This window comes from Molothrus ater, chromosome 1 (genome assembly GCF_012460135.2).
Source record: "Molothrus ater isolate BHLD 08-10-18 breed brown headed cowbird chromosome 1, BPBGC_Mater_1.1, whole genome shotgun sequence".
In the NCBI taxonomy this organism is placed as follows: Eukaryota; Metazoa; Chordata; class Aves; order Passeriformes; family Icteridae; genus Molothrus; species Molothrus ater.
The window spans coordinates 67,752,923-67,897,101 of NC_050478.2; the positions used below are offsets into that span (position 1 = coordinate 67,752,923).

Genomic DNA, 144,179 nt, shown 5'->3' on the forward strand with positions numbered 1-144,179 from the left:
TGGTCCTGCTGAACAAACTTAAACCTACTGATAACAGATTTGCTTTTATTTACTCTTTTTTTATGTAGGCCAGTGCAGCTTGGGCTTGGCCAGATGATTTAAGTGATGCCAGTGATATCCTGACCCCATTTGAAGTGTCTACTGAATGATGGGTCCAGTATATGTTGTATCTATGTCTGTTGATGCAGACTGAATTCCAGTAATGACCCATACCTGATGATAACATGGCTGGAAAAGGGTTCCAATGGCTGCTGCTGTCAGAAGCATAAGGGGCTCTCTCCTGACTTGTAGGACATGCTGTTCAGGGCCTTCATGTGCCAGTGCCAGACAGGCACATGAGCAAGCAGGAGTTTTCAGTTTGATCAGGCTGAAAAGGTAGTTGTTGAAAAACAGGAGGTAACAACAACTCCTCTTGTTACCTCCAGCTTGTAAAGAGCAGTTAATGGTGAATTTGGTTGCTCTGCAGTATTCTGCTTTTTTGAGTTTTGAGTGCAAATTTTAAAATTCTCATTTGAAGAGTCCTATGGGCCCTTGCTCTCTTTTCTGTCTTTTGATGGCTGCCACCTTGCTGTGCCCACTGTGGCTCCAGGGCTGGCAGCCTGCTTAACCACAGGGCCTTGCCACATGGCATGGGTTTTGTGCTGGTTGGTGGTGATACTGAGCCATTACAGTGGGGAAAAGCTAACAGAGGCAGCTGGAGATAATGAATCCTACATCACCCAGGATAAAGGACAGGAATCCCAGAGCTCAGAGGGATTTCATGGGGATCGGGTGCAATCTTGATATGTGAGTGAGTGGAGGGGATGAAAGCACATCTGGATGGGCTAAGAAATGCATAAACACTGGAATTCTAATACTTAATTCAATGCTTGTGCATTAGTTGGTTTGGTTTGATTTGTTGGTGGAAGTTTTTTTCCCCTCTTTTTAAGATTTGCTTGTTTTTCTGGGTAAGGAAAGATGAGTGGTACATATGGTTTGACGTATGTCCAGTATGATTCTGTTATTGTGTGTGGAACCTTTAAAAATAAAGTGTTCTCCAGGCTGTGGTCTATAAGCGAATGCTATGCATCAATGCAAGATAGCCCTTATAGTGAGTTACATTCTTGTTCATTTCCCCCATAGAAGTTATTTCTCTCCTTGCTAGTTTGATTCAATTTGAAACAAAAACTATTCTGGCTGTAGGCAATTTTGATCTAGGCATTCAGGAAATGGAACAGGATTAGATCTACAGAAAATACAACTGCAAAAGTCCTGCCAGAACAACATGTTGCTTCCCCCACCGTCCTGTCATAGTCAGGTCTGATCAGGATGTCTATTCTGTACCACCCTGATCTACCTGTTAGGAGGACTAATTCTGAACTGGATGATTATGGACACTGATTTTCTTTCCCCTTCACAAGTACTGTCTCCAAACTAAGGTCTGTATGTTATAACCAACACTCCAATCTAGAAAGCTGAAATTATTCCAAGCTGTAAAACACATATCAGAGTTCCTGATAATGAGATAATATGTTAGAAGACACAAATTTCGTCCATCCAGATTTATGGGATGAAAGCCTCAAATATGAGGGATTTATCTGAAGCAGCTGTGGGTCTTGCCTGCATTATAGTTTGGGAATAACAGGCTTGGTGGCCTCTAAGCTGAACTCGGCCTCATGGAGTGCCTTTCTGGGGACTGGTTTATTCTGTTTGTTGTGCCTTCCTGTCAATTGTGATGGGAAATCAGTGATGAACAGGAGGTCTCTAATCTCCATGGATACTTGTCTCTGCATGGTGTCAAAATCTGAGTTGGCTGTTAATTTTCTCATATTTTGCATATGACTAATTTACTTAGGAAGGGAGGGAAAGGAAGGAGATTATTTGAGATTGAAATAAAAAATGAGAGAAAGAAAATTTGGCAGTGGTTCTCAATTGTAGCTGCTGGGAGGCCTCCAGAAGCCTGTCCAATACCTGCATCTCCCAAGCTTGTTGTCAGCTCATGCTTTGTTCTGTGCTCAGAGCAGGGTCTCAAAGGAACACAGCTGCTGCAGCTGCTTGCAGACCAAAAGGTGACCTTTCAGGTAGCTGAGCCATGATGCATTATTTAGTGCATTCCTGGCTAAAATGGAAATGAAGTATTTTTTCTTAGCACAAAGATTTGTTTGTCCTTTCACTTGGATGCATCCTTTTTGCCTCACACAATAATGTGGCATGCACACCACTCCTTGGGGTTTCTTCTGGGCAAAGTTTTTGGTAAGACTTTGAAAAAACACTGACTGTTTACTAGAAGGACTCTACTAGCCAAATGTAATAGACTTCAGTTTAGAGGTACTGAGTTTGCAAAAAAGCAACTTCTATTTAAATAATGTGCAGGAGTGAAAGCTTCCTGGTGAACAGTGTTATATCTTTAGACTATCAGCTGATGCTGGTGAGTACCATAACCAGCTGTTACTTCAGCATGAAATATTTTGCTTCTTCCAATTAATCAAGAGTCTCTTGGAAGTTGCCATAGCAGGGAATTCATTACAGGGGTGTTTAATGAGTAGAATATTTGTCATTTGCAGAGAGAGAGGCTTCAGCAGTGATCCCAGTGATCTGTGATAGCCAGGTACTTAGGCACTCTGTGTATCTGTTGGGTGAAGGAGGGGAAGCAGATGGGACCAATTTTTCACAATGTCTGACATTAAATTTCCTACATGGTCTTCCAAACAGAGATTCAAAGAGGCTGGAACCTACCTCTCCTGCTGACTGTGAATGAAGACTGCAGTATATTCAGCTACAAGTCCATCTGCTCTTTAACTTTTTTTTTTGTTTTAAATCTATCTAAGAGTGTTTTTCCTTTGAAGTTTCCAGCACCATTTATGAAGGCCCAAAAGGAGTATTATTCATATGTTTCAGATGAAGAAAGCTGAACTGTCAAAGTAACATCTGACTTGAGAGTAGCCAGTATTCTCCAAGGCATCAGCATTTAAGAGGACCTGAGAAAAGATCCTGTGCCTACCAGGAAATTTCACTGATCTCATCAAGCCCCAAAACTCAGGAAGGAGGAAAAATCTGCACAAATTAAGAAGTGCCCAGCAGATCATGCTGTCTTGTTGAAAACCCCAGTGGTAACAATTTTTCATGAAATGATAGGTATCTGCTTCTATGGGATTATTTTTAGCAGTAAAAGAGTAGATGGTGTAAGGTAAGTGAAGAGGGATTCCATAGATAACTGCATTTCAATTGTCTGTTTGGCATCATCTTAATTGTTACAACAAACAGCACAAAATGACAAAAATTAACACCTTTCTACTCAGAAGATAAACTACTTTTAAAAAGAAAGGAATGAAACCTAGGTCTATCATTTTTAGAATCCCAGTTAACTAAAATGGACATGACTGGAGAAGCAGAGACACCTGAGCAGCTTTGAAGACATTTCTCTGGCATGTTCTCACTGACTCCGAGACCTATTTCCAACCACAGTGTCTGCTCATCCTAGTGCAGCACCCTTCAAACCAACCTTCCCCAAAGGATTCAGCAGACATGGTCTGAGCAAAGAGCTAAGCACAAGCTGGTAAGCACTCACTGCAGGGACTTGTAACTGCTGTGGGATTTAGTCAAACAGTAAAGTACAAGCTTCTACTATGACTCATCTGGTGTAAAACTAGTGCTAAGTATTGTACATAATTAAGACAGCATTATTACAGTGAGATGGCACTTCTTTTTTTGGTATGGTTAAAGTCATGAAAAGGTGTAATGTTTGCAGCCTTCAGAGCTGTGAAGATGAGGAGTTCTGAAAGGAGTTCATTCTAAAAGATATCATGGCTACAGTGAGTTTAGATCATAATTTGCGTTACTGCTGAAGCTTTACATGCATATTTCTGTTGCCTTTGTGAAAAGCTGTGGTATTTGTGAGAATAAACATGACCTTAGAATCACGTTCGTTAGATAACACTTGCAACACTGGCCTCTCTACACATTCCAAGGGTTTTCATAATTTTTAAACCCATAAATCAAGTATTTTATTTTGAGATACATTTTTAAAAGAGATCTTAATGGTTTTTCAAGTAACAGGCACAAGAAATTATATTTGCCATTGAATGCAACAGAAAATGTAATGTCAGTAAGCTAGAGGTTCAACATTTGAGGACTGACTGTCAGCAGGTCCAGAAATATTAGTAAGACATTGTCCCTACCAATGGGAAAAATTGAAAAATTTGCTTACTTGTCCCAACTTTTTCCTTCAGAAGTCCACAAATCAACTTTGCCTTTAGTGAATGCATGATCTTGGTAAAAATTTATTGTGGTATAATGCAAAGAAATTCAGCTTATTGGTCATTCTAAACCCATTTGTTCAAGTTACTTGATTCTTGTTATCCTTTACTAGAAACTCCTATGGTGTTATGATTTTCTTATTGTTCATTGATTATCTGTCTGACTTGCAAGGGAGGGGTGGGAAAGCAGACTGCAAGATGGTGACATGAACCATTTTAAGGGACAGGACTCTAAAAGAACTCATTTCCACCTATGTATTCCAATGGATGCCTTTGTAGTATGTTTATGCTCTTACTGGAAAATCTATTGGCTACTTAGTCAACCTAACTTTAACACCACTTTTCTTATAGTTTCCTCACATGCTTTTTATGCTGTGTTTCATGCACATCTCTAAGGAATTATTTGTGCAAGTTACAGGAACTACAGACCCTCAGGAGGAATCCCAGGCAAACAATGCACTTGGGTGAAGACATCTCAACAAGAGCCAGTGAGCCCTTTCTTTTTGTATCAGTTGAACAACCTATAACATTTTACAAGTCTGAAGATTCTGAATTCCAAGGGTCTTTCTGAAAAAATGATCATTTAATATAAAAGATACATCAATTCCTGTTTTGTTTGCACTGCTGCTTTCTGGATGAGTTTCCAATCTATTAGTGAAGCAGTAAATGCTCCCCCAGCAACCAACCATTGATGTTTTGAAAGCAAATCAAAAGCAGTACAAGACTGTTGAAGAAAAGGGGTGGAAAGGAAAAGAGTGAAAGATCATACCATTCCTATGGTAGCTGTAAAAGTCTGTGACGATTACAGCTGAGAGAGGGATGGTCCAGAGACCAGAGAGAGACCAAGGACAAGATATCTGCCTGCAGAGTTTTGTCCTTACATGCCTTCTTGCAGGCTCACAGCCTAAAGAGCATAACTAAAACTCTGTAGGGTTGATCTGTTAGGGGCACACCGCCAGAGGTAGAATTGTGTGAGAGGATGGATAAGCTACAAAAGGAGAGAGCACCTGTTGACCATAGATTTTACCTCGGACTTTACCAGCCCTGACAGGATTTATAGAGAGTCTGGACACGTAACAGAAAACTGTGCATGCCTGTTCTTTGTAACATAGGGTTTTCACTTCAGCTGAGGGGCCAGGGACCTTGCTGTGGGTGCATGCTGGAGTTGCAGTTGTGATGCACTCCCAGCTGCTCTGACTTTTATCTTTATTCCAACCATGAGCTCACTACAAGCCCAAAGGGAAAAGTATTTGTATTCCACTGTGCACATTGACAGTAATTTTGTGGATGCAGCACAACACTGTAGAAAGAGACAGGTATATGGAGCATTTAGAAGGCAATAATTTCTTCTAACTTTTTTATTTATTTATTATTTTTAGCCACACTCCAAACATTATAGTGGGAATAGCAAAGGAAAGAACTTGCAGACTTCACAAAAAATCAAAGCCTGCAGCTTGTCCTGGATGGATTTATTTGGCACACATCTGTGATTATGAAATGAATTTTGAATTGCTTTTGAACTTCATCTGGAAATGATTCATCCTTTCGATTTCCCTTTTCCCTCTAGAACATCCGCCATTAACAAACCAACTAGTTGCAATGTTTTACAATCCACATTTGAACCCATTTCTCAAAAGATTGCACATTTCCTTGAATAAACAATTACTCAGCTCATTTGCACAGAGATAAGGTCAGTCTTGAGACTGAAAAATGAATCAACACCCCTCTCTGGCAACCATCTTTGAAATAGTCAAAAAGCAATTGCAGTAGGAACACGTTAAACTGTAACTTCATGTTGCAGAAATGCTACATCAACAGGCAGCTTAAGTGTTTCTGTACAAACAGATATTGTACAGCCTTGGTTTGGTTGAGTGGAGCCCATTACAGAGTTTAGGCACATGCCTGAAGATGGAATTACACGACTGAAGTTAAGATGTGCTTAAGTGTTTTGTTGTGTTTGGCCTACTTGCTACATCTGTGTTTGTATTACGAAGAAAAGCTGTTCTACAAGACATTCAGGCATTTTAAAAATGTATTTTTGTTCTGAACTGGAACAGGAAGTTTTATCTTTTATTGAAATTTAGGAGATCTTTAATTCCAGAAATCTTGTAATTGAGTGTACTTAAAACATTGTGTGTCAGTAATGTTGAAATTATTTGAGACATTAAGATTGAAATATTGCATGTCCACATATGTTACTTAATTAATTAGAAGCAACTGTTAACTAAGCATGCAGGGATTGCCTGGGCTGTGTATTACCATCCCCTGGATACGGGAAGGAGCTGTGGTCTGGTCTAGCTTCTTGGCTGAGATGCAATGTTCTGTGAAAATGCTTCTCAGCTGAGCAGTAAAACAAGGACACTCATCTGTGCACAAAGTAGACCTGGACCTACTAAACTCCGCTCAGTCCAACTGGATTTAGGTAGGGACATCTCAAGTGTCTTGTACCAGGTCTTTGCTGCAAGTGCTTCAGAAATGCAGGGCACAGACCCTTTACTTCTGCTTGTAGGTGGTTTGGGTTTTCCTTGGCTTGTTGGTTCTGCCTTTGATGTATCCAAGGTGAGTTCATACTTTCCAGGAGCCATGGTAGTTTGGGCACAGCACCACCATTTTCATCTGATGCTGTACATGATAACCGAGCCTCTCTGGAGCTGAGGGCTGCAGCTCTGCAGCAGCCAGCCAGGGTGCAGAACTAAGCTGCAGCTACCTAAAGTCAAGCTGGGTCTTTGCAGGAACTTTAATGTTACCTCCAAGCCTGTTCTGCCATGGACATCCCACTAGCTGAGGACTGCAGCCTGGCTTTAAACTTAAAAGCTAAAATTTTCAAATTATAGCTAAGTGTGTTTTGGTAACTTCTTGCTAACTATATTGCCATAATCAGTTGTCATTTTCTTGAAAAAATTTCAGTATTGTGGAATCAGCCTTCACTATAAGAAGACTCTGGGAAAGATTCAAGCAGCTCTGTGAGTATATAACAAGTATGATAGACAAAGTCTTACCAGACTGAATATATTGCTTGGTCTGCCTGTGTCTAGATACAGTGGTTGTCCAAAAGGTAGTAGATAATCTGGAAACAGGCTATGAATGGGAATCATATTCTGTTCCTCTCTGTTTCCCCTGCTCTTCAAGTTACAATCTCTTATCTCAGCCTCATTGCCTGATAGATCAGGTAAGGTTGATCCCCAAGCCCAAGGCTTATTTGGATAAGTGGGCTTAAGAAGACTGAAACAATTGCTTTAGAGAGAAAACTTTCTGTGGTCAAGGCATATGGCACCTGTGGTGAATTTTATTCAGATGAATGTTTCATCTAAAATGGCCTTTCCTGCTTAAGTCTCTGGGTAGTTATGGCTTTGCTTGGATGTCCTGCCCTTTTCTTTTGGGGTTGAAATAAATATCTGAGGTTCACAGTCTTTGTGTCCCTATCAGCTTCTGGGTCAGCTGGCCAGCAGAGAGGTTGTCTAATCCCATTTTTGAGAGATGTTCTTTCATCTTATAAGGCCTCAACTACAGCAAAACAAAAATTTAGTTGGAGACTGTGAATGTTGACCCTTATGACAACCCCCTCTGCCCTTGCTTGGCTCCTCTCTTACTCTTCCTGTAAGAAACTAGGGCAGTTTCTAGAATCAAACAACAGAATTCTTTGGATTTAGATGTGAATAAGAATAGCAGTGGGAACCTGGATTCCATGTTCATAATAATAATAATTATTATTATATTATATTATATTATATTAATTTTGCTGAAGTTACTACATGGTATGGTTATATTTCTGTTTGAAGAAACAGAACAGCTTCACAAATGAGTATAAAAAGATGTATGTGTTTTCCCAAGCTTGTATGTGCTTTACTGTAATCTGACACTTACTGTAAGAAATACATATATAATTGGCAGTGGCAGACACATATTCTGATAGAAAAAAAAATGTATTGAATGATACACTATGTATCACTGATAGTGACTTGCAGCAATATTTCCATAAAAGTAAAGAATAATTTAGCACTTGAAAGTCAGGCCTCAAAACCAAAATAAAATGTTTTTCTGTTTCTGTACCTAGCGTTGGATATATCTGCCCTCACTGCAGACATCAGCAGTGTAGACACATATGGCAAAACCCATCACCCCAAGCTCCCTTTGCAGTCAATACAGGGAGCAGGCACTTCTAGGCCATGATTCATCTGACCTATTTACATGTCTGCTGTAGGAGGAGATGAATCACTGCCTAGACTAGATCTGTGCGGAGGATAAAGGGAGCCTAAGATGGCCAGCACAGATGTAGATGCTTGTAAAGATCTACAGTTTGAATTTAGGCTTTCAGTTTGGAACAATTTTCCAAAGAGTAAAATTTCCTAAGCCGTGTTTTTCTAACAGAATATGTGTATGAATATATACATCTATGGTATTTTTTTTCCTGCAACACAAACATTTTCAACAATATCTTTTGAACACTGGCCTTATATCCCCTTCCAAATGTTCTACCATCTGAAGAGCTGCCTTTTTATCTCTGCCTCTGCCCCTTTTTTGCACATACAGACATGTGTACACATACCATGTTTCAGAGTTGGGCCTTCTGAGTTTTCAGCATTAACTTAAAATATATTCCTCTGTGTGTGGTAACCAGGGCTGCTGTTACACACAGACAGATATTATAACTGGATTTGTTTTTTTAAAAAATCCAAAGCAAAATATGCAAACAAAAATACCAAATGAAGATTTCTGAGATTCCCTTCTGTTTAAAAATAACATTTTTATTATTTTGGGTTTTTTTCTTCTAGGATCTGCTCTACTCTGCCTGCAGCCTTAGTGAGGCAGAGCATCACAGGAAGAGGAATGTGAATTCCTGGGAGACAAGTACTGATGCAGAGGAAGGGGGAAGACAAGACTTGATCATCTAAGGAAGAGCACAGGTTCCTACGTAAAGCTGTGAGATGACAAGAGAGAGGCACAGTTGTGTTATTATGTATAGAAGGCCAGAGTTGAGAGTCTGGTTTCTTGAGGGTGATGTCCTGGCAAGTACTCTGGTGCACATGCTGTAGTATAATGTTCCAGTGTATCCGTACATCCATCTATGCTGCAAATGGCATGGGAGTGCTATTTTAAAAAAAGAAGAAGAAATGAAACCATCCTGTTGGAAAGCTTTACAATGCTCAGCTGCTCCCGAGGAGTGCTTGGTGTAGCTACAGCAGGCAAAACATCCCTCCCATCTAGTCACTGGCACACAGCACAGCAACCCCTTTATGTGAGCACCTGGTTGATCTGTTTGCCTGTGACAGATCTTGGCACACCCTCTCCTCTGGCTGTAAAGCTTTACTGACTTGTGTGTTTTTTTCCCCCCACAAACTCTTGTCTGGCATGGGAGGACTTGGAACAGAACAACTCTGGCTCTGGCAACAACAGGAAAGTACATTTTAGATAACCCTTTATGGTGCAAGCTTTGCAGCCATTTAAGGGCTTTTCTGTGGGGTTGGAGAGGAAGGGCTGTCCATCATCCAAAGTCTACTACTGTGGGAAGGGTGCCTGTGGCTGCAAAGGTCTTTGGCAAAGGCCACGAGCATCTGAAGGCTGCTCTGAGAAATGGATTTGGGCTCACAGTTCCCCACAGGGTGCTGTGCAGAAGTGAGCACTCTTCCAGCGGTCATCCCAGTGCATCATTCATTAAACATAAAGCCCTACAGGAAAATCAAGGCTTTGTGTTTTCCATACCCCCTCCTGCATCAGCCCTGACGTCAGTAGGTCGGAACCATGGAAGTGAAATTAAGGCCAGTGCAGTCTAATAGGCAAGGGATAGCAAATGCTAAGAAGTCAAGGTAATGAGAAAATACCTGCCATCTGGAGCTGTCATAAGCACGAATTTACATCTCTCCCCACAAAATAAATAAATCACAGCCTGCAAAGCATTACTCTCCCTGGATGCAAAGTCCCACTCCTGCCGCTGCCACCAAAAATTTTGGCCTCCCCACTTTGTGCGTGGTCAGTGGCTCCTGCTGAAAGCCCCAGGGTGACATGCCTGGGCAGGGAGAGACATCTGCAAGCGCTGCCTGCTCAGGCGCGGTGGCTGGAGTGCAGGGAGCCGCTCTGCTGCAGCCGCTTGCTCCAGCCCTGGCTCTGACGGAAAGTTTTCCTCCTGGCTCTGACAGCACCACAGCCACTTGGGGAAGCACATGACTTCCTCGGGAGACGGTGTTTCTTGTTTGTGTTGCAGGCCTCCAGCAGGCATGGCACCGAGGCAATATTTATATCAGTTTTTGTAACATCATCACAGCAGCTGTAATTTTGGGAACTGAAGTGCTGGCTGGAAGTGGGAGAGAGAGGCACAAAGCACAACACATCACAGAGAAATGTGGAGGCAAGGGGGGAAAAAAAAGAAAAAAAAAGGCAAGAAAAGAAAATTGGCAACCAGCCTCCTCCCCCAGAAAGCTCATTGTGTTCCCCAGTGCCAGGGGTGCAGGGGTGCTGCTTGCCCTCCAGATGGTTACCACGGGGCCCATCTGTGTAAAAGCAAGTCAATGGCAATTACAGCTCAGGATGTGTGTGATAGGATCAGATCTGTCCCCTCAGGGTGCTTGCACTCCTGGGGAAGCAGGACAGGGGAAGGGGAGTCCTCCAGCCAGGTGGCTTTCTGTGCTACGAGCCAAACGGTGTTCAGCAGTCTTCTACCCTTCAGCTGTGAGAAAGCACAGTGCAATACTTGTGTGCAGGTAACCAGGCTGCCCCCAAAACTGCTTCAGCCCCATGCTGTGCCTTGGCAGCCAGCCTAGCAAGCTCCTTATCCCACCTACTGGTGCAGTCATGCTGCTCCCAGGTGCCCAGCTCGGATCTCTGACCCACACTCTGCATGTGACCTGACCTCTGTGGAACTACCTTGCTGTGGCTGGGAAATCCCCAGGGAGGTAGGAGAGGAGTCCTGTCTTCCAGATGATTTACTTGCTGCTTCCCACGAGAGGTATTCTCTCCTTTTCTGCCCCCTGGCTTGATTTCAGTGGTGTTTAGCCATTGGAGGTTTGAGAATTCTCTGGTGCTGTGGGGCTGGAAGTCGTAGCTGCCTGAAAGACAGTAGAGTTGTCTTCACTGTGTCTCCTTGTTTCTTCATCTGCCCTGCAGATGCAGAGGCAAGTGAATGCCCTTGGTGGGTGCCATGTGTGCAAGAGGGGCTCTCCACTGCCCATGCATGTTCTCAGTAGGTGGTTTCTACCTCTACTGCCAAACAGGAGCAGCTGGCAGAACACAAGGCCTGAATTCTTCCCTGTGCATGGCTTTTTCTCCATGTAACTCTGCTGGCCTGTTGACTTATGTCTGACAGAAGGTGTCACAGAGTCTCCAGTTGTCTTAAAGCTTGATGAAACGGAAGAAAGTTGACATGAAGCTAAAAAGCTCCCACAAGGTGCAGCCCCAGACCTGTCAGGTGATGCACATTTCATCATGGACAAGAGCTGAAGGTCATTTGACCCAAATATAGCTGTGTGGTGCAAAACACCTTCATTGTCCTGGACAGCACAAGGTCTCTAGAAAAAGCTGGGCTGCCAATGAGCTCTCCAGTTCATGTGTCCTGCAGTCCTCTGAAAGGACTGCTGTGAGGACCTAGCAGGGGAACCATCACTGTGTCTGCTTGGGAAGACTCCTGAAAGCCAGCACCTGGAAGGTGCTGCATCACAGGCTCCCTGAGGCAGAGACACCACCAAAGACTGGTGACATGGTAAGCATGGCTTCTTGAACTGTGTGCTTCAGAAAATCCCCTCCAGTCTCCTATTTCATATGCTCTTGTGCCAGAAGTACTCCTATTTGATCTCAAAAAGAACAGAAACTTCCATGGCCATGTTGTTTCCTTAGCACAAACACCCTGAAATGCTCCTGGTGAGCAGAGTTGGGGTAAGAAAGGCAGGGAGTGGAGGGAGAAAGAAAAGACATGCCAGCTGTGGTGGCAGATCCTCCGAGGTGGCGCTGGGAGGGCTTGGCAACCCTTTCAGCATTGTCCTATTGCAACAGGAAGGAGGAGGATATACAGAGATTACTTAAAAGCCCCCAACATTTTCCCTGCTTCTATTGCACTGCAGAAATTCTGCAAGGGAGAAGGGAAAAAAAGACTATCTGAAAAGAAGGTACCCTTGATAACTGAAAAAACTTCCTTTTAGAGCTTACTTCTATTAAATATTTGCTACGTTTTAAATTGCTGTTTTCAGGGGCTTAGGGAAGAAGTTTTCTTCTCAGTCATTAATATTTTCTTAGAAGGGCTGCATGGCTTTTTCACTGCTACATGCTTACACTGAAATAGATGTGAAAGCAGTTTTCAGTAGCTCAAAAAGAAGTCTCTGATCAGCCTACATCTAAGATTTCCCTTAAGGACATTAATGGGAAAGAAATAAGTGGATAAGTGCTTTTTTCTTTTCCTTTTTTCCCCTTTATCCCCCTCTCTCTTCCCCCCTCCTCCTCTTTTTCTCAAAAGTAGATTGTCTGGGTGCAGGAGTTAGCCCTGTAGATACTGGGTGTCTGTGTGCATAGGGACAAAAATACAGTTCTCCCCTTATCCACAGGCTGTTGCAGGCTGTAATATTTGGCTTGATTGCAGTATGCCTTATAATGTCATTTTTACTAGGGAGAGGTAGTGTGTGATGCACTTTCTGAAAATATAATTTGCTATTTTGGATTCAATAATGCTTTTATGGAGGAATGAGAGAGTGAAAGATTTTCTAGTTCTTTTACCTGAAACTTCCTAATGTTTTTAGTGCCCTGCTTCTAGACAAATACTTCTGTGTTAGACTTCCCTCTCCTCCCGCCCCCTCCTTCTTCTCTTATTCATGTGTTTTGATGAACATAAAATGCCTTCCAATCCTTAGAGAGCTGTACTTATCATTAGACTGATGTTTTCTGCCTCTCAGGTTTTATTTATGTAAGTCTAAAAATGTGTAGCTCACTGGCACCCCACATTGCTTTTGGCTTCTCCCATCTTGCACGTGCCATGCTAGCTCATGTTTGCTTTTTCCTTGAGCTCTTTCTTTCATGCTATTACAACTTTTTTTAGCACAGGATGTCTGAAACAACGAGCACCAACGAGGAGAATAAACTTCCTTTGAATGGGAGAAGAGCCATCCCACCAAACTACTCCAATGATGAAGAAAATGAGGTTCCTGAGATGGAAGCTTTTGGATTGGTACCTAGAGGATTTAATCCCAGAGGTACAGTGTACAATTAAGCTGTAAATCTTTTTTTACATCTTCCATACTCTTAGCACAGGTCTGTGAACTAAACCCAAACTACTTTTTCCTTACATATTTCCAATTCAGACAGTTTTTCTTGCTGTTCATGGGAAAACTTACTGAAACCACCAGTGTGTATGGAAGTGTTAGCATGGGTTATGGGTATGGAAAGTGAGGAGTAAAGAAGCTGGGTGACCACTTATCAGCTTGAACTGTGGGACTGGTTAAAAAAAGGCAAGAATGGGTTTTTTCCAGTTTGATCACAATCACAGAATCACTTAAGAACCTACTGGCTGCAGGCATGGCTGTGGCAGCATTGGAGTGTAGGGCCAGAAGGAGTCTGTTCTCTTAACGGCCTGTTCCATTTATATGGCCTTAAGCTGCCTGTGAAGCTGCTGAAAAATGTTGTCTGGCAGGGAAAACTTTCACTATATATGTTCAGGTCACTCACAAAAAATAACATGAGACTAGAAGGTATACCCATATGATTTTTTATTCTCCTGTGAAGAATGTTTCAATCATTTGGCTGGGGAAACAAAACAATATCATGATATAGAATAGACAAATCAAAGTATGTTCCCAGTGTCGGCTCTTTGGAGTCAACCAGAAATAAAAAAATATGTAAGATCTGGTTTAAAAGAAAACAGGATTAGGTTCTGAATGTCTCATTAATGAAATTATGTTAAATTTTTTGCCTATTTGAATTGAACAGCAGAAGTTGTTGAATGTGGCAGCTCAGGGTAGCTGGATGTAATACTACTTAATACTCATAGGGGACTTTTCATCCAGAGTTGAAGGAGTGCTTAATAAATGTGGACAAGAATTAATTACTGAATTTCACACATTGGGAAACAGGCAAAGAGATTTTAAGTGACAAGTTGCAAAGCATTATTTCTGTAATCCTAATCATGTGCCTTAACCACACTCCCCTCCCCACCCCCATCTTAATACACACACATTTCTTTTCGAAGCATTTATTTTTAAAAAATGCCTGAGCAAACCAACTGGCTTGTTAAGACTGCAGAAATTTTGCTTGAACCTATTCTGACAACACTGTAGCTCTGGGGCAAATGTATGTGTTTAAATTGTCAAATGCAATGCAGTGCAGGTCCCAGCTAGACACTCTTTCAAACCCAACACTCTCACAGAAACTGGAGATGTATTACTGTGGGATACCATAGAAGGAATGCAGCCTGTAGCTAAAGCCCACCAGTACCAAGAGAAAGATTCCTATTTGCTTTTTGATGTGCTTCACATCAGGCTGTAAATGAAGAGTGGTGCATGTGGGTGGCAGCCTCCTGCTTTTCAGAAATGCAGTGAAAACTTAGGAATGTCGGGTCAAGTGAGTTGAGGGAGGACCCCAACATGTCCTTAGGGTGATGCTGTTGTTGAGAAGACTATCTCTTGTCCAAAGCAAGAGTTTGTGGCCATTGGGTAAACCTGGCTATGGGACTGGTATGGCTGAAAAATAAATCTGTGTGTTGCAGCAGAACTCTTTGTAAAGCTGGATCACCTCTGCTGTGCAATTCTCTCCAATGTTTGTAGCCAAAATATGAAAGGGGTGACCTGAAGGGTCCCTGAAGGGACTACAGCAGTGTTTCTGTTTTGGTGCACATCAGCTGTGATCTAAGCCTGTGGCACCAGCTGATACAAGCATGGTCTCTGGACATACTGTTTGGGGCAGGGTGCTTAAGTCACCTATCAGAGCATGTTAAAGGTTTCTTGCCCCATGGAGCTCGACCTGACATTCAGGAGCGGAGCTTGCCCCAGAGAACTCTCAGTGTTGTGCTTGGGGGATAAAATGGTTGTCCATGGGCAGAGCAGGAGCAGCACTGTGCTGTGAGGCCCTAGAGCTGGGAGCACATCCTGGCAGAGACATTTTCTGACACCTTCCTTTTCTCCTCCACGCCCCTACACTTCTGGGCTGTCCAGATTTTTCTGTGGTGGTTTCCAGATTTCGTTGCCATAACACACTGGAAAAAAGCATGCAAATGCTTTTATCTGTGCTGTAACAATGGAGGTGTTTTCTAGCCTTTGGACACCTGATATAAACATCTAAACACCTGTGTCTTCACCTGTGTCAGATTGTAGTCAACACAGAGCCATCCGGTGAGTGGAGGTGAGGGCACAGGCTGTCCGGAGAGTCAATGGATGTCAGTTCCATGGTGATCTGTATCCTTCTTTCAGCTCCGCTGGCTGCAGCAACCAGCCATCAGCTGGCCATAAGTTGTTACATACCAGGCTCACATCATTTAGATGCCTAAATTTAACAGAATTCTGCCCTTGATCTGTGCAGTGTAGGAGTCTACAGCTGAGCTAGTCACCCTCGTTTCCCTTGACAGCCAACAGAGAGAAACAGGCATTTTTAGGGTGTGATTCACTTGACCTATTTTAGCTACTACTCTCGGATGAGGTAAGACCCTGTGCTTGCCTAGCTCTCTGCTGACACCCACTTCGACTGCGCTGAATCACAGCCGGGGCGAGCGAGGCGCCGGCTGCGTCCCCAGCGCGGTCAGTGCGCTGCCTGCTGCTGGAGCTGCGGCAGGAGATGCTCATGATGAGGACGGAGCACTTCAGCGGGAAGCCTGTGGCTCCGTGAACATATCTGTGCCGTGTCCTCCCCCCGGCTCGTCCCGGCCAGCTCATCTCACCACAACGTGTCGTGAGCGGGCTCGGTGGGAGGACACAGCCCTGTCATCCCGCTCACCCTTGCAGAGCCCGGTGAGTCGCCAGGCATTTGTGCTTCCCCCGCTAGCGGAGTGATGGGCACTTCCTTTGGAAATTCACGCCATTTTTTGTAGTAATTCAAAGCCCTTCCTCTCTGGTTTTCTAAGGAAACCTGATGTTTAGAGGCTATTCTTTTTATTTGAAAAACTGCTCAACTTTGTGCTCATTTATTGCCCTGCAAGCTTAACATTACACAGGCTTTAAGAAGGCATCACACTGTTGCCTCTCATGCAGCAAACTGCACAACAGACCAGGCTACAGGCAAACCCTCCAGTGGACCTGACTTCAAGGGAGGTCTCGACTTGCCACCTGTCCCTCACAGCTTGGCATCGCCTGGAGCTTTCCTTTGGATCACACTCTGGTGCTGGTCTTAGCACATCCCATTACCCTGCTCATGTTTTGCTCTTCATAATTACCATTACTGTAATTAGCAGCGGCTCAGCCATAGGTTATCTTCATCTGGCAAGCTACATGTACATTTTAACACTGAGCCAAAAATGAAATGTGTTTTTTGCAGATGTGGATGGCTGTGTTCTGACAGGACCTGTGTAAAGTCCTGTGATAAAATGAAGCAAATGCTGGACTGAAAGCCCAGGGTGGCTTAGCTTTGCAGTTCCTTGAAGGGGCTAACATGCAGAGGAAGGGTGGGGTCACTATTGCCCCCATCTCCTGTTTTATTGCAAAACAGCAGATGAAAACAAAACAAACCCTCAGCTCTGTTTTTGTGCCTCCTTGGAATGAGGGAGAAGCTAAGCCAGTTGATATTCACAGAACCCCAAAATACACAGCTTTTAAATGTAGTGCTTTTGGCCCAAATGGGTTTGAAAGATATAAGGGGAGAGATTCTCCCCTGTCCCTGCTTTACCTCTGTACAGAAAAATTCCTGCCTCATGTAATTAAATTGTGAGTTTTGTCAGCATTTTTGAAAGAGCATTGGTAAGTTTTGCAAGGAAGGAGGTGAAGACATGCCCTACTTCACATAGGGGCAATGGGAATGATTTCTGGGCAAAAATGTTTTATACAGACATCTCTGTAACCTCAGCCAGTGCTAAAATCAGCACTGGATTTTTACAGAAGTTACTCCAGAAGCCTGATGAATTGAGCAGAGAATAACAATAACATTGTCATGGGACTCTAAACCTGACTCAGGATTGAACAGAGTATTCTAGCCTTTTTGCAGATGAGGGTTAGCAGGACGCAGATGGTTTTGGGTTCAGTTATGCAGAGCTTTTCCATGAAAGGTTCCTTATCATGCTGTGTCCTCAGGCATATTATTTTGCTTCTGTTTCCTATAGGACATGGATAGGGATCTGAGGGATGATGCAAGCAGGAGTGGGACCTACTCCCATTGCCATTACTCCCCTGTCTCTCATTAGCTGTTGCCCAGAGCCCAGGCTGGAGCTGGAGAAGGACCACACTCACCATGCTTCTGATCCAGGGAGGGTGCTGCCTGCAGAGCTCTGCTGCCTGTCCAGAACTGACAAATTAAACAATTGTGCTGAGCTTCTGTGAAAGGGGCCACATTCAGCCTTCTATGACTTAAATGTCCGACTCATTTACTGAGCACATCATTCTTGCCCACAGTGGGCTTCGTAGAAAGCCAAATTAGCCACCATCATAAATACACACAGCTCCACCAGCTGCTGTAAATGTGCAGCTCTTTTTGCCAGAGCATGAGTTTGGCTCTGCCACTCTAAGTATAAAATGAAGGAATTAGCTTGTTTCTAACTGTCAGCACCTGGAAAGACAAGCTGAGAGCTGCAAATCTAGCTTTACTCTGCTATCTCTCTCCTGGTGGTGAGTAGTAATGGTCCTGCTCCTCCTGGCAGAGGTTTCATGATTATGTCCCTAGCATGCAGGCGAAAGAACAATGTCCAGTTCATTTTCATGTGGTTTCTCATAGTGTGAGAAGACTCCAATTGCAGATTTGTGGTGTGGTACAGTCATGTAGCTTATGGTGAGTGTGAGTGCCTGTGGCTATCCCAGTGCCACCCCACACTGGTCATTTGCTGAACAAACTACTTATAGCTTGCTATAACCATTTATACAGCCTGAATCTGAAGGGAGCAAAGCTTTGCCTGTGTGTGTTATAGATACCTACTGCTGCTTGCCTGTAACTCTATGCTGTAATTATATGCTGTAATGTTATATTTAGTTTTCATAAGAAGACACTAATAGCAGTGGAGGTGTACTGAGAAGCTGAGACAAGACACATGCAGTACACCCAAACCTTATCTAATATAGGCAATCCAAGCTCTCAGCTGAATACAAGATCATTAACTGCCTCTCAGGCTCTTCAGCTCTCAGCATTGGTAGCATTTTGCAAACAAGGTATTTAAGTGTCACAAAGCCCCTGTGAATTTGCATTTTACAAATGAGGGGTTGCAAGAAGGGAGACACGAAGCCCCAGTAATCGAAGTCCCACTGATTGCTCTGCTAAACTTGTGACAGCAAGGCCCAGACTTGCAGAAAGCCAGTGCCAATGGAAAGATGGGTCCAGACTCTCCTTGGGGCCATTCAGCTTCCAACAGCTAGCAATCTGCTCTTCCTGTGGTTGCTCTCAACATGCACTATAAGCCTTTTGGCCTCTGTGAAAATGGCAGGTGGACAGAGAGGTGTCTGCCTATAAGCCTCTTCTCAGCCAGGAGCATGTAAACCCAGACAGATCCAGCATGTTCCTGTTGCATGGTGTTCCCTCCCTGGAGAAGGGGAGGACGGGGCCTCTAACAACATTGATACCAATACTGATGTTTCAGCACACTGACTCCTTCCCCCTCTGCTCATTTACGTGTCTCTGCAGATTACCTGCGTGTTGTGGATATTTATATGTTCAAGGAGCCTCAGGAGATCAACAAGCAGGAGCACCACACTGATAAGTACTACAACCCCAAGCTGATAGTGCGTCGGGGACAGGCTTTCCAAATCCAGATTGATTTCAACCGACCCTACCAGCCACAGTCAGACCAATTCTGGCTGGAGTTTTTGATGGGTAAGTGCCTGGCAAAGGCTGTGTCCTATCAGCAAAGCAATAGTCTCTCATAAACAGGAAAACAGCAGAAATGAATCGCTGGGTGTTTTCCTGTTATGATTGATAAACCATAAAAACAGGCTTAGCCATAGGCAAGGAAGTGTTCTTCTAAACAGGGTTTGAATCCTTTCTTGAGAAAATCAGCAAAATTTCATGTGAGAGAAGAAGGGGAAAAATCTGGGGGTTTCTGTTTCATAAGAAGCTGTACTTTTTTGAGCTTTCAAACTTATATCTGGTTAATGCTGTATGGCAACGCTGAAAGGTAGGTGGAACAGGAAACCTCTTTTGTTAGTGTTTAGGAGACGTAGGGAAGAGAGTCTGTTGTTTGAGGCAGGAGAGGTGAGTGCATGAACTGAGATAGCAAAATATTGATTGCATAAAGAGGGGAAGAAGAATCCCTGGGTGGAAGAATCTTGCAACTTTTCAGCCTGCATTTACAAGTAACTTAGTAACAAGAGACAGAGTTCAGTGACTGTGATTTTGGACCAGAAACAGAAAAATAGAATCACTAAGGTTATAAAAGACCTCTAAGACGATTGAGTCTACATGTTAGCCTAGCACTGCCATGTTTACCACCAAACTATGTACCTAAGCAGGGGTGGTTATTCCACCACTTCCCTGGGCAGCCTGTTCCAATGCATGGCTACCCTTTCAGTGAAGAGATTTTTCCCAATATGCAATCTAAACCTCCCCTGGTACAACTTGAGACTATTTCCTCTTGCTCTATTGCTTGTCACCTGTGAGAAGGGACCAGCCCCCTCCTTGCTACAGCCTCCTTTCAGGCAGTGTAGAGAGTGATAAGGTCTCCTCTGATCCTCCTTTTCTGCAGGCTAAACACCCCCAGCTCTCTCAGCCACTCCTCATTGGACTTGTGCTCCAGATCCTTCCCCAGCTCTGTTGCTCTTCTGCTGGACACGCTCCAGCACCTCAATGTCTTTGTTGCAGTGAGTGTTCCAGAACTGAGCACAGGATTTGAGGTGTGGCTTCACCAGTGCTGAGACACTTAGGCTGATATCAGAGACTTTCTTGATTTATTGCTGAAAGAGAAAGAGAGCTTTTTTCCTCTCACTAAGAAGTCTTCATCAGAGACCCAGGTCCTAAGCTATCTGTTGACTCACTGAAGGCATGGAACTAGAGAAAGGCATGACCTGACTAGAAAAGGAGAGAAGCTAAAGGGTTTCCTGCTGTGCTCCAAAAATAGACCCACCAAATTCTGGTCCCTACTACACAACTCTGGGAAATACCCAGCTTCATCTAGATTAATCTGGGGGTTTTTGTGCTAAGACATCAATGTTTCCCTTATAAAGCCTTTAAAGTAGGTTATAATTGATGTTTAATTTACTTTCTTGTGAGATGCAGATCTGAAATTTGTAATGCTGAGTCTTTTCCATCATTGAATTATGATGATATGGCCATTTATTAGATTTGTTGCCTTCTAAAGCTAGATGGGCGTTTATCTCTTAAACATATGTGCAGTGAAAATGTTACTGGTTGCACATTTTTTTTCCATGGCTCTCTTCTTTCTAATTTAAATTAGGGTTGGGAGGCATGTTATGACAGTCCAGTGAATGATTGGCTGAACAGCCACAAGTGCCTTTAAAAATTTAATATGCATAAATATCATTAGTTCTTTTGGGATTTAATTAAATTCAAGATTGTTCCCTTAATCTTTGTATGTTTAAAACAAACAGCTGTATCAAGAAGACGTGGAAAATGGAACATTTGGTTTTTATTGCACTCTGTGCAGCTTGCATTTGTTTTAATCAGATATTCTATATTGGAAGAAGAAAATTAACACTTCTTTTGACATTGCACAATCCACTTAAGAGAACACATTCACTTCTTTTTTTTTGCTCTTTCCTAACACATCCATCCATGGTTTGTAGCTTGAATCTCTAAGTATGGATAAAAATACTCTCATCTACAGCCATGGTAGGAATGGGGTTAATACGGCCTGAGCCAGGGGAGTCTCTGCAATAAACACAGCTCTGAATTATTCCTTTGGAGCTAGCCCTGTGTGTGTGGTGGAATTCCCCTCCCTCTTCTTCACTGTTGCTGTCCTTCCTGTGACATGGGATGGGTGTCTATGCGTGGTGGCTTACAACTGGCTGCAGATACAAGATAGGGTTCAATGCTATTGCCCTCCCCTGTTTTTTCTTTGCTTCTGTGAGCACAACTGCCCTCATGTTGCGAGGACTTAAACTCACAGAGATTCAACTGGGTGGTGTTCAAGCTCCTCTTCTGGGAACTAGTCAACACTCAGCACTCTGCAAATGTTTCTCTTTGTGAACATGTGGTGAAAATGCAGTATATTTGTTCTCAGAGGCTAGCAACAGGAAGCAAAACAAACACAGTCCACAGCAGAGAAGGAAAATTCAGAAATTATATGCCTGACTCTTGCCACTTCTCCTTTTAGTATCGAGTCCAATGTTTAATGCTGAGAAGAGAAAGGAAATTTCTCTTACTTAGGAAAGACAACTGGCTGCTGAATGTCTCAGTGCTGTGCTCTCAAACCTTTTGTCAGAGGGAGCTGTGGCCATTTTCATCCATTTTTTTTCAGTTTATCTTCCTGAAGAGCTGGCTCTCACCTCTCATACTGCCTGAACAGCAGAACCCAGACAAAAAGCTCTTGCCCAGGCTGCCTGTGAGCAAGGGAGAGAGGCAGGCACCTCCAAGCAGAGTTTAACCCTGCTGTCTTAAAGTGGGATGAACTCTCTTCTGGATTTTTTTTTCTTCCTCTCTTGACTCTCTCTCATAGACTAGACTCTGGCTTTAAGAGCACCAAAGGGAGGGAAGCTGAATCCTGCCCTTTGGTACTGTCAAGCAGAAGCTATCCCTAGGGAGTGGCTCAGAAAACAGCCGTGCAGCAGAGGCAGCTTGAGCTCACCGAAACTTTTTGTTCTGAAAGGATTATACTTCCTAGGAATGTGCTGAGCTTAGGAGATTAAAGTGATGGACACACAGAAATATTGGCAGGCTGTTGTAAGATGACCTTTGCAAGGAGCACTCTGTGTGCCTGAACAGTAGATTTCAAATGGTACAGCAGAACTGTTGAATAGAATAGCCTCGATTGGAGGGGCCTCTGGAGGTCTCATCTCTAGCAGGTCAAAGCAGGTCCAGCTTCTCCAGCATCTCTGGGTCTTTCCCTAAGAGCAGGTTTTGAGTATCTCCAGAGTGTGGATGTTTCCCCAAACAATGTGGACCAGGCTACCCTGAACTGCAGAATATTTTGAGTGGTTCAAGGTTCTATTCTCGTAAGGTACAAAGTTACTCTATAGGGATGGCTGGCCTTGACTCCCAGGGAATTCAATTGGAGCTGGGAAAACTTGAAGTCTCCTTTTGCAGGGCTGTGCCTGCAGTGGAGGCAGTTTGTACAACCGTGTCTACAAAGCTATTCAGAAGTCATTAATTCCCAGCTCTGAGAAAGTTCCCCAAGTTGACATTAATCCATCACAGAATTTTTATCCATTAAAGACTAATTTTGATCCTGAAAAATGTGACAATTGTAATGGATTCGTCCTGTGGGTGTGCACAGAACTATTCTATTTCCGTTATTCCCTAAAATTTTCTTTCCTTTCTCTTTTTTTTTTTCACTCCTATTTTTTCTTCTTTTGCATCATTAAAAAGATGATTAATGAAGCAAGTAAAGCAAGTAGAGACTGCTTAATCCTTCTAATTGATAATGAATCAAGGGTACCTGAAACAAATACTTCTTCTGTCATGTGAAACAAGATCTGGAACGCTCAGAGAACGATCTTTAATTACAATCCTTCTTTATCCATTTAAATGCCATTTTCACAGAATTCAGGGGTTAAATTGTATAAATAAATATATATATGTGTGTGTGTAAATATATATATATTTGTGTATATGTATGTATATATATGGGAATATATAAATAGTTCACCCCAATCTCTTGGAAGTCACTTTTACAGACATTCTTCTATGATAGCTCCTTATGACTGAAGTCATTCTTGCTTTAACAGACTGTTTTCTGTAGAGTCATCCCTGGTGAAATTGACTGAAATGCTAACATGTGAATTATTGTAATTCAGTTTTGCACATAATCCTTTATTAAATTAGGACCATAGTTGCCTGCCAAAGTATGGAACACAATGAATGTGCCAAAAAATCCACATGGAAAAATATCCACTTATAAAGATTAATTAGATGTAATTCCAGTTCTTGTGCTGAACGTCAGCCCTGCCACAGTACCTATGGTTTGAGAGCTGCTCTGTCACCACATATTTCCTTCATTTCTGTCTACTTTCTGGCTTTTACAAGAGGAAAGGTGAGCATCACCACTTGGGTGAAACTTGTTTTATTGGTCTGGGATTGTGTTGAAAAAGCCGCAAGAGAAGTGCAGATGCTGTGCTTACATCTAGCTCCCCACAGTGGGATTAATTCCAGTTTTTTGGAGCCTTAGTGAACCCAGAAGAGCCAAAGGACATCCTCACCCATCTTGATCCATCCTGACTCCTACCTTTGTGGTGATGGGGATATTTTGTGTTCCTCTTAATTTTCCATAATGCAAGGCTTAGCCTGGGACAGCCAGTTTGGTGTGGGTGCTGCAAAGTTTCCACTGGCACTGCTGCACTGGCAGGGATTTCTCTGAAAAGCAGATGAATGATGAGATGGGCTTATACAGCCTTCAATCTTGCTTTTAGTAGTAGTTTCCAGTACGTGGCTGTAAATCCTTGAGGGGTTGATGAGTTTATATGGTGCATCCTGACTCTAATGATGTATTTCCCCACATCCTCATAAATTGCTGTCTATTTGTGTTTTCCTTAAATGGCTTCATAAATCCATATATATTGGTCTAGCCCTAAATGTTATTATGAACGTTTTATTCATTGACGCACTTCTGGAAGGGCCGTAAATTCCAGTCCCCCAGGCTACTCTCACCTTTCCACACGTGTGCATGTGTGGATACCCACCCACCCGTCCATATGCTCTCCTCAGGCTTCTATAAATCATTGGCTTCTGCCCTGAGATCAGAGGAGAGACTTACTGCTCCTTTTTCCACAGTCTTCCCAAGCCAGTTCCAGGGGGATAGTTATAAACACATCAAAGAAGCTACGAACATAAAGGTGTTAGAGCTGATCCCATATGGCTTATTTAGGTGATACCAAATTCCCACTTATAGTCAGAGGGATATCTGAGTTCAACTAAATAACCAGAGGTCCAGTTCAGGATACACACACCAGAATCTTTGGAGCTCTTCATACTGTTCTACAGTGTCCACTGCCTCTCCCTGTTTTCACAGCAGAGTTGGGCCAGGAAAGATTCCAGGATTATTGAGGTTTTGATGATTTTGTCAAGCAGTAATTCTGCCTTACTGGGAAGTATTGCTACCTCTGCTGTCACCTATTCTCCTCAGCAGCTTTGGGGCAGGGTGGATTGTAGCCAACAGAGGTGCTGCAACATGAGATGTCCCCCAGCACTATGGATGGGATGTCGAGCTGAATTCTTATTCTGGGTAAAAGTCGCTCTTTGGAAAACTTTGGATCTTCATGTTTTAGGAGATTTTGGCACTATCAAGAGAACTAACTGGTCTAGAGGGCACACTGTGTTGGTAGGTAACTTAGCACTGTGAGTTTATTAGATCCTTGTTTCACAAAGCAGAACAAAAAATTGAGCAGAGATACAAAAACACCTGATGGTCTAAACTTGGAATCTCATTTTGTGACAGAAAAAATAATTTATTAGCAGCAGAACATATTTCCTAGAGATTGCCTCCCAGCAGACAAGACACCTGTTTGCCAGCTCTTAGTAAAAAACAAACCCCTCCACTTGCTGAACAAAGGCATTGGGGTATTCTTTTCCTCCCCTCTGGAATTCCCAGCTGGTTCCCAGAAGAGTAGAGAGGAGGCAGTCCCTTGAGGTGACTATGGGTGCAGTATTTCATGCAAATTAGTCTTTATTTGTCTGATTTTTGCACTGCTTCAGCAGCATCAAGTGGCACATAAAATCTGGCTGTATTTTTTAGTTGTTTTACTAGCTAAAGTGTGTGGCTCTGATGTGTGTTTTACAATTGTAAAGAACTACAAACATTCACTGCTGGGGCAGAGTGGCCAGATGTTAAGGATTCATAACTGGAGCCATGGGCAAACCTTCTTTCAAGATATTTGTGTTTACGACATTTCCAAGTTTGTATATAGCACTTCTGAAGGCAATGGAATTTGAGGGTGGTAGGAACTCAGATGAAATGTTAGAGATTTAGAGAGTGATGCTTTTAACAAAAAAATGTTTCCTCTTCTTGCTTCTTTTGATTGTTTGGAATTTTATTGGAGCACCTCTCCTGTTTCTTTCTAATTTGTTTTATTCTGCATTTCGTGTCATAAATCCCATAGGCTGACACCTATCTCCAAGGCTGCTTGCTATCAAAAGGCTTACTCTGCTGTACTGGTGACTTCCAGCTCAAACTTATTTATCAATATATCACAGTTATTATACTTCCATGGATGGTGCTGAAATAGATTTGTTACCCTTTATATGAAAGTGTGTATCTAGATAAAACAAATGAACTTATAGGAAAATTGTTAATTACTGTGTGTAATCAACAACTCCAAAGGGAGACAGATCACTTGACTCCTTGAAAAGCCAATCTTCCAAGGAGGGTTCCTAAAAAGACAAAGGCTACTGAGATACAGCTTTGTTCACCTCCTTCTCTTCTGAGGTATCCCACTTCCATCAGGAAGGAAATTCCCTGTGAAGCTCACTACATCTCTAATCTCTGTGCTACCAAACCTTCCTTCCTCCCTGCTGGAACTAAAGCTCAGTTGTGTGGGACCTATCCAAGAGCACCTGCTGGTTCCTCCAGTGTCTGTGCCAACAGCACAGCACTAATTCAGCCCTGGCATTTATGAGCTGTTTAATGAGCACACACACACACACACACACACACACACACACACACACACACACAGAGCAGTGTGCATGTCCACTGGGGATCAACGGGAAAACTAAACTACATGTAGTCAGGAGCTTCCAGGGACAGGATAGAGAAGGAGAAGGAGGAGAATAGAACCGAGCAAGCCCTGGTTCCTGTTAGTCACTTACAAAGTACAATGGCAGAATTGGATAACTGGAGGAGGGCTGCTCATGTTTTGACAGCTGAACTCACTGTACCTATCTCTCACCCTCTCTCTCTTGCTGTAAATCCCTCTCTGGTGTGGCAATTTTACCCAGAATTTAACACAGCCTGCCTCCGTGCCTGATGGGCCCAGAGCTGACATGCTAGGGAGGAAAGGCATATGTTGAAAATAACTGACTTTGAACGCATGTGTGTGGCCACAGTTCTGTGGTTTAGATGGCTTATTATTTTGCTGCTACATAAATAGATTTTGGCAAGCTTTATCAAATGCTGCACTTTGCTCTTTGTCCCTGTAAAGTGTCTATGTGTGACAGGGGACATCCCATGCATACCCACATCCACACATGCTGCGGTCATGGTGCCTTTTGCCATGTAGATCTTTACTGATGATTTTTAATTTATCTTATGAACTCCTTCAATAGCGACAGCAGCTACTTCGCTCCTCTTCTCCTGAGTGCCTGGAAACTTCAAGAAGTGTAGAGTCAAGCTGAGTTGCAACTGAAGTGAGAAGGAGCCTTAGGACCCCAGCTTAGTTAGCTACAGAAACAAGGGTAGAATAAGAAAGGATAAGAAAGAAGAACTTATCAAAGGATTGCAGACCTGTGCACTGTGCATCAGGGAAATAGATTTGTTTGTGCCATCAAACGTTCTGTACAAGGGAGGTTTCTGTAAAAATTAATGTCTTCTGGCAGCATTGTGGCTCAGCACCTAGCACTGAAATGCAGAGTGTTGGAGGCCTGAGAAAGGGGGTCACTGTGAGTTCTCTCTCCTCTCCTGCTTCAAAGGCAGGACAGTCAGTAGCTTCTATTCAGTACATGATATCTTTGAAGGAGCCTATTAAAAAAAATCACCCAGTGCAGGAACCTCCAGACTTTCTGAGTTCACAGGCTGGATTTTCCCATTTCCATGTGCTGTTAGAGTGAGCAGACAGGGACATCCCAACAGCATGATGTCAGGCAATGACTTTGTCTGCCACAGAGCAATTGGCTGTGAAATGTCCTCATGTGAGGGCCAGGACCTCCTACACCCAAAGAAAACGTGAACACTGTGGAGTGAGGCAGCCACAAAGAACTGGCTGTGGAGCATAGTTCAGGCTGCCAACTCGTGGTGCAAATCAGAGCTGGAGAGATCCTGAGCCAGCTAATGCTACTGGCATAATGTCAGCACCCTCTGTCAGCATAAAAAGGGTTTATCTTGTCTACATGTCCCAGTTCTGACATGCACTCAAACTGCCTCCTCCCTCTCTATTGGTTGGGTTAGCACCAGAGACCCATCAGAGAGTGCTCTGCCTGGCATTCACAGGCTTTTGGTAATAATTCTTTGGATAGTATTGAATCTTCTTCCTTGGAGACTCAGCCAGAGAATGAAATCACCACTGCATGTTACTCCTTCTGAGGAAGGGCCAACATTGCAGATATCCCAACTATGAGCCAAAGCTGGCTCTACTTTTCCACTGCAGCCAGAAATGTGTGCTCAAGATGTAGATAAAGGTGAAAAGGCCAAGCCATCCTGATAGAACTTCCCTACAGAGTTGATAAATGTAGTACTGAGCCTATGTAAAAATTATTTGGCCAGCAACCTTAGCATGCAATGCCAAAGTTACTCAGCTTTATAGCACTCTAGTATCAAGACAACAGATGTGTGTATATGAGACTAGTGTGGCTGATGCTGTCAGGTGTCTAGATGTGTGTTTACAATTCAGCTCCAAAAGCTCCTGACAGAAGTAACAATTCCCTTACTCTTTCATTTACATCCCCTATTCTTCCATTTGCATTTTGTTTTGTTTGGTTTTTGGTTTAGTTTGGTTTGGTTCTATTTCAGAATATTAGGGAACCTGTCCCCTCTTCAAAGAAAACATTGGAAATTGCTCACTCAAGTGCTCTTGAAGGCTCTGCTCATCTTCCCAAACTTCCTTGTGGGTTCAGGATTTATGTAACCATTAGCAAGCACCAAATCATGATTGTCTGTCAGGAGCAAACAATGTTCTCTTGTATTTACTATTTATTACACTTGCAAAGTACCCTGACTTCTAGGATATCCATCCCTGGCAAATCTGCTATGTCTGCAAGGATGTAGAGCATCCCTGGTGCCCCAGAGCACCTCCTCATGAGAGAGCAAGCTAATGCAGTGACCTCTTACTCTGTGGGACCAGCTATGTGGGGCTCTGGGTTGAAAGAACCTTGCATACTCCTTCAAAAGCAACTACAGCTGCTGTCCTGTCGAGCAAAAGGTATATTAGGGTGTCTTGTGGCTTTGCTTGTTTGGAAGGGAAAATGGGATTTTGAGTTTTCAGAACAAATGAGAATGGTTTTTTGCCAAACCTGCTTATGAGGTGCCAGTGGCAGTGGTCCCATAAGGATGTCTTGAAAAGTTTTTGTGGCCTCTTTGAGATCCTATCAGATTCCTATAGGCAGATTTTCTGGGAAGTGATTCTGCAGTCTCCCCATGTACACGTGGCATACACAGACGTGGTGGTGCAAAGTCACTGCCAGAGCACAGCTCCTCCTCTCCCCAATAGGCTCCTGCACCGACATGCAGCTTCCAGCAAAGACAAGGATGTCAGTTCCTAACCATGTTAAAATAGTAATCTCTTCCCCCTCCCACCTTTCTGAAGGAGGTATGGGAGGTATTTTTAAAAGTAGCACTTGTTAACAGTTTTCAAGGATATCAGTTCAACTGCTTGGTTTGCTCTGCTGCTTTGTTTGGATTGCTTTTTTTAGAAAAAGATTATGTCAAAACTAGAAGAAAAATATCAACTGTAGAAGCAAGCTGGGTCATGGACAGTTGCACTACAAAGGACAAAAATGTGTTCAGCTCCCAGATCTGTTACCTCTATAGGTTCTTCTCTCTACACTGGCTTTCTTTTGATGGTTTATATTTGAAGTGTCCAGTGCTCTATCTTCTAGTGTTTTCTATTGATTTTACTCTCTTATTCTATTCCTTTATTCTTCTGTAGGTATTTTCCTTCCATTGTGTTCCTCACTGATCTGAATGAGTTTCATGGGTTACAGCATCCCTGGCCTGCAGGGCAAAGTGGGTTATTTATGTCCATTGAATATCTACAGAATGAAAATTCATGTGCTCAGAATAACCTCTTGGATGAAGCACAGTAGCCCCAGATTTCTCCGAAACACAAATGTCGTGGCAGCTTGCAAGTTTCAGATTTAAAGCTGGAGTTGTCCTTTCCCAAAATGTAGCAGCGTTCAGATCTGCGATTATCTCTGCATCGGCAGTATAAAAATAAGCAGGCAGGAAAATGAGTTTAATTTTGAAGTTCTTAAATAGTAGGAATGAAAAATATAGAAGTCTGTCCCTCCGTCTGCCATCATTGCTTTCATTACCCTATTTTTGAATGAGGCCAACTTTCAGCCTAAAATATGAAATGAAGAGTAGATTTGAGAATGAGATAAGGAACTCATCCTTCTCACAAATGTCTCTTCTGTCTATGCTTCTGGTTGGCTTCCAGATTTAGTTTGGCTCTACCTCAGTCTCAAGGGGTGGAGCCTCACACAACTTTGAATCCTGGCACTGTACATGTTTACATGTAGCCTATCCGTCTAGCTGCTTTTAGAGTTGGCGGAGTAAAATAAGCTCCTCTGGGGTGTGATTTGTCTTACTATGAGGCAGACTCTCACGTGAGGTACTTTGGAGGCGTGTCATACTTTGGGACCCATTTCTGGCAGAGAAAGTTTGGTGATTCAGTCCCAGTGTGGTGGTTTATATTCTGGGCATCCAGATTCTAAACCACCTGAGGAGTGGATGCTCGGAGGGAACCAAGCACTGGGTATCTGCATATGGACTCATTTGTGTTTCCTCCATCTGTGTGGACTTCATGAAAGAGCTCTTGGCCTCTGCTTGGCAGTGCAGTAGTGCAGAGAAGAACAGGGTTCTGCTCTGCTGAAGAGCCCCAAAGCTGATGTCTATGCCCCAGAGGGCACTTGTGTGCTAGCAATAAGGGTGGTGGGTGCATCTGAACTGGGGAAGGGCTCTCACCTAAACTCCTAAACTTACCAACAGTCTAGCTGGTGTTGTTGACACCAAGGCAAGGAGCAAGCTGGAGTGCAGCTTGCTGCACTAGGATAAACAATGGTGGGCAAGAAAAGCCTGGACAGCCCCTTCTCATGCTGGCAGGGCTATCTATGCTCTAGCAGTGCTCAAGCCAGTGAGACTGGAGCCTGCTGGAGAGAGGTGGGTGGGGGTGAGGGGAACAGGCTGCCTGCAGGGAGCTGTTGCAGGTATTTGTGTGGCTGTGCTGTCAAGTTACCAGGCCCTGTGAGAGGCAATGAGAGAGTAGGTTATTTTTGCCCACTAAAACCTGCCACCTCCATTGAAAATAAAACAAAAGGACAGAGGACTGCTAGAAAATTAAAAAACTGTCTTCACTTCTCACTCCAGGTCGCTACCCACAGCAAAACAAGGGCACCTACATTCCAATCCCAGTAGGCAGTGCACTAAAACCTGGTCAGTGGGGAGCGAAGGTTATCCACAGGGAAAACAACTCCATTCGACTGTCCATCATGTCCTCTGCCACCTGCATCATCGGCAAGTTTCGCTTGTATGTTGCTGTCTTGACTCCCTATGGCATCCTTCGGACACGCAGGAATTCAGCGACCGACACCTACATCTTGTTCAATCCCTGGTGCCAGCGTAAGTACCTGCTCAAAGGCTTGCACTTTGTGCTGCTGGGCTCATCAGGTTTTAGGTGGGTTGGTCCAGGAATGGGGGCGTGGTACCAAGGAGGTTGGAGACATGTCAGTTTGGGTCTGGAAAATTTACAGGAACTCCGCCAAAAGTCAAGTCTTTCAGGCTGGGGAATAGCGCTGTGTGAGCAGGGTTCCATGCTGGAAACCAATGACTTCATTTTGTCTAAATTCTGCAGTTTTATGAGGCCAAGACTGTGTTTGCCAGCTCAGGCTCCGTTTCTCATAGCAAACACACCCTAAGGCTTTACTCTGACTTGAATAGGCAACACTGAGAGTCTCCAGTGTGCCTGTGTGTGCCTTAAACAAGTCAATATAAGCATATTTTTTTCCAGGATTTGGTGTGGAGCAGGATGTGGTGGCCTCACATACTCTGTTGTCTTACATTGCTAATTGCCACATTTGGGAATTGAACACCTGAAGTCAAAATATTGCAGGAATTCAATGGGAGCTGCTGTTCCTGCACAGGCTGGGTGGAGTCAGCTTGCTGTGGGTTCACTGATGGTGCCTTCCTGCTGCTACATGACATTTGCCCTTATAACTTCCCTTTTAGTGGTGACTAATTAGCAACGGTGCTCTCTCTGAGGAACAAAACATTTTGCAAATGAGCCTTTTTTTATAATACAGTGGGTTGAAGAACAATTTTTTTTTTTTTTATCTCTCAGGATCCTTGGAAGAAATCAGGCTTTATGCTGTCAGGGTTGTACTTTACCCAATGAACTCTGTGTCTGGCTTTCAGGAGAGGGCAAGGAGGATCAGTGGCTCAGCCTTCTGACAGGGTGTAGCACTGTCTTAGATTCCGACACATGCAAGGCTCCAAATCACATGTATTGCAGTATATTTAGGTCACCAGCTAGCTTCAATATTCTCCTGCTACCCTTCCTTCATCTTTCCATTTTTTTACCACAGTATTTGCATCAAATAATCCTGTACCAAAGAAGGGCCCTCCTACCAAGTGACAAGTAAGTTTAGCATTATTAGTAGAGCCCATTATTCAGCTGCACTGCTGTCAGTACATGGAATGATTTGTGCTGGGTTCATTACTTGCCCCTAGTCCAAGGGAATATAAGCAATGATTAGCTTATGCATTATTTAAGAAGATATAGATTAATGCTGAATAAAGAGGAGTTAGTTAAGTGGGAATAGGAGGGAAGGGCAGGGCTGAAGGCCCTGCCACACTGTGAGATACTTCTGAAAGCAGTGTGAGGTACCTCAGAGCAGTGTGCTAACAGTTTGTTCTGGAGGGTGGGCAACAGAAAGAGAGGAAACATTGCCAAAGCTAAGATCCACTGTGAGCAGACAAAACTTCTCAAGGTTTGTTTTGGCATCATCAGACTCACAGCTTCAGTCAGGGAAGGTAGAAAGCTCTACCTAAAGTTAGAGCATTATTTGGTTTTAGTCCTGGGTGTTCTAACAGCCAGCACAGTGATGCTGCGGTGGCTCAGCACATCTTTGGAAAGGTATAAACCCTAGGGAAAATCTTTTTAAATTGCCTCAGTTTGCCTTGTGATTAGCAGACAACCAGCTGGGACTGCATGCAGTCCTAATGTGGAGGCAAGAGGTGATGTGGGGGGGTTGCCTACCCTACTGTGGTGTGACTGGGACCACACAGGCTGATGTGAGTTGTTAGTCAGAGGAAAAAAGGGAAAATCAATCCCTACTTCACACCTCCTTGCCCAGTAACTCTATGTGCAGGCTGATCCACCAATATTCATGGTATACAGATGCTTTGCTCTCCTGTGCCCACCCTCCCTCACACCTGAGCTGAATGAGTCCAAAAGCCAGCAAGATTAAAAACCACAACATGGGAGTAAACCCACAGGGAGCAAGACATGTAGCAGTTGCCACCAGTGGCAGGCATTGGCAAGGCTGATGGAAAAAGTCTACCTTAGGAAAGCAAAAAAGATTTTCTGAGCAGCAAAGACATGTTGTGTGACCCTAGATCCAGGGCAGGCAACTTGGGGACCCCATTTCCCTCTGCAGCTTACATTTTCAGGTGTGTCTCAATGGCTTCAGGTCCTGTCCCTTGCTGACTACTGTGGTTTTCATTTCCTGCTTGTTTCATTTGGATTTGGATATATCCTCATTTCTTGTTCCTCTTTTACTCCTAGGTAGTTTGGGCTAATTGGCTCCTATATCTGTCTTTCCCTCCTCTCCTTTTGTTAGAAAATCAAGGACTGTTTCCACATGCTTTATCCCCTGGCTGGAAAAGATTTTTCTGTGGAATGACAAAAGGGTAGAAAAACTGAGGCAGTTAAAGTGCAGAGAAAACAATAGTTTGAAAATTTTCTAGGCTTGTTTGCTGGTTTAATAGCTAAGCAGAAAAGTCTGAGTGAAAAGCCTCATTAAAAAGAGAGAAGAGTGATGCCAGGAATGCATGGGGGTTGTTGTAGCAGGGAGCAGAGTGCTGGCTCTAGAGCCTGGTGCAGTTTTCCGACTCATCATCTCGGAGGAGCATCAATATGTCAGTATGAGCTTTTCTTTAAGACAGAGGCATTTGTGCCCTTTCTTATTACTCCTTTTGTCACTATAGTTCAGTTTTGACATATTTTCCCAGGCAGACTTGGTTTTTTTATCCTGCTGCTTCAGAAGAAGTTTGAATACTTTACCAGTCAAGCTACAGAGTACTTTGCTTCCAGAATCATCATATGCTTTTATGTATTTCAATCCCTTTAGCTATATTTAAGGCTGATAACAAAGAATGCTTTAAAGACACAGGGCCAGATTCTCCAAAATTATATACACCAGCCCCAGACATCTGGGAATTCACCTAACTTGTAGATTGAAATTTCAGTTACTCAGGTGAAGTTTTAATTACTTAATAAGCAAGGTAAAGTCTGTGAGGAGAGGCAGCATCCTTTCTACAGCCAGATGACATAGCTGGATAAAACAGATATGCTTTTAGGCATGCAGAGCTCTCTTCAGTTCTGGAACAGAAGATACAAATGGCAAGTAGTTAAGGATAACTTCTTGGAATTTAACTAAACTCTTGGCAATATCAGACTACATGAAAGCAGAGAAGAACTCCTTTGATCTGGATACTGTGAGTGCTTTACAAGGAGCTGTGAGCTCTTTCCAAGCAGGTGCTGAGTCCCTGCAACTTTCTGCTGGGGAACATTAAGTGCTTATCAGGAAAAGACCTTGTGCTGACTTCTGTGCCTCTCTCACAGGTGCAGGTGCATAGTGTAGCTGAGTAAGTTGCAGACCCTGTGGGCTGAGATGTGCATTTCACTTACCCAAGCCTCATGCAAGTGGATTACATTTAAACAGTTTAATATGTTGCAGCTTTATTGGGTCAGCTGCATATTTCTTCTGCTTAAATGTTCTAATACAGTTTGAGGAGACTCTGAACTCATCTCACATGTTACCAGTCATCTAAATCTGGTCCAATAACTTTTATTACTTTTAATAATTTTATTACTTTTATAGGTAAATCTTAAATTTGATTGCTTGTGCCATAGATTCCACATGGGCAAAATTCACGCAGAACTTCATCCTTCTGCTACATTAATGTAGGCAAGTACTAGAACTATTCAAGGCAACATACTGACCTTGATCCTGGGTAGAGTGTTTTTTGTAGATAACTGCATTTACCTCTTGCAGCTTGGGGTTTGTCACAGCACTGTCCTCTTCCCAACATGAGCCCTGTGGGTTCCAGTTGAGGCCCAGCCTCACATTCCTGGATTCCCTCAGGAGCACATTGAAGGGAGGCTGGGAGCTCAGGGCAAGCCTGGTGCTTCCACTTCCACCTGTCAGCTGGTGCTGCTGTGCTCAGCTGTCACTGTCTGCATGAAGAAATGGCTTTTCCAGCACCACAGGGTGGCTGTGCTGGGGTTAGGGTCCCTCCATGCTGGGTAAAACTCATTCCCTTTCCCAAATATAAAAGGTTACTCTGCACACCTCATGTCTTTAGCAAGGGATTCCTCACCTGCAGTGCTGTCTTCACGTGAAGTGTATTTTCACCTTCCCCAACTTCAAACAGAGTAGCATGGAAGCTAATTTGCTTCTTTGTAGCATTGCTGGTGTCTCAATAAATTCCCAGGATAAAAGAAGTGAGTAAAAAAACCTCTGAACTGCTAGAGAAAAAGAACAAACAAACCCAGCACATTTCTGTGGAATTCTTCTGTTTGTCAGATGTGAGCCTCTACTTGCACAAAATAATTAGGAGTTGCATTATGTAGAGCATGCTTAGCATCAAAGTAGTCACAAATGCCTCATATTTTTTTTCTAAACAGTCTCAAGGGTAGTGAAAGCTGTCAAAAATCAAAGCAGCTGGCTTCCCTATAAAACACAAAAGACCTTTTTACCTTATCAAAAACACAAATATTTAAAATAATCGACAGAGAAGTTAATCAATTTTCATCTGATTTAGCAAAGATCATGCAGTCTCAAAATAGCATAAGCATCTCAGTTGATACCAGCAAGATCAATGTTGATATTTTTAATCCCCAAAAGAAAACAACAGCTGTCAAGAAGGCATATGCACACACTTCACTGAATGTGTAACTGCACAGAAGAAGGTGTGAATTCTCCTTCTTTAAATGAACTCTATGTACTATTTGTATGAACAGACTTTAATAAAATCCAGTGCTCAGTGAGAGAATGCAGATAATCGTTCAATGAGCAAATCAGGCAAATCCAGCCTAATGAAACAGAGCCTACATGATCTATAACACCTGCCATATTTTTAGTGGGATGTTATACAGAACTTGTTGGACCACAAAAAAATCATGTAATATGCAGTTTCATAAGTGTATGAGAGTCCCTGCTTGCAGAAATGGCTGCAGCCTTTTCATTCACTCTCAAGTTTGAGCACTCTCTTTCACCTCATAGCCTCTGAATATAGCAAACCTATGATCATCCACTTTGGACACAGCTGCAGCTTTTCACTGCCTTAGGTCATGGGTAGTGAAAAGCTTACAAACTTCTTAATGGCCCTGCCTTTAGAAGGCAGTGAATATCACCCTGCCAAATAACAAGAGTGGGTCTCAGACCTGTCTGCCTTAGATAAAACTCCATGGAACCTGCTGTTCCTCTGCTTGCTCCAAGTTGTACTTAGTCATCGGGGCCTGGACAGCAACTGCCATAAAGCATAACAGCAAGCACTGATCTCCTCAAATGCAATACAGTCTCCTTGTATTTAACCTCTGCTTCTCTAGCATATTTTTTTTTTAATTTTTTTTAAGTTTCTTAATTTTTAATTTTTTTATTTTTTAAATAATTTTATTTTTTAAATTTTGTAATATTTTTAATTTTAAAAATTATTTGTAATTATTTTTATTTTTTAATTTTTAAATTTTTAGAATTATTTTACAATTTTTAAAAATTTTTAATTTTAATTTCTTTTATTTTATTTTTAAATTTTTAAATTTTTTAAATTTTTTAATTATTTTTTATTTTTTAAATGTATTTTTAGTTTTTGTTTTAATTTTATTTTTAATTTATTTTATTTTATTTATTTTTAACTAATTTTTACAATTTTTTTTAAATTTTTTTGTTGTTGTTGTTGTTTTGTGGGCTCAGGTTTTAGCTTATTTTTGGCCAAATTGCAGATTCATGGAGAAATGAAGAAGCTTTTGAGGATGAGGTTTACATGAAAGTGCAAATCTGATTTGCATTTCAACAAAACAGAACAAATCAATAGGCTTTTAAAAGTCAAATGATCCTCTAGTAATTTGTAATGGGGTGCTGAAGAAATCTACTATGACAGTAGTGAGTGTAGTTTTGTACTTACTCATATCAAACTGTTGGAAATTTCCTTAAATTTGCTATCTGGAACCACAGTACTGATTTCCTCCAATTAATTAATTTCCATGCTATTAAATGTTAACATGTATATTTTAGTCTCAAAATACAAGCATTGGCACAGGAAAGAAATTTTCAACTATTCTAGAATCTCAGCATCACAGCCTGCTTCATACTTACCTGTGAATGTCTGAACGGTTTCTTGTCATTCAGGGTTCCTTATGAACGTTAATAATGAGTTATTTACATATGTAAATCATATTTACAAGACAAGTGTGTATGCATATGCTCTTGATTTCTGATATAAGTTCAGTCTAGAATGTACCTTTTGTATATGTTTTGATAAAGTCCTCATGCAATTACTTCTAGTTCTCACTTAGACACTTGTGAATATGAATTTCTCCTCGTATTACCTGGTCAGTCAAGCTATGCGGGGAAGGAATACTCCAGTCAATAACTAATGCACAGAAAAGGCAATCAAACCTTTCTCTCAATATGTTATAAAAACTGTATTCCATTTTTTTAATGCACTACTACAGATTTTTCTTTAGATCTCTTGACCTGAGCTGTTTTCCATTAACATTAATAGGTTTGAAATTGTTCTTTGATCTGTTTGTATAGATGTAGAATTGCATCATGGTGCTCCAACTTTTAAATTAGTTGCACACACTAATCATAAAATTCTTGATGAGATGTGACATTTTAATCATACTTTACAGAGCCCTGAGAAAACTGGCAGGAGTTGTCAGCCAGCACTTTTCCATCTTGCATGTTTTTAATTTGTATATCATATTCCTAACTAGGATGGCCACCTCCTTACCCTTGTACTCTGTTGAAGCAAGTAATGTTTTGTTTGATGCAAGAGGGGTACTTTTCACCAAAGATTAATGTATTATATGCTAAGATGTTTTATCTGTCCTATGTGAAAATTAGGCACTTGTACTAATATTTTTTTTTGGTAAACAAATGCAGTGGATGCTGTGTACCTGGATGATGAGAAAGAAAGGGAAGAATATGTCCTGAATGATGTTGGTATTGTATTCCATGGAAACGTTGAAGATGTAAAATCAAGAAGCTGGAGTTACGGGCAGGTGAGCTGTTGAGATCTCCTCTGGATGCTCCCAGTAGGACAGCAAATGATTTTAATTGACACCAGACTGTGGCTGAGACTGTGGGCTCTGGAATGCATTATTGGTTTCTCCTTCAGAAAGATAAGGGGTATCATTTTAAAATTGCATGAAGTGGGTATATGCCTAATCCAGAAAAGCAATACTATAATAGCTGATATTTAAAGACCTTGTTTCAGGGGCATATTTCAGATACTAAGAAGCTGCCTGTTGGAAGTTATAATCATTAGCTGAGGTTTCCACAGGGCAGAGGTATTTCTGCTGCTGCATTATTGCTGCTTCAGGATCAAATCAATTTATGAAAGGTAGAGTTGTTTTTTTGGCTTTTTTTCATTTTTTGACAACAGGTTGTATTGCTTTTTGACTTTTCTTTTTAGCTTTAGCAACTTGGTGGAAATAATTCTGTTCTTCTTGGGGATCAGATAGTCACAAGGTTCCCATGACAAAGTAGTATTTAATTCCAAAGTTTTAAATTCTCTCTCCCTTTTCTGCCTGGGCTTGATATCATCAGTCTCCAGTGGTCTCTTGCAGTCTGGGGAAGACACCCTTCACTAGGCTGGAGTGGGGTATTGCTGTGCCTTCAATAACACAGAATCATAGAATAATTTGAGTTGGAAGGGATTTTTAAAGATCATCTGTTTCCACCACCCCACCATGGACACGAACACCTTCCATTAGACCAGGTGCTCAGATTCCTGTTCAGCCTGGCCTGGAACACTTCCAGGGATGGACCACCCACAGCTTCTCTAGGTAGCCTGTTCCAGAAATTTACCACCATCATTGAAAAAAACTTCTCCTTTATATGTAATCAAAACCAACCCTCTTTTAGTTTAAAACCACTACCCCTTGTTTCAGACTTTTTACTTGCCTATTTTACCTCAACTTTCTCGTAAGAGCTACCCAGCCTAAAAATCCCCATGGGATGGAAGAATTAATTTATTGTGTTAGAATGGGAAAAAGGCATTGCCAAGCACAACTGAAATTGTAGCAAAGCTATAACCCTAGCTGTCACTCAGAGGGGCTCCAATAGACAGATATTGGACATGGTGAATTTGTCTCATCTCATCTGTTGATTTTTACAACAGCACAATTAAGAAGGTATTTCCTTACTACTGTGGTGATGGAACCATTCAGTTTTTGTGGTATCTCCCTAGCACAGCCTTGCAGAAGGGTCCTTAAATTTGCTTTCTCTCCCTCAGCTAAATACCACCTCAAAGCTTGAGCAGGATGGATTGCCAGTGTGCTTGCCCTGGAGAGCTCTTTGAACTCACATCTCTCTTTTTTCCTAATTTAAGGGTACAATTTCATCTTCTTTTCCCTGTGGCAGCACTGCATTAGGGAGTTCCTGACTCTGCACCATTCCTTTGGTTGTGTCAGTGCCGTTGTTTGCAGGGTCTGACTGGTTTCCTGACTGAGACAAAAACAACCCATAAATAAGGAGCGGGGAAGAAATTCCATAAACTGCTGGTGCCTCTGATATAAGAGATGTGAAACCAGCTCCTGAGGCCAAAGCTGGGCTTGCATGTAAGCTGACCAAAAATGCCCCCTCCTGGCCCTTCTTTCCCCCTGCAAGCACTTGTGCAGCCATGCAGTGACTCAGACTGGAGAGCTGATCTAGCTGAATAAGCATCTCCTTGATTTTTTTTTTTTCCCCTGTGTAATTTCTTGGGTTTGCTCTGTTCCTAGATTTGGGATTCACTCCATGACAGATGTAAGGGGGAGGGAGAGAGGGGAATAAGCAGCTGGAGGTTGAAGATGCTGCTTAAACCAGATACTGGATTTATGTCCTAAGATGCTAAATTTATGGCCTATGGTGGCTTGGTCTGAGGTGTTTATATTCTGGGATTCTGGCATCTTCCTGACACAAATACCAGCCTTCCTCGAGAAACTGCATTATTTATTTGGTTTTGCTAGGAGGTAGTTCTGCCTGGGAGCTTAGGGCCATTCCACAGTCCTTAGTCATGTACTTTGGAAATGGAAATTCCTGTGTTGGTTGAAATCAGAGGACCTGATTTTCACCCCGTGCTGTGGTGCATCTTTTGCTATTGGTTGCCCGTGTGAAAGCTGAGTGTGGCAGATGCATCTCAACAGGCCCAAGCTAAGAGCTTTAATGGAATTAATTATTTTGTAGGGGTTTAACAGACATGCCAATCTTCAAAGGAACAGAAAAATATTCTTCTGGTTCCCTTGCTTTCAGTGAAAGGGAGGAGACTGTGCTCCTGATCTTACCCTGTCCATTTCCAACCATTAAAGACACATTTTTGGCAATCCTACATGTTAAAAACAGCATCATTTCTGTGAGTAAAAGCACTAGCAGAAAGGTCTATATTATGATATATCATACAATTATGCTTTTTATATTTATGATATATAGCCCTTTACCACATGTAAGTAAAAAGCACAAGGCCACACAGAGTCAAAGAGGTGAAAGGTACATGGTCATATACAAAAATGCAGATAGACTAGTGCATGGTAATGTTCTTAAGCTAAAAAGTTACTTAGGACAGTGACAGCTGGAAGCTTTAATCCAGGTTGTGAATTGAAAAGGAGCATAGAGTTCAAAACTGGTTGGAGATGGTTTTCAAATCTGTTGTCTGTAATGAGAAGCATCAGCACGAGAGAAAAAAAGGCAAGAAACGTGGACAGAGGAAGAGAAAAACCCAGAACAGTTGAAGCATGGCTGCAATGAATGAGGATGGAGGTGTTCCTGGTAACATGACTGTGATCCCTCCTAAGAAAGTGCAAAAGGCAGTCACTCAGAAAATTCCATGGAGGATCCAGGGGAAATTTGGCTTTGGAAGAAATCTAGGCACATAGGTATTCTCTAGCTGAAAAATGTCAGAAGTTGGATGCTATATCGATCATTTAATGTTGACTTTGGTTTTGTGAGAAGAAGAAATGAAAAAAGTGAACATAGAGTTCTGTTGCCATCATGGCTTCTCTCAAGTCTACACATTGATCTGCTTGAGCCTGGAAACCCAAAAAACTGTGCCCATGTAATTCTACAGCACATGCATTTGGTCAGGTCAGACCACAGGCAACATGAGATCACATCTCAGCCTGTAACTGACTGTGAGAAACACAGCCTCAAGTCAACCAGTGCAAAAAGTGATACAGCCTCTTTACTTTGGTTTAAATGGAAGGTCATCTATTGGAAACAGTTTAGCATGCAGGTGGATGCCCAGGACAGCTACATGTGCTGCTCTGTAACACAAGGCATGTCTTGTGTGCACTTCACCTGGGTGCTTTCTCGTGCCTTATTTTCCACCTGCATTTTTTCCCAGGTGGTTATACCACAGTTCCTTCCTCCTGAAAAAGGTTTATTTTCATTTCAGCTTCAATGGAACAGACAGGGACTGTGCCTGAATCAGGTTCACCCAACTGTTCTAGCTGCCCTGCCTACTATTTCTCTGGCTCCTCTGATATTTCAGAGATGTTCAGCCTTATAACTGCTATTTTTCTATTCCACTTCGCTCTAGGTAGGATTTTCTTGCCAAGAATGAGGGCAGAAAACTGATTTAGTTTGATTAATTATTTTTAAAATTCCTTAGTAGTCAAGAAGGGCAAAACTGGCCTTAGCATTAAGGCTACTCTGCATCCTACACTACTCCAAAAGTGTAAGCCAGGTAGCCCTTGCAGCTTGTCCTCTCTTCCCTGTTGATCCAGCTATTTCACTAGCATTCATGTCACTTTGTAAATGCTAAGGTGGAAGGCAACAACCCTGATAGCTATTTATTTCCTCTTTATTCTTTCTGTATACACTGGCAAGATTGACAGTGTCTCATAAACTGTAGATAAGAAAAGTTTAATTTGCAGGGTAAACATCTTACTGATCTAACCCAGGCCTGATTAATTGAAGTGCAGATAGCAGATTTTGATCCTGGTAAAAGATTGTTGGTCCAGACTAGAAGAAAAGTGAATTTGAGCCCGGAATGACAGCTGCAAGGGCCCAGAGTTTACATTTTCTGTTGCGAGGATTTTCCTTGGGAAAAAGGTTCTCCACAGCACAGTTATTGACCTGACATTATTTGCATCACATCCCAGTAGAGAGTACTGGGATGTGCAATTATTCAGCTTCCCAGTAATGACAAAATACTAGTAGTAGGTCTCTGAGAAACACTGATCCTTGTTTCCCTATTCCCAAACACCATTAATTCGGTTTTGCTCAGACTGTAAAGTGATCACTAGTGACTATCTGCTCCAGAGAAAATAATTCAGTGCAAGTGTGGGTGATGATAAGAGAGGTGTGCTCCCTTGGAGATGCTTGCTGAAAAGGATCCATATGGCAGTGGTATCCTCAAGGCAGAAGCAAAGGACTTCGATTGGCCAGGAAATGGCTGAAGATGGTGAAACATGATGGTGCTTCCCCTTTCTTGGTTTATGCCAGAGCTCAGTGTCTAGGATGTCACTTCTATCCCTCCCATCTTCCCTGCTGTATCAGCAGCAGTCTTTACTCTTTGGAGCTTCCTTTTCAGCTCTCTGACCTCACTCTTTTTTCTCCTCTCCCCAGACTGCCAAAGCAGCAGTTTGATCTGGGGTCTTTCTCACTTTCTTCAGGAGGTGAAATTCAGGATGGCCTTATCTGCCGAGGATCCCTAAACCAGGCTGTAGAGAGTTAGAAAATCAATCCAGCTCTAGTAGCAGCTTGAGAGCAAAAATCCTATTAGCATGAATCATATCTTTCAGGATGAAAGCATAGAACATAAAACCTAACACCATGAAGTTTCTGTCACAGCCTTGAATGTTAATATAAGTTTGTGTATCTAGAAGGTATTTGTTTTATTATTGTGCATTTCCTGTCTGCTGCCATTTTCCAGAAGAGAGAGGTATTTTCCTTTGTTATGCAGTTTCTTCTGAGGAAAATGAAATACATAGCAGGGCAAGTTCTGTGACAAATGGTTTCTGGTCTATTTAGACACCTCTGCCCTCAATTCATTTCTGTGCTTGTTCATGCTAGATTGAAAAAAATGTACCTTTTCAGTCTATTTTTGGAGAAGACTGCTTTAGGTCACTTGGTATTTTTGATGTCTAAATTTTTTAGACCAGGATTAATCTATATAATAAGCTTTTGGTTTGTCAATTTTAAACAGATTTAAAAAATAACTTTGAAATATAAGTGTCTTCAAATTACCACTGGCAAACCACTTGTTCAAGTTCTCAGCAATGCACTGGCTGTGTCAGAGAAGCCCTGGAATTAGCAGGTCTGGAATCTGTGAAGGACATAAAGTCCTTTGCAAGTAGACAAGCTTCTTGTAGTTATTATTATATACCCTCCTATTATATACTTGTTAGCACTTAAAATTTCATGTCCTGTCACAAAGTCTATGTTGTCATTTCAACCTTCTAGAAACTGGACTGAGATTGAATTGAAAATTACACTCTCTTCCCTCACAGACTCTCACATATTTATTTTTTTTCCCACACATGGGTGATTATTCCAGACGAAAAATTCTATTGTTAAACACAGAGCTTTGATGTGACCAGCTAATTTTGAAACTGAACAGCAATTACAACAACAGGGAAAAATAGCTTTGCCTGTTCTTTCCAGAATAAAAAGTGAGTCAATTTTTCCCCTGTGTCCCTTTTTATTTTCTTTTATCAAGTTTGAAGAAAACGTTCTGGATGCTTGCCTGTTCCTGATGGACAAGGCAGAACTGGAGCTCTCTGGTCGTGGAAACCCAATCAAAATCTGCCGCGTTGCCTCAGCAGTGGTAGGTAATGGATGCCTAATATGTGTCAGAAAGGACCCATAAATCAAAGCTGTGCTGATTTAACTGGCCCTCTTGCCCTGACATGCTCTCTACAACACACAACAGATCAGTTGTCCATTCTGACAATTGTCCATTCTGGGGTCTGACATTTTATTTCTCTCCACTAAGGTTCAAGCAACTGCTGTTGGCTTATTGCCTTTTCCTGAGAATTGTGCCTCACTGGTGGGAAAGCCACTTTTAGACATTGCACTCCAGGCATAAGTGTTTCTTATGTGACAATGTGCTCATTTTCCAGTAGCTAATATAATTGAGAAAGCCTTTTCTGCTATGGATAATACAGTGGCATGATGGGTGGAATTTTGGATGGGGACCAGAGGGACTTTATGTGGACTCCAGCACTAACCTCAATGGAGTCTTAGAACACTGCAATGGTGTTTGTTGTTGTGTCTGATCCAAGCCCCAAATGACCTAATCCAGCTGAGAACAGTCATATAGTGGGCTGCTTTGGCCCCAGAGGGAAACACTGTGGGAACTGTCCTCTTTAACATGAGGTCCACAAAACATACCCCAGTCAGAATGAAAGTACCTAAAATAACTGAGGAGACTATCCAGACCTCCATTCTTTCCAGTTGCCAGGCACCAGGAATCATGCTATGGGTGCAAGACCAGTCCCATCCCTAATATTCAAGATGCTAGACTCATCCAGGTTGTGGAACTCAGAGGCTGAGTCCTCTCTTTTGCCTTATTAGAGGTCTGAACTGGTGCTTTCTGCTTCCCAGAATAAGACTCTAGTCACTGAGCTGGAGTAATTAGATGTTCTCCTGAGCCAGCTACTAAAATAGACTGTCCACAAAACATGGCTGCTGGAGATAGATGATCCTTTAACCCATTTGTTATAGAATTTGCCCAGGCTTTAAGAAAAGGAGCTCTTTGTCTTAGAAGACATTGAAGTGGAATCTCCAGCCTCTCAATCCTGCATGCTAAATAGAATAGCTTCAGCAAGAAGTATTGAGAACATCTCTACTTCTCTTTGTCTTTTAACACTTTAGTTAGTTCTTTCACTCGAGAAATTAGAAATACAGCTTTGGACCTTTGGATAGAAGAAAGAATCAAATGTGCTTTCCTCATCCCTGAACTAGAAGATGCAAAAGTCCCTCATGTAAGGACTGTGAAAGTCCTCAGGACAGAATTGAACAAAGTTTATGAATCCAAATAGGGCTTGGATATTAGTTGGGTTTTGAGCCACTCAACATTTTAGAGAAATGGAGGAGTTCACCATTGGAAATCCAGGACTCAATAGACTTTAGGGCTGATCTGCAGAATTGGGCCATAACTGGGTAGAGGGTTTGGTCATTGAAATCTGGACCTGAGTAATAAGTGGGCAAGAGATGCTGAAATCCCACCTGTGCTACTTAACCTCATTCTTGATCAAGTTGAAATGTGGTAGAGTTGAGCTTGTCTGAAGATATGTTCCCCCCATGCTGGAATCCTTCTGAGGCTTTCTGGCACAGCAGAGCAGGTAGAGTCCCTCTCTTCTTCCACTCATTACAGTCAGAGCAGAGAGTGAAAATCATCATGTTGTCCTGTCCTTGAAGTGATTCTTTTCTTGGCGTGTTTCCTACACTGGTGAGATGGGCACAACCCGTTGGTTATGACTCTGAATACTTATCTCAGTTCAGTCCTAGAGTTCACAGGAAGTCGATTTTCTAATTATAAAAGAGTAGTTAACGCAGCCAAAAGCTTTTAAATGAGAATTGTGATTTATTTGGCTTGCGTGTAGCTGCTCCACATTAGCATAATTAAAAGGTACAGCGTGAATGAGCTTTTTTGCACAGCCTCAACTGGTTTGGTTCAAATTGCAGCTAGGAGATGTATTGCTCGTTAATGCCTATCAGTATAGCCATTAGTCAGCAAAATTCCTTGCTTTGTATAATCTTACCAGAGGAAAACTTACACAGCAAATTCCTTCTTGTTTTCATGTGGGCCAGACCAAAGAAATTAGTTTCTACTCTGAAAACAGTAGACTGGTTCTCCTCTCAATCTGTTGTAAATCAGGAGTGATTTTATTAAAATCTCTGGGCTGATATGGACAGAAAAACAGATGATGGAAAGCATACAGCTTAATATTTCTGAGACTTGCCTACCAGTATAAAACTGATTGTGTTTATTAAAAATACACAACCATAAGCATGTTTAATGTTAATAAAAGTTATTAACTGGCAACATGGATACTCAGTGTGGTGATTTAATTTCAGATTTATTTTTAAGTGTTTGACCTTCATTCAGAATTGTTCAGTGATGGAGAATCCATGGCCCTTAATAAGATTGTCCTATTTATACCCCTACCTTCATAATGAAACACTTCTCTCTTACTTTCTAGCCTAAACTTGGCTATATTCACTCTTTCTCATATTTTGGTTTGCTGAGTTAAAGAGCTTTTTGTTATTCAGGCTCTGACATCTCTAATGCTCATTTCCTTTGATTTTAGATTAACTCCAGGGATGATGACGGTGTGATTGCTGGATCCTGGAACAATTCGTACGATTATGGTGTTGCACCTTCAGCCTGGACGGGAAGTGTGGACATTCTCTTGGAGTACTACAGTTCTAAGCAACCTGTCCGATATGGCCAGTGCTGGGTTTTTGCTGGTGTCTTCAACACATGTAGGTATCAGTGAGAAAAGCTCCAAGCTGCTATGTGGCTCCTGCTTAACAGAGTTTTTAGGTAAAACTAACTAAAATACTTCCTTGCTCTGTGCTGTTCAGGAGTAAATACTAGAGGTACTTAAAAATACATGGCTGAAATAGATGGTCTTTAAATAAACCTCTGGTGTGTCCTTCAGGTCAGCTGCTCTTCCACACAAATCTGTTAACTATTTATTGGTTCAGTGAAATGTACTCAGTGACTCACGAGGGTAAGGTTGTATGAAAGTTGAGTCCTTCAGCACAGTCCACATTTCTGTCATGAATTCTTAGACAGAGTGCTTGTTGTCTAGACCTAAAAGATTGAATAAATACTCAGTATGGGACATGTGATAGTGTTTCTGCTCCAGAAAGGCCAAATCTTTACTTACCTACTGAGTATTGGTCCTAGGAAAATTGAGGTGCACTGTCCCTGCATCTGTTAACTGAGCACTGTTAACATTTTATGTAGAGTTCATGAACCAGAAGAATGGAGAAAATAAACAATGGCCTAGTTTATGAATTGTCTAGCACTACAAGGTTAAGTCTAAACACATTTGGTCAAACTAGAGTTCTAGTGTTGCAGTAAGCAGAATGTTGCACGTCATAAAAAAAACCACTGGGGAAAGCAGCCTTGGATTAGTCCCATATTTTGACTGTCTAGCACTTTCTAACAACATCATCTGCTAACCTACAGGCACACACTTTGTGGCCTCCTATGGAGTTGCTCCAACAGGTCCATGTCCTTCCTATGCTGGGGACCCCAGAGCTGGAGGTAGCTCTCAGGGCGGGGTCTCAGCAGAGCAGAGGGACAGAATCCCCTCCCTTTCCCTGCTCACCACACTGCTTTAGATGCAGCCCAAGATGCTGTTGGCTTTCTGGGCTGTAAGTGCACACTGCCTGGTTATGTTGAGCCTCACACAATGGGTTTGAAAAAGTTCATGCAAATGTTTCTTATGGATGCAATTCCTTGCAGTGGATTCCATGGGCCACTTTGTCTTCTCTGCCCATTGCCTTATCTGGATTTCCCTAGATCACAGGCAGACACACACACCAGTTCTCCCACCTTCCCCCCACACTTCCCCTGAATCACCACTATGCAGTAATTTGCCTGCAGGCCACTGTGAAACTGGGGCGATGCAGCAGAGCCTGGAGCCTGCTGTGTTAAAGGGAGAGGCGTATTTATCTGGGGCAAAACTTGCCTTGGTTTGCTGACTAAGTTAGTCAAGTCAGAGACCTGGCACTTTGCACTGCAAGTATAAAGTTTGTTGAGCATTATGAAACGCAAGTATTGTCCAGTATTGGGTGATCTGATGATGGCCACTGACACATCCAGCTGCTGACCATTGCACAGGGGACAGCGAAGGTCCAAACAATCACGTGCAACTCTCAGGGTTGTTTTGAGGTGGTTTTGAGTCTCTCTCATCTGTCACTGTTTTATCATTGTGACCAGTCCAGCTTTCCAAGGTCACTATATTGTACACTCCAGATACTCATCTGCTAAAAATGCTAAAACATTCCAAAAAATGGTCATTAATCTTGAAATTGTCAGACAAATTATTTCCAATGAGCCCTGATGGCTCATGTGCTGGAAGCCTGGGAAGGCACTTGAATTAAGTTTAATCAATAGGTACATATGGTATTGGATGCATCCAGGTAATTTTTCATCCAGGAACTTGAAATGAATGTGCAGTGTTACACTTTATTGGGAGTCACAGTAGTGACAGTAATGAATATACAAAACCCAGCAGTAGCAGCAGGGCTGTTCAACTCTGCAGCATTAGAACTATTTTTAAATAGGATTTTCAATAAAAATCTTTTCCCTTAAAAAAAACCACAAACAACCTCCCAAAAATCCCCCCAAACCAAAAACCACTGCCACCATGACCACCAAAAAAACCAACCAAAAAACTGAAAAAAACTCAACAAAAAAGATCTTTAAAAACCCCAAAACAACAACAAAAAAACAACCAAACAAACGAACAAAAAAACACCAAAAAAACCAAAACCAAAAAAAACCCACCAAAACAAAAAAAACCAAAACAAACTCTGTCAACCACCAAAAACCCCTCACACTCTGTTTTTTGCAGAACCATGTTGGCCCCTAAATTGAAAGCCAGGGCCTTTTCCTGGCTGATTACAAAGATGTAATCTGGAGTGGCTGAGATGATGTGTCACCCCAGAGACCCGTTCCCCTAGCCCGGGGATGTGCTCCATGCCTATTTATCTGCCAGACTACACAACAAACACAGAAGCCTATTGGTGCACTGTTTCAGATTATGGACATAGCTGTAGCATTTCCAGAGTTTTTCCACATCTCTTAAATTTACCACTTGTCAAATGCTAAGAAGGGTCATCAGTGCTATTTTGTGATGGTGTGAGAGTGTGGGCTAGGGGCTTTTTTTTTGATCCTTCTTTTAAGGTCTTAATGAAAGAAGGGACAATTGACTATAAAATGCTGTTACTTGGCAGGCAATATGAATTATGTAATGCATTTTATTCAGATTCTCAAACCTTGTCATTTCAGTTGCAAATAATGCAGCTTTTCCCCACTGTTAACAGTAATTTTCTACTTTATTCTTTGTGTCCTCCAGATCCTGTCTGACAGCAGACATCAAACAGAAAAACTCCAAATAAGAACTCCTTAAAAGGAGATACTTTCTATTAATTTTCTTTTTACCATAGTCTCATAATTCTCCCAAGTTACTGATGCTAAGAGACCTCATATATTGTGCATCTCTTGCAAGCTCAAACTTTTTTTCTTTTGTATCACATTTGGTCATACAGCTGACCCATTACACCCAGATTTGACCTGAAATTCCACCATGTGGTTACTATGCAAAGCTGCTTTGAAACTATTAGTAATCAGATGCTTCAGTTATAACCCTTGTACCAATATTTGTCTTTAACGCTCATAATTTTGAGACCAAATCAAATATTTAGCATGTGCAATATAAATCAGATAGAAGGAATTATTTGGGTTGATTTGACTGAGTTTTCCCATTTTGTTCTGATAATTACTATTTCAGTCCTCTCACCCTGTCATCCATGAACGCAGTCTCCATATTTGTCCTTCTCATCACTCTTCTGTTTTTGCCACAGTTCTGAGATGCTTGGGGATACCTGCAAGACTCATTACCAACTATTCTTCTGCCCATGATAACAATGCCAACTTACGGATGGACTTCTTTCTGGATGACGAAGGAAAAGTGGACACCAGACTTACAAAAGACTCTGTGTGGTGAGTCCTCCTGGAAAATGCCTTTAATGTGTCAATGATCAAAGTAGTAAAAAACATTATGGCAATGTTTGTATTGTGTTTATTTCTCTGTGCATGGAAGAACACTGCTGGCTTATGTGAAACAGAATGAATAGATTGTTGGTAGGCTGACTAATATGAAGACTTGCAGTGTAAACAGGCAACCCCTGGGGAATCCTGCTGTTAATGTTCCCATACAGTGCTCATTTAAGCACCCTGGAGAGCTGGAATGGGCTTATGCTTCTTAGGGATCAGTTTTTCTAAAAATGGAAGAAGGTAGGATGGGCACTTCCATTCTTCTGGAGCCAAGGTCCAAGGGGTACCCCAATATCTGTGGAAAAACACCCTTTTTGATCTGCTTGTGCCCAGTTTCCATATTTGTAGACTGTTTTACATTGTGTGCACACAGTCATTGTTGCAAAGAGGTGCTTTCCAAAATAAACCCTGTTCAGCTGAAAAAGAAACAAGTCAAGGTATCATAAAAGATATTGAAATGTTATCACCAGATTTATAAAAAGGAAACTCCCTAGGGCCAAGAGGAGTTTACACATTCTTTTCAAGAAGGCAGTCCTCTAACTGGCTCTTCAAACTCCTACTGTCTTCTGCCTGACAGGAGAAGTGTAGCATATATTGATTATATGCTCTGTGTGGGATATTGGCCCTCAAGCCTCTCCTCCAAAATGAATGTGACCTCTACATTCCTAAATTCAGGAGATACTTGTCCTATTCAATGTTAATATACCTGACTTGTGTCAATGAGGTCTTCAACTCATTAGCATAGCAGCTCATCAGCATGTTTCATTAATAACCTAATCTCTGGAAGTCTTTGTATTAAAACTGCAATAAACCCACTATGTGGTGGAGGAAGTGACTGAACCTGTTGCTGTGACATCTTTTATGTGATTTCCATATTCAAGAGGAAATCTAAGGAAAGCAGGTTCATTTACATGTGATGCTTGTGTCACAGCAAGACAGAGTAGTTGAGACTAGAAGGTACCCTTGGAAGTCACCCAACCCTCCTGCTCAGAGCACCGTCAGCTAGAGAAGGTTGCTCAGGTCTGTGTCCAGTTGGGCTTCAAGTATCTCCAAGGATGGGCACCCCACTACTTCTTTAGGAAACTTGTGCCAGTGCTCAACCATTTTCACAGTAAGAAAAGTGTTTCCTGATCTTCACACAGATTTTTCTGTGTTTCAGTATGTGCCCATTGCTTCTTGTCCTGTCCTTGGGCTACTGAGAAGAGTCTGGCTCTGTGTTCTTTCCCTCAATTCCCTAACCAGGAATTTATACACATGATAAGATCCTACCCAGCCTTCCCATCTTCACACTGAACAGTCCCAGCTGCCTTAGTTTCTCCTTCTCCTTGTGTACAATCTGCGTTGTATCAGCTATTCCTTCCAGTTTCTTTATCAGCAAACTTGCTGAGGGTACAGGTAGTCTCATAATCCAGGTAATAATGAAGCTGTTGAACAGTGTCAGACCCAGTATTGACCCCTGGAGTACACAACTAATGACTGAGCTCCAGCTGGGGTGATCACTACTGATCACAACCCTCTGATCCCAGCAATTCAGCCAGTTTTCAATGTATCTTGCTGTCCATTTGTCTAGTCTATACTTCAAAGGTTTGTCCGTGAGGATGTTCTAGGAGATGACACTAAAGTCAAAAGGACCAACCACCATGTAGGTCTCCCCTTTGTCCTTTCAGTCGCTTGTTTAATCAGAAAAGGCTCTGAGGTTTGGCAGGCACAGCTGGCTGCTTGTAAATCCATGCTGACTACTGCCAATCACCTAGTCCTTAATAAGTTTGGAAATGTTTTCCAGAAGAACTTGCTCTATAACCTTCCTAGAGATCAAAGGGAAGCTGACAAGTCTCTCTCTCCCTGGATACTCCTCTCTCTTGAAGAGTAGAGCAGTATTTAATTTCCTCCAGTCTGCAGGAACTTCCTCCAATTACCATGGTCTTTTGAAGATAGATATGATTGGTTTTACAGTGACATTGGCAAGCTCCCTCGGCATTTTTGATGAGATTACCTCATATTTTCCATCAGATCCATTGGATTTGTGTGTGTTCAGTTTGTTTAACTGTTCTCTATCTTGTTACTTGTCTAGTTTTCAATGTTCCAAACCTCCACACTGGTTTCATGGGCTGTGATTCCTGAGGGCAAATCTTAGCAGTAAAAAGCAAGGTAGAGAAAACATTGAATGCCTTCTCCTAATCCTTTGTCACCAGGTTGCCTGCTGTGTTCAACAGCAGAGCCACATTCTATGGGCTTCCTTTTGACACTGATTTGCTTGCATTTCCTGCTGCTCTACATGTCCCTCGACATACTTTGTTTGCCCTGTTCTGGATTTCCTATACCTGTGCCTGCATGCTCAGACAGTGGCTCTGTTTTCCTCCTGGTCACCTGTCCCCACTCTCCCCCTCTTTCTTAAACACCACTTTTTTATGTTTAATTGGAGTTTAATTGGGACTACCCTGTGGACTTGTGCCACTTTTGGTTGATTTCCTGCACACAAGGATGGACCATACTTAAGTCTGGAGGAGGTGACTCTTGAGTAACATCTACCTCTTGTGCATCCATCTTCTGCATCCATCCAGAACTGCCTCCCATGGTATTCTTCCAAGCAGGACCTTAAACATGTTAAAGACTACTCTCCTGTGATCCAGAGCTATGATCCTGCTATTTGCCTTGTTGACTCTGGTTAGTACCCTTGGGCAGTTTTGCTTGCTGTCTGTGAGACAGAAGGACTCAGCATGTCTCATGGGGCTGATCCTTTTATGGCTCAGAGATCTTTAAAGGAGAAGTCTTCTGAAGCCTCCTCTGCCTATAAGATATGTGAAACAAGAGCCAGTGACTGGGAGCCTCAGTGCACAATCCATACACACCCAGCAACGGATCATTGTTATGCTTTACCATTTTCACTCTCATCCCTTCTCTCCTTCTCCTAACCTGATCTATGAAATCCCACCAACTTTTGACACTTCCTTTTACTTCCCTCTCTTTCACCCAGCTGTTTCCCATGACTTCTTAATTTAATCTCTTTTCTCCTGCATTCTTTTGGGACAGGGTACAATCATCCAAAATCATCCTAGTCCCAATGAAATCCACATGCAAATTTACACTAACATTTCATCCTTCCATCCTACATTGCTTTTCCCTGGCTTGATAACTTTTTTAACTGCCTTGTTCATCCTTTTATCCTTCCAGTGCATTTATTAGTACATGGTGCACATAACCCTTCGGGCATGACTTAATATATACACCTCTTTTCATTTCTCCTCTGTGTCCTTTCTTTTCATTATTCTGTAACACTCCTTGGTAGCCCACATGCTGACTCCAAATGACTTGTGTCTTAACCCTGATTTTATTTTTAATGCCTCTTTTATTTCTTTTTTTAAGAGGACAAGCTCAAGGTATTTATAATGATTTTTTAAAATGCATTTCTCACTTTTATTTATAATCTCTTGCAAACTGGAAGCAAAGCTCTTTTTCTTTATTAATATATCATTTCTATTGTACTTTAGCCTTGTACTGCTGGAGCTGATCTGTCTTCAGGTCTTAAATACTCTCAGAATTCAGGGATACTCGGAGCCAGGATTTTTAGTCCAATCAATCTCTGAGTGTGGGGCTCCCTCTGAATGTTATCTGACATTTATTTATTTTTGTTAAAGATTGTCTTCTCCCTCAGGATAGGAAACAACACCACCACCAACAAAACACATATACAAAATTACACAGACTTTGCAGAAAGTTATTTTTATAAATCTGGCCGGATTTGGGGCCATCAGTACTGTCTGTTCTTCTTGTCTTTCTTAATGATGATATAAAGACACTTAAAGAATATTTCTCTTGGATGGGAATCAAGACTCACTCCTACTGTGAGGTCCAAGCAGATCAACATCAGCATCTCAGCAGAAATTTTCTTGATGTGACCCAACCCCATGAGAGTTCATCCATATCCAGGCCTGTGGAGAAAGCCCTTCTGAGACCTCTGATCTCCCATTTAGTCCCAGATGACTTTGCTCTAATTTCTCAATAATATTATCAGTGCCTGACCCTAGCAGTCCCTTTCAACCTCAATGCCTGAACTTGTTAGCTCATAAAAGGGCAGCAGCTGCTTCCAGCATCTGATTGTCCCATAAGCAATACGAACTACCATTCTTGAATTGTCTTCCAGGCATAAAACCCGCCTAGTCATCTTTTATTAATTTCCCCATTGCTTTGTTTAGTCTATCCGTAATTATCTCTGTAAATATTTAATGGTCACAACATTGATCTCTATTGCCGTTCTTGCTGTCTTTAATGTCTCAGGCTTGCTGTAGAATACAAGAATTATAGAATCAGTTCAACAAATTATGGCCATGGAATCAGCTCTTCAGCTATGCTCACTTCTATAGGGAGGTTTCTGCTACCTTTGGAAAGGCAAATGTTTCCCTCATCCTCCTTTTCTTAATGCTCACTGCTCTACAAGCAGTGTCTTTTTGTCCATTCAGATTCAATATCCTTATGTGTATTTGTTATTTGCATGGCAGCAGACCTAAAAAAACTGCCATCCTATTGTGTCCAGTATACATCAATAGAAACCAGAAACCAAGGTCCTATTCCTGAGACAAATACAGAAAAAAATATAGAAAAACTATGTTACCTAATTAAATAACTGAAGTGGATCTGCCATTTTCCACACTGTTACCCCACTCCCAGCCTTGTTTTTATCATCCTTTCCTTTTGCCTGTTCTTCAGGTTCTTCTTTCGCAGAATGCAAAGCCAGTGACACATCTGACTTTGATTCAAAGTGAACCAGTGAAGGTTTCAGGGCGGGGATTGTCTTTCTCTTATGTTGGCATAGCAGTTTGCAAATACCCACCTTCCACAAAGTGTGTCCCCAATCTCAGGTAGCCCTCAGCAAAGTTCTGTGAGCATGATTCAGTGCTGACTACTCAGCAGCATCAAAAATTCTCTGAGTGTGTGTCATTTTCTTTGAATAATTCCTTTTTCTGTAGTGCTGCTTCATTAACTCTCCTAACTGACAAGTTTTACCCTGATCCAAGCTTTCATTTCCACTTTGAAATGTCTTGTTAGACAAGCTTCAGATCCTTCTGACTCTGCTCCATACTGGTTTTCACCTATTATTAATGAAATGGTCAGAGTTTAACAATCCCCATTTTCGTTGCTAATATCATTGCGTGTACTAGAGGCTATATCAGCAGCTACACAGATGTAAGTTTATTCAGATCTGCTGTAGGATATGTATAATTTGCAAGCAAAATTGCCCCTTTCTCTATTCTTTCCTTCTTTTATTTTTTGCAGTAATGAAATTCAAACACTTTGCTGTCTTTACTGAAAGACCTTCTTTCCAGATTATCTTTTTTTCTTGCTTGTTCTCTCCCTTGAGCATTGGTAACATTGCTGGAAGTTACAACGTCTGTCCATCTTTTCTGCTTATCTTTGAAACACCCAGGGCAGACTGTGATGGTACTGTGCTGTTTTTTTAATTCTCCTGAGCATCCAGCCAGGTGAGAGCATTTTAACCCTGAGCACCTAGATGAACTACTCTCAGAATTTTATAATTCAGGTCACTGTCCTGGGCCCTGAAGATGCAAGTTGGCCCACAGTGATTGTAGGTAGGTTTTATGAGATGTGTTTTTTAGGAGTTCTGACATCATGCATTGGCATGACACATGGGAAAAAACTTACGAGGAATCTACATTGAAGATAGTTTTAGAAAGGCTGTGCAGGGTCTTTTTCTCAACCCAAATGGAAGCCAGCAAAGCATGCTTGTTTTGAGCCATGAAAACAAAACTACACACTGTACGTTGCAGAGTTGATTCCAAATCTTTTCATAAGAGATGCCAAAGCTTCAGTCTGAATAATTATAAAGCAGACCATCTTTCATTGGCTTGAAGATTCAAAGTTTGCTTGAAGTGCAGGTGTCTGCCTGGAAAGGGATTCTAGTTTGTGTAGCTTTTCATACACTCCAACAATCTCCAAACACTGGCATATCTTCTGAAACACACTGAGAACGTATTAGAAGAATCAAAAAACCCTCTTCAACTTTCAGTCAAGAAACTACAAGGAAAAATTGTGGCTTTCAGATTTTAACAGCTAGGTACCAAACTTATAGACCTAAAAATCTGTTCTCTTTAAAGAGTCAACATTTTTATCCCTGAATTGGCAAACAAGCAATTGAAGTGTTATTGAAGCAATGCCAGGATGTAAATACACAGGATTTGTTTTGGCCTGTGTGCTTGTTTCCAAGAATTTAATATACTGGTCCCATCTCTTTTCTAAGGAATTATCATTGCTGGAATGAAGCTTGGATGACCAGACCTGACCTTCCTGTTGGTTTTGGAGGATGGCAAGTTGTTGATGGGACACCTCAAGAAACTAGTGATGGTAATATTGCTTGAAGTCCTCCTTAGTTCACGTTCTAATGTTTGGGATCTCTGTTTCAAACAATGAGCTGACGATAGCTGAGCCAGTGGCACCATAAGACCAGTGACAACTTCTTGGACCAAATAACCACACTCACCTCAGGGCCCTCTTCTAATTTGTTTTGAACTCTAAAATAAGTCTGTACTTATTATAACTCTGCTCATGATGCCCTGGGACACAAAATCCTTCATGAGAAAGGTCCTGCTTGGTAGTGAAGAGATGTGATCCTGTTGCCAAAGATGGCTTTTTGCATTTTAGAGTACCTATATAGGAGCCTTACTTTATGCAGCCCTAACTGAACTACGTGAGCAGGTGGTAGGTAGGAGAGAAAAAAAAGTCACTGGTCTTTCTTTCCAGTCCTTAATTTCCCAGCCCTCAAAATACAATCTTCTCAAATTTGTAGCAAGGTCTTTCTCGGTCTGTGGTGTACCTGACTCCTACCAAAATGATCTGTTTTAACCAAACCCAGCTGTAACCGTATTTCAAGTGCTTGAGACTTACAGTGGATGTTACAGTGCCATTAAAGGTACTGAATAACCAGGTTACTCCAGACCCGAGTCTGTGTTATCTACAAGGCTGGTAACAAAATTAAGCTTTTTGCTTCTTGGTCAGGAGCTCCTGTAAACTATTAGAAGATTTTGTCAAACACTAAGAATTCTTTTTCCTTGAGAAAATATAACATTTTTACATGTTTTTAATTTATCTGGTCTCTCACTTTGTCTCTCCTCTCCCCATAGGTATGTACAGGTGTGGTCCAGCCTCAGTTCAAGCCATTAAACATGGTCACGTTTGCTTCCAATTTGATGCTCCTTTTGTCTATGCTGAGGTACAAAGTGAAATTTTGTTTTATGTGAAAATTTTTACTGGAGTGAGTGATATCAGAGAGATCACAGTAAGACAGAAGATAGCTCTCCAATTTGTGGATTGAGAAGTTACTTCATGTATACTTCATGCCACAGAACAATCTCATCATTATGTTTTGACATGCCAGCAGGAATGATATGGCTCTAATGAATGACAGAGATTTCTCTACTCTCTGCTCCTCAATATAATAATAAGAAAAAGCTGCTCTGACTTCACTGAATCTTCAGGCTGTGGTCATTTTTCCTTCCAAGATTCAGCTGTGCTGAATGGGTCTCTAGGTCTAGCTGCTCATTCTCTTTGCTCACCACATTCCTTTTGGCTGCGGTGGGTCATGGAGATCTAACAAGGGTGATTTGGCTGACAGATTTGAGAGGGAAATATCTCAATAAGGAGATAGAGACCTGGTCTGGAGCTTTAACCTCTTGCATCACCAGAGGAGGCATGCCCAGAATTGCAACACTGTGAGACAAATTTCTCTCTAATTGAATTGTAAATGGCTTAGGACAGAAAAGAATGAAGACATTTTAGCTATTAAGCATTCTCCTCTCTATTTCTAAAGCTTTTTGGTACAAGAAATGTGTAGTAGTGCTCCTCAATTTTGAATGACCTCTCTGTAGCCTTGTAAAGTTTACACTCTCTGTAATTCTGGAGCTGTGAATAGTAAAATGCATCTCAGCATACGACTAATTTTAAACTTGAAATGTAGATGTGACATTAGCAGGACTTCAAGTCAATATGTCATTATTTTGGGGGGGATAGGCTGACTCCTTCTCTCTACTTTCATATATCTCAATCTTCTTTCATTTAATTTCATAGGTGAATAGCGACATTTTCTACACAAGAATGGAGAAAAATGGAACCCAAGTGGTAGAAAACATTGACACAACCCGTATTGGGCAGTTGATTGTGACCAAGGAAGTTGGAGGTGATGGAATGATGGACATTACTGAGGAGTACAAGTTCCGAGAAGGTAACCTGAAATGAGCTGGGACTATATGGACATAGACTTATATATAAGACATAGACAGTCAAATCCTGGATGATGACTTGGAAACCTCTGTCACTGAGGGAGCTTCATGAAAAGCTGCAAAAGTCCCCTCTGGAATTCTTTATTTGTAACTCTATCACAGAAACACTGTAGATGCCTTGATCATAAGGCACAAGCAAAGCACAAACTTCACTATTCTGAAATGCTTTAGACTAAGTTAGTCGTAGTGAAAATAAAGGCTGGTCATGGAGCAACTCAAAGCATTCAAAACAATTCGAGGCTTTCTGTACAGATGTTTAGACATTTCTTATTCAGGCCAGATGTTGACACAGAGTAAACCAGTGTAGCTCTATTGATAAGAGTTCAGCTACATCAGTTTGTCTGATATGGCTTTCACACCAACTCCCTTGGTAGCTGTCAAGTTCTCCCATTGCTGTTGTTACCCCAGGAGGGTTCACTGTCCTCATCTATTTATTTCAGGTACTACAAACTATGGAAGACATACCCTTATGATCAGGGGGGCTGATGCTGGACTTCTGTTTCTTTTCTTAATCTGGTTTTCATTCATTCCTAGGCTCAGATGAGGAGAGGCTGGCTCTTGAGACTGCTGTGATGTATGGTGTTAAAAAGCAAAGTATCCAAGACACCACGTACCAGCCACAGACAGATGTTGACATGGACTTCCAAGCACAAAAGGCAGTCCTTGGCAATGACTTTAAAGTCACTATAACTTTCAGGAACAAGAGTCGGAACTCCTACACTGCAACTACCTACTTTTCGGGCAACATAGTGTTTTATACAGGAGTCCCAAAAAGTGAATTCAAGAAACACTCTTTCAGTGCAAAACTGGAACCCTCTTCATGTAAGTCTTGCATAGTTATTTTCTGTGTTATTAACTTTCACCAGTGCTTACACCCATGGGTAGAGCCAGTTCCAGTAGCCAGGGGTAGGATATCTATTGAGTGTCAGAAGGATCCTCTCCCTACCCTGGGCTGGATACCAGGGTCATTTAAAGCTGAGGCTGTTTCCTTCAGGCTGTTTCTCCCTGCAAAATGCTCTTTTACACCAAGCTGCGTCTCTGGGAATTGTTAATTTTAGTTATTTTGTACAAAAGAAATCAGAGGAGCACAGGTGTTAAGCTGCAAGGTATTGTTTTTCCTTTGAATTCCTTTATTTTCCTAGCAGCATTTTAGCAAGTGAAGGGGAAGTTCTGGTTCCATGGGATGTCATGTACAGAGACAAGAGGGTGTATTTTTTTGTCTTAACTGGTAGAAGCTGACAAGTTCTGAGTAGATTCAAGTGGTTATCTGGCTTCGGAGGACTCTGTGGCTCAGGATTTCATATTTACAGTGATCTAAAAAGTTTATATGTAGTGAGAAGGTGCCACGATAGAGCAGGGACACTTGTCAGATGTGCAGCAGCCCCAAAGGTGAGTTATCTTTACAGATGCACCATTTATTTTTCCTAGTGCCCTCTGGAATACAGTAGGGAGAACAAGGTCCTGGCAGGTCCTCTCCTTCATGAGAGAAGAAGGTCCTGGCAGACCAGCTCAGGAGGCTGTGGGCAGGTTTTTGTACTGCTCAGAGTAGGAAAGAGAGATGTTCTCGTTTTTAAACTTGGACATAATTTACTTCCTGTTAGCATTACAACATATGTTTAAAAGCAGCTGTACTTCCAAGTGCTACCTAGCAGGCTCTAGCAACAAGTGACTGCCAATCACTTGTTCTCCAGACAGGCCTGTGTCCTTGGTCAGCAAAAGTGATGACCACATGCTCTTACAGAGATGAAGTAGAGGATCCTTCACTTGAGTTCCCTGCTGAGAGGGTCAACAAGCCATGACTTTGCCTTCTAGACACTGCTACTGGGCAAATCAATCTTTCTGAGTGCAGGAGGAGTGGCAGGACTTTGGGAGCCCAAAGGATGGGCCTCCTGAACTGGGTCTGCTGCTGGATCACAGCAATCCTGGCTGACCTCTGAGTTTTCTGTCTTCTCTACCTCATCCCAGCTCAAGAGACACTGTGAGCCCTCTTTCTTCCAAGAGGATTAGTTTTGTCTCAGTGAGAAGTCTCCATGGAACCATAGTTCCTATCAGGCCACAAAAAAAATCCACTGCTTTCTTCCTCACTTTGAACATCATCTGAAACGGCACATTTTATTTGGAGCTCATTATTCTGCAAAAAGTAGAAGTCCACTGATAAGGATCTACTTGTGAAGGTTAATAAAACTTCTACCTCCAGCCTGTAACAAAGCCCTGAGAGCTACTTGCTGATTCTTTCTACCTCTGTGGATCATTTGCAGGGGGCCTGGAAATGGGCGTTGGATTGTTCCAATATACGCTATCGAAACACAGTGTGAGGGCTTATAGTGACTTACATCAGTTACTAAATATCTAATCTGAAATACTGCAAAACTTTTGGAGACTTGAATAGATGCAGCAAAAAAAAATCAGTTTCAATAGTCTTGGTCTAAATTCTGTGCCACTTTTTGATGAGGGAAAATTCGGTCATCTTGTAGGAGAAGTGTCTGCTACATTTTCTGGCTGTGATTTGTGCATGGTTTCAGCACTTATTTATGTCTGCTCTTGTATCAAAGGTCTGTATAGGGTATTACTACCTAAAATACAGCTTCTGCAGTGCTTTGAGGATCACCTGTCTCCTCTCTGCAAGAAATGAAATTAATAGATTTTTAAACATCACTGAGCATCACAATTCATTTTTTCTAATTTAAGTAAATGCTAAGAAAAAAAGCTTCTTGAAATAGTGCTGGAAACTCTGAATTGAGCGATGGTGAGTGAATGCAGACTGGGGAGAGGCACCTGAAAGACCAGAACATGGATTTTTATGTATGTGTATCAAGAGTATGTCCCCATCGCTGCTTCTGGCCAATGAGACATTTTTAAAGTTATTCCCACTTTTCAAGGTGGGGATTTGCTTATATCTGACCTACAGGCATCAACTTGTGGGGCACCCTGTTCTGTAACAGGACAAAAACTCCTCCATTTCTGAAGGTAATACATGACATTTGAGCATGAATTCTTTCACCATTTCCTTGGAAAGAAGGAAAATGTGAAATCAGGAATAATGTCTGAGCAGGTGGGCAGTGTGAAGGAAGGTAGTGTGATTATCTGCAAGTGTGTGAGAACAATCTGTCAGGGATGTAATGGGAGAGTACCTTCTGAGGCACCCAAGGAGGATTTGTTCAGGTCAAGAAGTGTGTGTGTGTGTATATATATATATACATATATATATAACAAAAAATTAAAATGCTAAACAGATTTATTAAAGGCATTCTTCCAGCCCAAAATACTGAAAGTGTGAGGCAAGCTCAGTTTTCAAACAGGAAACGAATGAATTATTTTCAGAATAATGATTAAAGGAATTGTGTGGGTTGAAAACATCTTTGAGGATTTGAATAGCTTAAACCTTCCAGTGCCTTCAAAGGTGCTCTCGGATCTACTGAGTTATATTTAGTTTTCTCTATTTTTTTTAAAAACTATAAGGCAGCTCAGTGCTGTGTCTCCCTTGGCTTTCCCAGATGCAATAAGTGGTACTGACAAATTATCCGCACAGCCAGTGCTAAGACAATGGAAGTATATTCTTCTTTTTTTCCTGCAGTGATTAAATTTAAACAGAAGAGTTTGCCTTTTCTTCCATTGTAAAGTAAATTTCTCCTGGTTTGTAACTAATTTATTTATGTATTTACTTCTCAGATGAGAAATGCCTTGTCTGATTTATAATTTACAGTTAAGGGTATTATGGGAAATTCTTTTACACAAGATAAGGAGTGAGAGGGAGGGAGCAGGAGCACATCAAGTAATTTTAAGGCTGGCCTAGTAAATCCAGGTCAGGTGGCCATCAAGGGAATAGCTTTGAAACCAAATCAAGGAACTGGTTTTGATGGGAGCGGATCAAAAGAGTGAAAAGGGGTGAATGTCATTTACCCAACTGAGTTCAATTATCCCAGTGTTTACAGTGTATGTCACAAATACAATACAAATAACGGATAACAGCAATCATCATAGGTAATAGCTGGGAGATCTTGATGTGTTTACTAGGGTTATAATGAATGTTTATAGAGAGAAGAGCTAGAGGTCTATATATTTTGCCTGGTCAGTTAGTTAGCAAGTCTGATTCTCTGCATCACATTCTCACACCATTGTTGGCCTGGGAATTGCAGTTCAATATAGTTAAAATTAATGATTCCCTGCTTCTTAACTGTCTAGCCTACAGGGACTTGTTCCCTTCGATAATTATTGTCAGAGAGCATGTGAAAGCTCTCTGGAGGGCATGCTGGTGACAGGAAGACCTTCATGCTAAATTTTGCAGGCAAGCCAAATGTAGAGCAAAGGCAGATAACCAGACATGTCCTGGAGAGCAGGTGATCTCCCAGGTAGCCTGCATGGGTTCACACCCCCCAGTTACTCTGCTGGTGGCATCCCTGTGCCAAGAAGAGAGGCAAAAGAAGAACAGGAGTAAACTGAAAGAACAAACATTTACAGGAATGACCCTCAAAAGCTGGTTTGGACCTTTGTGCCCAATAGATACGTATTTCCAGTTTTCTTGCTCATTTATTTTGTGGTAGCACCTAGAAATCTTCAACAGTGACCTGGCCCATGCTGAGGATACTGGGCAGGGGCTGTGCACAAACCCAGCCTTTGCCCCTGGAAGCTCACAGCCTAAATGGAAAGAGGGAAAAATTAGAGGGGAAATGGTGTAGTGAAGAAATTAAGTTAGTTTGAGGGAAAAAAATCAAAGCCATTCTTTAGCTCAAAAGCCACCTTTTTTTCTAGGCACTCATGTAATTGGCACTGGCCATGATGAGAGAAGCAGTTAGTGATCAGATGGCTTCAGATGCCTTTTTTCTTTGCTGTGTCTCCCCTCAGCCAGCTCTTTCGACGTTGTGATCAAATCGAGTGAGTACATGCGTGACCTGCTGGAGCAAGCCTCCTTTCATTTCTTTGTGACCGCACGGATCAATGAGACGGGGAAGATTCTGGCCGTGCAGAAGGCGGTAATGCTGGAAATTCCCACCCTGCAGATCAAGGTAGCTCAAGGTTGTGGTGGAAGGGATGTGTCCTCTACAAGGGTGTTGCATTGATTGTGGGACGGAGGAGTGTGTGTGTTTATGCACATAAGAGCATCTAACAGGGACCTTATAGAGCAGTGGCTGGCTGGAGGGTGTGAGGGTGTACAGGTACATTATTATATAGTGTATTGAGCGTTCCTACATTGAAGAGAGAGGCTGACGGCCGCACTGGTAGTGAAGAGCTGAAACAATCTCAGTGGAGGAAAGAGGGGAAAAGATCTGAGAAAGCTGAAGAAACTCAAAGGGTAAGAGAGATCACTCACTCAAGTCATTCAAGTTCTTTAACTACTTCAAAAGTCTATTATGTTTAAAGCAACACAGCACAGGGGCCTCTTGCTGAAGAATGAAGAACACTGCTATTGAAGTGATTTTGCTGGGAGAGCTTCCACAGGTATTGTGGAAAGTTTCTCCAAACTTGAATGGGCAGCACTGATTCGGGACAATGTCTTGGGACCTCAGTGCTTTGCCGCCACTCTAAATGTACTGCCAGTGGTGTTCTCCAAAAGTTGGAGCATTTCTGCAGACAGTGGTGTGGTACCTATGAAAATGGAGAAGAGCAATGCCTGTGATACTAGCTATGCTTGTATGGCAAAGACAAGGCATTTTAACCTAACTGGGATTAATTTAACAAGCCCCTTTAACTGGGATTTAAACTTCTCAATTCATAACTGAGCATCCAAATAAATTGCATTGTTTTCAAAAGCACCAAGTCTTCACCTGCTTTGAATGATGGAATTTGGATATGCTTTTTTCCTAATACTAGGGAAAAAAATCAGAAGACTTATTCAGGAAACTTTATATAAGTATGAATACAGCTCTGTAAAATGCAGGACCTTGAAAGAAATCCAACTTTTCCCCTCAGTATATTTATTTGAACTAGTGCTCAGGTTTCCATATAATAATTCATGTAGCAACTGCAAAAAGAGCTTTTTTAGAAACACGGATCAAGACTACATCAAAGTTGTCCAAAAAATCTACTCTGTTTTATGGTTAGAAATACCATGATGTTCTGATCAGATAATTGCATTTTCGATACTAAGCATTCCAGAGAGGAGGTAAACAAGACAAGCAAACTCTACTTCAAATACCTGTCTTCGATAACCAAAATTTAAAAGTAAAGAACTATTTCAATTCAATACTTAAACAGAACATCTTCTACATCATCTCAGATTTTCAACCTCAAAATAGTTTATCCTCTCTGCTGTTCTGAAGAAAGGATTTTTAGCATATAGGTAGACTGTTGTCCAAAACCCATGTTTCTGAGTAAAACGAAGTTTTTCTCTTTTCTGTTTCTTTGTGATGCATGAAAATACACTGGAATTTTAAAAGCTGGATTTTTTAAGGGGGCGTGTGTGTGTGTGTGCACATGTGTGTGAGCAGATATTGATAGAAGAAATTTTGATTTATTGCTTTTTAATGAAATTTGAGATACTTTGTCTGTTTAGTTTTCTTGTGAAGTTTGCTTGGTGGATGTGATTGGCTGACCAAATTTCTTGATGTGAGAGTGAGAGAGAAGAATGAAAAAATGTATATCCCTTTATGTCTTCAGATGAACCTTCGGTCTTTGTCTGTTGGTCTAAGGAGGAATTAAGGAAATTCTAACCTTGAGATCAGATTACAAAAATAAGACCAGCAAATACATATCATGGTCTCAGCTGCAAGTCTGGGACTTCAGGATGATTTTGATTAACACCCAGTGATCTTAAATGGTCAATTGAAAGTAAGAGGTTATAGGATCTCTAATTGAGCCAAGACTTCTGAAAACGCCACTGATGTCCTTTTGTGTATTCAGGTGGCCAAATGCCATTGAGAGCTTAGTTGTATCTCCTCCTTTACTCCAGTTATTTTATTGGTTTTTGGCACAGAGTAATCCCTTAGATGAGAATCTATGCAGCTTTTTGCAAATGTCATACTTCCTTAAAGCACCACTTTAAATTTATTGACAAGAAACTTGATTTTCTTAGTTACCTTTCTCAAGGCTCTTTAAATCAGTTGATGGACCATGAAGTGGGCTGGAAGATCTGCCAGCCATAAGTTGAAAACCCTTGCCTGAGCAAAATAAGTACACATTTTCTGTGAGAAATGCTGAATTTCCAGGAGGCTAAAGAACCCCAAATCCCCATGCATGTAGCCATTGTTTAAAACCACATTTGTTTGGAGGTTTACAATTTTCCAATGCAAAATATACTGTCCCTTTGCTTACATAGGGTTTGAAGGAAAACTGGCCTTCAGGCCTCCAAAGAGCACATGTACAAGGTTAAAAACCCTTCAGGGCATGAGAAGAAAATGCAAAAGCAAGGGGAAGATGGGCATCACAATTTTGAGGGTGTAACCAACATAGCCTGGTGTTTCTAATTTAGGGTAGTACGACCTGCCCTTCTCTTCTGGAGCTAATGTCTTGAGCAGATCCCTTCAGTGCTGGTGGGGAGCCTGAGAGGGGAGCAGAGTCTGGGAGAGAGACCCCATAAGCTGGACTCACCCTCAGTTGGGTCCTCAGCTCCAGAACTGTACATACAGATTTCTAGTTTTCTATGGAAATGAGGGCCAGCCTCTTGATCTGCCATGTGGTTTGAGGGAAAATTACAATGGGTGGAAAAATATGCCATCCAACAATTTTCTTCTCACTAAGCTTTCTTTGCCTCTTGCAATTTTGCTGTGTGCTCTGTTCTTCTGCCTTGATAGTACTGTGTATCTGTTATTATCAGTTTCTGGTGCATTGTCCTTTCCTTGTCTTGCAGACCAAAGGTGAACTGGTAGCTGGTAAAGAAATGTCTGTGATTGTGGAATTCACCAATCCTCTGAAACAAACCCTGCAGAACGTCACACTCCGCCTCGAGGGACCTGGCATGCTGAGAACAATAAAAAAGCAGTTCGGGTAGGGAAGAAAGCACACCCAGCTGGGAGCTTGTCCCCTGCTTGCTCACAGTAGGAAGCTCACAAGAGACACTTAACTAATGCTGTGCTGAGTAATTTAATTCAAACACTCTCTCTGTACTTTAAAATCCAATACACAGGGGAGCTATAGGTCTCAACAGTCAGTAGAAGTTGGGCTATCCAGAGAGATTGTGAGAGCATTTCATCTGTTCAGTACCAGGGCTGGAGGAATTGGTAGTGTTTGTGAGCAGTTGCTAGTGCAGCCCAAGTTTACTTTTTCACTGTATTACATTACTTTTAGCACTTGACAATAGCACCTACAAGCTGCTATTGCAGAGAGGAAGATTTATCCTGCACTTGAAGTGTTTACTGCCGCTCACTCAGCATGTGCAAATCGAGTCCTGTGCTGTTTCTCAGAAAGGGCTTTTCTCTGCCCATGTTAATCATGATTATACAAGATGTTCAGGTACCTCAGATGATCTTTTCAAGCTCATGTCAAGACACAAAATGTGTGTTGTTTGCAGAGCCTGCTGGCATAGCTGCAGCGTCTGTGTGAGCGCACAGCTCCCCCCAGTAGCTCCACTGCACAGGGCTGCCCTGGCACACAGGCATGTTCCCAGCACAGGCTACTCCCAGATCTGAGGAAAAGAAAGCCACCTTCATTATTCTCAGAGTCACACCTCACACTGATACCATGATACCCCTATGCTAAGCAAGTTGTAAATCCTCTTTCCATTTGAGTTTGGTGTTATGAGCTTAGAATTAGCCAAGGGTATATAACAGAGAAACTTGGAAAATCTTGAGGCTATGGGCATCTATCTGTCTGGGCTTAGTATCTATCATTGCCTGAGCTGATGGTCCCCAGGTGTGTGTAAAAGAAGTTTGAGAAATTGCCTGTGCTTCAGCAGCTGCATAAATTGTCAGCATCCTCTGCAGCCAGCAGGGAGGTCTGATCCTGACTACACCTGGGACAGGGATAAAAAGATCAAAACCAATCTCCAGAGTAGAGCTGATAGAAAAATAACCATGAAAGGGCAACATACTGTGTTTGCTTTGTGCACAAGGTATGTCACAGGTGCTGCTGAGCATGACTCAGCATGGTCCACAAGAGTTGCACAAGTTGTGGCAATAGCCCTCATTGCTGCCCAGCTGTGCCAGCCTCCCCTGTTGTTCTGCATCCTTTTCAATCCAAAAGCTGCTGGGGACTGCCCTCACCTTCAAGGATGCAGAAATTATCAGGTGCATCAAAGGCATAAGAGTTAGGGGAGAAAAATTACTCACAGAACACATATCATTTTCCTTAGAGTCACCATGTTTTCCCCTTTTCAGTAATGCCCTTGGCAACATTGTAAATGGAAATGGATCAGCTTAGTTATTTAAGATTTAACTTCTCTGAGGTGAATGTAGGATGCAGGTGATACACACGGAGGACAGAGCGAGGGGCAGTTGTAGTTTATTTAAATAATAATCACATTTGTCTCCATGCATTCAAAGTGATAAATGGCTCCGGTGTGATGATGGCTCAGCATATTATGCAGAATCATTCATCACTGAGTTCTCTCCCAGGAACATCAGATCAGGGTGGCTTACTCCTTTTGCAAAGAGAATTGAACACATTCTAGGCTTTCCCCACCCTTTCAACACTTCCCTATTTGCCAGGGACTGGTACATATGGGATGGAGCTGTTACAGTTCTATGTGGAGATAAGGTTTTTGGCCTCTGTGTACTTTTCAGGTAATTTTTCTGTATCACTTGAGTGGCTCCAAAAAACTGATCATGTGTGACCTAGCTGATACAACATTATTCTGGCAATGTAGTGGCTGCAGGGCTGCAGTCTTGACCATTCATAAAGTCTGTATATAGATAAAGATATTGATATTTAGCTATTAGCCTCAGACAGATGAGGAGCATGAGTTATGGAAAAGCCTTTGGCAGCAGCAATTCTTACTCAGGGCATAGTCTTTGCATGACAAATGAGAATTAACCAGACAGTGATGGATAGTGCTAAAACAATTATAGCCAAGCATACTTTCATACATACATACACTAGTAGGTAAGTAATTTTGGGTGTTTCTATATGTCAGAGCTAAGCTAGTATTAGCATCTGTCGTGAGAAGCAACTTGTTCTAGAAACAGGACAGTAGAGAGACAGGAAAAGGCAGGTTTGGTTTCCCAGCACAGCTGTTGTCTTCCTGCACATGCACACACACACACACACATATATATATATGCAGTGAGATGATAGCACTATAAAACAAAGATGGTAGTGCTACCCTCTCTCACTGGAGCACTGTGAAGCTGTGGCCCAAAAACCTTCATCCTTAGGGAATCTGGACCCCCAACTGCTCAAGAAGTCTGCACGGCAGACTTCTGTAATTACTTCTTCATTTTCCATTCAGATAATCCCTCACAGATAATTCCCATAAACTCTGAAATGTATTTTACTTTCTTCAGCAATTGAATTCATTGGTTTATCATAATTCCATTTTAGTGGGCACCTGGTAGATGCAAGCCAACGAGCTATAGGGAACAGAATCTCTCTCATTAAAAACAAAGATAAAAAGAGGGAAAACACTTGCTGGAAGTAGTCTGCACATGCTCACTACAAAAATATGATCTTTCTCTGCTTGCTTTATTTTTCCTAAAAGTGGGTACATGCCCCAAGGTACCTCTATCTGTGTATGCAAAAAGGAGCTGGAATACCTCATTTTACCAGGGGCAGACTTGCACTGAAACACTCAGGTGGGAGGATTCCAGGCTAGCTCATTTAGAGCTAATTAAGGTTTCTTGTCTCGTGGCAATTTGTGCTAAGCCTGGGCAGACATTTCTGTCCTGACCCTGGCATGTGATATGACACCTGAGAACCAAATCCTATCAGATGAGAATTTGAAACAGTGACTGAAGAATAGGCTTGCTTTGCTCTCACTTTGTTCTGTTGTTTTCAGGACACTGTAGCCATATGAGATAGGAGCAGTGAACTTAGAACCCTCTTATTTAATGCTGAGGAAAAAATAATTCATTTTCATAAATAGCTCCCCACTATACTGCTTTTTCCATTGCTTCCTTTGGAGCAGTTGTATCCCAGCATCCACCAAACACAATCAATCAATCAATAAATATCAGCCTTTAAAATCTGCACACAGAACCTTGTGAAACCACTGAGAAAACACGGAAACCCAATACCTGAGACTGTCCATGCGTCTTAATTTTAGCAAAAAAAAAATTAAAAATTAAGAACAGGGCAGAGTGCCGTTGTTTTACATATGAGTTATCGGGAGTCATACATAATGTAAAAGAGTAACCAACAACAGCAGGACTCCCAAGAATATTTTGACTTGCTTTTTGGACATGAAGAAGTCATCTGAAGGGGCCACTGAGGCCATCTGCTGATGGCAGGGTGGTTCAGGGTAGGAGTGACTGAGGGGTTGAACATCTCATAGGGTTTTCAGAGAAATGTCCTGAACACTTGGACTTATCTAACCACTTAAGGAATCACCACCAGGCTATAGGCTATAATAAACAGGAAAAATGGAATTATAAAGTAGAAAAAATATATGTTAGATATAAAGAAGGTCATTCTGAAGGTGATCATGAGAGGAAGTGACAGGAGGCAGATGAAAATGGATTCATTTTGGAAATTTAAAATTAGCCTGGAGGAAAGGCTAGAAAAGGCTTTAACAGGGTCAGTTCTGAGAGGAATAGAAGATGGAGAGAGTAATTTATATGACGTTTATGAGAATGAGTGAAACATAAAAGATTTGAGACATGTTATACTTATCTACCTTCAGTTTCTCTAGTTTTGTGTTAGGTTGAGAGCACTGGCTGACTGCAATATTGAAACTTTTCTTTTTTTTATTCAGGAGAATCCAAATGAACTCTACATTGACCTGGGAGGTAAAATTTACCCCAATGCGAGCAGGTTTACGGAAGCTGATTGCAAGCCTGAATTCTGATGCTTTGAGGCATGTGTATGGTGAGCTGAATGTCCAGATTCAGAAACCATGAACCAAGGTGCTGCCTTCTTCTCTCATTAGCTATATTTAAAAATATCACAATCAGGGGTGGCTGATGGAGAGATATAAATCTGCTTATTGTTATTTTGGTAATCCTTCTGCTGAAAAAAATTGATAAAGCAAACTAATTGGTATGACTGAGGAGAGTATAAAAGAGCACCTGGATGCTGAATGATTTAAAATTAGCTATATGTAATTAAAGGCAATTCCAGGTCATATTATTCCTGTAGCTCACTTGTATTTATGGTCTTTTGCATTAGTGCTGCAAGGGAATTTGAAAAGCTCCATTCGCCAGAGTAATCTGAACTTTAGTTTTAATTAAGGCCTGGTATTTCACTGAAAAGGAAAGAAAAAAATAAAGAACCCAGTGTTATAAATTCTTAGACTGAATTGCACAATGTTATCATAGATCATTCAGGCTGCAATAGAAACAGGTATTTCTAGCTAAAAGGGTCTGCTTTTTGCTACAAATTAATAATGTTCTGGTTAGTGGTGAGCTCATTTTGCTGGAAGCATCTCTCAGGATGTTTTATCTCTAGAATATTCTCAGCCTCTTGTTTTGTCCTGCAGCTTCCCTGTGCTTTTTCTCCTACTCTCTCATGTGTGCAGGCACTCACACAGACTCACTTCATACCCTCATCAGACCCTGTATGCAGTTGGTGTGCTGTTCCTTTACTTTGCTGGGTGAAAATCCAGAGTTTTTCTGCCTCTGCTCAGAGTTTATCACACAAAACCTGCACTTGCTGGTCATATCTCTTGTGTAAGACATGTTTTGTCTTCACTCTTCTCTGCCTTTTTTTCTCTCCTGAACCCACCCTGTAGACCCTTCTCCCACATGAGTGTGTCAGAAGTGTTTGCTGTCCCAGAGCAGTCCATGCTGGCAAATGGGGTGAAGGAAAGAGGAGTGGAGCAGGGAGCCTGAGAATCTTCTCCTGCCAGTGCCACAACCTAGCCAGTGTCCTGCACTGGAGCTGGGGGTGACTTTAAACTAAAAATATGGGTATGAGTTTAGATTAAATAGTGCCTGAAAGTTCCCAAGAATCATGGCTAAAGCAGAATGAAGACCTGTTACATGAGTAACCCCAGGAATACAGAGGGACAGAATCTCATCTGGGAAAGGAATAAAGATGTATCCTGAGAGTCAGAAACTCACACAAGCCCCAGCAACTCCTCCCCTCTGGCCACAGTGTGTATGTAGGAGCAGATCAGGTATTAACAGCACATGGGAGCCGGCTGAGTTTCTAAAGTTAAAAGGATCATCTTTCTCATTAAACCCTGGGGCTTTACTGAATGGCCATGTCATTTGGTGGTCTCAGTGAAAAACAAGGGAGATGCCTTCCTTCCCTTCTGCTCCTCTTGTTGCTGCACATTGCCCATGGTACTTCTGCAAGACCTGTAACTAGCTGTGAAAGTCTTGGGGGAAGAGAAATGCAGCTACTCTTTTTACTAAAGTGTGGGGAACAAAGCAAAAATTCATACCACCTGATATAGTCTGGGAGTACCCCAGAATCCAGGAAAACCAGATTTTTGGGGGCTTTTACTTCAGGAATGGACACACCTTCACTTTATACAGCCTATGTGACCACATCAGAAACTTTGCCATGTCAAAGTCCTGTGGGGTAGAAGAGACTGAATAATGTATTGTCAGTGCAAGGTGACAATCTCTGCTAGATAATTAAGCAGTCTTACCAAGCTCTACATCTTCTAATAAAATTATCCATTTTGTGCTCTTGCATATAAACCTGCTTTCTATTCCAGGCATTTTATAAATACAGTGTAATAAGAATTCAAAATAAAGTGTGTCTGATTGCACTTGTGTGTTTTGTTCTGCATTTTGATCAATCACTTCTACATAGCAGCACTGTAGACACCAGTTGCTGCATCTTCATTGTAAAAATTTAAAAATGCACTTCTGAGCCATGTGTCTTTTTTGGTGTGAAGGAGAAAAACTCATATTTATTTAAATGAAAAAATAATATTACAGGCTAATTTTAACTGTTTTCCTTTGATTTTCCTTCTGTTTCAACAACTGGCTACCTAATAATTGGAGAAGGTGATGATTTCCCGAGAACATCAATAGTGCCAGGAAAAAGGTTCCCTGGAACCTGTTTTAACTTGTCAGAGACCATTAAGGCACAAGTTTGCCCCTAATGAAACCTTAAAATGTCCCATTTTTAAGGAGTGCTTCTCTCAGCGAAATATTTCAAGTCATTTTACTAACACACGCTTAGCTGAATGACCTTTGCCAGGAGACAGGAAGTGTTTTACTTATAGTTTATAGAGAGGTCTATTGAAGTGAAGTGATGGCTGGGAACAGAGACCAGGGATGTAAGCAACCCTTGGCACCACCTACCCTCTCACTGTGCACCGAGATGCTCACAAAAAATCTAAGGAAAAAATGAGGATGGCTTCTAGGATTTCAGCCACTTGCCAGCCCGTGCATGGGCTGTCACATCAAACAGGTAAAACCTGACTGGGGGAGAAGGGAGTGCTGTGATTGCACTTTGTGTACCTATAGGGTGTGATCAATAAATAATGAGGACAGATTGGCGACCTCAGATCAGGAGGAGCTCTGAACCTGAAAAGAGTTATAGAGTTCAAGTTTTTCAGCTGAAGGTCTTTTTTGAGAGGGCTGAACTTGGGTCCTCAACACAACCATCACAGCTCAGAGATGCACTGGGGAGGAAACAGTCCAAAAGCAAAGAGACAGAGCTTTCCACAGCTCTCACAGTCCAGCAGCTGAGAGATGCTAAATGCAAACAAGTCACTCCTGAAGCAAACCTCATTTGTTACCAACTTGTTACATCCAAGCTATGGGGCAGGTTGCTCCAATAGCCATCAACTTGTCACATTCTAAATCTTGCTATGATCAAAAGGAAACACGTCTTACATGCAGACCTGGGAAGAATATATTGTTAGTCTTGTTAAAGATGATCTAATCAGAGAATTATTAGTAGCTGGAATAACTAGGATGGTATTATATTCTTGTATTTTTAATATAATGATACTAACATTTATTAGTCCAAATTATATTAGGTACACATAAACTTTATAGAATTCTCCACTTTCTCTGCTTTTATATGGACCTCTACACTGCCCCTGTGATGTCTCCAATCTGGATGGGGGCATGTGTAACAGCAAGTCACCAGTGTCCCAAGTCCTCCACCAAGCAGAGTCTGATATTAGTGGGGATATTATCTTCCTCTTCACTGGGATAAGCACAACAGAAAATTTCTTCCTGTCACCCTAAGATACATCAGAGGTCGTTTTTACAGACTTCTTGTACACACTACATCTTGTTCTTTTTTTTTATTGATTCGGCTCCACAGCAGATCCTAATTTGCTACGTGATGCATTTTACTTGTGTTGGGTACTCAATGTTTGGTCTCCTTTGTTACATCTAGAATTTTTCTTACCTACCTCCTAATGTTGCACCCTTTGACAACCACTTATTAACTACTGGTGAGCTGTTTGTAGCCTGAGGCCTCTCATATCATCCTACACCTGCACCGTCAAGGCCCCTGTTACCATCCATCCTACTGAACCGTTATGCTGCATTTTATTTTGAGGTCATAAATAGTTCATTCTACAAGGAATAACTACCTGTACTTACTGTTCTACTAGTTACAAAAAGGACATACAACAACAAGAATTTCGCCATGCAATTGGATAAAGCACAGCAAAAACTAAAAGAAAGCCAGTAGTAGATACCAGGGCATTAGATAATTGCTTTTACAGGTAAAAATCTTGACAAGCCCCAGTGCCTGTGCTGCTAGGTTATCACCAAGCTATGACCTTTCTCAAGCAATGGCACATCTGATTTGCGCACCAAAAGGAGAGAACGTGACTGAGCATTGACTTTTCTAGTGACTGGTCCTACCAGTGATAATTGGTTTGAACTGAAACTAATCAATAAACAATGCCAAATCAGTGAAACACCTGGTCCCCCTGCCCCTTTCTGCTGCTGGGCACTTTCCTTCCTGCTATGCCATTTTCTCAGCATATTGCTTTCATATTCACCCTTGTTTTTCCCAAGGAGAAGGCTGTGGCTGCTGGTACTAACTGCTGAATTTGAGTGATGGGACAACAGAGGAAGACAACAGAAGACAACCAGATGAGAGAAGGTGGGAAAACCAGGATGGCTATCCCTGTTATGAAAGAGGAAAGTCTAAAGTACACTGTAAGTGTCACTGGAAGGAGAGGAATTGTCTTGTATATTGGAGCCGGCATGATAGCTGGATGAGAAAGGGAGAGATGAGTGTGCTCTATGAGGGATCCAAGCTGGGCTCAGCCTTTTCCATAAGTCACCTGCAGTCCAACTCAAACAGGGTTGTGCCTGTCTGGTCTCTGCAGGATTAGCCTGGGAATAAAAGGGACCCCTTGCAAACACTCATGCAGCTCCTGCTCAGGTTTTGGCTCCCACAGAGTGGGCACAAGACCCTAACATATGCTGGAAGCACCACTCAAAGCCACAGGCAGGACATGATTGAAGGGGAGGGGAGGAGATCATTATGCAGCTGCCATCACCTGCAGCTTGCCATCCCTGCAGCCATAATCCTGCTGTATTGATTGTGTGACCGTTTCCTCAGAATCCACTAACTTATAGAAATGGTGTAGATCGAGCTTCCAAGCTGGAAGTTATAAATACATCAGCTTACCCAAAAATCTTTTGAAGTGGATCCAACAGCAGGCAGACTGATGAGACATTTTTGCCTCCAGGTGTGAAACAGGGGACACCCACAAAGTTATGGGGGAGGAAGAATGAATGAGCACTCTCACTGTCTACTTGGTAACTTCTATGTTCATTGCTGTGTGAGTTGTGAGTTATGAATAAGAGAACTGCGAGTTGGAAACATCATGAATTAAGTGACGAATGAGTGAATTGGCATGTTAGACTGATTTGTGCAAAGTTTGAAGTGTCTGTTTTCTTTCCTAGTGTGTTCACAGAATAGAGTTTAATTTAGGTATTAATTTTAATGTATTTTCCTGTAATTTCAAGGAATCAAAATGCATCATGACAACCCTAATGGAAGGAGTGGGAAACATCTGGTCTAGTGAAAACTGTAGTAGCAATGAATGGTGTTGCAGATTCAAGTATTTTACTTATGCAACAGGACTATCCTGGTTGGGCACAAATGCAACATAGAATCTCTGTTTAGTAGCTTTGGTGGCTCTTTTTTTTTGGTCTTTGAGAGCTTCCCTAGATTTTGGCATCTACCAAGGCAATTCCCAAGTGTGCTATCAACAGATATAATCAAACATCTCGTATTTACTTTGAACCTCATTCTCCCACTGACCTCCTTTGACATCATGTATCTCTGGTACTGGGAGAATCAGAGAGACCTTCTTCCCTCTCCAACATGGAACCTATAGTTTCATAGACTTCTGAACTGCATTTCACCCACATCACATCTTCTTCACTTTAGGAGTCCTACCTCAGTCATTTTGTGCATGTAAACTCCTCCAAGCTTGTAACCAGTCTTGTTTCTCTCCTCTGAACTTCTCCCAGCATTATGTGACTTTAAGTACCGTTTAAACACAGCAGTTTTGAGCATCTGCATTTTGAAAGGACACTGCTAATGAGTGACTGGCCTACCTTTGCAGGGAGAATGTGGATCTCTTGGCACCCAGATTCATTAAGTTAAACCTGGACTCAGTTGTGGTTTAAAAAGATTCAAAACAAGCCCTTGTTGCAAGATCTGTACCATAAAGGTTGAACACATTTTGTGCATGCATTGTTTCATGAAATACCTCTATTCTGTCAGAGAAGTGTGACTGCCCTTGAAAAGACCACAGGTCACCTTTCTACAGCAGTGTATGAACAGTAAGTAGGGCATTAACATTTGAAAACCAACTGATCTCTTTCATCACTATGTAGATTCATAGGATTATGAGATGTGCTTAAATGTTATCTGCATGCTGCCCTTCTTCAAAGTAAATATGTCTCAGAATCTCTGTAGTTGTATGGTGCTCTAAAGGTTGTTTTATCTGATTACAAAATTCCTCTGCTTGGAAATAACCTGCAGAATAATAGTGAAATGCTGCTGTGAACTTCAGACATCTGCATAGAAAAACCTCAGAGACTAAGGGGTAAATCCAGTGAGCTGTAACTCAGTTTTAACATTCTTCAGCTATATTTGCATGGATGGTAAGTTTTATAGGAACAGGTATTTAGAGTGAAGCTGCTGGCACTGAGTTCCCAATAGCTACGCTGTATTTTGGAGGGTTTATATTAGACTTGCCATCTCTGGTCTGAATGGCTGTCAGCCCCTGGAGAGACTTTTGTTGCACTCTTCAATTCAATCACTCTTCACTCTTCAGTCAACTCAGATAAAAAAAAGCTGATCCAATGTGTGCTCTCAGATCACTGTGACACGAACTAAAACACTGAAAACATTTTTTTCAAAAACATGTTACTGGTCAGAAGATGTGAGGGATGGTCAAGAGCTCAACATCTGTGACAGCTGCATGGCAAAGATCTGCCTGGGCAATGCAATCTGAGAGCATGGAAGCATTCACTATTTCTCTGTGTAGTTGTACTGGTACAAAAGTTCTCACATCACTGCTGCTTGCTCCAACAGGAGGTACAAAAAGTGCACCTTCAGAAGTAATGGTAGGAATATTTGGTAGACCAGCTTTAATTAAAAAAGTCTCTAGTCTCCCACAGGTCTGGTTTTGTATCAGCAGGAATGGATGGTGCTCTCTCCAGAGTGGCACACTAATGCTGTGTGATCCCTAGAAGTATCTTTATGCTGATCTGGCTGTATCTGTGCTTGTACCAAGATGCATGCTTTGGGAACTGGTCTCCTTTTAACCAAATGCTGTGCACTTCACTAGTGATGCACACTGCCTCCAAATCCCCTTTGCAGCTGGAAAAGTTTGCCCTGCTGTTTGCTTAAAAGTTTGTTGGGTTTGTTGTCCTTTATAGAACAAACAAGTTGAGCTAATTTAGGGACTGTTATAAAGATGATGTTCCAAAGCCTCTGCTGCCTAAACAGTTTAGCTTGTAGGAAGACGTTTTCCTTTACTAAGATAAGCTTTGCACAGGGCCATTATAAACCCCACTGCAACATACTGATAAATTATTTTCTGCCTTTCAACTGGTTTAAGTTAGGTAGCCACAGCTTTTGCAATATAAAACAATACTTTGTGCTCCAATCAGCTAGTTCTGGAAGAGCTTTTAAGTAATAAAACCTATTCCCAAAGCTCTGTTGACCTCATCAGCATAACTGGTGCCCAGGAAAAAAAAATACCTTTGCGTTCAGAGACTCAGCAATGGCGAAATGTCATCATCAAACTGCAAATTAACTTGCATCCAACTGTGGTTACAAATGAAAGTGTGAGATTAAGCAATGGGAAAAGCTACCATTTTGAGGAAAAAGAAAAAAAAAGCAGACTTTAGATGGGAGTGTAGGAATTTAGGAAAGTAAAAGAACCTCTACCTGTGAATTTTACATAGCAGGAAACAAATACAGCTAGGAACAATTTTGAGGGAGAGAGGCATAAGAGGCTGTATCTAGAACAACACAGACATGCCAGCAGGAAAACTGATTATGCCACTCTCTGAATCTGTAATTCCTGTCACCAAGTGGATCTTGGTTCCTTTATATCACTGGTCAAACAAACAGCAGACAAATATGTCTCTTCCTGCAGCACAAAAGGGACTTTATGGCTCAGACACCTTCTTGGGTGCTTTTCATCCACAACGATTTGTTCAGCCTATGGGTCTCTTTTACACAAAGCCTGTACCTAGAAAATTGGTGTTTAGAAACAAAGCATAGACTAAACTGATGATGAAAGTGCTCCTTGACCCCTTACCCCAGTCCTTTCTTTGCTTCCTTGGCCTTGCTGAACTTGGGGCAGAAAGCTGAGACACATTGCAGAGCCGACAAAAGGACAAAGCAGGGGATGTCTGAGAGCTGAAGGGGAGAAGGCAAAACTCCTGGCCAAGATTCAGGGTATCTGTGGTCATTGCACTGGTGGTGGGATCCCCCCTTCTGAAACATCTGTGGTAACAGAAGCTTGAGGCAGGCTGGCTGTGCTGGCAGCTTGGAAGTGGGAGTATCTCATTCTGCTTTCAGTGGGACTGGAGTGGCTGAAGTGATGGGCCACTGCAGTAACCAAATTTACAATGACATAATTGTTAAGTTATTATAATTTTTTATTTTAATGATTTGTTATATTAATTGATGTTGCATATCTGGGCAGTTGAACACTTCTATCTTCCAGTCGGATCAGGGCTTTCAGGAAAATCATAAGCCCCACACTGAGCCTACCAACTTGGAGCTTTGGTGAACCATAAACCCAGGGTGATGGAATTGAATGCTGGAATTAAAGGTTGATGTGGCTGGGAGGTAGCTGAGATAAGTTTGGTAACTGCCTATACCAGCAGATACCAGAAATCCTTTCTGCTCCCCTTTGCTTGGTCTCATCACAGTCCTTGGTAAGGGGAGAGTTTTGATTTTGTTCTTCACCTCTGCATCCCTTGAAAAGAAAATAATACACATGAGGAAACACCAAATAATGAAAGATAACAGTGTTTTTCCTCTTCCTTTTTTATTTTTTGTGCTTCATTAGTTTTGAGCTGTATTGTTGATGTCTGGCTAGGTTACAATTACTATTGCAACCCCCCCTAATAGGTTCCTGGTAAAAGACATGGGCAATGAAGTCAGCTCCAGGAGCTCTTCCTAGGAGAACACCAGAAAAGATAGAAAATAACACAGAGAAGAGCAGGCAAATCTTCCTCAGAAATGTGGTTTTTTGCTTCTCTTGCTGTCAAATATGTTGACTTCAGGAGATTTCCAAAAATTAACTGGAAAATCAAGGGAAATAATGGGAATAAAATCAGAGAACCTGAAGAAAGACAATAGCTCCATAATATAGGAATTAACTAAACCCATTCCTGAAGTCAGAGAAAGGGGAAAATATTTCTGAGGATCAGTCATTTGCCGAGGGAGGCAATAATGTCAACCAGATAGAGCAGGATGGTGATTGAGATTAAAGTATCTCTGCAGATGATTTTTTGACATCTTTGTGCAAGTCTGTTCCCTGGTTTTCGTCCTGTTTTACAGCTGGGATAGGAAGAATAAACAAGCTTCAAATTAAAGTCTGTATGATGATCAAAAAGTCAAATGTTATTTTTTTCCCAAAGACTTGACATGGACTGTGGATTAAAAAAAATATATAAATCAGAAACATGATATTATTACTCCAGGTTATTATAAATCCTGTATGTAACATAGAATTAGACAGAGGAGTTAAAGTTATTCCATATGTAATGTCTCCAGCAACAATCATCCCAGATGGTCGCTTCCAGTGAGGGTTGATTTACAGTGAGATACAGGGCTGTCTTTAAAAGGTACTGACTAAAAAGTGCTTGGCTCCTGCTGACTTCAGTGAAAGCACATGGTCCCTCCCAGGACGAGTCATGTCTTATCAGAACACATACAAGACCATAGATAATGTGCCAGCTTTTAAAGGAATCGATATTAACTATGTTTTGTTGTGTTGCAAAGGCAGGTTAAAGTAATATCTAAAGCAGCTGCTGTTGCAGGGTTGGACTGGCTTACATCAGGTTTTGGTTTGGCTTTGTGCTCTTTATTGACTAAAACATAGTACTTGATTGCAACAACGAGATCTACTTTTAATTAGCCCAAGCTGGATACTTGTATCCTGGGTCTTTGATAAATTTACTTTGATACTAGTGCAAACGCTGAACACACCATTGCTGTGTCATCTTTGACTCAGAAATTTCTCTTGAGAAGAACATCAATTTAGCGTTTCTGTGCGTCAAGCACAGTAAATCAACATCCCCATACTCCAGTCAGGTTTTCTCATTTCATCAGAGACCAGCATTTTTACTACTGCATCAGCCTTGAAAACACTTTTCACCTTGTTTCCTCTCTCAACACTTCTGTAAGTCATCTTAAGCATCTCACTACACTGGAGGCTGATCCAGAATGGCTCCAAGTGATGTGGAACAACACAGTTAGACAATTTTTGGCATCCTAGAAGTATGTATAGTGATGTTTTGATGACTCTCACTCAAAATTAGCCACAGCTCTACCTCCTTAAAAGCTTGTTTCGTTCTATTGCCACAGTCTTGATGGTTTCCTACTACCTCTGAGTCAGTCACTTCAGTTGATAATGATGCTAAAGTATTGCCTACAATTTTCCCTTTAAACCGATCCACCAATTTTTGAAATATTAGCACGTATACAGGTTGTTGATACGAAAATTAATCAACTTTGTGGTAAAGTACATTACATAGCCTGTACCTGAATGTTAAACTGGTCCCTTGGAGGTTTGATGGGAAGATCTGTAATAGTTTTGAGGTCTGAGCCTAACTCTGTTTGACTCAGTAGCCTTGAGTACATTATTGAGATCCCAAACAACTCAAAAAACCAGCACCGAGGTCTAAAGGCAAGAGCACCATAAACCCAAGAGCCAGTGCTTCTCTCTTGCCACCTCCTCATTTCAAAAACTCTTTCCCTGCAGTTATTTTATCTTAAAAGGTCTTCCAAGTCATTCCATTTAAATGCTTGGGCACCATCAACCAGAGTGCCCTCAAGGTCTCCACAAATGCATTACACACACGCACACACATACTCACCTTCAGGCATCTTCAAAGCACTCACTTACCCAAGGATGTTGAGCCCTGGCCCTTTGGAATGTATCAAGTTGCTAAGAAAGAGGCTTACTTTTTTTTTTTTTTCAATGCCTATTCATGAATGTATAAAGGGCTTTCCAAGAGCTACTGTGAAGAAATGACCTAATGTGTCACATGGCAATAATCAGGCTAAGGGTTCATAGAAGCAATAACAGGATTTGACCACTTTCTACAGGGTTAATATTTTTCTGATAACTCCAGTCTATACCATGGCCTTTGCTGATTATTCTTCCTCTTTCTTTGCAGTGCACTTGTCGCAGAAGTCCCTGCCCAATCTCTCCATGTGGGCCCAGGGGTACACTTAAGTACTTCTTGCTTGAGAATTATCATCTGGGATGGAGCCCTTTGGGTTTGCTGCTCATTTGCTGAATTCCCTGTGCTAGCAAGCATAATATGCAGAATTCTTGCCTGTGCTTTAAAGACCTGCTTACCTCTTAAAAATAACTTTTTAGAACACAATTCTCCTTTACCTTTTCCCCTAAGCCAGACAACTCACTCACGTCCTGAGTTATATATATCTTTTTTCCTTATGCATTCCTAATAGCAGCAGTGGTATTTTACCGGGAAAAGCTTCTTGCTTGTCAACAATTCCTCCTCTTCTGCAGCTAATTTCCTCATTGGGATCACAATTCTCTGCAATATCTTCATTGATTTCTTCTGCAACTGTTAATATAACTTAGTTCTTTATACATAATTATCTGTAAATGTAAACTAGCAGGATTTTAGAAAGTGACTAGCGATCTCTGCAAATTCATGCTGCAAGAAAGCTCATTTTCCTAGTGAATATTCCTCTGCCTTCTGAAAATAAGTTTTTCCCTCTAAAGTGGTTCAGGCTGCATGCCCATAATGAAGCTACCAAGTACCTACCACTCACTGAGCCTATGAGTCTGGTGGAGCTTTATGTCCAACTCGGCACGCTGGAAACACTCACAGTATCTCAACCAAGGCTGTGCTCCCAGTCCCCTCGGCTGCTTTCACAACTGCTGCACGAACCTTTGCAAGACTACCACCCCAACCTGCCCCCCCAGGCACACATACACCTTCTCATCCTCCCATACAAAGCCTTCAACACTTCACTTTCATCTGGTGAACCTGCTAGCAAGGTTCCCAAACAGATGGCAAGTCTCGCGCATGAGACAAATTTCTATTTCTAGCCCCATTTTGCAGAACACAAGAGCTCTGGAAGAGGCTTGCTCACAGCCTCGCAGAGAAATCACGGAGCTGCGAGAAGCAGACGGGTTCTGGGACCTCCCCAAGTGCCATCCTCCAGCCCTGAGGCCAGGGTGGGCTCTGCCCTCTGGGCAACAGCTCTGCTGCACTTTCAATCACTGCTGGCCGGCCACCCCAGGAGCTCAGGCTGTCAAGCAAGCCAGCAGTCATGCCTTTAAAAACTGAGTGGCCACAGCTCATGAGAGATTAATTTTCAGGCTATGTCTGACCTTCAGCCATAGGTTTCAAATCCTTGCATTAGATTGCAAACATGCATCATAAAAGGAACAAAAGGTGAGCAGAGAGTACAAATGCACATTGACCAAAGTGGAGAGCTGATCTCTCCTCTAATTTTTTTGTTGTTCCTTTTTTTTTAATCTGGCTATCTGACGTGGTGAGAGGGTCTCATGTGAAGGGAAGTGGTCTCCTTTCCTCTCAGAAAGGGGAAGTTTGCAGACACAGCAGACAGTGACAAGTTTATGCTATCTCCAGTGCCTGGAAAGCTGTTTTGCTTGTGAAAGGCAGCCAGGCTGGAAAACAGTGAGAGGAGGTCCTTGATCCAAGGTATCACTGAGACTCTCAAAGGACAAGTGGATGTCCTTACCCTCTCTGTACAACATAAGTGAAGTGATGAAAAGGAAATTGCCACACAAGGGCTGGGAGGGACCATCTGAGACAACTTCCAATTCTTCAGACAGAGAGAACAGCAATGAAGATCTGGAAAGGAGGGTGAATTTAGAGTTGCAGATGCAAGAAGCTGTTGGGAGAGCTTAGAACTGAGCAGTTAAAAATCTCCTGGGTAGGCAAGAAACACAGGCTGTTGATGACTTTGGCCACCCCAGGTGAATGGATCCACTGTTGGATACTCTGGGTGTAGCAACTCTGTGCAAAGAAAAACACCTGTATTATGGTGGCTTTGAACAGGTGTCTCGTGGGAGTGGATCCTTCACAACAAGTTTTTGTAGGCTGTTTTAATAAATCAAGAAAGAAAGCATATTCTGACCAGCAATTCCTTGTTATTATTTCAGCTAACTGCGAACTCTGCTACTATTTTGGCTCAGCCACCTGCTCACAAAGCTTAGTTTGTTGCTAAGTGTCAAAATACCCTAAATCAGAACTGGTGTCTCAGCTAGCAAGCAAGCAGCAGTAACACTAATGAGTCTGCAACTTGATTTACATACAGGATCTAGGTGCCTGCTACTATAAGAACAGCAATGATAGAGACTAGGAGGTCTGCATGAGCTTAAACAGAAAAATCTATCACAATGATGATCGCTTTTGGGAAAAAACCCCACACATTCAGGGGATTTAGAACATTTTAGTATCCTATATCCTCCTCCTGAATTACTGAAACCTTATATTCATGCTGACTTAAGAAATCAGTATTTTTCAGACATGTCCCAGGAATAGCTTTTAGACATGTTAGGGCTCTTTTTTTTTCTATTTTTGACTAGGAGTAAGTATTTTTATGAAGAACAAAGCAAAGGTAATTTTGAAGTATTTGACTCTAGAAGCATTATGGTCAGCAGGTCAGGATCTGGCTATCAGGACATTGGATTATGGCAGCACGCCAATTTTTTCTTCTTTGTTTGCTCTGCTTGGCTCTGGCTGTGCTCTAGTCAACAAGGACTGGTTGCAAGTCTCATTAACATTGCTGGAGAGTCTTCATGTGTGCAAGGGATGAGGCTCCAAACACCCGAATATTCATCAGCAATGACTCAGAGACCAGAAGACATTAACTCATAACAACACAAGTGCGGGGCAGATGCTCCCAGACACAATTTGAAGTCTGGGACGGCTGGGGGAATTCATTACACAAACCAGCTGTGGTGGGCTTGCACCACTGAGAGTTGACGAGTGGGACCAGCAGGGAGCATGGAACATCCACAGACTCACCTGGGGTTCCTTTCCTTGATCACACTTAAATGCACAGTAAATGCTGGCATCCAATTTTGACCTTCACTCCATGAAAGCATAGAGGGGAAAACTGTGGGGAAAAAAAAAGAAGATAATAATCTCTTACCCTTTCTTTCCCTTGTTAAGCCAGCAGGCTTTACCCAGCAGGCTGCCAAACAGTACAGGCCTGATTTTCCTCCTCTTTCTCCACCCCAGCAGGAGCCACCAACACCTCAAACTGTGTCATGGTGGGAGATCTGCCTGGCAAATCTGCTCCAAAGGGAGCTTGCAGGATTTTGCAACCAATGGGCCCAATTCAGAGAGGTCATCAGAGCTGCTGGAAACCAGCAGGATTGGGGCAGAGGGTCTCAGTTTGGGAAGGAGGAATAACAGATCAGATAAGAGTGATTTGCAGTACCCAGAGTCTGAGCTTACTGGCACTCTAGCAGAGGTAAAAAAGTATCTTGTAGGGACACTTGAGGCTTCAGTTGTAAAACTACACCTGGCTCAGCAAAGCATCAGAGCATGTGATGATGTCCACATATGAACTAATCACATGCATAGAAACATGATGGAGCACATTCATCCTGACATGGAAGTGTTGAAAAAAACAAGGCCTCCTAGGGGGAAAACTTGTTATCTCCAATAATGGAGAGGAGAGGAGAGGAGAGGAGAGGAGAGGAGAGGAGAGGAGAGGAGAGGAGAGGAGAGGAGAGGAGAGGAGAGGAGAGGAGAGGAGAGGAGAGGAGAGGAGAGGAGAGGAGAGGAGAGGAGAGGAGAGGAGAGGAGAGGAGAGGAGAGGAGAGGAGAGGAGAGGAGAGGAGAGGAGAGGAGAGGAGAGGAGAGGAGAGGAGAGGAGAGGAGAGGAGAGGAGAGGAGAGGAGAGTGTTCTGTGGGGTGGAAAAGCAGTTTAAAGAACTGGAAACAGTGTGACTTCCATCTGTAAATGGCTTTTGTGGAAGTTCTCCCAGTCTGATATAATTTTCCATGAAGGAGTAAAAAGAAAACCATTGCTTAAATCCATTAAAGGTGGCAGAAATAAACTACACATCAGTACTGGTCTCACCCTCTGCACAGAGGGAAGGAGGATCCATTTTGGGGCAAATTAAAGCCTTGGTGCTGAAAGTTTGTCTTCAAGTTTAGGCAAATAAAAACTCAAACTGAGCAAACAAACAAACAAAAAAAAACCCAACCAATCAACCAACCAAACAAACAAAAACCAAACAAAAAACCAAGCCCAAATCATAAAGGAGGAAGGAAAAAAAAGGGAGGAGGAGGAGAGATAAATCTAGTAGAGTCACTCCCCTGCATAAGAAGCCCAGGAGACTTAGCTCCACTAAACACTGTTGATCAACATATGTAGATATTCAAGGAGAAACCCTTTTCCCACTTCTGCTGTGGACTTTGATGATGCCACAATTTCATGTGTTCTGTTGCAAATGAAGTGTAAGAAAATTCACTGTATAAAACCCATCACAAAGAATGGGCCAAGGGCAAGGAGGGTCTATTCTCCATCTGTATATAAAACCGGACACTGTACACTGCAAAATCACATTTACAAGAGCATTTTTGGCATGGTGCACAGGAAGATAGCTTCATATATAGCCATTAGTGAAATAAAGAATACAAATAATGCCAACTCTTACCATAAAAAGCCTTACTGTAAGAGCAAGAAACTAAATAAAATACATGTACTACCTCCTTTCTCCAACACTACACGATATACAGTACAAAGGTATTTAAAACAGCTCTAATTGGATAGAGTATAGCTTGAAAATATCCTGAAAGGACATAATTACAATAATCAATGCAATAATGTGGGATAAGACCTCGCATTATGCCTAGACCTGCACCTTGACTCAAAAGGATTTCTCTCTAAGCAGAGCCCTAAAATCCAGGTTGTTTTGCATTCTGAGGCTATGTTTGACAAGCATATGAAGCAGCAGCTGCTCCATCATTGCTCCATTTCAGATGTCAAAGTCTGACCCTGTCAAACCCACTCACAGCCTCACGTGTTCTGGTGAGGAGCTGGAGAAATGCATGGACTTATTCACCAGAGCACTGTTCATTCATAACGAAGTCATCTGTGCTACCCACATCCATTAGCCAGAATCTGAAATACCACACAGAAAAGCAACTGCCTAAAATTTTCATGAACTGAGGTATTAGTCCTTGAGACATGAATGGAAAGGAATCGGAACTGTGCTTGTGATGATGAGTCATGGGTTTAAGGGGATATTTCCAGGTAAATATTTTTTGAGCCTTTCTCTTTCTATTACCAGCACTTATCTCACTGCACCTGTGAGAATCTGCAGAGCTGCATCCTTGCCTGGCAAATTCCAGCTGAACACCTCAAGCCACCATTTCCTGCTCAAAGACTAATTGGTCACACTTGGACTGAGACCACAGCGTGCCCTTTAATGTAAAGGATATTGCAGCACCAGTCAAGAGGTGTTCAGCTTTTCTGGACATGCCATGAACCAGCTGGTGGCAGAAAGGCACTCATCCACCAAAAGTTTCTCCAAAGACTGGAGAATATTATGGCCCATGAAGGGTCCATTTTCAGGAGGAGCTTCTACACTGAAGCATGGGGTAGCCCTTCAAACACTCCACTCATGACATGAGCTTGTAGGAAAGAAATGAATGTTTCAACAAAGGTCTGAAAGAGACAATTACATGTAAAACCACCTAGGTTTCCAGAAGATTCTGTATTAAGACATATAGATGAATTCATGCAATCATCTAATCAGCTACCCACCAGTGATGGAGGCAGCACAAAGTGGCCAAATTGCCCCATTTCCTGCTCACCCTTGTGCTGGAGTATCTACATGAAGAGAACAAAACCTACATTTTGGGAGTGTTGGCTGGGGAGAGAGATCTTTGGATGTCCCAGTCAGTCAGCTGGTCCTCACAGTTTGGAGCTACACCTCTTGCTTCAGGTAATGAGTTCAAAAGAGAATTAACTTTTTTTTTTCTCAGAGAGAGGATATCAGTGAGAGGGGTTGGCAAATCCAGCCAGGTGGAGAAAGGAAAGAAGAGTCTGCCATGAGAAAAGAGAGGGCACAGAGAAATGAGAACTATTAGAAGGGATGGAGTTGGAAGTGATGGAAAGAGAAAGAGGAATCTCAGGGGTAGGGAGTATCAAAGATGTTGCTAGTCATGGTGCAGAGTAATATGTACAGAGACAGAGGACTTTGCTAATGCACGTACAGAGAGTGTGTGCTTCTTGTCCCTTGTGAGGATCACAGTGAGTTGTCCTTTCTGCCTTGGCACAGTTTGAGTGAAGGACCTGGATGACCTCAGGTGGACTGGATTCTCCTACCTAGTGTCAAGTTTTCCATCAAGGTCGGCAGTGCTGACATACACCAAGGGCACCTTGTGCATGACCAGCACGGCCAAGGTGTGTGAATAAATTTCCTGCACACATTGCACACATCAGTGGTGTCCCACTGGGCAATGGAGGGGTCAGGATACCCCTGGAGAGGATAGTGTGTCCCACTGTGGTCCCAGCACAACTGGGGTACGTCATACCTCCTGCATGCTGTAGTGGCCACTTGAGATACCTTAAGCAGCCTCAATCTGTGGCTTGGGCAGCAGTGCATGGCTCTGCAGCTCTCTGCAAAGTTCACCTGCCCTTGGACCTGGAAGACATCATAAATACACATAATTATTTCCCAAAGTGGAGACCACAAGTACCTCTGAAGGGAACTTTTCACATCCAGATATCAGTGGGCCCCTGACAGAACAGATGCCTGTAGAGATGCAAGGTGCTCTGGGTATAAGAGGGATCTCGTGTCTCTATTATTGTCATTTGGCCAAAGGAGGGGACTGTCCCATTGTACTCCATGCTGGTACAGCCTCACCTCAAGTCCTGTGTGCAATTTTGGGCAACACAGTATCAGAAAGACACAGAGCAATTAGAAGGTATCCAAAGGAGGGCTACAAAGATGGTGAAGGCCCTTGAGGGGAAGCCATATGAGAAGGGGCTGAGGTTACTTGGTCTGTTCAGCCTGGAAAAGAGGAGACTGAGGGAACACCTGAGGAGCAGACACTGATCTCTTCTCCATGGTGGCCAGTGACAGGGCCCGAGGGAATGGCCTGAAGTTCTGTCAGGGAAGGTTTAGATTGGATATCAGGAAAAGGTTCTTCACTCAGAGGGTGATTGTGCATTGGAACAGGCTCCCCAGGGAAGTGATCACAGCACCAAGCCTGACAGAGATCAGGGAATACTTGGACAATGCTCTCAAGCACATGGTGTGACCCTTGAGGCTGTTCTAAGCAGGGACAGGAGTTGGACTTTGATGATCTTGGTGGTCCCTGCCTGCTTAGGGTATTCTATCATTCTAATTCTCTGATCTTTCCAGAGGTGGAGCAGCACAGGGTAGGTGCATCCTGAGCAGGTGAATCCTGTGATGTGCAGTGTGGATGCCCTTGGGACAGACAGCTCACAAGGGGTTAGGACTCAGTAGATCTGTGTCCATGGGCAGCCCTGTGTAGAGCAGGGCCGGGATGTTACATTGAGCCTAAAGTCACTTAGTTCACCATTCCCTGCCTGTCAACAGCCATGCATTATCTTCCATTCTCTATTGAAACAGCTGGGGCTGGGGCCACCTTCCAGGAAGCATGTTTTGTTCAATATCCAGCACTGCCATATTGTGGTCCATGACTTCTTGATGGGAGATGAGTGGAATTGCAAAGCTCCATCACTGAATAGTAACTCAGCATAGATTAAGGAGCAGGGGGCAAGGGAGAAGCATTTGAAAATATTGCTGTCACAGCCCTCGCCTCTTCCTCATGTTCTCTTTTCACTCTAGATCTCTAATAAAAATCTTAATCTACAAATAATATCATAGAGAAGCCTTTTGCATTGACATGTGAAACAATCTTTGCGTAAGAGCTGCAAGATATCATCAGCTTGTGGAGTCTGTCAGAAGGTCTGCTCTGTGACTGAAGTTTATTAGCAGGGCTGACAAGGTTGTGCCTGTCTGTCTGTGCCAGCAGCAAATCATAAGGTCCCTGATTCAAAGCCTCTAACAGCAGTCCCAGTTCCTTGTTTTTATTTGTAGGACTGATTGAGGGCACTGTAAACCTGTAAGTGAGCAATCCAAAGACCTGAGTTAGAGTCTGGGGGGTCAGTCTTGGTGGGAACAGCTCTGTAAGTGTGTGCACTGCCTGTGATTCCCCAGCTTTGCTGAGACAGAAGCTCCAAAAAAAAAGGAGCATGTGAGGTGATACACAAGAGAAGTAGGTTACCCACGACTTACTGGTGTTCTTTAGTTCTCTTGCCTCTAGAGAATGGCACTCTTGGAAATACACAGCTGTCATGCAGACCTTATCAGATAAAAGGCAGTTTGCCTAGGAAAAAAAAAAAAAAAGCTTTATTTACTGAATTCTTATGCTTTGTACCAGATGACTCATTGTCACACTTCTTTTCCTTCTTCTCAGTGAACTAGAATCGTGTAGCAAGTTACTTTCATCCATTATGGCTTGTTGATAAGATGAAAGGACAAATTTTAAACTTTAAGATTTTGCTTATCGTATAAGAGCATCATTCTTATCCTATATGAGCATCATTAAATTTTTCTCTCTGGTCAGCTGGTTGGCATTTTGAGCTGAGGAGTGCCATTTAGTATTGGTGACCTCAGACCTCAAATTTACATATTTTATAAAATTTGGTTCTGGGGCTTCTTTGCATGTTCTGAGGCCCTAAATTGGGGGGATGAAGGTTGTTTGAAGTCCCCAGCTCTGCTTGCTGGATTTTAGCCAAGGACATTTGCATAAATATAATTCCTTGGCTGTGATATTATAAAATCACACAAATTACAGTTTTTCCCATTGTTTCCCGGAGTCTGGTCTAGCTCTCTAGGAAGCTGGCAAAAGAATTATTTGGTTTTAATTAGAGTTGGATAAAGACTTAGAATACAATGGACCAACTATTTATTTTGCATGGAGTCAACAGAGTACAACTGGCTTCAATAAAGATGTGCCAGTTTACAGCATGTGACAAACTGGCAACATACAGTTCCTTAAAAGTTGAAAAAATGCACTAACTTTACAGTCACAGGCTGATGTCAGGATTTGGGTGTCAAAGCATTTTGGATTTGGGCCATTTGAGGAAACAGGGTGAATAATGAAAACCAAGTGAATATTTTTTCTTAATAGTAGTTCCACTTCTATAACTTCTAAAAGTTATTCTTTTATGTTAAGTGTCAAAATCCCAAATTTTTACAGATGAGACATTTTGGTATGTGCTAGACTGAAAGAAACCCAATCTAGTACAGACCTTTTAGTTGAACATACATCCCAGCTTTTAGACCAGAAGCAGTAATATTTGGTAGATTATGAAAGCTAGGCAGACAAATAGACCAAGCCTTAATTACACATCCTGGAGAATTTCTAGATCCTGTTAAATTGATTTATTCTATATTTATGAAATGAGAAAAAGGTCCACATGTGGGAGGCTCAATTTGTGCAGCAATAAGATGGAAGATTAAGACAAGAGCACTACTTTATTACATATATCTTTTTTCCTTACAAAAAAGAAAAAAGGTAATTATTTAAATTAATTACTTTAATTATACAAACCCGTTATAATAGCTTTTGATCATGTTAAATAATGACACAACACTTATGAGGTAAAGTTCACCTAAGAAAAGTCATCACAGTAGGTATTTGGGCTCAAAGGGGTGGCTGCAGTTAGCACACAGCAGGATTTTTTGTAGATAGAATTAGAATAAAGAAAATTGATTTTTAACCAACCATGAGGACCACAATAAGAAAAATTACCATGCTCCTTAAGGGAACAGAAGTGCAGCCACCCCCATGGGAAGAGAATTAGACTTCATTTCTCAATGAAGCTGAATTTCAGCAAGATTCAGTAATTAAACTGGTTGCTTTAGTAGTCAGGATATTTGCAGCCAAATTACTGTTTCTTCCTGCTTAATTGATAGGAAGGTACATTTGCATTCCGTGCTTGTCTGAGTCACAGCCACACCACAGCATTTTCTGCTTAGAGCCTAAGGGCTGGAGAGGAATCCGAGTGCTTGACAGAAGCTGGAGGTCAAACCCCACCACCTCCACTTGTGTTGGACTGCAGAGCCTGGCCCTCCAAGACCCACAGTGAGCTCTGCTTGTCACTAGCTATTCCCATCAAATTAAGGGAAATTTTGAGATAGAACCCTTTTGAGGTTATGTTTTTCACAGGCAGCTTATCTGTATTAAGTTGTGCCGGCATATGTGGAAGCAAACATTTGCCTTGGGCTCTGAGACAGTTTGATCACTTTTATTAGTGCCTAGAAAAGCTTTCACAGGGAGTGTACCACTGCCACACAACAGGTGTCTGTCAACAGAGTGTTTTGAGGAGTTACAAGGAATGAGGTGTTGAGATATATGAGATTGCTTGAGACTCACCCTGAATTTACAGCTTTTTCCTAGTGGTTCAAAGGCAGTTTCTGTGATGCTCCATTCCTCCAGGCCTTAGGAATCAAAAGTAGAGCAGGTTATTTGCACTGGCCTGAGCAACCACCACTACCAGCATCAAACCTGTGAGCTGTCACCTGCTGGTTTCTTTGGGAATACAGAGAAGTTGGTCCCAAACAGGACGCTGGGTGCAATGCCCTGGAGCTGATTGGCACCCCAGGCTCCTGGTGCCAAGCAGAGCTGCTGCTTCAAGCCTTCCTTGTACCACACAACAGAGCTGATCATCTCACTGCTGACCACAGAGCAGGAGCAATAAGTCTGTGGGAGAAGAGGAAGGAGAAGTGAATCTGAGCAGACAGAAAGAGAAGAGGAAGGAAAGGAATAATGAAGGATGGCATTTCAGTGGGATGGTAAGGAGAAGGAAAAATGTATCTGGGAAGAATTGCATTTGCTCATTCCTTTCTAAATTAAGACTTGTAAACTAAAGTAAAGAAAATAATTGGGGAAAACAAGAAGCAGGTGCAAAGCAGGATGCACTGCGTGGCTGGTAATGAGGAAGAGGATTTTTCTTCATCATGCAGAGGAAATGCCAGGATAACAAGGGAAGCAGATGCTGCTTCCTGGCAGCTTGAGTGAGAGGTAATGTCAGGAAAGTCAGGAGGGGACAACACTTGTCACTTTTCATGATTTTTCAGTCCCCATAATGGCCTTTTTTATCAGATTACAAGATTATTTGAACTGGAGAAAAGAGTGAAAATGGATGTCTTGCTGCGTATGCATGAAGGACAGAAGGGTAACAGCCAAGTGGAGGGACTCAGATGGCTCCCAAATGGAGACAGAAACACAACAGTGTGAAGAGAAATGCCAAAAGTTCTCCCACAGCTTGTGTACAAGCAAAATTCCTCCTCATCTTATCAAAATCCCTTGAAAATTTGAAGCACTGGAAAACATTTTCAGTAAGATAAACAAGAAAGCTGGTCCCCAAGTGGAAGTCTATAGAGAAGCAGAATATATAGAGCTGTTTTAAAGGATTGTTTCCTTAAAAAATTCAAATCCACTGTAAGATTATATGAAGAAATTTTTAGTTTTGTTATTCCTTCAGAAGTTCTCTGGGCTGTGTAACTTGAGCTCCCCTAGGTCTTCCTGCCCCATGTTCTCACCTAACAAAGCAGTGATTGATGGATGTTAGCATAAGAAGGCTGCTCTTTGGCTCCTAAGGGAACAGAGGATTAGGTATTAGCCAAGCTGCTATTGAAAACACCACCATGAGACCTACTGGACCCATGGCTGGGATAGCCATCAGCTGGTCCTGTCAGTGAGGGCTAATTTGTACTTGCAAATGTGGACTGTGAGGATTTCCTGTTGGGCCAGCTGCATGAGCTTCCACACAGGCTCAAGCCAGCTGCACATACAGATGTGGAAATTTTGTGCGCAAGGTGTCAAAACCTTTTTTTTGTGGCAAAACTTACATTGAAAAGCTTGCCATGGATCTGCCTGTGTTCTCTCCCTCTGAGTTACTTTGTGATATTGCTAATCACAGATCAGACAATACACTCCTGGGTCTGCAAAAATCGGGGCTTGACATGAGTCAGAAACTTTGAATGTATGGATTGATTCCACGAACAAGATGAAGCCACAATACCTCTTGGATGGGCATAACTTATTTCAAGGTCACTGGAAGGTACAGTGGCCTTCTCCAAGATGCAAACATCACCACCCTGGCTGCACCTTCCAGCAGCCATCAAACCATTACTACTTCAGGTTGGCTACACCACCTGCAGCAGTGACTAGAACACAGCTTGATGATTCCTGAAGTCACTCTCTCCCTCCTACATAATTTTCATTCACTGCCTGATTTCTCTTCTTTTTGTGCTTGTTAGCTAATAACTAGCTAAGTCAAAGTCACCTTTTATCATGTGTGATTCAAAAAATATCCTAGCAGTAATACTCAGAACAGTGAAACATAATTAGAAGCTTGCCAGTTGCTGAAGCAGCTGTGATGAATCTGAGTTTCTCCAGACAGTTTGCTAAAAAAAAAATCAGCGTAGAAGACAGTAACCTTTGTGATGGGATTTGCTGTGGGTTTTTTTCTCACTTTGTATGTGGTTTGCATGTTGTCTCTCTAAAAGAGTAGCCAGAATGAATGGCCATGGCCATAGGTCAGGAAGAATTCCCAACTCTTCCTTTCATACAATGCAGGGCACTGCAAAACCAATCCTAAATTCACCAACAGTATAAGAAAACGTAAAATTTTCCCTCTAATTGGTAAGGAAGCATAAAAAAAGGTGTTCATGCAATAAAATTTACTATGTATTTGAAGTGCTTTAACCACTTGCCCCTCCCCTTTTGTGTCTTCAATAAGAAAAGAAAAATTCTTTAATGGTGGTTGTTACTACAAAAACAAGCAAAAAATCACTTGCTATAAACCCCTGATTTAAAGTTGATTGTTTAATCTTGCAGCAGCAAATCCAAGACTTTACATGAGATGCAAATTTGATCCCTTCTTTAGCCCAAGACACTCCTTTATCATTAAGTCATATGCATCAAAAGGCAAAATTTAGCCTGGCATAGCTCTTTTTTTATGATCTTACATGTAAATATTATTTTTCTATCCCCTGATGCCATTTAGATATTCCAAAGACATTAGAGACAAAGATGGAGCAATTCTCAGCTCGAGTGATCAGCTTAATAGAAACCCAGGATCAAGGAAGAGCATTTTCTTGCTTACTCTCTGAGCTCCTGGTGGGCTCAGCTCTGGGGCAGGAATGAGCCACTAACCACATCCTTAATCACAGCTCCTGAGGGATGGCTTGTGTGTTTTCTGCTCTATTGTATAGGGTACAGCTCCCAGTTACAAAAGTCCAGACTAGCTTTACCCTAAGTTTATCAGACTAATTCAGATCACACTAATTTAGATCTCACTTCAAAAATAAAAAAAGAATGCACCCCATGTGTGCCATGACTTCACACGATTTTCTTCCCTTTAAGTAAAAAAAGCATGCTAACAATTCAGCTGGTACAAATTTCACTTAGTGTCTGAAATAACCAGAATGTATTTCAAAGTAAATTCTTTACTTCTACTGTAATTTTCCCCAGACCTGAAGAATAATGAACGGTTTTATGTCCCCCACCAGCTCTGTGGTTCCTCAGTGGAATTCTTCTCTCCAGCTTTCCAAGTTCAGTCACTTTCTCAAGATCCAATTTCAAGCTAATAATACTAATAGTTCTGTGCCTAGCATTCCTCTACAGTCAAAGACCTGGAACAGGATTCACAGGGGAGATGTTTGTTTTGGGTTTGTTGAGGGTTTTTTTGCCTCTTGTGACAGGTGCCATCATAGACTCAGAATTTTCTTAAGTTAGTAAAACTGCTTCTGGAGTTTGCTACAATGCTGTCTTTTAAGTCTGTGCACTGATGATCTGCACCCTTATATACTTTGAGGAGCTCATTACATTAATTGTTTGACCTTTCCTATAATGAAGTGAACATTCTGCTGCTCTCTCTACTATCCTTTCTGTGTGATCCTTCCAGATCTATAGCAGGATTCTGTTGGGCAAAAAACTGGCTGACAGGTTGGGCACAAAGGTTTAAAGTGAATGGGGTGATATCAGGCCAGCAACTGGTCACTAGTGGGGTTCTGCATAGCTCTGTTTAGGGCCAGTGCTCTTCAACACCTTCATAAATTATTTGGACTTAGAATCAAAGGTATACTAAGTACGTTTGCTGATGATACTAAATTGAGAAGAGCTGTTCACTCCCCTGAAGGCAGAGTGGCCCCTCAGAGAGGCCTTGACAAATCAGAGACATGGGCAAGCACCAGCTGTATGAAGTTCAACAAGGGAAGGTGACAGATTCTGCGCCTGAGACAGGACAGCCCTGGCTGTACAGACAGACTGGGGAATGAGAGGCTGGAAAGCAGCCCCATGGAAGGGGACCTGAGGGTCCTGGTCAGTGGCAAGCTGAACATGAGCCAGTGGTGCCCTGGCAGCCAGAAGGGCCAACCCTGTCCTGGGGGGCATCAGGCACAGCATGGCCAGGCAGGCAAGGGAGGGGATTGTCCTGCTCTGCTCTGAGCTGGGGCAGCCTCCCCTCCAGTGCTGGGGGCAGTTTTGGGTGCCACAGTATAAGAAGGATATAAACCTATTAGAGAGCCTCCTAAGGAGGGCCATGAGGATGGTGAAGGGCCTTGAGGGGAAGCTGATGAGGAGCAGCTGAGGTCACCTGGTCTGTCCAGCCTGGAGAAGAGGAGACTGAGGGGAGACCTCATTGCAGTTACAGCTTCTGTGTGATGGGAGGAAAAGGGGCAGGCACTGATCTCTGCTCTCTGGTGACCACTGACAGGACTCAAGGGAATGGCCTGGAGTTGTGTCAGGGAAAGTTTAGGTAGGGATATTAGACTCTTTAATAGCTTTGAGTGGTTGGGCACTGAAACAGGCCACACAGGGAAACAGCCCCAAGCCTGACAGAATTCAAAAAGTGTTTGGACAACACTTTCAGGCACAGTGTGTGACTCTTCGGTTGTCCTGATCAGGGCCAGAAGTTGGACTTGGGTATCTTGTGGGTTCCTTCTAACTGAGGATCATAGAATCATTTCATAGAATGGATTGGGCAGGAAGAGACCTTAAAGATCACCTTCCTACAACCCCCCCCTGCCATGGGCAGGGACACCTTCCACTATATAGCTAAGGAAGGCTGCTCAAAGCCCCACCCATCCTAGGCTTGAACATTTCCAGGGTATGGGGCAGCCATAACTTCTCTGGGCAACCTGTTCCAGTGCCTCATCACCATCCCAGTAAAGAATTTCTTCCTAATATCTCATGTAAACCTATCCTCTTTCAGTTTGAAGTCTTTCTCTCTTGTCCTGTGACTACCTGACCTTGTAAAAAGTCCCTCTCCAGCTCTCTTGCAGACCCACCTGAGGTACTGCAAGGTGCTGTAAGGTCTTCACTGGGCCTTCTCCAGGCTGAACAACCAAACAAATTTAAATAATGTTGCTATGATTGGTGTGAGATTGGAATCTCTTGGCCTGAAAGCCACACTGGGCTTAGCAGAGCAGAGTTTAAACTCTGTCTTGGAGAGAGAGAGCTGAAACAACCTGGACTATCACCCAAAATACAGACAGGACACTCTGGCCAGTGAAAAGTCATATAGTGTGACTGGCAGTGCTTTACAAAGTGAGTTTGGATGAAGTACATGTCTGTGAATGGAAGCAGTAAGAAAACTGTAAGATAAAAGGAAGAGAACATCATAAATGTTGGAAGCAAAGTACAGGAGGAAGAGACAAAGAGGCACAAGTAAGAAAATCTTTATTTTAAAGAAAATTTCTGGGTGGAAACAAACAAACAAAAGACATAAAGCAATAAAACAGAAACATTATTTCCTGATGGTGGATTCTTACCACATCAGGGAAAACAAGACATATTTCCACAATGGGCGGATCTGTTGGATCACATGAAAGAAACAACGAGCTCCATTAACCATTTTTCTAACAATCAGGAATTGGGAATGAAGAAAATAACAGAAAGAACCAGGATTACATTGTGAGAGATCTGTTCTTTAAAGCCCAGGAGCTGCAAGGGCAAGAAAGACAAGGTTAAATGTAGGTCAGCTGCAGAGCTAGGGAGGTCCCCAGTGAGCAGAGCATGGGCTAGGATTTGAGAAATCTGATGGCACTTCAGATTTATCTTCCACTTCACTGTGCTGCACTTTAATCCCACTGATGTGAAAGAGAAATCTTTCCTACCTACCAAAATAAGCAGTGAGGAATAAATTTAGCACTCTGGAGATACTGGTGTGATTTGCTGCCGGTTAGACAACAACTGAGCTCCAAGAGTAAGGCCAGCTAGGTTTTCATGTTACCTGGGACTCCTTTGCTTGGATAGAGCCTGAAAACCTCCTACAATTTACAGCTCTTGAGCCCAAATATACTTGCAATGCCAGACCTGAGTCTCACCAGAACTGGTAGGAGCATGGTCACCTGGGCAGACACTGAGGTGAAACAAGCCATAAGGTGATGCTGGTGCTAATAGCGCCCAGACTGTGCCTGCATCAAAGGCTTCTTGCAAAAGGCATGCTAATCAATAGAATTTACAACTAAATTATTTGGATAAGTAATAGATAAACTATGTAACTTATTACATAAAATATGTAATTAAATGTTATTTGTGAACTAGGAAGTCCAGCATGAAGATTAAGCTGGCTGTCCAAAGCAGCAGGAAGGTCAACTCTCCTTCTCAGCCACGTCCCAGAAGCACCAAGACACACCTAATGTTCCTCACAAGATTGATGGGACCGAGAGTTTCCTTAGTCATTCACAGAGAGCAGACAATGACATTTCCTCTCTTGTCTCTTCACAGGGTGGGAGGGAGGAGGCTGGCTGCATCTGCCACAGGACCTCAGAGCAAGCTGCTGATGATAAGAGCCCCAGCAGCCCTTGCTGGCTGTCACCATCCCATCATCAGCAACCCTGAAACCACCAGCACTTCCCCTGTGCCTCTCATCTGACACAGTTCCTCTCTGGACACACACCAGCCAGCAGAGCCTACCTGTACCACCACATTCAGCAGCAGCAGCAGCCACATGAGCCTATAACAACCTGTTCAACCAGCAACAAACTGCAGAAATTAGTGAGAGAAAGGAATATGGATCTTCTAAGAGGTTTTAAGCTGCTTATCCAGTTTTCTCTAGTTTTCCTAAGGTTGTCTTCTCATTCATAAAATTCTGGTATAGAGAGAAAAGGGTTTCCCAGTCTGCTTTGCTTGTAAAGCCACAGCAACTTAGGCAGATAGGTGGACTTTTTCTTTAAATAAGTGCATAGGTTGTTGCTGGCATGAAGCAGATTGAACTCAGAGGCATGTGTTAAAACAATTACACTGCAGAATTCTTCAAATTAAATAGTGTCCTTGTTAGAATATTTATAGGAGAATAATTTTTCAGATAAGAAAGCTAAATAGTCACATATAAACGCTTCCATACCTCAAGTTTAGAGATACAGTGTTTAAAAATAAAATTTAAAAATTCCCCAAACCGAAAATGCTATACCAACAAGAAAGCCTAGTCTCAGTGTGAGGCTCATCTCTCTAAGAATCCTTGTCAGATTAACTTCAGACTTTACACACACAAAAATCCCTCTCTGGCTAGAGAAAATAATTGAAAAAATGTGAGTAGAAAGCTGCTTTTTTTTCAGAAAGTTAGGAAAAGACGGCTGAGCTAAGTGTAAAGCTAGGTGTAATCCTCCCAATGGAATCACTGGAATATTTTTAATATATGAAATATTTTAGGTTTTAAACTCTATACCTCAGTCTCACTGTATTGCATCTATAGACTATCAGGCTTCCTATCATCTTTTCCTGATACTTTTTTCTGTTTCAAGGCTTTTTGCTGGAAAATGTTAGAATCCAAACTCAATACAGCTGTAGGAGTTGAGCAGCTGCCTCACATTTGAGATGAATGGTGCAGCTTTATCCTCAAGTGCACTCAGTGCTGACTGATGTGAGACACTTCCCAGGTGATCACATCCAACCTCAGATGTCTCAGTAACTTTATCACAGGGAGATGAGGACATAAGCAATGGGAATGGGCTGGAGGGCCTGCAATAGCCTTTACCTGATGGCCTCAAGAGATTCCCTTCTCCATTTCATGCTGAAAAAATATATGCCCAGCCACAACCACTGCTGTGAGCTGTGGCAAACAGCTTTTGTTGTCACAGAGGAAAAAACCCATGCAGCTCTTCCCAACACTTTGTATAGCCTTGGTGTTTCTGGTCTTGGCTGGTTTCTTCAGCCTTTGCAGCTGGTTAGAGACTTCCCTTCACCAGGAGAGCAGAAATACCACCTGTTCCCTTAGAATGGTAAAAACAGCCTCTTGTGACCTTGGTGCAGGCTTGCAGGAGGTGAAATCCATGGCCTTCTCTGCCAAGCTTGGAGGTGAGTTTGCAAAGCATGAGTGCTTAGCAGGAGCAGACAAGGTCTGTTGAAGGCTTGCCTAAGCAGTTCACAGGCATGCAAACACAAAATATTGGCATTTCCTTCAGTTTCATTTCTTAGGCTACTCCGTGTAATCCCTCCCTTTGGTAACAGCAATTCTTGGTGGTGTTTTCCCCATTAGAGTCCTTGGATGCCAGGAACTTCATTATGTGTATCTTACTGCAATACAGCACACTGCTTCCATTCTTGTACAATGCTCATCACTTTCAGGAATTGTACCAACTCTAGAAGAGTCTAATCCTGCTCTTATTACAGGTGATGACTGAGCTTCTCCATGAAACCCATACATGCTAACTATCCATTTAACCTCACTCCTCAGAAGGCAATGAAAGTAGCAAGTGGCAGGAGGCGGGTGGGAGAGGGCTGTGGTGCTGACTCTGCAGCAGCCAGATCTTGGGAGCAGCCCCAGCACTTAGGCTGCTCATAGCCCCAAAACACTGTGCTGGCAGCCAGGATCAGCAGCATGGTGGCGTTTGTCCTGCCCTTCCACTTCCAGCATTGGGTCAAACTGATCTGCTGTCCAGTACCTGCTACTGGGGATCTGTGTTTATCAAGAGTAGAAGCTGATCTCACTGTGACACATGGCGAACCTAAATTTCCTTTAGCCATTCTTCCCTCCCCTGCTCAGCCTGGAAATCTCAACTGCAGAATTCCCCTCAAGGGAAAAAAAAACCAAAAAAAAAAAAAAAAAAAAAAACAAAAAAAAAAAAAAAAACCAAAAAAAAACAAGCTGTGTGTGCATTGCAAGGAACCCAGTTATGATACCAGAGCTGAGATCTGGGCACTAAGGCTGCTGGAATGAGTTTGCTAGTGAATTTCCTAAATACCTTTTTCTTTTTCTTTTTTCTTTTTTTTTTTTTTGTTATTGTTCTTTTTTTGTTTTTTTCTTTTCACATTTTGGGAAAATTAGCTGGAGACTGGAAAATTCACAAGCACTTCATACACTTCTAAGTAAGTGTAAACACCTGGGGATGTTCACTGATAAGTTTAACAGCTTCTGTAGGAAGTCAGTAGCTGTTCAAACATGTAATTATGTGTTAACAAGCTTAACAGGGCAAAAAATAACAATGATTCAATAAGTGGAGTATGGGATTCTTTTCTTCCTTGTTTCCCTGCAGATTGGAGGCAGCATATGTACCTTTACTTGTCCAGCTTAAAAAAATAAAATAAATAAAATGACCTTTTAGGAGCCCTTCAGCAGCTTGACAATTGTGTCATTTTAGTTCTTTCAACAATCAGATGGACTCAAGAGCAACATTATTTCCTGGCCAGGGGAGTATGGAGCAAGCTATGGCTTCTCATATAACCTGCTTCCTTGGGCTCCTGAAATTCATACTGCACCAGCAGTGCTTTTCCCCGATGCCAATTCAAAGCCTAGAGAGGTTTGGGTTTTGCCCTATTTAAAAATAAATACATGCTAATTATAGGACAAAAGTAAAAAATCTCCATTCTACTGTACTGTGCAATTCTGCTGCTTGGCATGGGCAGAGGGTTCAATGCACCTTTGCTGTGAGCAATGGGGAGGGCTGAAAAGGAAAAATCAATGCCATTTCTTGTTCAATTAAGTTCATTGTGATTCAGAACCACCTCCTCACACTGCAGAGCCTGCAAGAGATCAGTGCTGCAATCACTACCTTTTAACAGCTTGTGTTCTCCGTCTGGACTGCACAAGTCACTCACTGGCAGGGCATCACACTCTGAGAAAAAGAAAAAATGGGGGAAAGAAGAAAAACCTCTGAAATGTGTTGTCTGAATCACGGGTCTTCAGATGGGCATTTCACAGGGGGCAGAGAGGGCAGTTTTCTCAATGAGTCATTTTATTTAGATGTCAGAAGTACTGCTGTCTTTTTACCCTTCAGTAAAAAGTTTGCTCTCCTTGCTGCCTGGATGAGAAATATCTGCAATACCTATCGTGCTGCTTGGTCTGGCTCAGGCTAAGCAGTGTGATGGTCTGGCTCAAAGACTTTTGGAAGTCAATAGAAAGATTCTGAGGTCTCTGTTGGACTACAGCTCAGATCAGCCCAGGAATCAGGGGCTATCAAGAGGTCATGACAAAGGATTTTTAGGGGCTCTCCCACCCACTCCCTCACTTTCACTGTTCTGAGGCAACTGTAAAAAAAAGTCTGTGCAGAAGAATGGGTAACCTGGAGAGTTTCTAATCCCAAGCCCCAACCCGATGAGGATGCCAAAGTCTACCATGGTGCAGGGTGCCCCCTCAATGCCAGCACCAGCACTGGCACCCCACAGGCCTGCTCAGCACCTCCCAAAAGAGGAGACCAGGATGCTTGTGAGCATGTCTCACTCTAGTGACAGGACAGACAAACTGCAGCAGCCTGCCTCTTCCCAGCCTGCCTTTAATGGCTACTGCCTGCTCCTCAGCTGGAGGGGCTTGTCCAGGGCCCTCGGGCTTCAGTCCCCAAATCACTAGGGTCTAGCAGAGCAAACTGTTCGTTACAAAACCTAAAGATGAGAATGAACATGGATGGCACAGGCAGAGAACAACATGAGAAAGAAGTAACTCCTTAATGTTACTAGGCAAAGGTCTTTGGTGCTCACAAACAAACATGGTTGTTTTAGGTACTGAGTGCATTTAAGCTAATGGCAATGGATAAGTGATGCATGAAACACCTTAATTCACAGCCACCCACATCCCTTCCCAGCCTCTTTATTGCACTGCTAGATCATGCTCAGGAGCAAGACAAGTCCTCAAGGAGGCTCCTGGCTGCCTGGTGCTCTTAAGCAGCTACAAACAGCAGCCTGGAACTTCTCTTGACTTTTCCAGCTGCAATCACCTGCATGGCGCTGACACATGACAGTGATATTTGAGCTAATTGTGCCAACTGGGGCATGCACGAAACAAATGTGGCCCAAATGCAGCTGCTGAAGAAGGATGTTCTTTAATGAATGTGTGCTTCTCTGCTCAAGTCATGCCTTTGTGAAATCACTTTGCAGTTCACATCAGGAAGAAGCTTTCTACTCAGATTCACAGGACTTATCTCTGACCTTTCCCAGTTTCCAGTGTCATAAATGGGTTCCTGAAGCTAATAGTAGAGAAGGGTGATGTTGCCTGTTCTCAGCATCTTTGCAAATCAGACTGCTGATGAATGTACAGACCTAAAATGTGTTTCCTTGTCACAGAGCCCTTTTCATCTTTGTATACATTCTTCTTCCCAGATTTCATCCTTCCTAGGAAAGTGAGATCTCACTTGGAGTTCTTGCAATGCCCGTGTGAGTGGCTGAACATCTGTCCTAGCAATGTTCTCATCAGCCCACAATTAATTAACACATTGGTTTCCTGCTCCCTAAAGCCCCAAGTTCCCCAGAAATTTTGGTTTTCATGACTAAGGACTGATGAAGAAAAATCTTGAAGCAGTATCTTCCTATGAAAGCTGGAAATCTGATAAGGTTGGTTCTTTAAATATGTATTTATGGGTTTTTTTTCTAGAACAAATCATATTGACTGTTACAAAGAAAACTCAGAGTGGTATTTCAGTTATTGAAGTCCTACTGTAACGGAAGGTTAATAGCTGCTGTGGCAGTAGATACTCTATAAATCAATGGCAGAAACACGTGGATCAGAATATCACCCCACTGAGGCACATCCCATCTCACTGTGGTCAATAGAAGTTGTGCTGCCAATGTCCATGGAAGCAGGAAATGTTCACGTGTCAGCAAATTTTAATACTAGTTATTGATACATACTGAGGATATAGGCTTTATGCTCCCAGATTTTGTTCTGACAATGGCACTGTTTACTCCAGAATTGAAGTTTGGTTCTGAACCAAGATCCAGAATTTGGTTATTGGCATTTGCAACCAGAGAAGCTGAATTATCTTAATGCCATGAGACTACACTCAAGGTTATTACCAGGCACTCAGGATGACAAGTATCTGGGCCAAGGTATCTGTTAAGGATGTCAGAGAGTGAACAGCAGCTCTGGCACATTACCTACAGCTCACCACAAACCTTCGGATTCCACATGTGGTGTGGATTTCACCATAAGGAAACAGCCACTGGAACAACCTCCAAAAGGATAGGATGGACGCCCCAGCATTGGAGGTTCCTAAGACACGACTGGACAAGGTGCTAGATAATCCCATCTAGATTCCCTTTTCCATCCAAGGTTGGACCAGATGATCTCTTGAGGTCCTTTCCAACCTGAGTTGTCCTATGGTTCTGTGTTCTGTGACAATAGGAATTCTGGATGCCAGGAAATCCACCCATACAAGGCTTTACATAGCCATTTTCCAAGTCTATATACTCCCCTGTAGGCCTATAATCAAAAGTTCACTACATGTGCCATCAATGTGAAAAAACCCCAAAGACTGGCTTTAGGCTTCTGCTTCTTGAAGGAAAATTTCAGTGGTAAAGATGCCAGGAGCTGATACTGCTTTTCTTCTGAGACTGCTTTAGTGAAGCCACCCCACTCTTTTGAAACATCCACAGGCACCTTAAGCAAATCATGTGTTGCAAACATAATTGTAGTGGGTGTGAACTCCATCTGGCTCCTCAGCATGCCTCCCCTCAGCTCGCCTGGGCTCGGCAGCAGAGCCAGTGCCACCATCCCATGGAAAGGGGTCACGCTCATGAGCAGCACTTGGAGTGCATGCACAGGCACCCTCCTAAAAATACATCCCAGAGGAGTGCAGCTAAATGCAAACACTGCTCTTTCTGTAACAGATAGCACTTCCCTTACTGGATTGGCTGGCACAAGCTGATCATGGTCAAGTGATGCCTTGGTTTTTGAAGGCTGCTTTTTAAAAGAAAGAAAGTACTGAAGAATGAACACAGAGACTGAGCTTTTCAAATGAGCATAGAGGAGCCTGGCATTCTGGTATTCCCCTTTGAAAATCACAGAAGCTGGGCCTGAGGTTTCCATGATTCTAATCACTTTCTAAGTTTATATCAGATCATTTTTTAATGTTTCAAATAGGTTAAAAAATACCTTAACCAGCATTTTTCATTTTTTAAAAGATTTGGTATCAAACAATAATGTCAGCCATATACTTTTTCTTTCCCGATTTTGTATTTGAAACCAGAGCAACAGTTTACATTTCAGAAATATATTTTCACAAGCATGAAATGACAATGATTTTTCCTGGTGAATGATAAGTGCCTTTTAAGTACTAATTTCTAGAGCGATGCAGGGCAGATTCTGGCATGTAACTTTAATTTTTTATGCTTAGCTAAAGCCAGGCACGTCCAGCCAGTAATGAAGCCAGGTGTCTAATGAACAAGATCACCCAAAAAACCTTTAGAATTCCAGCTGTTAGCAAAAGGTATTTCTTTAATCCTACCTGTCACATTTTTAGTGTGTTCTCATCATTTTTCTGCTTAAATATAATCTTGGAGGATCATACTTTGAACAGGTATTCGTTTATCAGCTGGGTTTGATATTTGCATGTGTTTTTCTGGCTGGCCACTTTGCTCTAGGGAAGGCAGCAGCTGAGGACTGGGACCCACAGCAGGAGCAAGGACAGCCACCTCTGCAGGACTGTGAAGCTGGCACTCAGCCCATCCCTGCTTCTCAGGAGACCCTCGAGGCAGGAGGGTGCGGAGCACAAGCCACTGGTTCCTGTTTCATCAGCTTCTCCAGGGCCAGGTCTCTGGCTGACCGCGAGGGAGAGAGAAAGCAAGCGGTCACCTCCTGGTAGAGGCAGTGTTACTGCAGGATGAGCTAACAGCGAATGCATTGCTCAACACCCATGGGAGGGACTTTTTAAATATCACCGTGATCGCTGGACCCTCCCCTTCAACCTGAGACGACGCTTAGAATAAATCAGTCTCTGACTGACAGCACCAAAGATTTCATTTTTATCCCTATTACTAGCCTGAAAACATGAAATAAAAAGCCCATGGTGTGAGCTGTTTGAAGAGATATTTTGCATTTTAAAAAGGGGATGAAGGGAAAAAGAATTTGTGGGGATACAGACAGCTTTGCTGGGGAAAGCATCTCTCTGTTACCTTGAGCCGGCTGCCTCTTTTGAGTTTCAGCCATGACAGTAAGCCAGCCAAAAACTAAATGAGAATACATATCCTCTAAACGTGGTGGGTCCCCTTGTGGTAGATAATTTCGGTGGAGCTAGGCTGGAATTAAATCATCTGCCCAGCACACTGCTCCGTGCCTGGCAGCAGCAGCAGGGCAGGGCTGCCCACCCAAACATCCCCGCAGCCCCCGGCGCGCACGGAGCCGCCCACGCCGTGCCCATCGCTATCCCTGGCACTGCTTTATCTGGCCAGCAGCCCTGGGCTCTGTCCCTCTGCCTCCACCACGGCAGGACATGGCAGCCAACCCTCACAAGTGGAGCATGAGCCTGCTGCTGCTGCTGCTGCTGCTGCTGCTGCTGCCAGCGTGGAGAGCTTTTTCTTAAAAACAAGGGCAAAATCGTGCTGATGAGCAAAGTGTCCTGACAGGAACTGAGCAGGGCACCGTCAGACGTTCCTCTCCTTAAGCACAGACTGATGTCTCTTGGAGGCAGGCTGATATTCAAGCACCTTCTAAAACATGACACCTTCCAATACCAGCTTGGGGGGAAAATAAAGAAAAAAAAGGACAGTCTGATAAACAACTGTCCCCACTCCATCCTGCTGCCCGGCTCCAATAGAGCTGAGAGTGCTGCTATTTGAGATGGGCAGAAACTGCTGGCTTTTGTTCAGAATCTATAGTGCAGTGGGCCCCTTCCTGGGGCAGGGAAGGTGGTAAGACTGGAGTCAGGCTTGAATTTCAGACAGATCTGGACTGCCACAAAAGTCAAGAACATTTAGAGGAATTTGGCCAGACCCTTTTCTCCTCTGTAATTGATGCCTCAAGCTGTGAGATCTCTTTTTGTTGTTGCTTGGCCAGAAATCCCCTAGAAATGCCTGTTCTTATGAGACTTGTGGCCAGATTGCCAGAGGCTACAGTCATTTCGGCAGTGATAGACATATCAAAAGCCAGATATTAAACTCTTCCTGATTGTGTATTGGAAACTGCTCCAAAGTTAATTCCAAAGCAGATTTGCAGAGTGTAATATTCAATCCAAGCTTCTTGGAGCCAGCCCAGCCTTTAACCTGAAGCTATAGCTTGTCTGCCTTGAGAAAAAAGAGGAACATTCAAAACCCTAGCAGATATGTTTATAAATCTATAAGAAATAATAAACCAATAAACCAATACAGTTATCAGTAGGGCAGAGAAGTAAAATGAAAAATTCCTCTGGCTGCAGCCTCCACAATCTGGTGCTCCTGCAAAGGTGTCTTGTCCTTCTAAGCAGCAAACACAGCCATAAATGGCCAAGCTGCCAAGACCTGAAAAGTCCAATGTTTATGCCCATGTACCTCAACCAACACTCCTTTCATCCTCTTCCTTTTTTATGCTGATAATGCACCAACTGTGAGAAATAAAAGGTCTTTTGGGCTATCAAACCCATCCCTCTGGGTAAAAGGACAGGGCTCCACATTTTGATAACTGCTTCAATCTCTCTTATGCGTTATAAAATCCCTCATCACCACAGCAGCAAAGACCTGGGTAAAAGTGTTTTGCCTCAGCTTCATCTTAAACTCAAAACTTTTCCTACTTTGAAGGAGAATTTTGTGCATATTGCAGAGCTTAGCCTTCGCCTCCTTGACATTGCCAATGTCTTCAGGAGGGTGTAAAGGACAACCCTACTGTGGGCTACAGCTTTATGGTGGAGTGAATGGAAGGGCAAGCTGCCAGGGGACACAGCCCCTGGCCTGTGCCTTGCACTTCATTCATTCACTACCATGTGCCCACATGCTGAGCTGGCTCTGAGAGCTGACTGAAAATGAGCCCTTTTTTTTTTTTTTTAATTCCTCTGATTAGTTTTCAGCCAGCTCTGTCCTCTAATTCTTCTCTCTGTCCATAGTGGAAATCTATAAATAGGAAGAAAAGGTGGATCTAAAGGAAGTTATGGGAAGGCACAGAGGTGGCAAGCCAGCGTTTTTCATCTGCAGGGCCAGGCTGATGGCTGGCATAGTTACCCAAAATTACCCTTGCCTTTGAGCTGGAGAAACAGAGCTTGGGGGCTCATGGTGGCTTTGAGGGGATGCCCATGCAGGCTGCCACTGCACACATTAGGGAGACCTAAAGAGGCAGTGGCATTCACCAGCCCTATTTTGTGAATGGAGCTCTCAGCAAGGAAGCTTTCCCTCTTGCCCTCGAGTTTCTTTACTCTTAGCTGCACTGTCATTTAACCCCCTGCAATCCCTCTCCTTGTCGGCTGGCTGCATTTGCAGCCCATGGGAGCCGTGGCTACCCGGCCTGGCAGCTGCTGTCTCTCTGTCATTCAGGTCTGAATATTGGCACGAGTGGTTTGTAAAAGAGAGGGACCCTGCAGCACAGGCAGCACGCTGGGACTGCAAACTGGGGGCAACTGGGAGGAATGGGAGCCAACAGTATCTTTCACTCCTACGAGCCCTCCTCTGGCTCCTGGCGATGGGTGATGAGGGTCAGGGCTGAGCTGGGCAGGGGGAAAACTGTGCAGTGCGAGAGCCACGGGAGAAGGCTGCAGGGGGTTTTGTCTGATTACTTTGCGCTGGGAGAAGCCCGTGCTGGCACCTTGGGGTTCTTCTCGTGCTGCTGGAGGGGATGGCCTTGCGGACGGTCCCGGGAAGGTGCCCGGGTGACGGAGTAGCCCAGAAGGAGCCTTATCCCCGGCAGGGCTCACCGGAGCCTCGGGAGCCCCACACCCTGCACGCAGCCCCATCACACCCCAGAGGATGGGGTGCCATGGCTGGGTGCCACGGTCCCCGCCGCGGGGCAGCCCCACCGCGATCCCCGGGCTGTCCCACGCGTGACCCCGTTGGCCACGCCACCCTCTGCGGTGCCACCGCCAGGCTGCCGCCGCCGCCGGGATCGAGCACCAGCGAAAAGGCCGGGAGAGACCAGCCCCCCTCCTTCCCCGCTCCCCCCAAACCTCAGCCCGAGGGTGACGTCATGGTGGGGGAGGGGCGGGCAGGGGGAGGGGACCCCCGCGCGTCCCTGTCCCCTGCACGCTGCGCAGCGCGGGGGCCGGCCCGGCCAGCCCCGACGGGGCGGCCCCGGGGGCGGGGGGGCTCTGCCGTGCTATCCCCACCCCCGGGGGGCGGCTCCTCCGTGTGCGTGTCTGTGTGTCTGTGCCTGTGTGTCTGTGTGTCCCCTCCCGCCCCCGCAGCGCTCCCGCCCCGGGGGGACGGTCCCGGCTGCCGCCCCCATCGCCACCACACGGGGCCGGAGGAACGCGGGGAGCGGGGGGGGGGAGTTTCTCGGCGATTTATGGGGCGGGGGGACACGGGGAGAGCGCGTAAATCCAGCCTGTGATGCCTATAAATGGCGCTCCTCTTCCAAGGTGCACATTTATAAAAAAAAAAAAATAAGAATAGGGGAAAAAAACCCGGCCGGTGTCATCCCCCCACGTCAGGGCCGGTGGTGGGCGTGAGGCTGTACTTCCTCCGCCCCCTCCTAATGGAGCGAACCATTCCCAGCCAGCCTTCCTCGCCCTCTCCCGCTGCCTCCCTCTTCCTCTCCTTCTCCTCTTGTCTCCCCCCCTTGTCTGCAAAGTCCTCCGCTGCTCGGAACTTGTTGGCAATGTCTATTTTTCAGCTTTCCCCCACGTTCTCCAAAGTAACTATTTAAAGATCTGCAGCCGCAAATGGTTTTACTAAATGTAGGATGGGACTTAAGTTGAACGGCAGTTATATTTCTCTGATCCTTGCTGTACAGATAGGTAAGTGGACTGCCAAATTCCGTGTCAAGTTGTGCGCGCCCCAGCCCGGCTGATGCATGCAGGAGCGGAGCGCCGGGATAACCCGCGCGGTCGGTGCGGGACCCCGCTCTCCGCTCCCCGCGCTCCCTTCGCGGCGGCAGCTTCGCGTTCCGGCACGCTGTCAAGGCAGGGGAGCCCGCAGGAAAGGGAGACGCTTTCTGATTTCTCGTAAACCACTTTTGGTTTTCGTTTTCCTAAAGCGGTGCATGCTCACTCATACTTCGCTTTTTATTTTCCCTCCGCCTCTTCTTCCCTCTTTTCCCTCCTTTTCTCTCGGTCGCCACGAACGGTTGCGTTTGTATCTGGGTTTCGGATGTTCCCTTCGTTCCCTTCCACTTACAGTTTGGTGGCTCCGGTGCTAAGAAATTTTCCTCCTCTCCCCGGGGGACAGATAAATTAGAACGGGCACAAAATGTCTTGCGAGAGATCTAGCTGGAAAGTTTTTTTGCAGAAAATCAGGGGGACAAGCGAAGGTTTCCCTTTGGGAATCAGAACGTTTTCCCATTTGTAGAGCATCTTGAAACCAAAGAAAACCCATCACTAAATTAAAGGAAATAATCAACTCGAATGCAGTGATTAAACAAATAAAAATTACTTTTAAAAATCGCGGAGTCCCACCGCCCAGTCGTTAATTTTGTGTTTGGAGAAGACCTGTCAAAAATCGAGCAGGTCCAAAAAAATTCTATATATGCTGTTACTTAAAATAGACCAGGTTTCTTTCCATGCCGGTGTGTATTTTGTGTGCTTGTTGCCGGTTTTGTTCAATATCTTGGGGTTTCGCTGGTTGCTTTTGTTGGTTTGCTCTCGGGTTCATTTTATACGTTTCTTTCATGAGATTTTTTTTTAGTTACGGACATTAAACAATCTCCAAGTTAATGACCACCTTGGTCCTACATAGGCAAATTTTAAAGATTACTACTGGATATGTAGATTCCCGAGCATGATCCAAAATAAGGTTTAAATGAAAGGGGGATTAAAGCACGTCTTTTATTATCTAGACTGTCAGGTGTGAAGAGCCCTTTGAAAATATTTTCCTGCAAAGGAATTCTGATACAATTTAAAAAAAAGCTCGGCATTGCTATTTAGAGATCCTTTTGATCGGTCACACTCCTCTCCAGAAAACCTCTGCAGAATTTTATGGGTAACAAAGAAAGAAGAGGGAAAAAAATTAAAAGGAGGGGAGAATTAGAAAGGGAGGCAAAAAAACCCTTGAATATTTATTCATCTAATGGGCGGGGGGGGGGGAGAGAAGAAATAGTGCAGCGAAATGAAATGTTAACCTCTGGGAAATGTGGTTAAATGATGCAAACCCCTACATTCGTATTACAATTCCATTTTAAATAAGGCTGAACACTTCACAAGGCCAGTTTTTGTACTGTCACAGAAAGAAGGGGAAAGGCTTTATTTGGATGTTATCCTTAATTTCAATCCTTGCAATTTTTGTTTGTGTGTTCGTTCATTCATTTGGAGGAGGAGGAAGATTTTCTTTCTGTTGTGTTTATTTGGTTCAGCCGAGGATGGATTTTATTTCAAATTTCAAAAGGCAGCTAGAGTCGCTGGGAAATGCCGTTCCCGGGCTGGCATGAGCATGAGCAGTCGTTTGGAAAGTTACCCCCAAATACTGCTGCACACCGTGGGGATGGTGGCGGTGCGGTGGCTTTGCGGTGCCCTGAAAGGGGACAGCTTTGAAGCTCGTGGAGGGCTCTTCTCCTCTCTGCTCCTCCTTCGGTATTTAGGGTAACCTTCCCCCCACCTCCTCCACACCTCCCCACCCCCGGAATCAGCTTCTGTTTGCCGGTGTGGGGTTTGCGAAGGGCCACTGGCTTTGCCCCGTCCCCGGTAAAGGCTCGTGTGAAATGGATGCTCGGCTCGTTCCCAAAATGTCTATGCACCGGGACTTAAAAAAAAAAAAAAAAAAAGAAAAAAAAAAGGGGGGGGGGGGCCGCGGGCGGGGGGATTTATTTATTTATTTATTTATTTATTTATTTATTTATTTATTTATTTGGGATTTAAGCATAGGAGATTGGAGCTGTCCGAAATCGCTGACATTTTGGGAGATGACCGAGCTGGGGGCTGGGGTGGGCTAAGTCTCTGCGGAAGGGACAGGAGGGATAGACCAGTCGCAGGACTGGGAGAACGGGGAATGTGTTTCGGGAGGGGGCCCGGTCCGTCACGGAGGGCTCCTGCGGTCCTGCTGCATTGCACATTGCTGCACACTGCTGTCTTTGGATGGGTGCGGGCTCTGGAAGGTCGTGGCAACGGCAAGGCACAAGCGACCTAGTTCATGAGAAATCCCGTTGTCTCTGAACCAGACAGGAACCGTGTCTATCCGCTTTTGCTTTTTTCCTTTTTTTCCCCCCTTCCTTTCATAATTTTTTTTAATTTATTGGCGGGGTTTGGGGCAGCTTAGAACCGGGGATACCCCGTGCGGAGGCAGCGGCACGGGCAGACAGGGCCAGGCTGTCCCTCGGGGGTGAGGGATGCTTGGCTCACCACTGGTCCCAAAGGTGACCCCCGCCACCCCCCCGTCCCCCGGCCCCAACCTGGGGCAGGGCTCCTCTCCGAACCCCGGATTTTTAGCTCAGCCCGACACTTTTTTTGCAGAAATTCGTGGCAACTCCCCCTCGGCTGTAGCTGCTGGGAGAGAGATGGCGCGGGTTTTATAGGACATGGTTTTACCATCGGGATGGTCTTCGGTTCTTCTCTATTTGTTTGCCTGGCTTTTTTTTTTTTTTTTCCCTATCGTAGCCAATGTCTGGAGCCTGCTGGGGGTTTGAGGTGGCGGCTGGTGCTGGTGTGCGTGTGTGTGTGTAGAGGGGAGTGGCCACCAAGTCATGTTAGTGATGAATCAAACGGCAAGAGGAGGATTTGGGTTGAAACAGTCTCTTTTGGAGTCAGCCATTTAGCTTGTAACCCGTACCCGGCAAGGAAACACACACACACCCCCCGTGGGGTGTCACAGCCATTCCCTGGGGACACGGCGCGGGCGGTGTCCCCTCCCGACGACCGACGGTGTGGGCGGCAAGGGGCTCCTCCTCAAGGGACGGGGGAAGCCCCTTCCCGCCCCCGCTGGCCGCAGCGACATTCCCCAGGCCCGGGGACACCGCAGCGTCCCCAGCTCCCGCCACGGGCAGGAGAGCGGCGGGCAGCCAGCGCCTCGCCGTGCCCGGGTACCCCGTGTGCGGGATGCCGCGGGGGGGCACAGGCCTGCCGCGGGTCCCATGTCCCATCCCGTGCCGTGTCCTCTCGGGGCACGCAGGAGGAGCCCGTAACTCATTTTCTTCCCGCGGTTGCAGGCGGCTGTTCTTGTGTTGGTTCCTGTTGTGCTGAAGCGAATGCCCTTGGCCAGAGCCATCCCGGGGGATGCCTGGGCTGCCCGGCAGGTTTGGGGGAGCGGGGCTCACCCCGGCCCGGTCCCGCCCTGCCGCCCCAAGCACAGGCACGGCCGGGTCGGCACCCCCGCCGCTGGCTAAGTGATGTCGCGGTCCCTTCTTTGAGTGTCTCTGTCGCAGAGATAGAGGCGATAGGCGCAAGGCGCAGCTCTTTCTAGTGATTTTTTTTTTAATTATTACTATTTTTAATTTAATTTTTTTCCCGCTGCGCCTTGCACGGTGTTTGCCCAGCGACCTGGGCAATAGGGAGCGTGTGCGTGTGCGTGCGCCTGCGTTTGTACGGAGAAACGCTCCTGCTGCTTCCAGGAGGAATTTTCTAACAAAGGATCAAGTCCGGGGAGAAGCAGGCAGCGCATCTTCACCTCCCCTCCTCCTCTCCCCTTAGAGAAAAAAATGGAGGGAAAAAAAAAGGAAAAAAAATTAATGAAAGCAACGTCGCTAATCCACAGACACCGAACCCTCCGGTACTAAAAAAGAAAAGGGCGAAGAGCCCCTGGCTCACCTCCTCGAGCGGCCGATGGCGAGCCCGGCTCGGTCCCAGCGCCCCTCTGCTGCCCCAGGTCGCGCTTTTAGCAAGGGCTGGGGGCGGGCGGGGGAGGAGAAGGGCAGAGGCGAGCGGGGCCGGGGGCGGCGGCGCTGACCTGTGCCCCTGCCCCCGCAGCGTACCTGGTGCAGGCGGTGAGAGCGGCGGGGCGGTGCGATGCGGTCTTTAGGGGCTTCTCGGATTGTTTGCTGCGGCTGGGCGATAACATGGCCAACTACCCGCAGGACCTGGACGACAAGAGAAATCTGCAAACGATCTGCGCGTAGGTCTTTCCTCTCTTCTTCGGGTCGCGGGGGGAGAATGGGGGTCACCCGGGGCTGGGCGAGGCGGGCGAGGCTGGATGGTGGCGGGAAGGAGGGAAGGACCGCAAGCAACGCGGGGGTTACGCTTTGGGGTTGGGATCTCCGCTCCAGGGTCCCTCCAAGCTCACTGCCACGGGGACAGGCCGGGCTTGGGGAGCAGCGAAGTCTGGCGGGAATTTTTACAACGTCTTTTTTTTTTTCTCTTTTTTTGCCTCCGTGAATCTGAGGTGTTTTATTTTCTGGTTTGTTTTCTTGGTTGTTTGTTTTTTTGTTTTGGTTTTTTTTTTTTTTTCTTTTCCCTACTTAGCTCCTCTTTCATATTCTTTCCCTTCCCCCGATCTGCTCTGGGGTGCTGACATTAGCTGCCCGGGCATCCTTATCCCTTTCCTTGTTGCTGCCTGTGGGACACGCTCACCGCCGGGCTCCGGGCTCCCCCCGAGGCCGAGGCGAGGCTGCCCACTCTGGCCGGGCACAGCCGGAGCTGGGGAGGCTGCTCCTCGGAAAACAAAACGTAATTAAAAAGGGAAGAGCCCTGTCACGATATGAATCGCCCAGCGGCAGGGAGGCGGCCGTCCCAGCGCCAGCTGTCTTCTGCCACCTCCATGGCCCCGGGAAAACCCATTTGCCCCCAGTTTCGCCCTGCTCCTGGCACAGAGGGCACAAGAAGGAAAGGGCAACGATAAAGGAGAGTAAAATAATAATTGTAATAATAGTAATAATAATGACAAAAGCAATAACAACAACAACAGCAACAAAAATATTAAGAGGAGAAAAAGAGCTCGCCTCGCAAAATCGTGTCCCGCACAGAGAGGAAAACACGAACATTTTCGAAATGTCTGGGAGGAAAAAGGAAAAAGCCGCCACAAAACAACAAAACAAAAAAACCCCAAACCCAAACCACATATACACACACACACAAAAAAAAAAAAAAAAAAAAAAAAAAAAAAAAAAAAAAAAAGAAAGAAAGAAGAAAAGAGCGGTTGCAACACAGGGTGTTTTGCCTGTTTCTCGGTGCAAAATCCCCCGTAAAAAAAAAAAAAAAAAAAAAAAAAGAAAAAAAAAAGAAAAAAGAGTAATCTTTAGAAACGAGAAGTATCTTGAGTATCTTGAGACATAAACAAGTTTGGAATAGTTGTGGGGTTTTATTTTGCTCCGCAAAAATCAGGAAACAAAAGACATGAAATGGGAAGAGGAAAGGAAAGGAAAGGAAAGGAAAGGAAAGGAAAGGAAAGGAAAGGAAAGGAAAGGAAAGGAAAGGAAAGGAAAGGAAAGGAAAGGAAAGGAAAGGAAAGGAAAGGAAAGGAAAGGAAAGGAAAGGAAAGGAAAGGAAAGGAAAGGAAAGGAAAGGAAAGGAAAGGAAAGGAAAGGAAAGGAAAGGAAAGGAAAAAGAAGTGTGAAGAGACTCTGTAACACTCCTCTCTCTCTACCTAGGTATTTCTGAGTCAAACACCTAAAAAGGCTGGCACCTCTCTGTAAATGCTGGGCTGCGGTTTACTTTGTGTCCTGCAACAGAAATAAATACCCGTGGGCAGCAGCGTTCTGATTTGGTATCTTGTACCCTCGAGTGCCAGACCAGATGTGATCCTGATCTCTAAAAATAACTCTTTTCCAAGAAAGACCCTTTTCCTGACCACCTCCCACCATCCGATTGCCTTCACCCTGTGCTGGGATGTGTATTGAAAGAAGATGGTGAAAGATTTAATTTTCCTTTGGGAGATGCAATTACAGCAGAAATACTGCAGGAGAGGCACACTCTCAGACTCTGGCTTCTCAGTATCTCATTATTTATTACAAATGTAGCAAACATTGGGAGTCTACAACCAGCTTAGAGTGCTCATAAATTAGAGGCAGCAGGACTACTTTGGGAAAAAAAAAAAAAAGAGAAGAAAGAAAATCAAGACCTAGTTTCGCAGACGTCTGCCTTGAGGGATGGGGGAAATAGAAGGCAGATTCGGGGTGATTTTCGGTAACTCAGACATGGAGAGGAAAGATCCTCCAGTACCCTCCCTATGCGGTCCATGGGACGACGGGTGCCTGCCCCGGCGACAAACGCCGGTCCAGTCCCCGTGAGAAAGGAATAGGGGAAAAAAAAAAAAAAAAAAAAAAAAAAAAAAAAGGAAAATTTGTGCGAATAGCTGGAAATTATCCTAGGAAATGGAATCTCTTCCCTGGCTTTAGATCCCTGGCCACGGATCAGGGGTCGCTCCCGCTGCCCTGCTGCGGGTCGTTGCGAGGCGCCCAGAAGCGGAAGATGCTCCTTCTTCCTTCTCCTACCCTTCCTGCTTCTCCTTCTCTTCCTCCTTGAGCTTTTCCCGCAGTAAGGGTCTTTCCCCGCCCCGGGGAATCCCCCCCGAGGGTTTCTGCCCGCCGCACCCGAGAGGGTGCCTTTCCCACCCCCATCTCCCCAGCCCGCTCCCACCGGTGACGAGAAACCCCCGGACGAGCCCGCGGGCCCCTGGGCTGGCTCTGGCAGCCGGGGGGGACAGGTCCCCTCCTCCCGTCAGGCAGAGACCCCTCCGCCAGGGACCCGGCAGAGAGATTTTGCAGCACCCTGACAGGGCTGGTGCCGAAGGCGGGGTTGGGGATGGGGGGACCCCGAATCCTCATCCAGCGGCTCCTCCCCGCCGGCCCAGCCTCCCTTCCAGGCATGCCCGGCTGGCTCCGCCGCGGGAGGAGGGGGCGGCGGGCCCGAGGGGCGGGCCCCCTCCCCGGGAAGGTGGGTGCCTGCCTGTTCTGACGCCGGCTGCTCTCCCTTCCTGCAGGTACTGGGATGATTTCCACGCCTGCACCCTCACAGCGCTCACCGATTGCCAGGAAGGAGCGACAGACCTCTGGGAGAAATTGAGACGGGAATCCAAAAACCTCGATTTCCAAGGCAGCTTATTTGAACTGTGCGGAGGCGGCAGCGGCGCGGCGCCGTCCCTGCTGCCGCCGGCCTTGCCCCTGCTGCTGGCGGCTCTGTGGGCCGCCCTAGTGACCTGGCTGCCTTTCTAGGGGGCGAGGAGCACACTCACACCCACACCCTCTCCATGTGCTGGATCTATAGAGGAAGTGTCCATCCGTTGCTTTGGGGACGTTGTGCTTTTCTGTGGTTGATGATGATGATGATGGTGGTGATGGTGGCTGATGATGGTGAAACACCCATGTAGGACTGTGGAAGCGTTCTCCCTTTTTTTTTTTTCCTCTTTTTTTTTTTTTTTTTTGTGTTTTATTTGCCAAATCTTACCAAACAGGCAGCAGCGCGCAGCCCAAATCGGACCTCAGCTTTACTATCGCTTCGAATCAAAAATAGAGAAAAAATATAAAGAAACTAACTCGAGCCCTCGTTGTGCAAACGCAATCTCAGGAACGGCTCTGGGCCACCCACTGCTAAGGCTGTAACCGGCCGGGTACCTCCCGGCGAGCCACGGGCTCCGCTAAAAATGTGGCAGTGTGCGAGGCGAGAACAAAAACCGCAGACAGGAAAAGGCACTGGCGAGAAATCCAAGGTAGATGTCCACGTGTGAAGCATATGGTGAATAATTCACAATCTCTCATCTTTCCTCCACAGTCGCTTGTTTTTTTTGGTCATTCCACTGGAAAAAAAAAAATTAAAAATCTATAAAAAAGAACATTTTTCCTCAAGGGGAAAAGAGAGCGAGAGAGGGAGAGAAAGAGAGGGAAACGAACAGCTAAGGAAAGAAGGAGCAAGAGAAAGAAAGACGTATCTAAATGCCCGGAGGAATGAAGGAATGCTGCTAACATCTCTGAGAGTTTATCTTTACTTGCTGTTCGAAGGCATCTTTCCGAATTCACTGCCTTTAATTTTTTCCTCCTCTTTGTTTTAGATGTTACACATAACAGTAAAATACCTGAATATCCAACCGTAGAGATCACAAAAAGGGGGCTTAAATGTAAACCTAAAGGGAAAAAATATAACAACAGCAAAATGATTTTGAAAAAAAAAAGAGCCTTGATTTTAAAAGAGAAGAAAAATGTAATTTAAACAAAAGTTTATTATAAAGTCAATTCAGCAAAAAATAACAAAAAAAGATTTGCTACAAAGTATAGACAGAAGTATAAAATAAAAATTATTGTTTGAAATGAGGGTGTCGTCCTTTTTATAAAATATACCTAGAGTATCTTGGAAAGGACAGGGCTTTTAAGGCAAGGAAGTCTAAATCTTGAACCCATCCCTTGACGAACACGGCAATTTCAGTTCAAACAAGGACAGGGTGCCTCAATCGTTTAGTCGAAGCCTTTCTCTCTCTCTTTTTTTTTTTTTTTTTTCTCTCTTTTTATTTTCCCCCTTCTTTTGCTCCTTATAAAAATGCTGTAAATCCTCCCACCCTCCTCCTCCTCCTCCTCCTGCCCCCGAAGCCGGGAAGCGCAGCACCCCCGCGTTCCGGGCCGGCCGGGGGCGGCGGCGCGGATCTCCCGCGGGCGCGGAGCGCTGCCCAGCCCCGGCCGAGGGAGGGAGGGAAGGCAGCACCACCATTAAGGGGGAGGAGGCTGCGGAGCCGGAGCCGGGGCGCAGAGGAGCCCTTTCATAATTAATAAGGCAGCTCAGCCGAAGGAGCAAGGGGAAGGGGGGACGGGGTATTGATTTCGCAGCAGAAGCTGCTCTAACCTCGGCTATTTATAGACGCCTGATGCCTTTATAAAGAAATACACATCAAATAGTGAACACGTCCTTTTTACTTTTAAGAGGAGAGCCCAGCTGGCGATCGGGGGTGGGTGGGTGGGCGAGTGGGAGATGGGGAGGTAGGGACCACGAGTTGGTGCGAAGTGATTTATTCCGCCGGGGAGCCGTCGCCTGTGCGATAGCTGTCCTTTGCCAATGTGTAGGGTGGCAGAGTCTCTCCTTCGCCCCCTCTCCCTGCTCCCTCCTTTCCCAAGGTCCGCAATGTAATGTGTAAGCAATAACAAATGTAACAGTTCATAAATCAAACAGTGGGTCGCAAGCCAATCTGCATTTCCCAAACGGATTGAATCCCAGCAACGAATGTGCTCGGGAACTGGAGTCAGGCGCCTTTACCACTGGAAGCAATGTTGATTTTTTAATGATAAAATACATTATGCGTGTGTTGGGGGGGCTTTGTAGAGCTCAGCCTCGCTTCGGCAGACACAGGTCTGCTTCAATTTCGTTTTACATTGGCCTCCCTCTAGATTCAATCCCCACCACCACCAAAGAAAAAGGAAGACCCTGGAGAGCAGAGCTTTGTTTAAATGGTTCGGGTTATTTTCCCTCCCCACAGAGGATCTAGACCTAAATTGATTTTTCTGTGCACATCTCTGTATTCATGAGGTCAGGCACTGCTGTTACGGTTTCCTGTAGCACGAAATGCCAGATGCCGAGGAGAGAGGGGAGAGGAAGCCCTTGCTGGGATGCCAGGGGCTCCGCAGCTTGCTGTCTGTCCCGGCTGGGCCCCGGGGACCCCGCCGGCGGCCGGCAGCGCGCCCCGCTCCGCCCCGGGGTGCCCGGGCGCCGGTCCCGCCTCTGCCGGCGCCCCCGGCTCGGCTTCGGGGCGCTCCCGCCGCCGCCCCCGCCTTCCCGGCTGCCGGACGGTGCCCGTCCGTCGGAAGGGAGCCTGCCAGCTTTCCCTCACCCCACAGAAGAAAGCTGAAACGCCCGAATAAGGGGGCGATTTCCAGCTCATTAGCGGACTCACGTTATCTTCGTGTGAAGTTCAATTACTAATGAATAATCTCTCCGTAATTAGCACATCCCCCAATTAACCCTCCGTTGAGGGGAATAATTAACGGCGGCAAACCAGTGAAAAACAGCGGAGCGGGTGGGGAGGGTGCCCGGTGGTCGCTCCCGGGCCCCTTTCCTCCCTTCTGTCTCCTCCCGGACCCTCCTGTTTGGGGCTAATAATTGTCGGGCGCTCATCCCCGGGGCACAGGCCTGCCGAGCTAGCCGGGATGCACTGGCCTGCATTGCAGCCCGGGATTTCCCGCACAGGCGGCAGGGAGGGCAGCAAAGCCCGGTCCCGCCGGCTCAGCTCCCCCTGGACACGCTGGCAAGCGAGGCTCTTCCCGCCGGCAGCTCCGTGGCTTTTTTCGGGGAGCACGAGTAACAAACAAACTCCCCCTTCCCTCCCGCCCTTTCATTTTATAAGAGCTCCCCAATGCGCCAGGCATTGGTTGTTCCCTTTTCTGCTCCTTTCAAGGGCCATTTCTGAAGCCTGAGCGCAAAGGTTGATTTTACGTATTTAATTTTCTCCACCGCAGGGATGGATGGTTGCTCTGCCTTGCCATGTTGTGTGGGCAAGGAAACACGAGCCCTCCGCCAAGTCCCAGAAAAGGACTGAGTGTACTGGACTTGCCTCCTGCCGCCTTGCACCTGTAGGGTTTGTAGAGGCTGCGGGAAAGGCTGGGCTGCCTCTTGCCAGGCTGGTCCCGCTGCCCCAGGCAGCGGCTGCTGTAGCAAGAGCTGGAAGAGGCTCAAGCCTCTAACATCCCTTCTTAACTCCCGGGCAAACGTGAGCTGGTGAACTGGAGAGGGGAAAAACGCAACAGAAGGGCGTTTAAACCTTGACAGTGACCACAGTAAAATTATCTCTCCTGCTTAAAAGAAAATGCTCACATACGCATGCATAAAGGAAAAAAAAAAAAAAAAACACCCAACAAAACAAAACATAAATGCAGATCAACAGGGAAAAAACCCGCAGCTGAAACAAAAGACAAGCCAGTGTATTTCTAGCTGGCTGGATAATCAGGAAGAGTTGCAGCCATTGCGGCTCTGCCTGCCCTAATTCCTATTCCCAGCTCCGACTGAGCAACCGCAGCCCCTCAGTCCCCGGAGGGCTGCAGAGCGCTGGCTCCTTCTTCCCCGGCAGCGCTGGATGCACCCGTGCTTGGCCTGCGGCTGCTCTCCTGCTGCCTCCCTGCCTCTCCCTTTTAGCAGCCTGGCTGAGCCCTGCAGGGAGAGCTGCACCTTGGCCTGGCTCGGGCTGCCCTCCGACACCGCAGGCGAGACCCTGCCGGCACTGGGCTGAGCTGGTGGCGGTCAATTATTTTTGCTTTAAGGGCAAAGAAAAAAAAAAAAAAGAAAAAAAAAGAGACCTTTTCCCATCTGTTCAAAGGCTGTAACAGGGAGATGGAGTGGGCCTGTGCTGGGAGCAAAAGCTCTAGCCAGGACAGACAAAACTGAGGAAAAATCTGAGTGGTAGTGAGAGCAAACTGGTTGGTGCTTGTAGAGGGAGCAGGGAGGCATGGTATGAAATAAGGTGCAGTATCCATTTCTGACAGGACTTTTTGGTGCCTCTATCTACATCTCAGAGGAAGCAGCCAGTTACTGATGGTCCTTGGCTCATTTGCACAATCCAGGGATGAATGGATCAGTGGCACTTCCAGCCCTTTCCTCTCCAGGGTCCTTTTAAAATCTGTGCAGTTGCTGTCCTGCCCAGTGAAACCCACTAAGTTCTGTGAGAAGGGCTGACAACCTAAGGAGAGAGAGAACAGTTCAGCCTTTCTATTCACCAAGCAGATTCATTAATGATTAGTGCCATTAAGTGGACTACAGTAGTGCCTGAGGGCCCCAATTAAAGGAAAAGTGAGCTTGTTAAATCCAGAAAGCCAGATTCTCCCTCTGATACTCCCGCCTGATGCAGAAGTGGTGCCTCCAGGGTGGGTAGCAGGAATAGCCCTGGCTTTCTATGTGAGCAGCCTCTGTGCCTTCCCCCCTCCCTCCTCCACCTCTTCCCTCTCCCCTGCCTTAGCTGCAGATCCTGCTTGCAGAGTGCTGCAGAGCAAGGCTGTTGCAGGAGTTGGCTGGCAGGACTTGCAGGAGGAGGTGTCGAATCAGCTTATTCTTCTGAGCCACTTCATTCTTCATCACAAGTGGGTTTGGGTGGGCTTTTTTTGGTTTAGGTCTTGGGTTTTTTTGGGAAGGGTTGAGAGCAGGCAAAGTGGTGGGGATTGCAGAGGAGTCTGTTATGAAATCAGATGCGATTTTAGATGTCTGAAAGAGTTTCTTTAGGCTAAAGGCAGCTGAAGATCAATTGCACTGTTGGCAAATGTGCTTCCAGCTGGTTGGAGCTTCTCTTGAGGGAGAGTTTCAACCCAGGGCCCATTGCAATGGTAGTACAGGAAAGGGCTTTCATTTGCTTTGGGCTAAGGACCTTCTGCTGCCCAGTTCTACCAGTGAGAAGAGAAACTGGAGATGATGTGGGAGAGTGACAACAGCACTATTACTGGTGAGTTACTGGCTGTTCCTTTCCCCCCAAATCCCCATGGTGGGTCTGTGTTTGAAGATTTTGCTCAAAACCCCATGCTCCTGAACTATGGGTTTGCTAACAAATGGGCAGACTGTGCTGGCACAGACTTTGCCTTTCAGGAGGTACTGAAGAAATAGGTTTAAATGGATCAAATTCTCAGAAACCCAGCCTATGGCTTGTGCCTTAGCTTTTTAGGCTGTACTGTTTGTTTTATTTTGTTTCTTTGTTTGCTTATCTCCAAAGCTGATATGAAGAAAAGATGGAAACAGCCTCCTGAAGGTCAAGGTGAGACTGACCAACACCTGATTGCTGGTACTCACCGGCAGTAATAAATCCCTGATCACAGGTGCTGGAAGTCTCTTCAGAGAAACAACATTGCTGCAGGGGACCAACAACTAGTCTTGACCTTCTTTACACAGCCATTCTCTGGGAAATGTATCCCCTGAAGTCAATGTGGATTCTGCCTAGGTAAGGATTTTGAATGCTCAGTTTTACCTTATGTTATTCCAATATGAACTCCAGGTTCATGCCACCAAAGTACAAAGAGCTTTGTGTGTGCATTGTGCTTTGCACCTTCACATTTCTTGTCCAGGATATCAATTTATTAAGTACTGTGAAAAACTTACTAGATTTCTCAAGCATCAGAGATCAAATCTGCAGAGCACCTTTTTTTTGTGCCAGGAAGCAGCCTCAAGAGTGGATGGGCAGTGCATCCTTTAATACCACTTTAATACCACCAATTTCTTTACACTTTGGAAACTACTGGATATTCAAACTGATGCTCCCCAAGGCAGCGAATGAAAACCTCAGAACCTCAGTCAACCAAAGTAAAAACCAAGTAACCAACCAAAAAAACCATTAGTAACCACAAGAAAGAAATAATCACTGATAGTGATAGGAGTTGTTTTATCAGATTTATCCCCTTAAAACACCTGTTTTGCTGCAGTGGCTGTCAGTAAGTTTCCTTCAGATACAGCTATGCACATGGTCTAATTCTGCCAAATGCACGTCTTCAAGAGTCAAACCATGTGTCTAGTATAGTCTCTCTTTGTCAGGACTTCTAATAGTAACACTTCTGACAATTGTAGTACCTTAAGTGCAAGAAGTTTTGCAGTAAATGGTCAGTTTGGTATTTATGCTTCTTTTAATATATTTTATTTTGACTGGGTAGTGTAAGAGGTTTTATCCCTTCCTCTGTTCTCCTGGGGCACTTTCAATTTTCCAGTCTCTGGCACGAGCTGCCTTTTGCAAAGGAATGATTCCTGTAAAGGTGCTGCCTCATTTTGTTTCCCATATTTTAACAAATCCTTAAATTATGTTGTCAGATGAAAAATACAGAACATATTTTGTTAGCATGGAACATTGGTCACATTAGTTTCACACTGCCTCATTGAAGGATCCAGTATGTCAGAAAATTGTCCTAAGCTTTGCTGTTTATTGAGGCTTAATAGGTGCCCTTGTCCCTTTTACTAGAGCCATGATGCAATACTTGTTTTTTTTCTGTTGCCAAGACATTTCACTTGATTTCCTTCACCCTTACTCCTAGTGCCCATTAAATGGAACAGCACTTTCAGATCTTTGAGATTTGTGAAAAATGCTACATGAGGAGATAGGCTTTATTAATTACAAAAAAATTATTTTACCTTTTAGCTTTCATCAGAAGAAAAATGCCTGGATTGAAATGACAGCAACAAATAATAGGTAAAGGATGCTCCCGTGTCGCTTCACAGGTCTGTTATGTAACAGAAAACATTCAGCCCTGGGTGCAGGAGAGTTGTGGCTCCCGTCCCCCTCTGAAGAAGCCTCATCTTACAGAAGGTTGTAGCAGCCCAGCCTCATGCAGGTGCTGTGCTGCAGCATTCCAGGCTGTGAATTTCAGCCTGTGCCCTTGGCTGGACTGTCCAGGGCAGATTGCAATATCTGTCCCGCTTGCAAAATCCCAGTCCGTTTTCAGCATTGTCACTCACTGCTCACAAGCCCCCTGTTTTGCTGTGCATCAGAAGTTCATTTAATTACCTTCCCTCCATTTTCTTTAGGTGCTGGTGATTTGCACTCTCTCCACCTAAATCAGATATCTGGCACATCAATACTTAGAAGGCTTAGGAGAAGAAGAAAACATCAATACTTCACTGAACACAAAAAGTTGCACAACTCCCCAGTTTTTATTTTAATGTCAGCTGTGGTTAGTGGGTCATATTTCTTTTTTTCTGTAAGACGAATGATTTCCACTTCTCTTTGAATCCCACCTGTGCAAATAGCTTGTTTTTCTCCCTAGCAAGTGTTAACAAGGAACTGCGAGGGTTTTGTTCAGGCTCAGTAGTCAGGCAGTCCTGGGGCGCCTGACTTCTAGGAAAAGCCACAGCAGGAACAAATGAGAGCCAGCCCACGCACCAGGCACAGCTCACAGCTTTTGCTGGTCCTCAGCTCATGTTCCAGCTCACACTCGTGGTAAATGGATCTCTGTTAGCAACTGCAACGCCGAGCAGCGCCGGGAGCACAGATCTGGACGAGCTGGATGCTTCATCATGGAGCTGCCCTTAGAAACCATGGCCCATTATGAGGCAGCTTCACCCTCCTAAGCAGAGCCCACAGGCAATTTAGGACTTGCTCTTTAGGACTTCAGTCCATGTAATTTCATCCTTTGTGTGAACCAGATCATGCAAATAGGGGCACTGGAGTCACAGGGAAGTCGAGTTCCACACGAGGAGTGGCATGAGAAGGAGCAGCAATTAGCTCTGAATTCACTCTACCAGCCTGTCATTTCTGCACTCTCCCCTGCTGCTCTGCAACTGGAAGCCTTGCGATCTAGAAGAAGGGGAGAAGAACATTTTGCTCATGCTCATATTAATCAAGTCATCTTGTGAGCTGCTGAATCTGTGAAATTGTATCTCCCATGGAGTTCGGTGGTAATGACTGTCTTCGATGTGGACTCTCTGGTGTCTAATAATGCAGTAATATTTCTGCAGTGGATGCACTCCCAGCATTTCTTCTCCTCTGCCTGCCTACTTCTACAGCACTTGTAGGCAGCTCAAACCTTTAAGACTTCTATCCCCTGTCAAGTTTGATCATACTCAGTTCACAGGCTCAAAAATTATTTAGGAGGGATCGACTGGCACTTGCACAGACAGTGTGATCTCATAAGCTTCCTTTCCTTGGAAAACTAGGCTACCAACCTAGCAACGGGGTGAAAAAAAAAAGCCATCCTGCTAGCAAACAGGACCTAAACACCAGGAGGAAAGAGGGGAGGTGGGAGAGGAAAGTAAAGCTGTTTTGAAGGGAAAAAAATGTCTGCCTTGTGGCTGCAGAGCTCTCACACACTTAAAGGGCCAGCCTTGGAGAGACATGCTGGAGAAAATATTCTCCAGGAGATGGAAAGTTCTCTCATGAAAATTGGTAAGGGAAAGAAATTACCTGGATTTATCTCACCACTGGCATGCTGAATGGATATCTCTATGGTAAGGATTGTCTCTGGTGACACTTGTTCCTCCCTGTGGACTAGAGGAAGACACAGACACAATTAGCATGCAACCTGTATGCCTGCAGCATCTAAAGCGAGGTGTTTCTTATCCCAAAGGGAATTCTCTTCTTCCCACTCTCTCCTTCAGACCAAAGTTTTCCATGGTGCTGCTGCAGGGTTTGTTACTTCATGTACTACATTTGTATTTTAGAAAAGCTGCTGTGTGTCTTAATAGCTGCAGATGTATGCATGGTTTTACTGGGCATTTATTGTCACTTATCCTCTTTGCACTGAAACCTTTCCTGTCCTTGTATCTTACGGAATAAAATTCTTGAAGTGAGCTTTAAGGCTTCTATGGTTCTACTTTACAAATTAGGGAGCTGTCATCCCACTTCTATTTGCTATCATACATTGTTTGAGGCTGTCAGAAGTGTTATAGTGCATACTCACATAAATTGATATTTAATTTCAGTAATTATAATGTCACTAATTGTGTTTTTGCACCTGATGCAATTACTTGCATTCATCTATTGAGCTCTCCTTTGTTCTTTCTAAATTTAGGTGTTTCCTTATTCTTTAATCTTCCCTGCCTATGGTAGATCATACAAACAATGAAACTTGGAAATAAAAGCTCAGACCTTCCCATCAATTTCTGTGTGCCAGATGAATGGGATAGTTTGGAGCCCTGTGTGTTCATGGAGTGCAGGATATACTCAAAATCCCACTGACTATTTTTATGTAATTTTTATGAGGCTTAGAGGGGGTCTGGTTATCCAAATATTGCACAGTGCAATTGTTTGTACTGGCCTACTCCTAAAAGTTTTCTAATTTTTAGGGGGCTTTTTTGCTTGTAACCTTTCACTTAAAATTACTTCAGGACTGCTGAGGCAGCCCCTTTCATATGGCCCTTTCACCAGTGCTCTTTTCCTCACAGCCTTCCAGGGGTGAACTTTTTATGCCATATTTCCTGGGAAAAGGCTTCCTATACCTCAGCCATCCTCCTGTGCTCTTCTCCTCTACCTTTTCATCATGTTGCTGTCAAGTTATAATTCACATCATTCAGCACTCAAGTTCCCACACTCTTTCCACTTGGTGCCTTCTAGATCCATGAGTACATATTACATATAAAGAGTTTATAGTAGTAATTTTAATATAGGATAAGTGATATCTGATTAAAAATTCATACAAGGCGTATCAACCAATTAGCGCGCAACATTCGAAATTGTACTTAATCCTACTTAATCAAGCATAATCCAGCCAGTGCCAGCATTGCCATCATACAAAGATCACTGGAAGGCAACTTGAGCAGGCTTTACTAAAGGGTATAATTTTACTGGGGGGTGGTTGTTGATCAGACAGTGATCCCCTGCTGCACTGGAGCAGACACCAGGAGAGGATGGCCACCTGAAGACTCCAGCTGCATCCTTTCTACAATTTTCCTGTTAACCTTGAACGTGGTGTATGCCACCAGCTACAAAATCAGTGAATAAAGCATGTGCTTAGTGTCAACCTGCCTCAACATCCTCTGTGTTAAAGTGCAAAAAAAAAAAAAAAAAAATCTGAGCTTCAGAATTCCTGCTGCATCCCAGCCGAGAGTTTGAGGATAGTGTTCCCTTAGTGTTCCCTCTTTTTAAGGATACCTAAGACTCATTGGCCTCTGGGTTATAGTCCACATAGAAACTTCTTTTGGTTCTATTAAAAAAAAAAATCCTTTAGTGGGCAGTACATCTTTATTATTATTGCCACATGTCAATATTATTGCCATCCATTATTTCACTTTAGAAGTGGCTTTTATTATTTTAGCTTGAAAACTGTTCCCAACTGTCTTAAATTAAACCAACATAAATTTAATTTAACCTGAAGGGAATAGTTACCTCCCAGACAGCTGCTATCTCTCTGCTGCTAGAAGTGTGTGGTGCTGCAGGATTTTACATCCTATGACACAACCAAGGCTGCTTTTGGGCTTGAGTACCCATATGATAATAAGCACTGACTTTACTCAGTTTTTTGAGTTTAACTCATCTTCAGAAACCAGCCCTTTGAGTGAGTGACCAAATTCACCACTTGGTGCAAATGTGTGTGCTCTACAGATCATGTCAGAACAGTGGGGCCTGAGCTGGGCACCCAGTGGGCAATGAGGTACCATTGGCAGCAGATATGTGTTATGCAAACTGCTGCTTGTACAGGTATTTAAATAAACTTTTATGTTTCACCTTCCTTGGAGCAAAGACCAAGAGGTCTGAAGAGGTGATCTCTAGGAAAAAATGCCTAGAACAACATTAAAAGGTAATTTTTGCTGAGGTGTCTGGAGAACTCAACCTTAACAATAAGGTGAGATACCTAAAGGAGGACCTGCAGACCTTAAAACAAATATATCCGAACAAAACCTTGTTGGTTACAAGTATTTCCTGATGATGTTCATCACCAGAAATTACATGGATCACACATGGACATCATGATCTCTTGTGGGTCTCTCCAAGCCTTTTTCACAGCTTTCTATGTGATAAATGAACATCGTTAGGAAATACTTGTTCCTAATACTTTGAAATATTTGCTCTTTGCAGAATGTGATCTTTTGGTTAAATAACCAATGTTATTTGGTCATCAACCACTACCACTAGTGAATTAATGAAAATCTTTGCTGACCAGCTTTTCTGAAGACTTACTAGGGCAAAGACTTGCTAGCAAACTCATGAGGTTGCTCTGGCACAGGAAGGTCAGTGTAGGTTGCTTTGGGATCAGAGTGAGAGAAGAAGTTCCAAGACATGAAGCTGTGTTGGACATCTGCACATGCGCTGCTAAATAAGTCCTCTTAGTCAGATCCATTGTGTCTTCAACTGGCTGCTCTTCTCTTCCAGGGCTTTCCTGCAGCACACCGTTCCTTGGCAGCTTTACCAACCATATTCCCTCACCAACCATTCATGAGACCTTCAGATGTCAAACCCTCTAATAGGCATAGTGTCTCTTGTGTCTCTAGTGTCCTGAGGAGCTGGTGGACACCCAGCAAAAGAAGCAGATTATAGGCAGTGGAGCTTTAGTGTTTTTACACCATGACAAGGAAATTTTTTTATCTCAGGTTACTTACATAAGCTGCCTCAGAGGATAAAGGTGTAGGAGGAAACACAGTCAAGAGGTAAAGGTTTACCCTGGATATTTATATTCAGTGTACAGGAAAGATGCCTGGTGACATGCAGATGTTTGTCCCACTTTTTTTGCGTAAACAGCACCTGGTTTTAACATGTGAATTTAGCACCTTGTTTGGAGGAGCTGGGGCTGCATGAACTCTGCATTTGGCACTGAGGAAAGAAAATCCTTGGGGGCTGTGGAGCCCTGAGACAGAGCTTTAAATATGTATTTAAAGGTCAGGCAGCAGCTTTGGCAAGTCATTTTAGCTTTTTTTCTCTGATGCATTCCTAAAATGGGCTTAGACTCTGGATGCACCTGTTAAAGAGGATAGCAGAAACCAAATCTTCTATGATCATAAAAGTGGAGTTTCAAGTCTCATATTTTTTGAGAAATATAGCTCTGGAAAATGAGTTTAGAGCAAAAGAATGCACTGATTGCAGCTGGGAGTATTGCATTTGGTAATGTAGAACCTGTCTGAGGAATAGACAATATATTTCATGTATTATTTGCTAGGTCAGTGAAACTCCAAATACAAATGAAACCGTCAGAAAGTTTCCTTGGGTTTGTGGCACTGGTGGAAATCCTGAGTGCTTCTGGACTTGATTTTCAGAAGTTTCCTATCCTCAGTTCCCAGGGTTATTACAACTGTGGCTGCTTCAAGTTTAAGCTCAGCATGAATTAGGGATTTCAATATGATAATGAAATATTTTGTTCTTAGCCTGGTGTACAGACATGTGTTAGCTGCAGCTTTGAGCTCCATGTGTTAACTGCCTCAGGGTTGGATTGATAGGAAGGTCATTTTTGAGAGAAAACAAAAACTAATGGTTGTGTAGAAAAGTGTGAATATAGGCCATTTTTAGTGGTTTATGCTATATCCCATCACCTATACCTGTTCCTCTCTCAAAGGCAGGCTTGGTTGTATGCACTGGTATTGTCTGAAGCTAGTTCTTGTTCACAGGCTTAGGTAATGTTTGTGCACTTGTATCTCCAGGCCAGTTCTGACACAGCTCCTCTGCAGGTGGAGAGGCCTGTCCTGAATCTCCCCTGAGATCAGCTGATGGAGCAATGTTAGATAAAGCAAGTCCCCAAGTAAATTTCACATGTAGCACAATATATATTCACATAATAGCAAATTATTGCTCAAGAAGTTTGTACTCCCCCTGCACTTGTCACTCCACATGCCAAAACTGTTCTGCCAAGCTGCCTCTGAAGCCCCATTTCTGTGCCTGCTTTTGCATGTTCGGATCCACAGGACAGGCTGAGCCCAGGTGACAGATACAGCCAGGGATCCTGTGAGCTGCAGGATGGGAATGACCCTCACACACACTTACCTTTGGCCAGTTGTGCCCTGGCAGCAGCTCCTGTGCTGGATTTCACTCCATAGGATGTGGGAATAGAGTCACTGGTGAGTGGGGCACGGGAGCAATCCCAGACCCACGAACAGCTGACACAGGTCTGGGTGGCACAAGCCTTCATGTTCCTGGAACCCAGCTTGGCATTTGGTGCCTTCTGGAAGCACCTGCTTTCCTCTGAGCATTGACCAGGAAGTCTCTCTAATCATCTCTGCACATACCTGCAGTGGCCTAAAAGGAATAAAGTGGCTGGAGATGATCTGAAAGCATGAATTGTACCCACAGGTACTTTAATCCTGTCAAGGGTAGGGTGTTTTTCCACTTCTGCTTATAAATTAGAGACCAGAGACCTAATTACCTCACAACTTTCCCTAAGATGATAGCAATTATGTATTTTAAAGTGCTTTGGGTTAGGCTAAGAGAATAAAAAGCATAGAGGAAAGCCAAATTCTGAGTTTTGTGGCTTTTTATTTCTGCAGAAGCACATTGCTGAAGGAAGCCTGAGAAATGCCTGGAGCCCTTGGCTGCATAAAAGGGGCAAAAAGAGGTGAACAGCTTTGTCTGTCGAGTGTGAGGTTATGCAATGATAGATACTCCCAGATGACTTGTCAAGTGCTTCTACGGAGAAGGGACAAATACAGAATAAGGACAGCATCACTCAATAACATTTGCAAAACTGAAAGATGAGAAGAGAGCATTTGCAACCCACTGAATGTTTCTTCATAGCTTTGTTGTCTGACAACTTGGCTGAGCAGCAATACCATGACCTGACACAGGCTCCTGTGGAAAAGTCTCATCTAGCTCTGGGCTTTATTTTCATCTGGAACATTTTGTCAAATGCCTTTTCATTTGCTTGGCTGCTCAACAGGTGCACACACCAGCCAATATTATTAACCATAAGCAGATAACCTAACTAGTACTAATGGTTTAATGCTGGTTCCCTATGGCAAACCTGTGGTACAGACTCTATAATGCACAGCATGGATTGAAATCATCCATAGGATCTTCAGCAGCGCTTCCTGAAACACTCTCCTACTGTTGGCAAGGGCAGCCAGAGCCCTCTGGGAGAGGTTTGAGCAAGTGTGGCTGGTTCAGCTATGTCATATCTCAGGGCTGAGTTGTTTCCAGTCACCTCTTCCTGATTAACACCTTGTGAGGAAGGTGTTCTTGAGAAATCAGTGCATTATTCCTGCTTAACTCAACCCTTGAGCTGCTCTTAAGAAACAGCAATGGCACTTTGCATTTGCACCTTACCTTAATCAGTGATAACTTGCAAGTGTGGACAGGTCCTGGGATACATGATTCATTATCTTAGAGGAGTGAGAGCAATGTAATGAATATGCTGAGTGACCCAAGGGAGAATCTTCTATCCAGTCATTTCATGAAGGGGATCTGAAATGAATTTTACCATGGAGATTTTGGAAAAGAGAAATGGGGTTCTTTTCTTCAGTTGATCAGTAAGAACAAAGGAAAGTAAGAAACCAAAGGAAATCAACCTAGCATTTCAATGGGATACCCTGTTTGCATTGTTCTTGCAGAATAAATTGGGGAAAATACTATTTCAGTCTCATACAGATTATCTCCCACCAATGTTTGTCACTGGAGAGGGCAATCTGTTTTGGTGGCATCCATATCTGTGGCAGGAGCACTCATGAATAGCAGCCATCCCTCAGACGCAGGAGGAGGAAGCCTGCCAAGTTACCTGGGCTCTCATCAGTCAGGCTGAAGATGGGCAGTTAGATATTCACTCATGTATGAGAAGTAAATTGTCTTGGATCAAACCTCTTGTGTGTCCAGTAACTGATAAGCACCTAGAGGAAAATGGCATTTCTGGGAAGAGAAAAGATGCAGCTCTTAATTGAGAGTGTGTGCATGTGACTTGGCTCCCTGGGAAGATCTACAAGAACCAGGATTCCATGGCCTTTTCCCCCTAAATAACGCACACTGTTTACCCTTGTACCTTTACAGACATCTGACAGCATTGCCTGGTGTTTGTTTATCATTTTTTCCCCATTTAGACAGGCCAGAGAAGCCTGTGGTATTCCTGTGAGGGCTGCAGTGTTGCAGAGGTGAGATCCTTTGTGCAGATGGACAAAACCCATGGGTTCTGTGGGCTGGGGAAGGTTTCCTGCCCTTCAGTGCTCCAGAGCTGGGTGAACAGTACAAACTCACCAGCATTTCACAGGGGTTATTCCCTTTGTGCTTTCTTTTGTTTGTAAAAGGATACAGGGAACCTCATGGTTGTTAAGATGAATTATTTGCCACTCCTGCTTTTTTTGAGCCATGAGTGTCCATTTTTATGGCTGGACTGGTTTCTGAGAATTGAATCATATCTGGACTATTTTCTGACCCATGTAGGGACCCGACATGGCAAAATCCATCCTCCTATACAGCTAATGTCCATATGTACTTGTGCTGTTGTGGCTGGGGGGTTCTCCTCACTACTCCAAAAAGGCCTTTTGCTGTAGCAGATTTCTCTTCTGGATATCTCTGTCCTGCTGATGTAGCCTGAAAATTCGAATGGAGAGTTCTACTCCTTGTGCTCAGAGTGTGACTCACTGTCCTAACTCATTCATTGATCCACTGAAAATCAGTCTGCCAGTGTGCAAGGTGAGTCTGGAAGGTCCTGTAAGGAAAGGACCTTGATCTGTGCTCAGCCTCCAAATCCCAAACACTGGTTCACACAAGGACTGTGGCCCTGAGAGCTCAGGAGCAAACCATAGGCTCAGTAAGACGGGTCAGGCACAATAAATGAGTTGATCATTGACCTTGTCTCATTTTCCTGTTTGTGAATTACCTAAGAATGCACTTGCCGTTTTCCAAGGGTAGGTCAACTCATTTTAAGTAAAATTTGTGGTTCTTTGCTTTGCTTTATTTAATGCCTTGAAGGAAGAAACAGAGCTCTGGGAATAATAAAGCAGCATGATCATGAAAACCATACAAACCTCCAGAGAGGAGGCACGGCAGAAGACACAGCAAAGGTCAAACTCCACTGCACTTTTTTAGTCTAAAATGGGATTTTCTGTGCCTGTGTGTGTTCTTAAATGACCTTTGTTTTTGTAATGATTATCTTTAAAAAAAACCCTGTGTGCACAGGGGGCTGAAAATCTCTGCCACTGTTCACTCTTGTATTCCAGAAAGTCAGTGGAAGTGACCACTGCAAAGCAGGGCATGGTGGGGAGTGGGACACTGGGGATAGGCAGGGATGACAACACCAGCATCACACATTGGCAGGTCCTGGTGTCCATTCCCATTGCCAGATCCTGTGTGCTGGGGTGAGGGCACAGGACCTTTAGGCTGATCAGACTTTGCAGGGTGATGTGACTTCATTTACACCCCAGCACTGTGTAACAAACAGTTTTTCAGCAACAGCTCGATAAGGAGGTGGACATGCATAGCAAAGCATGGAAATGGGTTTGGTACTGTCACATGGGACATCTCAACAGGCACAGCTTTAACCACAGGGGCTTTGCTTACAGCTGAGCCCACAGCTTCATTCCCTAAATACTCTTTGATGCTATCTTCCTTTTCCAAATGCCACTGCCTCCCACACAGGCATACACACCACAGAAATGCTGGCAGGACTTCTGGGTCATCTGCATCCAACTGCTCTGGGCTGCACTCTTAGAGTCAAGAGTTCAGAAAGGGCACCACAAACTGGAAATATTTCCTAGCAGACCAACCAAGAAATTTATGATGTGAGAAACAACTCACTAATCTTTTTCATAAAATATCCTGGATCCACATATGACATTTATAATCTAGCAGCAGCTAGCTCTCTGTCACATGTGGAAAATTAGTTTGCCTGTTCTTAGCTAATGGGTGAAAAGTAAATTAGTACTTGTTATTTAATAGTAAGATGATGAAATATGGGTTACTCCACACTTTGTGTCCTAGATGGCAATTTTTTAATAGGATCCATTTTCCTTATATTCAAATTAAGTCATGAGAGTGGAAAATGATGTTAATAATAAACAAACCATGCGAAGGCCTTTGGGACCTCACAGAAAAAAGGGTCAGATGGCTGCACAGTGATGGAGATTCCCCACAGCTCACGTAGAGGAGTGACTGCCAAGTGTTAGCAGTCACACAGCAGCAGCTCCCAGAGGGCATTTCTTCACCATGGCAGAACAGCCTCAGCCAAGGTAAAACTGTGCAACATCCAGGTCAGAAAGTCCCATGGCTTCTCATTGTTTCATATTAATATGTTTTCTCATGAGAAAAATTACTCTGCACATGCCTGATTTTCATAGTTGTCCTCCCCATGGCCCTGCAATGCTCCTGAGTTGAAGGCAGGGATTAGGAGCCAGATCAGCTGCTGCTGCTACAACTATCAAATGAAATAAAGGAGGCAGAATAGCAGTCTCCTCATTTTTAAGGTAATTAGTGATAGAAAAGATTTATGGCCCCTGCATTTATTGACTGTTTAATTTATTGGACAAATAGCCCTGTGACACAAACAAATGTAAACTGAGTAGAAGTATTCCAGTGAAAGATCAGACTGGAAAATGTCTTTCAAACAGCTGAAAAATATTGCATGGAGATGCAAGACTTTACTTTACAAAATCTTATTTACTACTTACTTTTGTAGTAGCTGATGGCATCCCACTTGTCACATAACCCTGAGTTTGACTGGGCAGCCTTGGATTACAGGGGACTCTCGATCAGGCTTCAAGTGCATGCAAAAGGCTGAAGTTTCTCCTCTGAAGTGACTAGGCAGCTCAGAGGACAAAATTATGGATTTCTAATCATTACAGATGCAGAGAAAATAAGAATCTAGAATTATTATGGGTCATTAATAATTATTATCTACATGCCTTACAACACACAGGTGCATAAAAGGCCTCATTCCCCAATCTACAGTGCTGCAATGCAACATCAATCCATTCCAGATTTCGGGAAAGGGTGAGGGAATGACAAGCCCCTGGTTCCAGCCCTTCAGGCTGTGGACTGGCATGGTGAGACAGAGGGAAGCCAAGGGCAGATGTGTCCTCCCATGGTATTTTCCTTGTCCCTTCCTACCAGGCCTTAGGGCTAAAATGGAGGGAGCCTCACAGGGAGCTCCCTCAGCAGCTGGAGTGTCCTTGTGAGGGAGAAATGACATTTTGGAGCCAGGCATTTGGCAGGCTGGGATTTAAAAACACGAAGGGATCATTGCAGGAAGTTCACAGGCACCTGTCATATACAATGTGGAAAAGATGTCACAAGGTTATCGATGCAGGTAGGTCATTAGCCAAGGGTGACAAGTGTTTTGGTGGATGATTGCCAACTGAAATGACCATCTGTGTCAAATAAAATTAAACTGGCCATCAGTACACTTGTCAGTTAAGAAAGAAAAAGAAATCAGGGAAGAAAGGCTTTATTTTCTGAACTGTCAGTTCACTTCTACAGCCCTGAAAACCTGGGCTCGCCACCAAAAGGAGGGTGAGCATACACTTGAGCTGTCTCTACAAGGTTAGGAGAGTTCTTGGTAGGATAAAAATTAAGAAGAAGGCTCAAACACTTTTATTGGCAGCATGCTTGACTGTTGGCAGGATTAAAATCTTTCTGACTATTTTTAATAACAAATCCATGTCTATGGTTGAACCCAGTTAAAAATCAGTTTTGCAAGGAAGAGGAATTTTTTCTTCTACTTTTCTCATCAAAAAAGGCATTATTCTCAATGCAAAGTACCCTACCTGATTTACAAAACCAACCAAACAAAAAAGCTACATATGATTTCAGCAAAGGAAAAATCTCTTTGTGGGAGAGATTTTCTTTAACAAAGAAAATTTTCTTTAACAAAGAGAGACAACAAAGTTCTATGACTGTCTTTAATGAATGAAAAATAATCTCCCACCTGCTCCTTTTTTGACTGCAGTTATTTCAGCCATATCTACCTGAAAATGCCTTTTCCTGTGAGGAGTGAAGCTGGGGGATGAGGCGTGTCAGCCTAGTCGTTTTTGCCTGTGCCATTCTAGTCCCTCAGGCCTCAATCTGTTGTTTATTGATTTGGCTGAGAAGAGGTGCTATGGAAAGGAAAAGACTGCCTAGCTTGTTTTCCCACCTGAGAGAGGAGGATTTCCCTTTTTTCGCTTGGCCTGAGAAGCTGTGTTTGGTGCTCTCTCTCCTGTCTCATGCAGTGAGGACTCCCCATCCTATTTCAGTCTGCTGAAATCACCCCCTTCTCCCAGAGTGCTGCAATTAAAGCAGCTTAACGAGTTTGCATACGTCAGCCAAATTTCCTTCAGTGGCATTTAGAGCAATGTAATTTATCTCACAGTTGCTGTGGATTAATGCAGAGGATCAGCTCCCGTTGCTCACCTCATGCCTGGTAATAGGCACTGAGTTGCTGCCATTGGATGCTGTGTCTGAGCCCTCGAGCCCTGGGGAGCAGCCCCAGCTGCTGCACTGGAGCCAATGTGTTTCCTGTATAATTGTCCAACATCATCTGGCCCAGAGTGGCCAGACTGGACCCCTCTATGGGAAAAGGAAAAACCCTTAGGCACGACAGAGACTCCTGTGGTCTCCTACAGACCATATCCCATGTACGGGAGTTTAAATGCTGAAACTTGTGATTATCATCTTTTCAGTCTTCCTCTTTCATTTTCAGGATTAAATTTTCTCAGTCCCGTTATTCCTTTTCATCCTGGAAACATCTCCTCATTAAAACCTCCAAGCAGAGGAGAATATATATGTGACACCACTGAGAAATGTGGATTGTCTGTCCTTGGCCACCAGCTAAGCCACTGTTTAGGCACTGCTGGCTTTCCACAGGATTCCCAGGGATTTACTGACGTCTCAACTCAGAGTTTAGACCAAAATAAACAAATTTAAGAAAGGCTATTAACACTTATGAACAGAAACTCTGCCAGCCTGGGTCACACTGAAATCCTGATGTTTTCCTGTCTGTCTTGGGTGAAGACATTTATTGACCCCTTTGATTATCCTAGCTTTGAAGGTCTATCATTTTGGTGTCCTGTGGGGGAAAATTGATGTCCTGATAACACAGATCCCATCAGTGAAATTTTGCTGGGGAAGAACTCAAATCCTGAATAGCAACCAGCTTCCCACACCGGTAAGTATTTGCTTTAGGGCTAAAGCATTTTGCACTTGGAGCAAACCCACATGTAGTTAGAAAACTATAGGAACATTCCAACAAATATCAGTGTCAGTGTTTGTTGCAGTGTGATTTCCTGTTTCACCTATCCCAACCCCTCAGGTGTGCCAACCTTCCCCCTCCCCCTTTTGCCCTCCTGCTGAGAGCTGTCCATCAATCTTCACATTCCAGCAAGGGCATCGTGTGGTTGGCAGAAGTTCAAAAGATGCCCCTCAGGTCTGGGCTCATTGGCCTGTCCAAGTGTCTGTATCCCTTGAGCCTTCCCCTCCTCACACCTGGTTGGCCCTCACCTGCCCCTTCCCCTCCCCCTGTCCCTGGGGCTTAAAAGGACACGAGACCATGTGGTCAGGGTTCTACTGGGAGCTGTTTCAGAGGTCTACCATCCTAAAATAAAACTCTGGATTAAGACTCTATGATAGAATCCGCTCTTTTCTCTTCACCGTCGCCTGAACCTTTTCTGCCAGAGGTAAACTGAGTTCCTACTTTGCCTGGATTTGTTCCGAGTGCCCAGCTGCAGCATCCAGCCAGCCAAAGGTATCTCTGAGGTGAAACACCACAGCTGCAGCCTTTGGCCCAGCAGCAAGGGTCAGACGAGGCCAGGCACGACACACCCGGAAACATCGGGATTAATATTCTGTAAGTGTTCAATTTGTGCCTGCTCTGAGCATGAAAGCCTCTCCACAGTGCAATAGCAGCAAGCCTCTTAACCTAGGAGGGTTTAGGAAGTGTGAGCATTACAAGATTCATTCTCTGAAAAGACACGGGAATGTACTTCTGCAGGAGTACAGTGAAGCATATTTTCACATAATGTCCATGAATATTTGCTGAAATCAGACTTTGAATTGACTGTCACAAAGAGCCAGACTGTTGCAGTGTGATGCCATTTCCTGTTTCACCTATCTCAACCCCTCAGGTGTGCCAACCTTTCCTTTCCCCTTTTGCCCTCCTGCTAAGAGCTGTCCATCAATCTTAACATTCCAGCAGGGTCGTGGTGTGGTTGGCAGAAGTTCAAAAGATGCCCCTCAGGTCCGGGCTCATTGGCCTGTCCAAGTGTCTTTATCCTTTGAGCCTTCCCCTCCTCCCACCTGGTTGGTGGCTCACCTGTGCCCTTCCCCTCCCCCTGTCCCCGGGCTTAAAAGGAGACGGGACCATGCGGTCGGCATTCTGTTGGGAGCTGTTACAAGATTCAGAGGTCTGTCATCCTGGAATAAAACTCTGGATTAAAACTCTACAGCAGAATCCTCTCCTCTCTCTTCACCGTTGCCTGAACCTTTTCCATCAGAGGTAAACTGAGTTCCTACTTTGCCTGGATTTGTTCTGAGTGCCCAGCTGCAGCCTCCAGCCGGCCAAAGGTATCTCTGAGGTGAAAACACCACAGCTGCAGCCTTTGGTCCAGCAGCAAGGGTCAGACGAGGCCAGGCACGCCCCACCCGGAAATATTGATATTAATATTCCATACCAGACAAGACACCCAGCTCCTGGTGCTGATCCCATACAGTCAGACAACACAAATGTAGCATTCAGTAGTGCTGGTCCAGGCAGTTTGAGCTAGAAATATTCTTTAATGCTTGCAAGGCAATTAACAAAAAAGTACTCCTGTGCTAGATGGGGGAGTTTAATTTGCAATAAGCTATTCATATGATAAATGATTCATTAAAAATTAGCCTACATCATCCAATCACAAAGCATTTCTTGTTAGGGAGTCAAAAGAAGAAGAGAAAGGGAATAATTTTCATTATAATTATGGCAAGAAGACTATGAATGATGATGCACTGAAAAACTTTACATGTTTCTGTACAGTAAAAATTAGTCTCACCTTTTCCCCCTGCTTTTTCATAATTTAAAACTCACTTGCTTTTAAAAGTTCAAGCCTGTCATGTAGTTAATCCTCCCTGAGAGCTAATGTAGATGACATGTTTGAAAATAATTGGTTTTAGGAATAAGAAAGTTATCAGTGCTGAAATTTGCTGGCTTCTTTTAGAGAACACATTCTCTAGAAAATGTTTCCTACAAGACAGGAAATTATTTTTCTGATTCTACTCTTGCAAGTGGATTTAGTAAAACACAGCTCAAAACATTTCAATTGTAATTTGACTTGAATGCAAACTTTGTTTTTATTGTCAGCTTTTATTATCTACCACTACACAGGCTTCCTATTATCTTAATGGCACAGCACCACTGATGAAAATCTGTTTCAGTTGACCATTCTTGCAGCCACCTCAGCATTACTCCAGTCGAATACCTCTCTGAATTAAAAGAATGATAAGATTGAATTTCCAAGCACTCAAAAGTTTGAAAAGTTGAGGAAAACTTAGAAACTGCATCTGTATGTTAACAAATATGCTTCATTTATGCAATGGCATGCTGTATTTTCAAAAAAAGTGTTGTCCAAATGCACCATTATTCAATATTTCTTGGACAGAAAATAAAATGTTCAGCACACATTACAAAACACCAAATGGAATCTTATTTAATTTTCTCCTGGATGTTTCTAACACATTCTGACTTGAATGCTTGAGCAGAGATAAGGCAATGATACACTTATTTCCACAGCACTGTGAAGGAAAAGTGGTAGAGGCAGTGAAGCCTTGCTTTACTGAATTAAGTGATCTCAAACACATTATCTACAACTTCAGTATTCACGTAATTACATTCAAATTGTAGTTCCCATCTTAGAAATGCAGTCCTAGAAGGGATGTCCTAGATGATGCAATCCAGGGTCCTGCACTGGCAGGCAGTGGCTTTGTAGGGTCCCTTTCATCAATTGCTCAAGCTTCACCTCAAAGCTAATTGGGTTATTTTGGATTCACAGCATCCTGTGAAAGCCTCTGCAAGGATCCCATCACTCTGATAGCAGAAAGAGCTTCTCATTTCCAGTCTAGACTGACTCCTAGACATTTTAAAATAATTTGCTATCATGCTAAACTGACTTTTTAAAGCAACACTTTTTCCTCTCTGGGATATTTTCAGATGAAAATTCTACGTTTTGTCAGCCTTTTTTTTGTTGCTAGGCCAAACAAAGAGAAATTCAGAAGACAGCCAGTAATCACCCTCTGTATCCCTGGCCTGCTCCTACTTCAGTTCAGGTGCATTGTTCTTAAAATGAAGAAACCAGGTCTGGACCTAAGCCCATCATATGGTCATCTTCCAAAAAAAGTACTATGGTTAGGCTAGGTTATAAAGAAATTAAAACAGAAGTTTAGCATGGAAAGGGTCAGGTAGCCTTGAGGCGGCAGGACCAATTTCAGAGGTAACACCATCAGTTCCAGAGCAAGGACAGAGCCTGAGACTCTGCTTGTGGTGAGGCTGAACCATTGTCTGGAGGTTCACAGAGACATCCAGAAGCTCAAGGAGCCAACTCTGACCCTAGCTGAGGGGAAGGGGGGAAACCTCCCCTTTACAGTCTTGGTTATTCTGAGTAAAGTCAACGGATCTGGGGTGAGGGAGCTGCTGCAATTTTGGGCCTTTTCCTGCTACCTGCATAGGTTTACTGACAGAGGAGATGTGCAGGACGACAAAGATGGCACAGGACATGAAATAATAATCTGGAGAGAAAAAAGTGTTCTTAGACATTACAGCTCTTGGGTCAGCCTTCTGTCCTTTTAGCCCCATTCCATATCTTGAGTCAGTTCTCTAAGTAAGTAAATGCTTTATTCTCTCTGTGTTTCTTTCCCTTTCTACACTGCTTTTGCAATGTTGTCAAAAAAGGCAGTCAGGCTTTGGGGATGTTGGGAAACCAGGTTAACACAGGCACAGATGCATCTGCTGCCACTATCTCTGTGAGGCCCCAGAAGCTTTTACAGCTCAGACAATTACCACAAAACTGGCTGTTGCCAAAACATCTCTATCTATCATTTATGGTGTTTCAAGTGAGAAATACATACAAATAAACATAATATCCTCCAGGATACAGGTACACAACAATCAAAGATCAGTGACTTATAAGCAGCCAGGAAAGTAAACCTTTCTGGAGATGCTGTTATGCAGAACAACACATAAAACTCAGTTGAAATGTCTGGCACATATAAAAGTTTGCAGGAAAGGGTCCCAGGCATAGATAGAATTGCTACAGCCAAATCCCTTCTCTGAACACCTATTCATAAAACTAGGCCCCCAGCTGCAAGAATCATTGCCCCAGGAAGTGAAAGCTGCATTGCAGAAATTTTGATCTGGATAGGCTGTTGCTCACTCCCTCGGTTTCATTCAGTGCTGTTAAAAATGCCCTACTGCATCCTGGAGGTAGTGGATGAAAGGAAATATCTGTCTATCTTTCACATATTAGTTGTTTATAAGTTTGAAACACATATAGAGGTTCTTCTGAGTGTATGTGTATGGGTGTATACATGCATATACACACACATATATATATATACATATATATATACACATATATATATATATATACACGTCTTTGTATGCATGTATGTATACACACACGAACATAGAGAGTGTGTGTTATAGACATGGGCAAAGCTTGTTATAATAATTACTTGCAACAATTAAAGAGAGTCATGAGACACTCTGCAAATGCAGATGCAGCTGCAGATGCCTCATCCCTGGAAGTGTTCAAGGCCAGGTTGGACAGGGCTTTGAGAAACCTGGTCTAGTGGAAGGTGTCTCTGCTCATGGCAGGGGGGGTGGAACTGGATGATCTTTAAGGTCCCTTCCAACCCAAACCAGTCTATGACTCTCTGATATGATTCTGTGAACTATAGGACTCCATATGAGACTGGGTAATGCCAAATAAATGTCAGTAATGACAGTGCTGACAGGTTGATGAAAATAAATGTTTCTCTGCCACTGAGCTGGACTTTCAAGTATCTACCTAAATGCCTGTCTAGCTGTCTGTCTAGATACACAAAAATTAAATAGGTCAATAAGTTTCTTGCAAACCCTAATAGCTCTGACATGGCAAGCATGCACCAGACAAATGCCTGTCAGGATAGTTTTTGATTGAAACCACGTGTTTTGTAGCCAGTTGGTGAGAACACACTGTAATGGATTAGAAGGTGTGCTCATATGTATGTATCAAATGTAAGTATTCCACAGGGCATGAATCATAATGTTTGTGTTCTTCCTTCTGGACAGTTAGACATCACAAGTAATATTTTGTCCAGCAATATAACATTGTTCAAGAGTTTTGATGCTTGCTACATTGACATCTCTGGTGGTGAACTGAGTCTTTAGCCAGGCAGGTCAGGAGGTGAGGTAGAGGCTTGGAGGAAAGGCCAGAAACAGCCCAGCTCCCTGCAGGTGGATGTTGGTAGGCCACTGCTTTAGCCCACACAGTAGTTATTCTGCTTACCCCTTATACCAGAGATCCAGGTTATGGAGATGGGGAGAGAGACAGTGTGGCATTTACATTCTCTGAAAAATCTCTTCACCCAGGATTTTTCTCCAGGGAAGCTCAGAAGCCTCAGAGAAAAAGGAAAACAAATATTATCTCATTTGCTTCTCCTGTTTTTGCTTGTCTGGAATGTGTTTGGAGATTGTTTATCCAACAGGTGATTGTTTCATTGGTTTCTGCTGTGAGTTGTTGTCACTCATTGGCCAATCAGTGCCAAGCTGTGTTGGGACTCTGGAGGGAGTCATGAGTTTTTCATTATTATCTTTTTAGCATTGTGTAAGTATCCTTTCTGTATTCTTTAGTATAGTATAGCATTCTTTAATATAATATAGTGTCATAAAATAATAAATTAGCCTTCTGAGAACATGGAGTCAGATTCATCATTCCTTCCTTCATTGGGGCACCCCAAAAATACAATACAAGGACAGAAGGATTGCACCTCCTGTTCATGTGAGTTTGTTATCCCTGTTATTCACTGAGTTCCCAGAGAGGATAGCAAAAGGGAAAATGGTGATCTCTTGCAAACAATGCAAGATGTGTATAGTGCCTCAAAGTCCATCAGGATAGACTGTTCCTCAGACAACAGATCTCCTGCTGGGGCACCCCATGGCAGCCCTTCTTATCATTCCCACTGCCTCAAGACATTTTTCTCTTCTACCAGAGCAGCCACAATATTTGTAGTTGGTGAAAGATAGTGTAAAGGGCTGCTGACACCTGCAGATGGCTATATGAGTTATGGCACAGAATAAACTAATCAGAGAGATATGCAGAGCAGATTTTATTTTCCTATTTGTGAGATGCATATTGGGCTCCTCATTCCTGTAAAAGAAAACATTAAAAGTATCTGCTGTCTCTGGAAAATTGCTGAACGACAGCATGGGGAATAGGGTGTTTCTCCATGACAGGGCTGTCTACTAAAAAGAAACTAGCTCCAGTCAGCTCACTTGTACTAAACAAGAGTAGATGAGTTGACTGTGCACATGTTTGCATCCCCTTGGTGCAGCTCCTGGGTTCTGCAAGGAAGGAAATGGGATTCCCCACTCCAGCTGTTCACTTACACCCTTCTTCCACCTTCAGCCCAGCACCTGAGCCTCCTGTGTCCTGAGGCCATGTGCAGCTGCATATCTCACACCTGAGAGACAAGCTGCCACTGTGGACTCATTATGGCAATCTGGTAGAAAATCAAGTGCTTTGAAAAATAACTGTGCTTCTCAGGCTCCTTAGCACCATCTCTTTGTCAAGCACCACTGCAATGGGCTAGAGCTGCTCTTCAAGGGCTCCTCGTTTCTCAGAAACTTCAGAGTAGAGAGTGCAAAGGCTTTGTTGTCCCACAGAAGGTGAACTCGTTTTCAACAAATGAGTCCTCTGAAAAAAAGACCAAAACAGACCATGCTATGTCAGATGCTCAGACTCAATTACCATTTTTCAGAAGCCCTGATAGCTTGAGTCGTTTCACAAGAAGCGGCACCTACGTGTGTGAGCACACACATGCACAGCAGCCATTCTGCGTGGGACTGTGTGCTCACACACACAGCTAGTGCTAGTTCCCATGTCATCTCCACACTCACACGCTGTAGGTAGCTCCCACATCTCCATATCTCCTCACAGCTAAAAGAACAACCTGCAGTAGGCAGACTGGAGGTTGTGGGTGTGGGTGGTGTGCGGTCTCCCTCCCACGGGCACCGGTGACTGCGTGCCTCCCTTCGCACGCGTGCACAGCCCAGATCTGCATGGAAAGGCTGGAAGCTGGCTTAGGCAGCACTCTGCTCCTCCTGAAGGAAGAGCTGGTGTGTGTAATAGCTCCAACAGAAGCAGGAGCGGGCAGCTCGTCCCAGCAGTACACTGCGGTTTCCTAGGTAACTGAACTTGAAATAAGGTGATGTCTGGAACTGGGTCTTATCAAATCAATTTGCTGAAGGTGCATACATGGGGGGGAAAAATCCCCTCGTGTGGGATCCTACTGACTGTAAAAGCCAACAATATACTACTTATTTATTTTGGTAGTTGAGGAGTTTGTTGTCTTTTAATGATCAGCGATGACATTTTCCCATTGAAGCCATCTGCGAGGGCAGGGACGTGTAGAAAATATGACTGTGCATGTTATGCATTATTTACACAAGGCCACAGCTATGTGCTTTGCAGACAAATGAAGAAAAGACAGATCCCTGCCCTGAGGGGGCTGCATGAAGAACACAGTTCCCACCTTATTTCTGATACTTCACCTTACCCACGTGAGCAGCCCAAGTTCAGCAGCCAGACTGACTTCCCTTCTGCCACAGAGTTCCCAAACTATGGTGGGCCACACATTTGAGACAAGGTCCACAAAAATATTTGAGTGGTTACCTGAAGTGTCTGGATGAATCTAAGATCAGTGGGTGGGACAGCAACATGTCTTGGAAAATGAGACTTAACTTCTCTGGTTATACCTCTGCCCAAGAAACCTAAACAAGATGAGGGCAGATGTGCCCAGGATCTGGAGCACATTTATCTCCACTGTTGAATTACACCCATTATGCTCTCACCTCGTGCCAGGCAGCACTCAATCAAGCAAGTCCTAAGAACTGCCTGAGCGTGACATGAGCCAGGCAACCTAGGAAGTGACACAGTTTGTCACTTTGGTGTGTCCTCCTCCACTGTCCTCCAGCAGAATTCCTCCTCGTGCAGCCCTTTTGCTCTCACACCAATCCTCA

At 43.5% G+C, this 144,179-nt stretch overlaps 2 protein-coding genes across 8 annotated transcripts; both read left to right on the forward strand.

The window, feature by feature from the left end:
• Positions 1 to 11,349: 11,349 nt before the first annotated feature.
• Positions 11,350 to 71,565, forward strand: F13A1 (coagulation factor XIII A chain). The gene is made up of 15 exons (XM_036379067.1): positions 11,350 to 11,925; positions 13,249 to 13,402; positions 18,951 to 19,139; positions 30,670 to 30,921; positions 37,692 to 37,810; positions 43,450 to 43,557; positions 46,046 to 46,220; positions 49,341 to 49,479; positions 55,787 to 55,890; positions 56,667 to 56,755; positions 57,610 to 57,763; positions 58,356 to 58,643; positions 62,664 to 62,824; positions 65,605 to 65,741; positions 69,601 to 71,565. The coding sequence occupies exons 1-15, from the start codon at positions 11,923 to 11,925 to the stop codon at positions 69,743 to 69,745; spliced, it is 2,217 nt and encodes a 738-aa protein (XP_036234960.1). The 5' UTR covers positions 11,350 to 11,922; the 3' UTR covers positions 69,746 to 71,565.
• Positions 71,566 to 108,048: 36,483 nt separating this feature from the next.
• On the forward strand, positions 108,049 to 124,912 carry NRN1 (neuritin 1). Of its 7 annotated transcripts, none has more exons than XR_008508238.1 (7): positions 108,663 to 108,837; positions 112,511 to 112,621; positions 112,723 to 112,867; positions 115,670 to 116,395; positions 121,455 to 121,576; positions 122,759 to 122,809; positions 123,145 to 124,912. XR_008508238.1 is itself a non-coding variant. In XM_054514039.1 (4 exons), the coding sequence occupies exons 1-4, from the start codon at positions 108,687 to 108,689 to the stop codon at positions 115,899 to 115,901; spliced, it is 639 nt and encodes a 212-aa protein (XP_054370014.1). In that variant the 5' UTR covers positions 108,663 to 108,686; the 3' UTR covers positions 115,902 to 116,990. The 7 variants fall into 7 exon arrangements, 3 of the variants coding, with proteins under 3 accessions (XP_036255379.1, XP_054370014.1, XP_036255362.1); XR_008508239.1 differs by having other exon boundaries at positions 123,384 to 124,912; XR_008508237.1 differs by having other exon boundaries at positions 122,759 to 124,912.
• The last annotated feature ends 19,267 nt before the right edge of the window (positions 124,913 to 144,179 follow it).

What these genes read in the sequence shown, in the direction of transcription:
- NRN1 (XM_054514039.1), top strand. Translation starts at nt 108,687, where the DNA reads ATGCAGGAGCGGAGCGCCGGGATAACCCGCGCGGTCGGTGCGGGACCC. An exon ending in GCGCCCCTCTGCTGCCCCAG is followed by an intron (nt 112,622 to 112,722) that starts GTCGCGCTTTTA and finishes CTGCCCCCGCAG; the next exon opens with CGTACCTGGTGCAGGCGGTG. An exon ending in AATCTGCAAACGATCTGCGC is followed by an intron (nt 112,868 to 115,669) that starts GTAGGTCTTTCC and finishes CCCTTCCTGCAG; the next exon opens with GTACTGGGATGATTTCCACG.
- F13A1 (XM_036379067.1), top strand. An exon ending in AAAACTGGAACCCTCTTCAT is followed by an intron (nt 58,644 to 62,663) that starts GTAAGTCTTGCA and finishes GTCTCCCCTCAG; the next exon opens with CCAGCTCTTTCGACGTTGTG. An exon ending in TTCCCACCCTGCAGATCAAG is followed by an intron (nt 62,825 to 65,604) that starts GTAGCTCAAGGT and finishes CTTGTCTTGCAG; the next exon opens with ACCAAAGGTGAACTGGTAGC.